General features: G+C 28.5%; 21 protein-coding genes across 24 annotated transcripts; 14 read left to right on the plus strand and 7 right to left on the minus strand.

Annotated features, from left to right (window-relative positions):
- Positions 1-1,028: 1,028 nt before the first annotated feature.
- On the minus strand, positions 1,029-7,849 carry LOC124927697 (threonine--tRNA ligase, mitochondrial 1-like). The gene is made up of 20 exons (XM_047468153.1): positions 7,657-7,849; positions 7,249-7,486; positions 7,098-7,157; positions 6,756-6,845; positions 6,126-6,200; positions 5,908-6,036; positions 5,740-5,829; positions 5,276-5,364; positions 5,089-5,185; positions 4,566-4,652; positions 4,052-4,136; positions 2,949-3,043; positions 2,606-2,638; positions 2,436-2,522; positions 2,206-2,298; positions 1,921-2,013; positions 1,619-1,840; positions 1,444-1,515; positions 1,225-1,296; positions 1,029-1,141 (listed from the first exon to the last, which is right to left on the minus strand). The coding sequence occupies exons 1-20, from the start codon at positions 7,809-7,811 to the stop codon at positions 1,046-1,048; spliced, it is 2,058 nt and encodes a 685-aa protein (XP_047324109.1). The 5' UTR covers positions 7,812-7,849; the 3' UTR covers positions 1,029-1,045.
- Positions 7,850-19,757: 11,908 nt separating this feature from the next.
- On the plus strand, positions 19,758-25,457 carry LOC124925247 (endo-1,4-beta-xylanase 5-like). Its single transcript, XM_047465218.1, has 6 exons — positions 19,758-19,942; positions 20,021-20,141; positions 23,306-23,537; positions 23,885-24,048; positions 24,125-24,223; positions 24,297-25,457. The coding sequence occupies exons 1-6, from the start codon at positions 19,758-19,760 to the stop codon at positions 25,455-25,457; spliced, it is 1,962 nt and encodes a 653-aa protein (XP_047321174.1).
- A 718-nt stretch (positions 25,458-26,175) lies between these two features.
- Positions 26,176-26,636, minus strand: LOC124927698. Its single transcript, XM_047468154.1, has one exon. The coding sequence runs from the start codon at positions 26,607-26,609 to the stop codon at positions 26,346-26,348; it is 264 nt and encodes an 87-aa protein (XP_047324110.1). The 5' UTR covers positions 26,610-26,636; the 3' UTR covers positions 26,176-26,345.
- A 2,634-nt stretch (positions 26,637-29,270) lies between these two features.
- On the minus strand, positions 29,271-29,759 carry LOC124925248. Its single transcript, XM_047465219.1, has one exon. It carries the CDS (start codon positions 29,757-29,759, stop codon positions 29,271-29,273), a length of 489 nt encoding a protein of 162 aa, XP_047321175.1.
- An 8,397-nt stretch (positions 29,760-38,156) lies between these two features.
- Positions 38,157-41,053, plus strand: LOC124925317 (GTP-binding protein BRASSINAZOLE INSENSITIVE PALE GREEN 2, chloroplastic). Its single transcript, XM_047465286.1, has 3 exons — positions 38,157-39,445; positions 40,293-40,460; positions 40,579-41,053. The coding sequence occupies exons 1-3, from the start codon at positions 38,210-38,212 to the stop codon at positions 40,951-40,953; spliced, it is 1,779 nt and encodes a 592-aa protein (XP_047321242.1). The 5' UTR covers positions 38,157-38,209; the 3' UTR covers positions 40,954-41,053.
- Positions 41,054-43,110: 2,057 nt separating this feature from the next.
- On the plus strand, positions 43,111-45,251 carry LOC124925761 (metal tolerance protein 4-like). Its single transcript, XM_047465845.1, has 7 exons — positions 43,111-43,383; positions 43,452-43,621; positions 43,698-43,896; positions 43,970-44,148; positions 44,259-44,409; positions 44,481-44,611; positions 44,761-45,251. Exons 1-7 carry the CDS (start codon positions 43,200-43,202, stop codon positions 44,938-44,940), a joined length of 1,194 nt encoding a protein of 397 aa, XP_047321801.1. The 5' UTR covers positions 43,111-43,199; the 3' UTR covers positions 44,941-45,251.
- A 2,192-nt stretch (positions 45,252-47,443) lies between these two features.
- LOC124927457 (RNA pseudouridine synthase 3, mitochondrial) lies at positions 47,444-50,560 on the plus strand. Of its 2 annotated transcripts, none has more exons than XM_047467866.1 (9): positions 47,444-48,071; positions 48,276-48,329; positions 48,468-48,626; positions 48,738-48,785; positions 48,864-48,944; positions 49,370-49,486; positions 49,573-49,674; positions 49,797-49,955; positions 50,071-50,560. In XM_047467866.1, exons 1-9 carry the CDS (start codon positions 47,766-47,768, stop codon positions 50,437-50,439), a joined length of 1,395 nt encoding a protein of 464 aa, XP_047323822.1. In that variant the 5' UTR covers positions 47,444-47,765; the 3' UTR covers positions 50,440-50,560. The 2 variants fall into 2 exon arrangements, with proteins under 2 accessions (XP_047323822.1, XP_047323823.1); XM_047467867.1 differs by having other exon boundaries at positions 47,985-48,071; positions 48,457-48,626.
- Positions 50,561-50,658: 98 nt separating this feature from the next.
- Positions 50,659-51,344, minus strand: LOC124925249 (dirigent protein 22-like). Its single transcript, XM_047465220.1, has 2 exons — positions 51,196-51,344; positions 50,659-51,125 (listed from the first exon to the last, which is right to left on the minus strand). Exons 1-2 carry the CDS (start codon positions 51,342-51,344, stop codon positions 50,699-50,701), a joined length of 576 nt encoding a protein of 191 aa, XP_047321176.1. The 3' UTR covers positions 50,659-50,698.
- Positions 51,345-58,801: 7,457 nt separating this feature from the next.
- Positions 58,802-59,457, minus strand: LOC124927957 (dirigent protein 22-like). Its single transcript, XM_047468467.1, has 2 exons — positions 59,311-59,457; positions 58,802-59,228 (listed from the first exon to the last, which is right to left on the minus strand). The coding sequence occupies exons 1-2, from the start codon at positions 59,454-59,456 to the stop codon at positions 58,802-58,804; spliced, it is 573 nt and encodes a 190-aa protein (XP_047324423.1). The 5' UTR covers position 59,457.
- A 3,618-nt stretch (positions 59,458-63,075) lies between these two features.
- On the plus strand, positions 63,076-64,122 carry LOC124923722 (transmembrane protein 45A-like). The gene is made up of 2 exons (XM_047463685.1): positions 63,076-63,755; positions 63,852-64,122. Exons 1-2 carry the CDS (start codon positions 63,076-63,078, stop codon positions 64,120-64,122), a joined length of 951 nt encoding a protein of 316 aa, XP_047319641.1.
- Positions 64,123-68,611: 4,489 nt separating this feature from the next.
- LOC124927559 (transmembrane protein 45A-like) lies at positions 68,612-69,647 on the plus strand. The gene has a single exon (XM_047467999.1). It carries the CDS (start codon positions 68,664-68,666, stop codon positions 69,558-69,560), a length of 897 nt encoding a protein of 298 aa, XP_047323955.1. The 5' UTR covers positions 68,612-68,663; the 3' UTR covers positions 69,561-69,647.
- LOC124925250 (extensin-2-like) lies at positions 69,572-71,276 on the plus strand. Its single transcript, XM_047465221.1, has 2 exons — positions 69,572-69,599; positions 70,516-71,276. The coding sequence occupies exons 1-2, from the start codon at positions 69,572-69,574 to the stop codon at positions 71,274-71,276; spliced, it is 789 nt and encodes a 262-aa protein (XP_047321177.1).
- A 7,771-nt stretch (positions 71,277-79,047) lies between these two features.
- LOC124926852 (transmembrane protein 45B-like) lies at positions 79,048-80,247 on the plus strand. The gene has a single exon (XM_047467161.1). The coding sequence runs from the start codon at positions 79,094-79,096 to the stop codon at positions 80,024-80,026; it is 933 nt and encodes a 310-aa protein (XP_047323117.1). The 5' UTR covers positions 79,048-79,093; the 3' UTR covers positions 80,027-80,247.
- Positions 80,248-83,134: 2,887 nt separating this feature from the next.
- On the plus strand, positions 83,135-84,109 carry LOC124925251 (extensin-2-like). Its single transcript, XM_047465222.1, has one exon. It carries the CDS (start codon positions 83,135-83,137, stop codon positions 84,107-84,109), a length of 975 nt encoding a protein of 324 aa, XP_047321178.1.
- A 4,173-nt stretch (positions 84,110-88,282) lies between these two features.
- LOC124927101 lies at positions 88,283-89,514 on the plus strand. The gene has a single exon (XM_047467449.1). The coding sequence runs from the start codon at positions 88,338-88,340 to the stop codon at positions 89,295-89,297; it is 960 nt and encodes a 319-aa protein (XP_047323405.1). The 5' UTR covers positions 88,283-88,337; the 3' UTR covers positions 89,298-89,514.
- Positions 89,515-92,622: 3,108 nt separating this feature from the next.
- On the plus strand, positions 92,623-93,778 carry LOC124926919. Its single transcript, XM_047467246.1, has one exon. The coding sequence runs from the start codon at positions 92,666-92,668 to the stop codon at positions 93,560-93,562; it is 897 nt and encodes a 298-aa protein (XP_047323202.1). The 5' UTR covers positions 92,623-92,665; the 3' UTR covers positions 93,563-93,778.
- Positions 93,779-95,027: 1,249 nt separating this feature from the next.
- LOC124927349 lies at positions 95,028-95,989 on the plus strand. Its single transcript, XM_047467752.1, has 3 exons — positions 95,028-95,366; positions 95,450-95,696; positions 95,791-95,989. Exons 1-3 carry the CDS (start codon positions 95,131-95,133, stop codon positions 95,839-95,841), a joined length of 534 nt encoding a protein of 177 aa, XP_047323708.1. The 5' UTR covers positions 95,028-95,130; the 3' UTR covers positions 95,842-95,989.
- Positions 95,990-97,827: 1,838 nt separating this feature from the next.
- LOC124925252 lies at positions 97,828-98,322 on the plus strand. Its single transcript, XM_047465223.1, has one exon. It carries the CDS (start codon positions 97,828-97,830, stop codon positions 98,320-98,322), a length of 495 nt encoding a protein of 164 aa, XP_047321179.1.
- Positions 98,323-99,765: 1,443 nt separating this feature from the next.
- On the minus strand, positions 99,766-100,275 carry LOC124925253. The gene has a single exon (XM_047465224.1). The coding sequence runs from the start codon at positions 100,273-100,275 to the stop codon at positions 99,766-99,768; it is 510 nt and encodes a 169-aa protein (XP_047321180.1).
- Positions 100,276-104,452: 4,177 nt separating this feature from the next.
- On the minus strand, positions 104,453-109,092 carry LOC124924040 (DEAD-box ATP-dependent RNA helicase 37-like). Of its 3 annotated transcripts, none has more exons than XM_047464082.1 (7): positions 108,921-109,092; positions 107,744-108,663; positions 107,576-107,659; positions 106,936-107,178; positions 106,609-106,776; positions 106,324-106,437; positions 104,453-105,239 (listed from the first exon to the last, which is right to left on the minus strand). In XM_047464082.1, the coding sequence occupies exons 2-7, from the start codon at positions 108,491-108,493 to the stop codon at positions 104,709-104,711; spliced, it is 1,890 nt and encodes a 629-aa protein (XP_047320038.1). In that variant the 5' UTR covers positions 108,494-108,663; positions 108,921-109,092; the 3' UTR covers positions 104,453-104,708. The 3 variants fall into 3 exon arrangements, with proteins under 3 accessions (XP_047320038.1, XP_047320039.1, XP_047320040.1); XM_047464083.1 differs by having other exon boundaries at positions 108,820-109,092; XM_047464084.1 differs by lacking the exon at positions 108,921-109,092 and adding an exon at positions 108,754-108,874.
- Positions 109,093-114,643: 5,551 nt separating this feature from the next.
- On the plus strand, positions 114,644-121,527 carry LOC124923922 (serine/threonine-protein phosphatase PP2A catalytic subunit). The gene is made up of 11 exons (XM_047463921.1): positions 114,644-114,875; positions 115,845-115,901; positions 116,299-116,382; positions 118,321-118,392; positions 118,759-118,830; positions 119,057-119,097; positions 119,558-119,624; positions 120,093-120,284; positions 120,372-120,461; positions 120,888-120,995; positions 121,088-121,527. Exons 1-11 carry the CDS (start codon positions 114,783-114,785, stop codon positions 121,151-121,153), a joined length of 942 nt encoding a protein of 313 aa, XP_047319877.1. The 5' UTR covers positions 114,644-114,782; the 3' UTR covers positions 121,154-121,527.
- The last annotated feature ends 369 nt before the right edge of the window (positions 121,528-121,896 follow it).

Consider the following 121,896-nt stretch of genomic DNA (forward strand, 5'->3'; position numbering starts at 1 on the left):
GAATGTTAATAGACTAATTTATTAAGATAATATTAAAAAAATAAGTTGCAAATTTAATAAAAACTAATTTATATATTTGTATTAGAAGTTTTCTTATTTATCAAATCCTATCCTGTAATTTCACCAAGTTGTTTGTCATAATTTTTTTTTTATATAATATGTTAGGATTAGACAAATCTAAAATATCACTAAAATGTATGGGAAAACAAAATTGTGTCGGAAAAAGACATATATCTATATTTTTAAAGTCATTGGTTCAAATAGGTATATTTTGTGTTTTACATTTTTTATATATCCAGTAAATTAAATTGATCCATTTTGTGTTTTACATTTTTTATATATCCAGTAAATTAAATTGATCCAAGCATTCATTTAGTCCGTTTACTTCTAACAAGAATGCGGAATACTGACTTATATATAAATATAATTATAAATAATGTTATTGTTAATATAAATAAATAAATATATTTTATTTTTAAAATTTATTTTTTCATAATAATCTAAGTTTTTAATATATATTATATAGAAAATCATTTTAAAATATAACATAAAGATGCTGCACACACATGTATTCCAAAAGAATTTAGAAAAAAAATCGAATTTTAATATAAAATCAAGCCTGTATGTATATTCTAAATATCTGATTAAATATGATTACCAAGATCTTAATATCAATATAATCAAAAGTGTATTTTAAGTGTTAAATATTGTCACTATTATAATTAATGTTATATAATTATTTTTTTATAAGAAAACTTCTTATGAATACACTTTTTATTAGCTTATCATTTTTTAAATACATAAACGTGATTCACTTAACCAGTGACTCATCTTTACATACCATGTCATTTAACTGATTACCTAATTAAGTAATAAAGAGAGAAATAAATATTTAAAAGTGTATGCATAATAATATTAAATCTATCTTTTAGGAAAACTTAAATAACCACTTTAAGCATAATGCCATGGCATATTAAATCTATATAATATGAATGAATCAACATAAATATATTGAACAATTCTTTAATTCTCAGTCAGAGATTCTTTATCGATATGCTGCAACTTGCTCGGAGAAGAATTTGAGTAAGTCGTCTACGCTCATATTTGAGAGTTTTGCGGTGTCTCGTTCTCTCAAACATATCTGCCACCACTCAACATTTGACATTAGTTAACAAACTAAATTTATAAACAAATAAAACATACAGCAATTCTCAATAAGATTACCTGTCGAGATTCCACTTCTTTCTCACCAACAACCAAGATGTAATTAAACTGGGCTAGCTGAGCTTCTCTAACCTATTATTATTATTATAATTTATAAGCAGTCAAAAACAAATAATAGTGTATTATGTTTATGAATTAATAAAGCAACTAGTTAAAAATCAAAAAGACAAATATATATAATGCCAAAAGGGAATTGTGATCCTAGATAGACAGTGAAACCTTTTTCTGGATGGTCCTGTCACTAGTATCCACATCCACATAGAAACCAGCTGCATGAATCTGTTCCTTCACCTATATATATATATATATATATATGAAAGGGAGGAGATTGTATTGCTGAGATTCAAGGACGAAACAAAGGTAAGCATATTGAGTATAGAGAGGAAAATCTAACCTGCAAGGCATATGATTCAGATTTCTCTGAAACAGGACAAACTATGGTTTGACGTGGACTAAGCCAAAATGGCCATTTTCCTTTATAGTGCTCCAAAAGTATGGCAATCATCCTTTCTACAGAACCTAAGACAGCGCGATGTATCATAACAGGCCGCTCTCTTTTAGCTTCATCTTCTGATGAATATGCTAAGTTGAAGTTTATAGGAAGTTGGAAGTCCAGCTGTACGTAGTAACATATAAATAAGAAAAATACTCGTGAATAATATAAAAACAAAATTAAACTAAAAGGGCAATCATAACCTGCAGTGTTGCACACTGAAATTTCCTATTCAGGGCGTCCGACACACTGATATCAATCTTTGGTCCATAAAATGCACCATCACCTTCATTTATCTACACAACATTATAATAAATAGAGTGAATGAGATTTCCAGGACCAAAAAGCAGCATAAGTTTAGCATCATTAATAAATATAAAGGAACATTGTGAAAGAACACATTCCTTTAAAACTCTCACTCACATTTATTTCTTTTGTGGGATTAAAAATCTATCAAAGGAAACTAGATAACTGAGCACTGAAACTACCTCCCACGGCTTGCCAGACTCGTTTAATGCTTCAGAAAGAGCAGCTTCAGCCTTGTCCCATGTTTCCTTGTCTCCCATAGATTTTTCTGGCCTCTATATTACCAGAATTTGGAAGTTGACCATTTCAAAAAAAAAAAAAATAGATTATTCATTGGAAAGATAAATAATAATGTGTTAACATAGATTGTTCAATGAAAATATAGCGATTAACATCAAACTATGTGACATACCGTGGATAGTTTAAGATCAAAAGTAAACCCAAATATTTTATAAACGTGACTGATAAACTCCAACACATTCCTGACTTCCCCTTTGACCTGGAAGTTGAAGAAAATACAGTTAGCTTTGGACTTTAGAAGGATGGTGTCTCCATAAAGATATAATACAGAGGTTCCATTACCTGGGATTCCATGCAGAAGATATGGGCATCATCCTACATTGCAGTTGATACATAGGGTTAAAATGGAGTATCCACATACAATAACAGTTATTAGGCAAACAAAATAGAGTGTAGCAATGGTTCCCATACAACAATCCTATCAGACTTCAGAGGGAAGCAGTCACATATTCACCAAATAACCAACTGAACTAATAAAGAAATTGATAATTTCATTAAAGAAACGAGAACATGAACAATGAATCACAATTGGTATACTGAAAAATTCATAAAGGACTCACAAGGATGATCCCCGAAAGCATAAAATATTAGTTACAGATTAATTCATGTACATCACTCAACTGACCTGCTGAAATCTTCTAACACGGGTTAACCCACTAAGTGCACCACTGGCCTCATTTCGATGCAAGACTCCAAAATCAGCATAGCGAAGAGGGAGATCTGGCCCAACAACACAAAAATAACGGTATTAACTTCATAAATCAACAGTAGGGAAGTAAGAGCTAAATGAACACATAGTTAGGGCTTTTTTTTCTGGTCAGCCTGGATCAGATCAAGATTTATTTCTCATTAGAATTGTTTATCTAACACAGCAGCTTAAATGCTAGCTTTGCAAAATTGTTTTTAAATAAAAGAAAGAATCGAACTCATGCAAACCTTGTAGTGACACCGAGAACGAAGGAAGAGACCGTTCATAGATCAATAAATAAGGAACTTCTACAACTTCTTCAATATGGAACGCCCTATTGTATATTTTGGCATTACTCTTTCATTAAATGAATTAGTATAGAACTTGTTTTTATAAACGATTCTAATAAAATGACTGAATTTACTGCCTATTTACACAAGTGAATAGTGCGTAAACACAGATAACAGATACAAACGCAAGGATCAAGGGGTTTCCATTATAGTTAGGGGATTAATGTTTATAAATAAAGTCCTTTGTATCTGTACATGCTACCAATGCCAATGGGAAATCAAGAAAGACGTGTAATTCATTAGTGATATCCAACTAAATATGTTCAATATTTAAAGTTGCCAATTAGGTTGATATGGATAAGATAATACTTCTTTAAGATTCGGGTCAATTTGGAAACACCTTTTACGTCAGATTTTACAACGGGATGTGGATTCAGATGAGATGACATTGGGAAACTGAACTTAATCCAGCACAAAATAAGAAATTTATCAACGGTTTCTCACCCGGACCTGTTTCTAGTTTATACATACATAGACAGAAGTGTTTCCAAATAGACCAATTCTAGCACAAATTCATTGGGAACCTAGTCAAATCAAACCTTTATGGTCTATTGCTTTATGCACTTTCAATTGTTAAAATCCATTTTACTGACTATTGCATAATCTTATGCTTCAGAACTTCTATTCTAACTGAATAAGCACAAAATGTAAACATTAAGAAAGCTTAGAGTGGTAGTTTAACTAACTCACCCCTATATGAACGAACTTCAAAATCAAACATTACGCAATGGCCAGGGCAGTTCATGGGCTTAAGACCGAATTCTTGCTTGTCAACCTAAGAAAAAGTATCAGAGCATCAGAATCATAGCAGCAGAGAAAAAAGATAGAAAGTTACAACATGGAAGGACTCTGATCATCCTGATCGAACCAATAAAATGGAGGACATGGTATAAATCAAGAAGGGAGCAATTGTGACCAGACAAAAGTATCAACAAAAAGTAACAAATGTGTCAAAATTTGATAAAAATGTTGTCATTTCAAGAGTAATTAGACCATCATTAGGTAAAAATGTCATGAGACCTAACCATTGTCAAGAAAAATAATGGGGTATGAAAATTTTCTCTAAACAGATATTCGAGTACACGTGTAACAACCACATAGATAATGTGGAATTAGGTTGAGAAAAACAAACATGCTACAAGTACAAGAAATCTCAGCAGTCATTAACTTATATAATTACACAAATGGAGCAAAGATACCTCACCTCAAGAATAAACATGTTCTCTCTGTAATTTGCTGCATGTCCAGATGTTTTATAAAGATCCATATTATAGATAATTGGAGTGTCAACCTGTCATTATCAACTTAGACTGTAAATAAATGGGTTGTAAGAAACAAATGAAACTAATGGTGATTTAATGAGTGAAACCCATTTGTCTAGCATTTAGTTGAGATTAAAAGTTCGGAAAGTTTATAGGAATGTATAACTGGTTGTAGAAAATTATCATTAAAAAAAACATAATGGGAAAATAGATGCGTAATAAAATTTATAATTAATAGTCTTGTAAAACTTTTTTGGTATAGTATAAAATGTTTAAATTTAAGAATATTATCAATAAAAAAATACTAATAAAATTTTGTTAACATCATACTTCATAACAGCATAAATTTAAGAATATTACATTATAACTGATGTTCTTGATCATAAGGATAAAATAGTGACTTATTGGTTTGCCTTAAAAAATATCATATATAAACAAATGTAACTATATCTACAAACATTTCACCTCTTCATAACCCCTCTTCCAATATTCCTCTTTGATAAAATTTACCAGCTTGTTGTAAACTCGAGTGCCGTGAGGAAGAAAGAAGCAACTTCCTGGGCTGAAAAAAGAATACAAAAAGATAAAGCTCAGTGAAAAATCATTAAAACAGTAAGTAAATAAATAACAAGTAACTGGTAATACACTGCACCTGAGAGGGTGGAAGAAGAATAACTTCTGATTCTTTCCCAACTCTCTGTGGTCATACTTTTTCGCCTCTTCCAACCTCAATAAATATTCCTGAAACAAACGTCTGTTACTATTAAATGAATTAACTCAAAGCATCATATGCATACCATCACATACTAGTATCTATGTTGAAGGCTTGTATTATCAAGGAGTCAGTTTAGGTAATATTCCTATGTAACATATTGGATCCATAGAACATGGAAATCACATATGATCCTTGGCAACTTCCATGAAAATTGTAACATCAATCTAAACATTCGAAATAGATAATCTCAAAATTTATTGATTGGTAGGAATTGAGCCACCTGATAATGATAATAAATCTTCAAAATCATTGTAATGCTGAATAAACTACTTTGGTATTAATTATTCAGGTTGCATATTGGTTAGTAAAGGATCAGCCAATATGCAGTTGAAGTGGATTACCTTCAGGCGTTTTGAATCAGGATATGAAATGCCATACACTCTTTGCAAACTTTCACGGTCTTTGTTTCCCCTCCAATAAGCTGAAGAAGCCTGTTAACAAAATAATAGATATTCAATGAAATTCAGACACTCTTATGCAAAACTCATCGCACCACTTTAATGGCTCACCTTTAGACAAGCTAATGCCTTCACAAAAGAAGTATTTGGTATATGTGGTCCACGACATAAATCAACCAAAGGTCCACACCTATAAACCGTGATAGTTTTGTCTTCTGGCAAGTCATTGATTATTTCAACCTAAATACAGTGGTAAAAGAGCATTAACATATGGATATAAACATGTTGAGTTAAACAAAAGATGTTGACATGTGACTAATAACATTTACCTTAAATTTATTTTCAGAAAATAATTCAAGAGCCAGCTGCCTTGAAACCTCAATACGCTCAAAAGGCTGCTTTTCCTGGAAGATAAAACAAATAGCTAGCATGGTGAGCTCATGCAAATATTCATTTGTGACACCAAATATATTCATCCTACTCAATCCATGTCAGAAGCAACATAAGTGGCCCTCTTTGGAAACACATGGAGTTGGAGATGGAGCTGGGTATGGATGAGAAAACATCAACAAATTTATGAATATATGTATAATTAAGTCATGTTTCGTAACATTATTATTTTATCTAAATCATTATTATAAGAAAAGTGTATCCAAAGAAATTTGTCAATGTTTTCTCGTCCACTTAGCTCCGGATTGAGGTGTTTCTAAACAGGGCAAAAATATAAAACATTCTGACAATGTAGTCTACAAAAGATAGAAAAACTGTTATTATAAGTATATCTATAACATTATCAAGGTGCAATAACTTGTTAAAATTGAGGAAATAAAAAGATGTATTAGCCAAAAACAGAACCAATAAAAACTTTAAAATTACACAAAACGGTGCAGGGAGAAAAGGAATAAACTAAAACAGGTATTTGACATTCAAAAAGCAGTTGTGCAAGCATATAAGAGTACCGAAGCTGCGGTTGCTGTTAGTGTTTCAATTCCTTTAAAATGTTCCTCATTGAGGCTCAGATCATCATAGTAAGCGTCATAAAAGAAACCCTGCCATTTAGAAAAACTACAAAGTTCAATGATGTGATAGAATTACCTAATTGGCGAGACAAAAAACAGGAGAAGAATTAGACCACATCAACTTGATCACTACTATAACATGTTACAAGGGTTACTCAAAGTGTAGCATAAACCATCATATGTTGAACTACAACCCAGTCTTTCCCTAGTTGCTAATTGCATAAATAGGCAAGGTAAGTTCACTAAATATTCAAAGACAATCTGGATGATGTCAAAGTGTACCTCGCCTCTTGTTGTGCAAGGTCCAATACACAACTTGCACCCATATTTGACCTCTAAAGCCTGCCAAAGAGAATAAGAAGACACCATTTTCATCAATCAAGCTATAGAGAACTCGCACAGAACAGGGTAAAAAAGGCGAGAAATTTCGAACCTGCCCAAGAATATGAGCACTAGAATGCCAAAAGGTATCCCGACCTTCATCGCTATCAAAAGTGAACAACTTCAGCTCGCAATCCTCCTCCAACGGCCTAGACATATCCCAAAGAACTTCATTAACCTTTGAAATCAAAGCATTGGACGCCAAGCTCTTGGATATCTCCTTAGCAATGTCTAAGGGAGTGGTCAGCCATTTCTTTCCTTCTTTCACAGTTCCGTTCGGTAATGTTATCCTATCAACAAGTAAATCAAAAGGACGAATTCAAATAAACATTATAATTCTGTTGATTTCTTCAAATTTCCAAAACGTAAGATAAGCTCATTTCATCGAAAACCTCTATAGAATGCAAGTAGAAAATCACAAGTTAATTCTGTATAAAAGAAATAAAAAAAAAAAAAGTACTTGATAGTCTCGCCAGAGATTGACTGAAGATGAGCGAAGTGTTGAGCTTTGATTGACTCGAAGAGACTTATGCGTTTGGGTACGATGGTTTGAAGATAAGCATCGTCTTTGGGGTGATGGTCCGTAGAAGACTGATCACTGACCTTCTTACCCATGGGAGATGGTGGTGGGGACAAAGAAATCAAGCGTTAGAAAGACTAAAATGAAGGCGACGGCAGGCAGGTATTTGTGAGAGCCAGCAGACTTGAAAAGACAAGAGTACCGCATGTATAGGAGATACGTGGGATATAGTGAAACTAAGGGTTAGTTTGATTAAATTTATTTATTCCAGTTTATTCAGGTTATTTTTAAGATAATTTTATTTATTAATTTTTTTAACAATTATAAAATTAAAACATATATATATCTCTAAACTAATATATTTCTAATTATTATTTTTTAGATTTTTTAATATTTAGTATCTAAAAATTATAATTAATTTTTTTATAAATAATATAATATTATATTGTTTTAAATAACCAATATAAATAAGGTGAAAAGATATATGTTTAAATTTGTGTTTTTAAATAAATATTTTTGTGTATAAATATATATATATATATATATGTTTAAATTTATATTTTATTTAATTAATTTAATAATTATATGTAATTAAATAAAATTATATAAAAATAAAAAAATAAAAAAATTAATAAATGAAAAACAGAAAAGAATAAATAATTAAATATTATAAAAGATGATTAAAGATAAAAATAAATTAATTAAAATTATAGACTTAAATACTGTAAGGAGAAAATTATGTTTAAACATAAAATTTGTTTAATTAGAATTTTTTAGGTTAATTTATTAGTTAAACTTATTATAAAAAATTGTTACACAAACACTATAATTTTAGTTTATAAGTTTAATCAAACAAAGCCTAAAATGTGTAGACTAGATTTCATGGATTTTTGTTTAGTTGATGTAGTAGCAATACTTCAATTCACTCAAATAGAAAAGTAGTAAATAATGATGGACCATTACACTTTGTATGCATGTGGCACAGGGCAGGGCGGCAAGTATGAATTTTGTTACAATTAAAAAAATACTTTTAGCAGTCTAGCAGGCTTGTATTGATTTTCTGAATAACCCATTAGAGCTTTTTAGATATTGGGTTATTTAGAATTTTTGTTGGATTTTTTTTTTCTAAGTGTGTTATTTAAATTTTTAGTTGGTTAAATTATTTTAATTATATTTTTTTATATTTAAATTTCAATTTATCAAAATACATTAAGAATATTTAATATTTAAATAATTAGTTAATTAATTAGATTGTTGAGAATAAATAAAATATGATATGTGATTTTTTTTTCAAGTAAAAAAGACAATGAGTTCTTAGAGTTATTATGTGGCAAACAGCCACTACAACCAAAATATTATGTTTTTTCAATTTGAATATCAACTAAGCTACTAGAGAGTGTGTTTGTTAATAATGTAATTGAAATTAAAATTAAAATTAGAATTATTGTGTAGATTAAAATTTAATATTAAGAGTAATTTAAATTAAAATTTTAATGGAATTCAAAAGTATTTTATAATGAGAAATGACTGGGAAAGGGAAAGGGAATTTGAGGAAGAGAATGATGTGGCTCAATTTATTTAGCAAAAAAAATATAACAAAGTTTCTCTCTCTTATCTCTCTCCTCACCTTTTATCTTTTTTCAAAACCAGTGATATAGTGACACATCATTCTCTCCTCTGTTCCCTCCCTCGAATTTCCTCTCCTTGTCACTCCTCTTCTCTTTTATAATTCTTCGCTACACTTTTTTTTAATTGAAAATTTTAAATTAATATTTTATGTTTTTTAAATAAAAATATCTTATTAATTTATATTTAAAACACAGGAAATAAGAGCAATTGGTTTTTTACTAGCTTTAAACTCTTCCTTATAGTCATGTTAATGTCTTTCAAACTTGCTTTCTTAGGCTTCGTTTGATATTTGGGTTTTTGTTTATCCCAAAACACAACAATCCATCATCAATCAAATCAATCCTTTTATTAATTAAAATACTCAAATTATCCTCTACTTAAATATTTATTTTTATATTAATAAAAAAATATTTTAATATATATAATATTTATTTATATTTTAATTATTTTAATATAAATTAAATTATAAAATTATTTCATTTTAAATAATTGTATTAATTATCTCAAATAAAAATTAAAACACAATATAAATTCAATTATAACATGCCATATTAAATTTTAAATAATTCAAATAAATAAATAATTATACTAAAAAATAAAGTTAATATATTTGAATAACATATATTAATTAATTTATAAATATATCTCATATAAATTAAATATTTGTAAAAAACATTTATTCTATTTTTATATATATAAACTCATTCTAAATAAATATATTAATTAATTTAAGTTAATAATTTTTTAATTTAATAAAATAAAAATATTATAATGTAATTTAAGAAAATAATAACAATAAAATTAAATAACATTTAAATTATAATTATAGACCTAGGAAACTATTTTATTTATTTTTTTAATTAATTATATTAATTAAAATAAATTTATAATATAAATAAAACTATAACATATTATATTATCTCATATAATATTTAAATTTTAATAGTAATAATTTATAAAATTAATATTTATTTAAAAATTTATTTTTATATGAATAAAAGTTAATACTAATATATGTATAGTTTTTTAATATTTATTTTATTATATTTTAAAATTTAATTTAATAGAAATTAAATTATTTCAATTAAAAAAAGTATTATTAATTATAATATATATATATTAAAATTTTATTTTTTATTAATAAAAGTTAATATTAATATATGTATAGTTTTTTAATATTTATTTTATTATATTTCAAAATTTAATTTAATATAAATTAAATTATTTAATTTAAAAAAATATTATTAATTGTAATATATAAATAAATAGAGTGTTTTTATTAAAAATAATATTAAAATATTTAAAGTTTTTTAATATTTATTTTATTATATTTTAATATTTTATTTAATTTCATATAAATTAAATTATGTCATTTACAAAATATTATATATATATATATAGAAAGGGTATAATAAGTATAAATTTTAAAAAATCTGGTTTTTATCAATTCTATCATACAGGAATTATTTGAAAAAAACCCAGAATTTATCCAAATAACCCCTTCATCAAACAAGTTCTTAGTAAGAATGAAGATATTTTTCTGTCCACAGCCATATCCACAGCCATCACAGCCATAGGGATAGTTACATGCCAGTCAATTAAACCATCATTCCGTAAAATTGGAAAAGGTTTCCATAAGCGCGGAAGGTCAATGGTAAAATTTGAAGGGACTTCATCAACGTAAATAGTCATTTACATCCATTGGAATAGCATCAAAAATAGTCATTTACATCCATTGGAATAGTTGGTGCTAGTAGATCTACTTACATAGAACGAACGATTCTTTTTCTTTTTCCTTTTAACCGTAGTTTGACTTTTTTTCTGTCCCGTGTTTAATCATGCCTTGAAAGTCAAAAACTATCTAATCATGTTAGTCGTTCACTCACAACTTGCCATACCACTCCCACTATTGATTAAATATGTATTTTTTTTTTTAATTTATAAAGTTAAAATGTTAAATCGATAAATATATATTTCAATTTCTTTTTATTTAAAAAAGTTAGAATGTGAAACTAATGATTTATTGAGAAATGAATTAGAGAGAATTAAAAAAAAGAATGACTTTACACAATTTACTGAAAAATAATAAAATATTTCTCTACTTCCTTCTTTATACTTTTTTTATTTTCCAATCAATAATTTAATGTCACATTATTTTTTCCTTCATTTTCTTCCATAATTTTTCTTTCCTGTCATTTTTCTAATTTATTTTTCTTTATATATACAATAAATATATATATATTAATTTAGTAAGTTAAGGGGTTTATTTAATTTTTTAATAAGAATTAAAACCCAGTAAAAAAACTCTTCATATTTGAGTTATCTTAATTAGGTGTGTCAATAGATATATTAATAATATAGATAATATATATTTAAATTATTTTTATTACATTTTTTTCAAACATAAAAATTAGAATGGAATTATAATTCTGTTTGTTTGAATGAGTGTAATTGGAATTGACATTGAAATTTTAATTATACCAGAAATTAAAAGTAAATTATCATTCTATTCTTATATTTAGAAAGATTATAAGTTGTAATTCAATTTCAATTATATGTTTAAAACAAATATAATAAAAATAATTTAAATATATATTATTTATATTATTAAGATATTAGGTTAAAACAAATATTAAGTAATTAAGTATTGAGAATTCAATATTTATATCTTAATTTTTTGTTTTAACAAACACATCTCTTACAAATCTTTTATAAATTTATAATGGTTGAATTCTTAACTTCAATTAATTAAGATGAGTAGGTACTCATCGTGAATTATTTAAATAACTCATACTCCTTTATTTATTAGTTTATTAAGCAAAAAAACAAAATAACTTATATCTATTTTTTATAATTATTTTTTCATTAAATATCATTTAAATATTTTCACACAATATTTCAATTTTTTATAATAAACAATTAATAAATTTAATCCCAATCTAACAATGCGATTTTAATTGAATTATTTAAATATTAAAAAAATGAATTATTCGAATAAAAAAACTACTAATATACTATAATATATATATAATAGATAATATTTTTATATTTGGATGAAAAGTTAGGATAATAAGAGCTGTATGATGTAAATTTTGAGATTTTTTTTTTAAATTTATTTTATTATAATAATTCAAATCATTAAATTATTTATTTTATTAATTAAATATTAAAATATTTTTACTTTATTTTTATTAATTTAAAATTTAAATATATAAAAATATTTTAATAATAAAACCAACTCATAAAAAATCAAAACCAAACAATCTTGGTAATGATGGCGCGCTGCTTACTTTCTCATGCTCTGACAGATCCTGCTCTTAACTGCAGTTATTCCAGCTTTAGAACAGCTTTGTATAGATCAGCTTTTAATGTACTTTGGCACTTTCACTGGGCATTGTTAACGAGTTGTTTTTTACATAATTTCAAAAAAACATTCTACAATCTTTTATTAAGATAATTTCTTATTTAATAATGTAAATTTACAAAATCCAAAATAACAAATGATTAAACAAGGTTGTGGAACTTGTTTGATATAGGTTTCTTTATATTGTTTTTTGAATTTTATTCACATTTTCTTAGATAAAGTTCAAACAAGCTAGAGAAAGATGGTTAGATAAAGTCTTTTAAAAAATAAAAGTTAATAACAATTTTTATAAATTAAATTATTCAATTCATTAAATAATATATTTTATTCAAACACACCTATTTATCATTATATATTAATATATTTTGAAATAATTTCATTAAAAAAAACTTTAAATATAAAAAAATATATATGATATATTTTTTTTTTCTAGATTTGAATTGAAGCAAAAGACTATGATTTGGATTTTCAAGCTAGTTTTCATTAATTAAAATATATATATATATATATATATTAAAAATAAAAATAGATTATAAATATATTTTAATAAAATATTAATAATAAAAAAATGAGATAATATATATATATATATATATATATATATTATGTGAAAATTTAAAAGAATTAAGTTTTAAAAGTTAAACATATAAAAAAAATTAATTATATAAATATATACATTTAAATGAATTTTTTTTATAAAATTTATTCATTATATCATATTTCATTTTAACTATTAAATTAAACAATTAATCAATTACAACATATTTATTTTTATAAACTTTAAATATAAAAGAATATTATATTAATTTAACAAAAAAATTTTTTAATAACAATCCTAAATAAATTAAAAGTCACGTAAACATGAAAATAAGAAAATACAAACATGTTAGAACTTGTATATTCTCAAGAAAAGAAAAGGATTAACTGTTCGACTGGTTTACGAAAAGAATTTTTGAAAATGATATAATGAATGATAAAAAAATTAAAATTTTAAGATTATTAAATGTTCAACATTTCTCTTTAATAAGATAATTCATCAAAAAAGTAACCGGGGTTGATGCCAAATTAATTTAAAAAACTCAAATTAATAATCTATTTTGTGATTAAATTAGATTTTTTTTAGCAAATCCCACTAAAAAAACTTGCCAAATAACAAACATCAAACAAGCTCTTATTGTCTCGTTTTAAACTCTTTGTTTTTGGTTGTTTAGAATAAAATCCCGGAAGAGCACTTTTTCCACATTGTTTTTCTCTCTTTCATACAATATCATCATCAACACGCGAGTCTCGTTTCTTCTTCAGAAAACAAACTTTCTGTCTTCTTCTTCACAAAAATGGAAGCAAGCCTTCTTCTGTATTTCAACACTGAATGGCTAGCGGATGCTTCAGTCTTTTATCAAGATGCTGTAGGAGCTGTCGTAATATCAGATAAACAAATGCCTCAGGGTAGGCATATAAAACTATCCATTGGAGGCACCCAGATCATTCTTACTGACGCTGCTTATCATCAGTAAGTGGTATATTATAACTATATATTATCTGAATCTTTATTTTGAGTGATTCTTTTTATTTATTTCAAATTTCAGCGTTTTGATGGGACCGATCCTCCTTGAGACTCTTGAGGTTGAACGCTACAAAAATCGACTGGGAGTAAGAGGACACTCAACAACAGAAAACGGTATAACACTGCTTCATGATCGTTTTTCAATCAGATGGGTCATTATGGAGCCGTTTCTGGGAGATGGGGATCAGTAATTAAAGAGGGGGAAGTCTAGCTACCAACGGAAGGTTTGATCTTTACTACGGCTTCTGTTTGGTTTAGGGTTAAGACTGCGTACTTAATAAGTTTATCTTTTTTTTTCTTTTCAATGCTAAGACTCTTTCTTTTAGTTTCGATGCCTTTTTTAAGATGTTTGGTCACATTTGCTTCTTCTTATTGATAGTACTAGCTATCAGCTATGCATGTGGATCCTCCATTAATATGTTGGTTTAATCAGCATGATCAGACTTCTATCTTTTTCCTTTGTATTTCAAGGAAGGAGTAAGCATATTGGATAAATAGAAAAATAAAATAAAACCTAAACAGGAAAGACAATGGTTTGATCCGTGGACTAAGCAACAATATATAGTCTTCATTTGTAGTACTCCTAGAGCTTGTTTGATCTTTGGGTTGTTTTAAGTTTTTTAAATGGATTAAAAAAAAAGTTATTTGAATTTTAAGATACATTATAAAAATGTTTTTTTTTTTGTGTTTAAAATTTTAAATTTAATAAAAAAACCATTTTATGTAGTTTATGTGAAAAAAGCAGAGTTCGTGACAAACTCGATTCTCAAACAGAACGTCTTAAGTTGAGATCATCTCCAATAACACGTTGATTAAATAGAAAAAAAGGATAATGCTAGCTTTCTACATAAAAAAAAGAAATAAAGAAAAAAACACATTCATTAAATTAAATAAAATAAAATAAAGGAATGATATTTATTAGATGGAATCAATATTTTTTTTTTTAAATAAATCATTGTCAAGTTTCTTTGATATGAGTATCATCCTAGATTGATAGTTAGGGTTAAAGTGGAGTATCCACGTCCAATAACAGTTATTAGGCAAACACAAATATAGGCGTAACAATGGTTCACATAAAGTATCGACTCACAAGCACAGTCACAAGGGTATTGTTTCGAGAAATCACAAAATACTATTATAGCTTCTTTCATCTACGACAATAACTTACCTAATGATATTTTTTAACCAATGCCCGACTTAAGAAAAAATAAATAAATATACCAACTCGTTTAAGTTATTAGTTAATAATAATAATAATACAAAATTATTATATTTATTCAGAAAAACATATAAAATATGAATAAACATATTTACAAGAACAGTAGAGAACTGACATTATACAACTAATATTATAAATTTAAATTAAAAATATTAAAAATATACATTTAACTAACTGTCTTAACTTTTAAAATTTTGTTGGAGATATATTTAGACTTATTTAATAATATAAAAATTCTAGTATCATTAATCATCAGAGAAACAGCTTCTTCCGCGTGAAAGAAATAGAACTTGTCCCGTGTGAAAGAGAGTTATGCGCAGATAATAGTTTACCGGCACATAAAACTTACGCCACTAAACTATTAGTGTCACAAAAGAACAATTTTGAGCCGATAATTTTTTTAATATAATTGAATTTTGTTTTTATTATTAATTTATTTTTAATAAATATTAAAAATATACATATTTTATTTTAATTTTATGATTGTTGAGTCAATTAATTACATATATATAATTCATTTTTCTATTAATATAATAATCTTCAAAATCTAAAAAACTATAAATTAAAAAATCACTAACTCCAAACAAAATAAATATATGATTTATATTTCGAATTTTATTATGCGATCACTATCTAACTTAATTAACGAGAAACAAAATTTAAAATCTCATCCTATCTTTCTTTCAATTTTACTTGCCTCTTATATATGTTAATAATTTTCTATTTATTTTTTGTTTTGTTTTGAAAATTATCTTAAAAAAACATAATAGGAGAGAAAACATAAATTAAAATAATAAATAATAAATAACTTGAAAATTTCCTAAAGGAGCAATAAATTCTTCACATAAATTCATAGATAATAAATATACTCTCTTACTCATGTATAAATATATTATCTCATTTAGATAATAAAACTTTATTGAAAGTCACACAATCGTAGATTCCCAACCCCAATTTTTTTTATTAATTTAAATTTATTTTAACTCACTAAATACAAAAAAATGAGAAATTAGAAGATTTTCATAAGAATTTACATACAATTCTCTATCTTTACGTTACACACTTCCGGATGACAAATAGAAACATCATATAAGTTGACATTGAAGAAAAAACGTTTTGATAATGACTAAACGACCACCCTTAGAAATCATCTTATTTTTCCAAATAGAAAGCTTCTCTTTATCTTATTAATGATTGGATCCCAAAAAGTTTTGGAGCTAGCCTTAACACCTAGGGGAAGTAGGAAGCCCAAGATACGTAAATGGAAAAACACCAATTTTAAATCCCAAAATACATGTCAATCTAATCATTCTCATATATGAAACTGACTAAAAATAACCGCATGGTTTCTAGATAACCGTACCCAAAATTCCACGCATTCTGTTTGTTAAACATTTTGAGATAATCTTTTAAAATGACCTAACTAAACTGATGGGTATGAAATTTTTCACATCGATAGTCCCTATTGATTTACGAATGTGAACAATCACCACAAAATTCAGCTTTTCTCAAAAGATGAAAACGATAGAAATGATTCATAGCCGCCATGATATCAGCCTTAAGAAACTCACAAGTCTTTTTAAAAAACACCCAAAGTAAAATCTTCTCTCCCGAGGGACTTATTACTACCATAATCCATTATTTCCGTTTTCAACTTCTCAATAAAGAAACGAGCTTTTAACATGCATTTCTCATTAGCATTTATATAGGCAAAACTGATATCATTTAGCTTTGATCTAACCCGAAATGTTTTATGAACAAATCTTTATAAAATGAACAATACATGTAACTATAGTCAGTTCGTTCTAATGCACGACACCCACAATTTATATCAAGTTAATAATGTTATTTCTCGCTCCTGCTTTAGAGATGCTATGAGAGTAAATTGATACTTGGGTCGGATTGTGGGTTGACCCGCCCATAAATTTAAAACGGTTAGAAATAAAATTAAAAATGCTATCACATTTTATTGTAATTATTTTTTTTACGGTTATATCATTACTCGTGCATTTGCACTGACTCTATAGGTTAGTCAATTATAAAGATGTTTAATTTCAATTTTATTCGATCAAATTCAATTTGTTTCTTTCCATTTTTTTACTTTTTTTATAAATTAAAAAAATGTCTTATAAAATATGATAATAGGTAGCTAGTTTAAAACAAAGTGAAAATTCATAAAATTAAAAAGATTGATATTCAATTATTATTTTAAAATATGCAAATTGTTTTTTCCATCTCTGTTTTACTTCTTAATTAACTCCAAAATTACTTATTTATCCCTATCATTTTTATATATTTACCTTTTTATCTTATTTATTTTATTTTATTTTATTATTAAGTTTTTTATCATTAAATATAATTAATTAATTAATTTTTAATATTTTTTCTATTTTATTTATTTAATTAAAAATACAAAATATTATTATTTTTAGATTATAATTGTTTAAAATATATAAAATTATTAAAGTGTGTCTTGATTTAATAAAATATATATATATATATATATATATATTACTTATAAAAACGTTGAATAATTCAATTTTCTTTATAAATAAAATTATCTATTCAATAATAATGACTCTAATCATAATATTTTAATTAATAATATTACATATTAATAATTAGTCAAATTAAGCATAATATTTTAGGTTACCTCACCGACATGAATTAACAAAATTAAATCTAAATAACAAAATCAATTTTTTCTTGTTGTTGATAACTCACCACCTAAGAATCAAATATATTTTTAACATATTATTAATATATAATTTTATTTATTAGATAATTTTATTTTTAACATATTATTACTTTATCTTAGTTATTTGTTAGATAATTTTATTTATAAAAAAAATTGATTTTTATAAGTATTTTAAAAAAATATATATAATTAATATAATAAAATATTAAATATTTATATTTTATTAAATTAGTACACATTTCAATATTTAATATATTTTAAATAATTATAATATAAAAATAATAATATTTTATATTTTTAATTAAATAAATAAAGTTAAAATAACATATTAAAAATTAATTAATTATATTTAATAAAAAAACTTAATAATTAATTAAAATAAAATAAGTAAAATAAATAAAATAAGAAAGGTAAATATATAAAAGTGATAGTGATAAATAAGTGATTTTAGAGTTAATTGAATAGTGAGGGCGGGTTAAAATATGGGAGGGTTCAAATATATATATATGTTTGTTAAATATGTAGCATTATTTATATATTAGTTTTGAAAAAACAAACTTGAGTTAATTTAATTAAATAGTTATTAAAAAAAAAGATATAATGAAATATTTTTTTATGGCTAAGAATAGAATGAAATAATTGAATGGCGCACCACCCTAGCCATACTACTTTGATGAATGGTGTTCTGTCTTTGGCGTGGTTTCACCAATTAATAGCATCAGCTATTTTGAATGTGATTTGTTTTTGAAATTTATCCAATATTTTTGGATTTTTTTTATCACCTAGGCCTTGTTCGGATTGGGGTTTGAGAAAAAAATAATGATTGGTGATGATTTTGAGGAGGTGATGATTATTTTAGGTAAAAAGACTTAAAGGGTATTGATATATGTGAATAAAATAAAAAATAATAATTTAAAATAGAAGGTATTTTAGTATTTTGGTTAATGAAATGAGTAATTGTGATTGTTGAGAAGTGATTGATTGGAAAATTGGTTTTGGTTGGGTTTTTTTAAAAACCCAAAGAGAACCAGGCCTATTATCATTTTAAAATCAAATCACTTATATTATTAACTAAAATATTTAGTATTTTATTTTTATTAAATTTTAATTTTAAATACAAAAATACATTTTAATAATTAAACTAATTGAAACCTTAAAAAAGCACTTATTTTTTATTAAATAAGATTTTTTAGACAAAAACATTATAAAAAAACTCAAATAACCAAGATCAAATAAACTCTTAGACTATGGATTTATTTGGTTGGAATTATTTAAAAAACTCAACCTAATCAAACATCATTTCATTTGTTTTTCATTTATTTTACCGTCTACGAACTTCGTTAAAATCCGACAATGAACAAATTAACTTGATGGTTTTGTAGTTTAGATCAATGAATGACTCTCTACTCGAGATAGTCTAATTTGGTGAATGGCTCAATAGCCAAGGTCCTCTATTTTGGTGTGGTTTCACCCATCATTTATAGTATTAGACTAGCTAGCTATGCATAGTGCACCTTTATACAACTCACCTTATAAATTGTCTTTCTTTTTTACTTCACAAAACAAAATGGCTTTGAGAACAAAAATACTTCTCTACATCGATGCCTCTAAAATGGAGGAGGCTACGGAATTTTACACTAATGCACTTGGGGCTGTCAAAGTATCCGACAACTATACTACAGGAGGAGCTAGGCACCTAGAATTTAAAGCATTTGAAACCAGCTTTGTTCTCACTGACCATCGCTATTCTAAGTAAGTACAACACTTTACCGTTTAAATTTAATCATAATGGTTTATTGTGAGAATATGATATTCAATTTCAAATTTCAGTTTGAGCATGGAAGGCCCCATAATGCTGAATGTGAAGTACTCTGATTTTCAGCATTACAAGCAAAAGCTCCTCGAAGGAGGAGGAACTTCGAGAGAATTTAAAGAATCATTAGAGGAGAAGGTAAAAGTTAGTGATCGTTTTCAAATTCAATGGATACTTGTGGCCGACGAGGACGAGGACGAGGAGGAGTAGCACCAAGACTAGGGTTAAAATGTACTACTTAAGTTTATGTTCTTACTTTTTAATGATTATCAAACTGTTTCTCTTAGTTTGGTTGTTTTAATTGTTAATTTTTTTATGATGTTTTTGTCTGGTCACATTTGCTTCTTCTTGATTGATACTATGTCCTTCATTAATATGTATTGTTGGTTCAATCAGTATGATCAGACTCCTTCTATGTTGTAATTTTATATATTTTCCTCTGCTGCTATATGCTTTTGATGCTCTGATACTCTTTCTTAAATTGACAAGCAAAAATACGGTCTTAAGCAGTTAAGCCCATGAACTGGTCAGGTTTGCTTAATGTTCGATGATTTTAAAGTTTGTTCATATTAAATTAATAGCAACTAGTTCAAAATCAGACACACCAACAAGAGCAAAACTACTCAATAAAAAGACATATTCTCTTTAATAAATAGAATTGTCATATATCATGAGTACAAAATTGTATAGTTAAATTATTTGCATTAATGTGTTTGGATTTTATTTGTTAGAGATTAGAGTGATCAAATATAATCTCGATGATAAGGATAAAAATAAAGTAAATTTAAGCGGAGTATCTGAAAATTTGAGAGTTCAAATACATAAGAAGCAAGAAAAAAGTAACTGAAAAGATTGTTTTAAAATATATACAAGTGACCCCAAATAATTAGATCTTGAATATATTTGCCTAGTTTGGAACACATAGATTGAGTGGAATTGTGTTTAACTTAATTATATATATATATAATTAAGATATGTTTTGAAACATTATCTCATTTGAATTAAATATTTAGACAAAATAAAATGTTATCTAAATTTATAGACTTGTTTTTGTTCAAATCCAAATCTAACTCAATATTTGTGTTTTCAAATAAAGCTATGCGGTAAACCGGTAAATCCTTTTTGTAATATTATATGTATGTTTTAAATTAAAAATATATTTAATTTAATTCTATAAAGTACCGGTGCATATGAATTCAATTTATATTATTTATAATAAATAAGACCTAATTCTTTATAAATATAATAATAATAATATATTGTTGTTTTATAAAACTAATTTTGATTTATGCTTTTAAATATTTTATTTTGGCTTATATCCTTTATTGTATTGAAAGTGTTTGAAATCACTAAATTTTAAGAATCCAAATTTTGTTTAAATCAATTGGTAGGTGTACATGTATCAATCAAGTTCATTTTGTTGGGATGTGAATAAAACTAAGTTATAATTGAACTTTTGTCTTTAATAATTTGGGGGGTAATGTATCCTAAAATAATAAAAAAAATGAATTATATAAAAGTTAACAAACAAAAGTTAGGCACATATTCATGTACGTATTTGTTGTTATTATATATTCCTTTTTCCGTATGTCTAATTTAGTTCAATTTTAAGCTTCTTTAAATTCTCACTCAACCTTACACTAAAAGAAACAATCTCAAAGTCTTACAATATTTAGATAATAGCATTGTTTATGTTCAAATCTAATTTAATTCAAAATCTTTTTTCTTTCTCGAGAAAGTCCCAATACATGTACTAGATTGGTGACTTGTTTTAATGGGAAGAAAACGGATTATTTCTTACAACAAAGACTAAACCGACTATAATTCTGAAAAATGACATCATTACCGCGTTAGTTAAGAATTGATAGGTAGGATATTTTCTGAAAGTTCAATTTTGTGGATTGGGAGGTTTGTAGTACTCTTATTAGAGGATCGATCTTAGATGACCAATTCAATTTGTGATCTCATTTACTTTTTAGTTTAAAGATTGTTTCAATCGTTTCTCTTTATTAGTACTCTATTTAACTTGTGATTTAAATTTACAATACTCTATCTCACTGACTCGATCCAAAAAAATCTTAAAAAGATGTAACACATTGTAGATAATAAGGAGATCAAACTTTAATAAAGACATTAATCCTATTACCTAGAAAACACATTCTTAACTATGTATTATAATCTTCATAATAATTAACACTTTAATAATTATTAATAAAAAAATCTAAAGTGATCATGTTTTTCTTTCACTCCTTATAAAATAGAATTAAAGTGACATTTGAATTTCTATAAGTATTAATTAAGAAAAAATAAATAAATCTTATGTATACACCAATTAATTTTACAGATCCACTTTTTAAATGAAGTATGAAACATTAACTAGTTCCACACAAAGATAAAAAAAATCATGTATATCTGTAAAGTAAATAATATTGTCAGTTATACTAAAAGTAAAAGGATGCATATCTCATTTTCAGTACTGTATTGGCTTATTTTTTTATAAGATGTGTATGTATATACTAAAATTATTATTATTATTATTATTATTATTATTATTAATTAATTGCAATATTTTTATGGGCATTCTAGAAAAGATGGGAGAAAACATGCACACGATTTCAGTGTATGTTTTGTTAGTCCATAAAGCATATTAATAATTAGATTGATTTGCTTAATTTTTTAACATAGGTACTAAAATTATTAAAAGAGATATTTGTATAGATGAGTTTTCTAAAGAATAAATGAAAAACAATTGTTTAACACATTACCGTTAAAGTTTTTATACAATAATCAAATACTGTCTAAGATGGGTTAATTAATTACCCATCTGTAAAGTGATTGTGTTTAACTCATTTTACTAAGTTATTCAAATAAAAAAAGGAAAAGTGAATTGAATGTTATTGCCTATAAAAAGGTTTACCCCAGGCTGGTGTAACTTAAGCTATATAGCAAGCTAATCATTTCTCTCTCCATATAGTTTTTTTCTTAATTGTTGTGTTTTTTACAGTTTAAATGATGGTGGTTAAATTAATTAGAAGAAGTCTTCATTATCTAATTCTACTAATCTCAAGCTCTCTCATTTTTCCAGGTTAGAAATTTATTTATATCGAGTTTGTTGTACTTGTAACGTATATAAATTGAACGAATCTGTATATGTTTGTGCAGCCATATCAGGTGAAACATTGGAATATGATTATAACTTCACCCTCGAGGTAATCTTCTTTGTTAAAGTCTAAACGCTCGTTTTTCTTATGAAATGATAGCGATTTTCTTTAATTTTCTCTTTTTTTTTATGATTTGTGTAGTGTTTGGCCAATCCACTTAGTGCTCAGTATGGAGGGGGCATTGTTGTAAATCCGGAACTAAACAACGGGTCGAAAGGATGGTTCGCGTTTGGTGGTGGGAGACTAGAAACACGAAAATCAGAAGTTGGGAGTAATCCCTTCATCGTGTCTAGTCGCAAACACCACCAAACGCACCAAGGTTTCATCTCTCAAAGGTTCTATTTGGAGATAGGAATGCTTTACACTTTTTCCGGTTAGTTATCTAAATCAGTTTTAATTACATCATTTATTAAAGTAGAATTATTAATTTAACTCGTGAATGTATTAAAAATTATTATTTATAAACAAATCTATCTATATTTATGGAAAGGTAATTTAATGAACAACATACAAGCATCATTAATTAATTCAGTAATATTTTGCCTCATTAAGTAACATCATAAGGTCACACACAATTATTCTACACGGTAAAACTTGATTTCAATTAAAAAAATATATAAAAGCCATTTGAACATTTAAAATTAGCTGATTTTTTTTTGCGAAATCTAATTTCTAGAAGGAATAAAAACATTTATGTAACGATCTTTTACTGTGTTTTAGCTTGGCTGCGAGTAAGCGATGGAACCGGGGAAGTTGATGTAATGTTGAAATCGCCGAAAGAGGTGGTACGGGTTGGTTCGGTTGTAGCCAAATCTGGATGTTGGTCTATGATCAAGACTGGCTTTAGTGTCAATGTTTCTGGTCATTCTCATCTTTATTTTAAGGTATTTATTTCATAATCAATCACATATATGTTTTTTCAAGTGAATGCATTATTTGAAAATTTATTATATGTGACAGAGTAATAACAGAGAAACAGAGATATGGGCAGACAGTATTTCATTACAACCATTTAGCCAAGAGCAATGGATGTCTCATAGAGACAATACAATTGAAAAGGTAATTAAAAAGCCAATTAATTTAAACATTTTTTTCTTTCTAAAAATTTAAATTAATTTTTATTAATACACAGACACGCAAGAGTTTAACAAGATTTCAAGCCGTGAATAAAAAGGGTAAGCCAATAGAAAACGCGACAATCACCATAACCCAAATGAAACCTGAATTCCCCCTGGGGTGCACCATTAGCAACAAGGTCCTAACCAACAAAGCCTATCGAGACTGGTTCGTTTCCAGGTTCAAATTCACAACCTTCGAGAACGAGATGAAATGGCTATTCAACGAAAAAATCAGGAACAAAACCAATTTCATTAAAGCAGATAAGATGCTCATTTTCGCGAAAAAACACCATGTCTCTGTTCGTGGCCACAATGTATTTTGGGAAAACCCGAAATTGCAACCGTCGTGGTTCACTACTCTTCCGGTCGATAAATTTCGGAAAGCTGTCGATGGAAGAATTCATTCTCTAGTTAAACGTTACGCCGGCCGTTTACTGGCGTGGGATGCGATTAACGAGAATTTGCATTATCATTTTTATGGCACAAAGCTAGGGAATAATGCAAACGCAATTTTGCTTAATAAGATTAATAAGGTTGATCCGAAAACAGTCTTGTTCATAAACGATTATGGTACGATTGAGAATGAGCGAGATCATCCGGTCACCCCGGATCGTTATATCAGGAAGATTCGAGAAGTTCGAGATGGTGGTTATCATGGACCTTTAGGAATTGGGCTCGAGGGCCATTTCACTGGCGCACCGAACCTGGCTTTCATGAGGGCTGCTTTGGATAAGCTTGGTGCGACCGGTTTACCCATATGGCTCACTGAAGTAGACGTTACAGGACACAACCAGGCACAGAATTTGGACCAGATTCTAAGAGAAGCTCATGCACATCCTAAAGTTAGTGGAATTATTATATGGGCGGCATGGAACCCAGATGTAAATCCTGGAACTTGTTACCGGATGTGTTTAACCGACGACAATTTCCGTAACTTGCCAACAGGGGATGTTGTAGACAAAATTATTTGGGATTGGGGGAAAGAGCCGGCGGTCGGACCGACGGATGCAGAAGGTTATTTTGAAGTTGGACTCTTTCATGGAGATTATGAGGTGACGGTTATGCACCCAGATATGAAAAATGGTTCGGTTACTAAAACCATCAAAGTTACATCTTCGGATCTCACAAATGTCCCTGGTCCGAGTCATGATCATCTCATCTCTCTATATGTATAATTGATGTAACAAATTTATATTAATATTGCATTTAGGGAATAACAATTATGTAAGAGTTTTGATCATCTTTATATATCAACCTTGGAAGTTGGGATTGTTTGTGAAACTATATTATTCCAACATTTATTTAATATATGATGTTTTGCAAAATGTTATATATATCTTATAAACATCTAATTAATCTCCTTTTCTAATAAAAAAAAAGGAAAAAAATTCTTGTAAGTAATCAATCTCTTGTAACTCTTAATGATAAATTTTCTTAATTAAAATAATTTCTTTTTTCGATACTTTGTTTTTGATGTAATTTGGTTGTTAGAAGTGTAGACTTTTTTTACACAACAAATAAAAATAAAATCATGAAAAAACAGTTTAAATATAATTAATTGGTTGAAAGGTCTTGAAAAAGAATAATAAAGTCTCATGACGGGCATTGCGAATAATCTTTGTTGTAAATGTTCTTCGATTTTTTGAATTTCTTTTCAAGAAGATAGTCCACCAAAAAATTGTTCTTAGCCGTACCAATCAATAGTCATTGATGGTCTCCGAAATAACCAATTGAATTTCGGGTTTAACTCTATTAACTATTTTATTTAGATTTAACATGTTTTAGTAACTATTTTTTTTGTCCACTGTATATATAACAACTCCATCTAGTCTCAAATATTATATTGAAAACTCAAAAAGTGAGAAATGAATAAAATAATATAATAAAAACATAGAAGCTAACATTAATTAACCTTTAATTGATCAAAATAGATAATTAATCAAGGAAATAACTATTAAAATAATAAAGTAATCAAATTAATATGCAGCATAATCTAATCTTGTAATGAAATCTTCATCGATCTTCATGTGTGGAACTAGGGAGAGGGCAATTAGTACTTCTAGTCATGATGATGATGGGCCACCGCCAACCGGAGAGGCGTCGCCGGACTGAGGAACGTCGGAGATGAGAGCAAGAAAGCGGCGGATGCTGGAAGAACGCGACGGTTTGAAGTAGAGGTGACCCATCATCATCTCATCCTTAGACGTCGTATTGGAGAAGATGTCGGATGAAGTAGTTAGAATTACGTAAACTAATGCTTGAACGAGCACGAAAGTTCCCACTTTCGTCAGAATTTCTTCAAAATTACTACCAATTATTTGATCCATATATGATAGAATGTTGTCTTTTTTATATGATCGAATATGAATCTTCAATATAAGTCATATGATATATATACATATATAGAAGAAGAAGAAGAAGTGACGGTTCCTTCCTTCCTAGAAGTTAATAATTAACACGCTGTCACGCGGAAGAAGCTGGCGTGGTAGGTGTTGTTTGACCACGTGGACAGTCCTGTGTGACACGTCACTATTAATTGCTTTAGCGTGGAAGTATTGACCAGATCCATCAGAAAGGGAAAAGTGGTCACGTGTGTAAAATGAATATTCATTTCTTTATCATTATTATTAACTCTTAACAACCACATATTTACTTTTTATCCACTTTCTCAGTGCATATTTAAATTATATTCTTAAAAAAATTAATATTTTAAGACTATTTAAGTTATATTATTAAAGAATTTATTACTTTACATTAAATAATTCAAACTTTACATTGATATAAACCTTTTTCTTATATCTGTGTATTCCTTTGAGAGACTAATACAATATTTTGCGGTGATATTGTACCCAAACTTAAATATATATAAAATCTTTAGAAAACAATCGAAGATTAAATCTCTGATTTTTTAATATAATTTTATTCACTTAGCTTAATATTAATAAACTATATATACTAATATATATTTAAAATGCCATAAAAGGTATATCTTTTGGTTATCCCACTAAAACTATTAAATATTATTTTAGAAATATTAAACATAAAAAAAAAAAAAGTCTTAATTTAAGTTTTTCAACACATACATATAGTGCCCTAAATTCGTTTTAATCCTTTCAATAATTTTATGCAGGTCAACATTATAGTTGATTTCTTTGCCCCTCTTCTTAAACACCTAACTCTTCTGCTTATTTCATTTCTCATTAGATTGATTTAGTACCTGAAAATTCTATATTTGTTATATATAAAATGAAGCAACATAAATCATAAATTATATTAATATTTGAACAGTTATTAAAATAATCTGATCATAATCTAGAAAAAATCTTATACCAAAAACAATTTTAGATGAGACGGTGCTCTGTGACTCCAAATAGGCTGACTAAGTATAATTATATTATAACGCTTGCTTTTGCAATGTAGACATTTATTTACTTTAGTTTCCTGCATATTCTCTAACTTTCCGTTCCTAATAATTGATGAGATGAAGGTGTGCAGAGTGTTCTGGAATTTATGGATGCTTATTCTGTAAGTATTGGTAATTATGATGGTATTGTTTATAAGATGTCAAAATTTAAGGTGAAAACTGTGTTTAGATCTGAAATTCATCAAGCATATCATCTATTTACATGTATATTTGTTGTGTTTTATCCCCATCAGAGCATAGACAACCAAATCCTCTGCATGGCATATATACCTGCACCTGCAGTGAAATCAGCACTTAAGAGCGCAAAGAAGGCACCTTCGGCCGGTAGAGGAAAGGGTGGGGGTGGATTGGTTCAGATTCTGTAGGTAACTAGAAAGGGGGCGGGGATCTGGATCCACTTCCAGAAAGAAAAAAAAAGTGATACGTCGAAAAATGGTATGGAGCTGTCATTTTCTTCGGGATTAGGACATTTAACTTGATAACATAATTTTATGCTGCTCTCTCTATCGCGGTTACAATCTTTTTTATGTCTTTCCCTGTATAATAACCTTGTCTTCTTCAATACCTACCACTTTTTTTTTTTTATTATTTCTGGAATTTAGGGGTGATGAATGTGGTGGGCTTGCTCTTTCTAATTTCTCTTCTGATGAGTGATGACAATGATATTCTGGATGGATTGGTTCTTGAAAATGAGAGAAATTTTGTCAACCCCTTTCTTTTATCTATTTTTTTTTTGTGTGTGACAAACGAATAAGGAATATACTCTTACTACCTTTTTCTATTTATTTTTTAAATTAAGATTATTACTTGTGTTAGTATAATCCTAAATTACATTCTTTACAGTGCTATCATTACATTAGTAGGAAACCGATAAATTTAGTCGCAAAGCTTATTGCCTTTTAAAAAGATCTCCGCACACGTTAATTTTGTATTATTTGTGTATTTTTTTCACAATGTAATGTTTTTATCGTTAAATGACCATTCATTTCATAATAAAATTACATCGATCATTTAAAAAATTGTATATATATATATATAATCCTAAACTGTCTCATATATATACCTTTCCTTGTACATATATTCACATAGAAAGGTTTCTCTATATATCAATTCTAATCTATCCTCATCAATCTATACAAATTTACCCATTGCATTTACAAGAAGAAGATAGACAGAGTCCAATCCAAACCCATTTCTCGAATGAATCATTTCTTTCAGATAATCTACTATTGTACGTAATCGAGTAATTATAAGAATTGATTGACAAATTAAGTTAAATTTTGGTCTTGTTGTAATTAGTAGCATGCATATTATCGAACAACAAAACCCAGCACAAACAAATTCATATATACAAGAAAAAGATGCAAACGAACTGAGGTCACAAGGTAATTTATGTACACAGAGGACCAATTATAAAATTAACAACAACCAAACAGACCTTGAAGTAGTATCTTCCTTTTATCATCCATATGTTGTTCTTGTCGGCCAGCAATCTCAACTGAGCTTGTCGTTTTGAGAGGATCCATGTGCGTTTCAAAGCCAACTCGCTTCTTATATTTCATGGCTAAATCTCCCTCTGTGAAGGACTTCTCCAAAAGCCGGTGCCGTAGAATTGTCCCCACATTTCTCTATCAAATTCATCTAATTCCTCCTCAATTGATTCATCTTCTCCGGTTGTTTGATTCTTGATGCTGGATTCCAAGATCTCCATACTCGATCGCCCCCCACGGATATTATGTTGTTGGTTTTGTTGCTGTTGCTGCTGCAGGAGGAGGAGAGAATTATTATTACTACCAAGCATTCGCCGGCGTTGTTGTTTCCTCCACGCTTTACGTACAATCGCTGAGGGGACCTTATAGACGGCGAGTAGCAGAAGATTGACAGTGATGCAAGGGCAACAACACCAGATCGCCGCGCAATTAGCCGCAGTCCCGCCGATTACCTCCCCTACCACCCGACGCTTATCTCTTCTAACTAGCGTCGTCGTCGTCTCCGGACGTTCTTCCAACAAGGGCTGCCTCCGATTCAACGACACCGGCGATAACTTTGACATCTTTGCTGCCGCTACAACAAATATCAAAACACAACTCTGTATCAATAATCGCAAACAGGGGTCAATTTGAAATTGAAAATCCAGATAGAGATTGATAGACCAATAAAGAATTCGCAGACAAGTACTACTGTTGGTGAAGAGTATCGAGAAATGGTCGGCCGGAAATGACGGGGATAAAAAGATTTACCGACCGATTCTCTCTTTCTATAAACATATACATTTATAGCCTTGATGGAGAATTGTCTCTTGCTACAAGAAAGCGTCGTTTAATCGAAGGCACGTCTCCACGTTTTTTTAATATTAATTTTCTCACTATTTCTTTTAAATTATATTTTGATTTTTTCATATCTATATAAAATTATGATTAAGATTTTATTTATTTATTTAATTTGGTCTAGAATTTTTGTTTTGATAGGATTGTAAACTTTATTGTTTATTAAAATTATTATGATTTTTATTAATATAATAATTGTAAAGTTTTTAAAGGCTATAATATAAATATACAGTGGCGGACCTACAAGGGGGTCTTGGGGGGCCCGGGTCTCCCCCAACCAAGGTAAAACTATGTTTATCAAATAAGGCTTTGCCTGAATTGTTTTGGAGTTGAAATGTATAGTAGAGGTTAGGTGATCAAACCCTGCCTCTACTATAATTATAACCTCAAACTTCTTTTTATAAAATTTTTATTTTCTAATATTTATAATAAATTAACCCTTCCTTATATAAAAATTAATTCATAATTATAGTATTCTAATTTCAATATAATTTTATTAAAGTAATTATTATTAATATTTTATTTTATACAAAAAAAAATTTCTAAAATACAATATTTATAATAATACATAAATTTTAGTTAATATATAAATAACATTTATTTATATAAGTTAAAATATAAAGAATTATATATAAAATAATGAAAATCATATAATATTATTATTTATTTTAAAACTACATTCATATTATAATTTATTTATATATATATTTTATTAATTTTAATATAATTAATAATACAAATTACTTATAAATATAAGGGTAAAATAACTATTTATATAAATATAAGGGTAAAATATTATTTTATATTTCTTAATTTTAAATTATTTCAACAAATAAATGTATTTGTTAGATTTTAATTAGGGGTTGTAACACATATTTATTTTTAATCATTTATTTTATTTAGGATATAGAATAATGAAGATGTTCTATAAACGAATTTGTACTTCTACATCACATGACCAACATGAGTCTTCTCAATCAATTAATGAGCATACTAATGAGTCTAATGTTACTGATCAAATATACATGGTTAGAATATAGCATATCAAAAGATGTATCATTTTGTTTTTGGTGTTATCTTTTCAAACCTTTAAATAGAGAAAACGTAGATGATACATTTATAGGAGATGAGTACAAAAATTGGAAAAGAGCATTAAAAAGATTCAATCGTCATATGAGAACTTCAAATAGTTGTCATAATGAAGCTAGAATTCAATTTGAATCATTTTAAGATCAAAGACATAACGTGAGAAACGTTTTACGTACACATGGTCGTGATATAGAAATAAATTATCACACATGTTTAACGACAATATTTGATATAACACGCTTTCTATTGAGGCAATGATTACCTTTTCGAGGACATAATGAGTCAAGTAGTTCATCAAATAAAGGAAATTTTCTTGAATTGATTGATTGGTATAGTCAACGTAATGAAGATATTTGTCTTCTTTTGTACCGACTCATGGACAAGAATAATTTAGTAATTGTGCTTATTAGTATTTTTATGTAATTATCGAGTAAAATTTTAATTAAAAAATGCATTTATTTGATAGCCAAAAAATGCTACTTTATTATTTATTTGCCCTCCCGAGAAAATATTTCTGGGTCCGCCACTATAAATATATATTTTTATTTTGATATAAACATTTCTATGGTCATTAATAAATGAGACATTTTATTAATCTAAGGTTGGTTAAATTTTCACATTACACTAATATTTATTAAGATTTATTAAATATTACAGTTAATTAAGTGGGTCTTATGCATAATATAGATATTTGTAATTATTTAATTTTTTAATTAGCTTAGTTTAAATGATAAAAGTGATTATTAAAAGAATAAAAATTATGATTCAATTTTTAGTTATAATAATAATTTTTATATTTAAGTATCAATTGTTGTGATACTAATTATTTTTAATAAAAAAAATTAAGTTTAAACATTATTAATTGTGAATTTTGTTAGTTTATATTTTACGATTATTTTATTAAAATTTAATTCCGTATGAATTAATAAAAAGATTTTATTTAAATCTCATCTCCATTGTTTCTTAGACTAGAACGACATAATTTGGTATTTCAATCATCCCAGTTAGATCGATCCTAAATTTCTCTAATTAGATTTTTCTTTTTGTCCATATAAATCCCAAATATTAATATTATACCAAATTATAATAAACTTGATATCATCTAAAATTTATCCATTAAAAAAATTAAAAGATCATGTGATCTGAACCAATCAATTTTTTTATTATTATTATAGTCATATATATTTAATAAATTCCCAGTTTTGTTAAGCGAAGACAATTAAGAATACAAATATATTGAAAACATTAAACAATTATATTTGGTCAGGTGTCAATTTCAAAGATAACAAAAAAATAATGTTATTCAACGAGTGATTTCTAGAACCACTTATAAGGACTGTTATATCATTTGGAACAAGTCTACTATTTTTGTCATTTTTTATTTTCTTATTTTATTTTATCATCAGAATCTTTTATTTTTTTATTAATTTTAATATTAGTTTTTCCCTTTATTTATTGATTAACTTGGTTAAGGAGTGGGCTACTTAATCCTTATTTGTAGGAGGGCATACTAAGGTTGGACAATGGTTAGATAAATGAACTAATACAATTTAATTCTCATTCTTATTCGGGTTATGGATTGGACACGACACAAACACAATTGACAGCACAACACAAATACAATAAAACACGAGCACGAGCCTACACATTAATCAACATAAAACGGTAGTCAAATGACTTAGCCTACACATTATTAGTTTTAAGAGTTAAATGCTGAATAGTCCCTGAAGGTTTGGATATTAGACTATTTGGTCCCTGAACCAAAATAATAGAACCCGTTAGTCCTTACCGTCCAAAACTGTTAGTCAAAAGTCTTTTGATTGTTAAATAATGACCATTTTGCCCTTACCTTTTTTTAAATAAAAAAAATTAAATTAAATTAAAACCTAACCTAACCTAAATCTAATCTAACCTAAATCCACAGTCGCCCAGTCGAGATCGCACAAAGAAAGCTACCTTCTTCTTCAATCAATATCCCCTCCGCCGGAGAGGAGCCCTTCAATCGCCGGTGGTTCGTAGGAGCGTCGGATGTCTAATCTGAGATGAAGAAAACCAACTCCATTACTTTCTTCTTCTTCTTTTTCTTCATCACCACCTACGTTCAAGCTGAGAATGTAACACCAGTAGACCCATCTCTCTCCTTCGAAAATCCTCGACTCCGAAATGCATACATTGCTTTGCAAGCTTTGAAGCTCGCCATTCTCTTAGATCCTCTCAATCTCACAGCCAACTGGGTTGGATCTAACGTCTGTACATACACCTATGTATACTGTGCACCGCCTCTAGACAATCCTTCCATAAGAACAGTCGCCGGAATCGATCTCAACCCTGGTGACATTGCCGGTTATCTACCGAACGAGCTTGGATTACTTACAGATCTTGCATTCTTTCATATTAACACCAATCGTTCTCTTGCTTCAGTCGCCCAGGTCGTCGTCAATCACTTGCCCTGTGGATTCGTCTTCAAATCCCGATTTGGGAGAAGAGGTTCGACTGACTTCGACGAGAGATCTCTTTGGTTTGTTTGATCGTTTGCACTGTGTTAGGTTAGATTAGATTTAGGTTAGGTTTTAATTTAATTTAATTTGTTTTTAATTTAAAAAAAGGTAAGGACAAAATGGTCATTATTTAACAGTCAAAAGGCTTTTGACTAACAGTTTTGGACGGTAGGGACTAACGGGTTCTATTATTTTGGTTCAGGGACCAAGTAGTCTAATATTCAAACCTTCAGGGACTATTCAGCATTTAACTCTAGTTTTAAACAGTACATCGATCCACATTATCTTTAATTAATAAATTATTTAATTTTATAAATATAATATATATAATTAAAATTAAATAAAAACTAACTTAAATAATAAAAAATTAAATTAAATATATTATATAAACATTAAAAAATATATATTATATGAATAAAATTAAGTTAGTCTCATAATTTATATCATTTTTATTTAACATACATTTTATTAATTTAGTTATTTATTTATAATTATTTAATTTTTATTATTAATTTTTATAATTTGAATTAATATTAATAAATATATGATAATAATTTAACTTTCACAATCAAATTCTATATTAATTTTCTTCAAGGTCATAGCGGTAAAATGGTTAAATATTTTAAAGATTAAGGAGGACGAGATATTCGAGATCTTGTTTCCTTTAATAAAGTTCTTCTATCAAAATGGTGTATTAAATTTATAATGGACTGAATAGTCTTTGGGCATCGATGATCATATATAAGTACAATGACGGAGCCACGTAGCGGGCTCTGGTGGGCTACAGCCAGGGTAGAGTTTTAAAATAGTTTATATATATGTGTTTTTATTTAACAAATATAATTAGTTCACTTGGCTTTTGGAGTTAACTATCATCTTAGAGGTCAGGCTTCTCTATTAATTCTTTTAAAATTACACTTATATTATTATTGATAAAAGATTAAATAATAATTTATATAAAGGTGAAATAGTTTTTTATATTTTTTAATTTTAAAATATTTCAAAGTTTTATATAAATTGATATATTATTTATTTTTCCAAAACAAATTATATATATTAATATTATATAATTTTAATTATATTCTTCTGAAATGTATATTAACTTAATAATTTGTTTTTATCATGATTTTATATTTTTATTATTATTTTTATTCGTTTTTCTATATTCTCACACAATTAAGCTATACTAATTAAACTTTCATTTTTTATATATATATATATATATATATATATATATATATATATATATATATATATATATATATATATATATATATATATATATATATATATATAGTTAGTTTTTATTTATTTAAAACTTAATTAATCTAATTTTTTTATATTTTTAAACCTAATTTTTCTTTAACCATATAGTTTTAAGTTTATAATTTTTTTTATATTGAGTATTTTTATCTTTGATTAGATTTCGTATATTTATTTTATTTTAGTAAGGTATTCGTAAAACGATTTGATTAATATTTTCATTTATTACTCGTATTAGTGTAATACCTATAATATTCAGTCAGCCTAGTGAAAAAAAAATTCTTGGATTCGTCTTTGTATAAGTATGATCATGATTGGTCTAGTTGGTTCACCAAAATGTCTAATTATCCAGCTAAGTGTAACATTTAAAAGATAATTTATTCTATGTGGACAAATTTCGTGAGTAATCAAGATTCATTATGGGGTATTTTTTCGATCAATTTGTGGGACGATATTTAGTGTAGTGTCAAAAATCTAGTTACGACGTATTATGAGTTTGTTTTTATTACGATATGTATAAATGTCATATGTTAAGGATATGTTTGATCATCGGTCTAGTGGTTTCGCTCTCCGAATTATATATAGAAAGACATTAAACATTATGGAGAGTTCGTTCTATAATAGAGTTTTACTTTTGATAGAACGCAAATAAGTGTCCCCGTTTGAACAATAAGTTATGCGTCGTCAAGTCATTAATAGTTTTCATGTGCGTATTGATATAATTTGTTCGATAAGATGATTCCATTTTGTTAGGAGAAACTTTTGTAGTCAAAGATTACATCAAAGGTCTCATTGTTTGGATGAAGCATTATTCACAATGAAAATATTACTGGTGATATGTGAATGAAAAAATGTTGTATTATGATTAGTCGTATGTGTCATGAGGTGATTGAATCAACAACTCACTTACATTTGCATTGCCTAGAGTATCTAGTATCTAGTATCTAAAGACTTTTGTAGAGTGTTACTGAAATTTCTTATAAATTTTTGATCGATGTAACTAATATAGCATACATACATATTTTGGTTATCATCCAAATTATTTTTTAGTGGACTAGTTTGTTGGAAAGAAATGATCAAACTTTTAATGATCGTAGTCGTCCGTGTATATTATTCGTACTGCTATTATTATAACGTTTTCTAAGATTGTTCCGGGAAAGTTAGTATAGTTTGTCGGGAATTTAATCGTTTTTTTTTTTAGAACTTACGAGTTCGATGACTTATTGAGTAATATATTTTTTTTCATTTTATATATTATATTTGTGTGTTTAAACGATTTTTATCAACTTTAATATAAATGATTTTTTAAAAATAAAAAATAATAATAATAATTTAACTTTGATAATTATAAGTGAGATATATATTGAAATAATAATTTTGATTTAAATTTAAATCTAATGATCAATTTAAGGAGTGTAAAAAAAAAAATATTATTATTAAAGATTCTTATCGGACTCAAAATGTTTGGTAATACTTAAAAAAATTTAATTTAATTTATTTTAATTTTAATTTTAAAAGTATACAAAATTAATTAATATATAAATTTTATTTTACTTATTTTATAATTTTGTGTGTGTAATTTAAGCTTACCTAATTAATTATTTTGGGATTTGAACATTTTTTTTATATTTTAATTTATTTAATTCCTCTCTTAAAAACTAGTTTGAAATTAATTAATATAATAATTTTAAATCATTTATTTAATTTATTTTAGTATTTATTTTAATTAATTTTAAATTAATTAATACAATAATTATTTAATTTTATTTTAGCTTTTTATTTTAATTATTTTAAATTTATAATTATAATATTTATTTAAAATGATTATTTATAATTTATAAATTAAAGTGATAGAATTTTAGTATTACACATTTTATTTTAATTATTTTTAATTTATGATTAATTCAAAAATAATTATTTATAATTTATAAATTAGACTGATAAAATTTTAGTAGTAACACAAATATTTTATTAACCAATTTAATTAGAGTGTTGTTTAATGAGATTGTGGATGACAATTATTTGCACTAGCATGTATTCCGTGCATTTGCACGAGTAATAATATAAAAAATCGTGAAAAAAATATTACGATAAAATTTTTATGGGCGGGTCAACCTAATATCCGACCGAAGTATCTATTTACTCTCACATATATCCAAATTAACCACACCTCTCGACCCGGCAATCCGGACACTTTAAAAATTAGCAAACAGGAACAAGATCCAAAAATAGCCTCAAATGCAGGAGAGCTATTGGATGACCCATCTACTTACAGGAGACTTGTTGGGAGCCATTTCTACCTTACTAATAATCGCAAAGACATTGCTTACACTTACACAGAAAGAAAGGAATAATAATTCATCCATTGAGTTCCCTGCCGGGGGCTTCCCCTTCGGGGGAGTTACACCGGGCATCATTATATATATATATAGATTAGTTAGTTAAAAAATTGAACTTATATTTTTAAAATGTCACGCGTTTATCAAATTTTGGGTTGAATTTAAAATATAAAGTGTTATTAGCCTAGTTGGTTAAAAGATTGTACTTGTTTTGTTATGTTGCAAGTTCGAACCATACCTATAACATTTTTAATTTTATTTTTAACCGTTTTAAGTTTATGGGCGGGTCAACCCACAATCCGACCCAAGTATCCATTTACTCTCACATATATTCAAATTAACCATAGCTCTCGACCGGCAATCCGAACACTTTAAAAATTAAGCATCATTATATATATATATAGATTAGTTAGTTAAAAAGTTGAACTTATATTGTTAAAATGTCACGCGTTTATCAAATTTTGGGTTGAATTTAAAATATAAAGTGTTATTAGCCTAGTTGGTTAAAAGGTTGTACTTGTTTTGTTAGGTTGCAAGTTCGAACCATACCTATAATATTTTTTAAGTTTATGGGCGGGTCAACCCACAATCCGACCCAAGTATCCATTTACTCTCACATATATCCATATTAACCACAGTTACTCTCACATGTATTCATATTAATCACAAATCTCGGATAATAGATATGGATAATTGTTATTTTTTAAGGACTTTTTTTTTCAATTTGATCTGTAGTTTCAATTTGTACAATGCAAGTTTCGAAGTTTATTTTTATTATTTTATATAATTTTTTAATATATTAAATTATTTATATTATAATTTTAACATATAATTAAAATATATTTTAATACATTATTTTCATTTAAATTAATAATTAAAAATGAAAACAAGTGTGAGATTAATGACCTAAAATAATCGAAATACTTCGGCGGCTTTGAGTGAAGAGCAACGATGAGAAATTTGGGGAAGAAAGTTTAGCGAGAGGAAATGATGATGATGATGATGATGATGATCGCTCGCACACTTTCGCCGTCGAAGCTCAGACGCCTTCTTCCCTTCTCCCACTTCGCAGTTCCATCTCATTCTCCGCCTTTCAATCCCATTTCAGACCCCATTTTCATAAACCCTACTAAAACCCTCTTGCCGATTTTGTTTAGACATTTTTCTTCAATACCCATTCCTCAAAAGCCCTCTCCTTTGTCTCTCAATAGAGATGGGAACTTTTCGGAATCCACCTCCCTTTCTCTCGTCATATGCCGTGGTTGCGGCGTCTCGATGCAGGATTCAGACCCAAAACAACCCGGATTCTTCATTAAGCCTTCGCTGAAAAGCCCCGATTACAAGTTACAGATTGATAGGAAACCAATAGCTGACGAGTCGGAGATTTCGAATTCGTTCAAGAAAGGATTACTCAATGGCCTTGTGGAAGACGATGACCCAGAAATTTCAGAGACTCCTACCTCTCATTCGATGGAAAAGCCGGTGGTTTGCGCGAGATGCCATTCACTTAGGCATTACGGTAAGGTGAAAGATCCAAACTTGGAAAACTTGTTGCCGGATTTTGATTTTGATCATACGGTTGGGAGGAAGTTACGTTTCACAACAGGTACGAGGACTGTGGTTTTATTGGTGGTTGATGCTGCGGATTTCGACGGTTCATTCCCTAGGAAAGTGGCCAAGCTAGTTTCAGACACCATTGATGAGAATTCAACAGCTTGGAAAGAAGGAAAGTCTGGGAATGTACCAAGGGTGGTCCTGGTGGTGACAAAGATTGACCTTCTTCCAAGCTCTCTATCTCCTACGGGACTAGAGCATTGGGTTCGATCAAGGGCGAGGGAAGGTGGAGCAAACAAGCTCACCACAGTCCATTTGGTGAGTGCAATCAAAGATTGGGGTGTGAAGAATCTCATTGACGATGTGGTTAAGTTAGCAGGAGCTAGAGGAAATGTATGGGCAATTGGAGCTCAGAATGCAGGGAAATCAACTCTGATTAATTCGATTGGAAAACATGCTGGTGGGAAAGTAGCTCATTTGACTGAAGCACCTGTTCCAGGAACAACTTTGGGGATTATTAGGGTAGAAGGTGGATTACCTGGAAATACAAAATTGTTTGATACTCCTGGCCTTTTGAATCCGCACCAGATCACTACCCGGTTGACAAGGGAGGAACAACAGCTTGTTCAAATGAGCAAGGAGTTGAAACCACGAACTTACAGGATCAAGGTATAACTGCTTTTCTTTATGCTTAATCTTCAATAGTTTTTTCTTTCAACTTTTGAATAAGAGGCCAGCATATTGTTTTCCTTATATTATGTTAAGCAAAGATTAATCTAAAACAATAGAGAATAAGCTAATGAAATGAACACAAGTTTTAACCAGGTTTGTCCCTTTGTGGAGTTATCTATAGATTTTTAGGTCCAATAGTCTAAGTAAACATATTTTTATAAAAGTACATCATGTGTAAAAGACTAAAATACCCTTTACCAATAAACCCTAATTACCCTTTAAGAGATGAATTGTCGTATCTCCAAGTTTGCTTCAATCCCTTTAGAAGATCAATTTGTCATATTTCTACATTTGATTAATCCTTTTAGGTGGGGAATAGATTGGTAATACCTCCACATTCACTCAAGTCGTTTTGGAGTTAAGTTGATCATACCACCACCATCATCGCTTCTAAGCCTTTTTGGAGATAAGTTGGCGAAACCTTCACTTTCGCTTCAAGCCCCTTTTGGAGATAAAAATGATAGAGTTAATTACACTAAGTGGATTTGAGAGAGACGTTTAACAACTCCTCACAATCTTCATCTTTCATACTTGCTAACATCTAAGCACACCAAAATTCACAATTCTTTGTTAGGCCAACAAAATCTTTGAGTGTCTTCTTCCTCAAGACTTACGCTGACTAAAACCTAGGAGACTTAAGTTGAACATCCATCGTGCAAAACAGATGAGACCCAATACGAGATATTATTTGAAGAGAATGTGGAATGTAGTTGATGTAAAATAGGAGTGGATTTTGGCAAGTGTGATTCATATCATAGTGTGACAAAATTCGGTTGTATTACAGGCAGGACATTCAGTTCATATTGCTGGGCTCATGAGAGTAGATGTAGAAGAATCATCTGCTGAGTCCATTTATGTTACTGTGTGGGCATCACCGTACCTTCCATTGCACATGGGCAAAATGGAGAATGCATGCTCCATGATTGAAGACCACTTTGGTCGCCAACTCCAGGTACTCTTTCACTTCATTTGAAAACATCTTTTCTGTCAGCTTTGAAAATTAAACTTAGACTCACAGAAATTCAAAACTTTTTCCAAATAGATATAATATTTTGTTCTGTTCTGTCCAGCCGCCTATTGGTGAAAAACGTGTTGAAGAGATGGGAAAATGGGTGAGAAAAGAATTCCGTATAAGCGGTAACAGTTGGGATTCAAGTTGTGTAGACGTTGCTGCTTCTGGTCTGGGTTGGTTCGCTTTCGGACTTAGAGGTGAGGCTTCTATAGGTGTTTGGACTTACGATGGAGTGGATGTCTTTCTCCGCAACTCATTGATCCTTAACAGAGCAAGGACATTTGAGGTTGCCGGTTTCACTGTCTCAAAAATCGTGTCTAAAGCCGACAAACAGCAAGTGGAAAGAGAGAACAAGATGGAAAGAGAGAACAAGAAGAAGAACCGAAAATCAGACGAACAATCAGAGAAGAAACATTCAATGGATTCTGCATAGGAAAGAAAATGTAATTTGTAGTTTTGATATGTTCCAAGAAATAGAGTTTTGTTTCAAATTAATTTAACATTCCATTTTATCAGATTTATGATTTTTGGTTAAATTTAACATCCCTTATAAATGTTATATTTGTATTAATAAAGTTTTTGCTTTCTAACTATTTTATTTTTAATACTATTTCTTCTTCAAATTTGTTATAAATGTTATTTATCATAAACTCTAAAATGCACATATATATATATATATATATAATATATATTTCAATCAAATTATTATTATTATGTCATTATCAACATCCGCCAAAGCGGACGAAACAACTGCAGAGGAATAAGGTCCCCCACAACCTAATCTACCAGCAGCAATGCCATGTTATGTTCTAATTTGTACCATGGTACATTATTAGCTTTTATTTTTTTATTTGTCGTGATAAATATAAATATAAATATAGGCAAAAAAAAATCCAAAGCTGTGATATTTAAATCCCATCATTGTCGAACCCTACTGATCAATTATTTAAACTTGACTAATCAATAAATAATGGCTCAAAACACTTTTCAGTTCTGTTGTTTTGTGGGATTTTAAATTAAAAAAATTATTTGTGATTTCTTGACCGAATTAAATAAAAATTGTATTTTAAATGAGATTTAATATAAGGATGTAATCAAACTTGCTAGCTCATAAATGTGAAATTTATCCGCAATATATTCGAAATTAAGGATATTTTTTATTTGAATTTTAGACTTTTAAAAATAAATAGTTAGACCTTATTATTCATTTCTTCCTCTTCTCTCCCCTATAGCTAGGTTAGCCTAAAAAAACATATTAAGTATGTTGATATTATATAAATTAATTAACAATTATTATATATTATAATATAATTTTAATTTTAAATAATAAAAGATGTTATTATGGTTATCAATAAAATCGTTTAAATAAAATAAAATTATTAAATTGTAAATATAAAAACATTAATAGTATATTGAACAACTCAAACTATTTACATTCAAATTAAAAAAAAAATATAGGACCAAAAGAACAATAATTAAACATTAATGGTGTACAAGGGATCATTTAATTAATATATACAATGATGTTTAATTTTTAAAGAGTCCGGATTGTCGGGTGTCGATATTTTTGTGGTTAATTTGGATATATATGTGAAAGTAAATGAATATTTGAGTCGGATTGTGGATTGACTCGCCTATAAACTTAAAACGGTTAAAATTAAAAATGTCATAGGTGTGTTTCGAACTTGCAACATAACAAAAACAAATATAACTCTTTAACCAACTAGACAAATAAGACTTTATATTTTAAATTCAACACCAAATTTGATGAACGCGAAACATTCTTAACAATATAAGTTTAATTTTTTAACTAACTAATATATATAATGATGCTTAATTTTTAAAGTGTCCGAATTGCTGGGTCGAGATGTGGTTAATTTGGATCTATACGCGAGAGTAAATGAATATTTGAGTCGGATTGTGGGTTGACCCCACCCATAAACTTATAACGGTTATGTATTTTTCGAACTTGCAACTTAACAAAAACAAGTACAACTCTTTAACCAAGTGTGATTGAGATGTGGTTTTCCGATGGATAATAGACCGGTAACAACTGAAAGTGGTTAATAAATCAAATATTTTATTGACCAAAGTGTAAGGTCACGATGCTAAATATTAAAAAATATGAATCAGATATTTGATATACCAAAGTGAAAGTGTAAAGTCACGAGACGAAAAGTTCATTAGAAAAAATATGTGATGAGATAGGTGAGAATATAAATTGTCTTACCGAAGTGAATAAAATGTAAAATGAAAGTGTTCTATATTTTATTTAAATATATTTTTCGTGATTTATTAAAAAATATTCTAATTTATTTAATAATAGTTATTAGTGACTAAACTTTATATTATTATTAATGGTGACATTAGTAAAGTTTTATCCATTGTCACAAATTCCTGCAGGAATGTAAAAAAACAACTAAAAATTACCCCCTTATAATATTTATATGGATGTGAAAACATTTTCTTGGCCGTTTCATGCAAAACAGAAACACCCATCTGTGTAAAAGCTGCAAAACCCATATCTCTGTCTGATGGAATTAGCACCACCCGTCTGACGACATATATCCGTAGAGACATGTGTTGTCATACATATTATTAATGTAATTAATTGGACCTCAAAGGAATTAAAGGGAACAAGAAACATAAAAAACCTCTTCAATCGATCAATCGTATAATATGATGGAGGAAACAGGGGATGATGTCAGATCCTCCCTACTCCGATTCACTCGCCGGAACTCCGTCAACTCCCTCCGGGGAGAATTCATCACTAAACTCCCTCTCAAGCTCCAACCTGGCATCGATCTCGAGTCTTCTTCTCTTATAATTGATTTCTCCAAAGCCACTTCAACCCTATCTAAAGGTAATTAACTTCTTCATCTCTTTCTCTATATTATAATGATCACAAGATTCATGAACTAAGATTGACAGGAGAGAAAGAGTACTATGAGAAACAAGTGGCAGTACTGAAATCATTTGAAGAAGTTGACTCTGTCGTTGCCTCTGATTGTCTTGTTCAAGAAGATCCTCAAGAACAAGTTCAACATGAGAGAGCAATGAAGATATCCAATTATGCAAATGTCATATTACTAGCCCTTAAGGTTATATAATTCTTGTATCTCCTTTTAATTATATCCTCATATATATATATGTAATCTCATTTGTTCTTGTTTGTAGATTTATGCTACAATAAAGAGTGGATCCATAGCCATTGCTGCATCAACACTTGATTCCTTACTCGATCTTATGGCTGGTGCTATACTTTGGTTTACTCATCTCTCTATGAAAAATGTCAACATTTACAAATATCCCATCGGAAAACTTAGGGTCCAACCCGTCGGAATTATCATCTTCGCCGCCGTCATGGCCACACTAGGTATATTCATATTTAATTCATTCCCACAATAATAATAATAATAATAATATTAATTTATTATATTTTTGTATAGGCTTTCAGATATTGCTTCAGGCTGTACAACAGTTAATTGAAGATAACCCCTCGGAAAAGATGACTTCAGATCAATTGATATGGCTCTATTCCATTATGTTATTTGCTACTGTAGTCAAACTTGCATTATGGCTTTACTGTAGAACTTCAGGAAACGAAATTGTCCGGGCATACGCTAAGGTATTATATTATACCTATTTCCTACTTTCGTCACTGTCGCTAAATCCTAGTTTCCCGTCGTTAATGATCTTTAGCGACGGTAGTTCGTTTGACTTTGTTTCTGTTTCCAGGATCACTACTTTGATGTGGTGACAAATGTAGTTGGGTTAATTTCGGCAGTCATGGGTGATAAACTGTATTGGTGGATCGACCCTGTTGGTGCCATTGTGCTTGCAATTTACACTATCATAAATTGGTCTGGAACTGTTCTTGAAAACGCGGGTAAGTAAAGAAATGCTGGTAGGTTTAATTTTTGATGTCTAACATTGATCTCAATGTTCTGTTTGATGCAGTTTCGTTGGTGGGACAATCAGCTCCACCGGATGTTCTACAAAAACTGACTTATTTGGTCTTGAGTCATCCACAAGTTAAACGAGTAGACACTGTTCGTGCTTATACGTTTGGCGTGCTATATTTCGTAGAGGTCAGATTTAAGAAATCAACTAATTTATTATTGAAGTAATTTTTGTGTGATTTCACTATTTTTTTTTTACATTAATTTTTGCGCTCTATCACTAAGTTATGAATTTATATGATTATTATGACAACAATTTTGCTGTTGCTGTTAAGCAGGTTGACATCCAACTTCCAGAAGAATTGCCATTAAAAGAAGCACATAATGTGGGTGAGACATTACAAATTAAGATTGAGAAGCTTCGAGAAGTTGAACGAGCCTTTGTTCATCTCGACTTTGAATGTGATCATAAACCAGAGCATTCTATACTCACCAGATTGCCCAACTATCAGGATTAATTGATTCATGCATTGATCTATCTTTATTAGATATAATGTTCATCTGGAATGAATTTAAACTTAAGAGGATAACATCTTAAATTCGAATCTTGCTAAACCATTTTCTTTAAATTGGAAAATTATGATGGGGAAATGTTGTACTAGGGATTCCAAGAGATTGAACTGGTTTTAAAAATTATTGTTATAAGGGGATAACATCAACCATTGTGTGGTTGGTAACAACCCTTTTATCTAGATTTTTATTTATGTTAGCTAGCATAATTTTTGTATTAGTTGTTCAACATAATAATGAAGACTTGTTTAGTAGTACATTCAATATTGAGATAATTAGTGTTTTCCTTAACAACTTTATTTTTTTATTTTTTGTATTCAACATACTATTGAATATTGCCCAAACAAAACAAAATTATCTTTTACAATTATGTATAGGGAACGGATTCATTACTTGTAGGGTTATATTCTATTTCACACAACTTATCTAGTTCTAGTGGTTGCATTATGGTTAAGTCTAGTTTAATATCTATTCCAAGTCTTTAAGTATTTTAATCTTTTCAAAATAATAATAATAATAATAATAATATGGTGTTAATGGTATAAATTTTAAGATAAATTGTATGATTTTATGGATTTTTTTTTAATAGTATGTTCAAATCGTTTACCTTTAGTTTAGAGACTAGCTCAGTATATGTAAGTCCCTATCCGATCTCATTTTAGTTACTCGACCCTAGGGATAACAATGGGACTCTTCGGAGCGGTGAATGTATTTACCATCTCCGTTCCGTTTTTATTTCGTAGATTTTTTTATTATCATCCCGCCTTATTCGGTTTTGGGGAATCCCCGTGGTGCACCGTTTATAACATATTTTAAAAAATAAATAATTTTTTATATAATTAAATTATGTAAACGGATTTTTTAATATAATATATATTGTAATATATTAAAATTTTATATTATTATAAAGAAATAAACTTAAAACTCTTATAAAATATAATGAATAAATAAATATATTTATGATTTTATACATTTAATTATGTTTTTAGTGTTCGAGGCATAATTAGGGTGAAATCGGGGCGGATGACACAAATACCATCCCCGCCTCATTCCCGGTCAACTACCGGTCAAATCGGGGAAAACCGCCCTAAACGAGGCTATTTGGTTCGATTACCGTAGAAAAGTTTCAAATTGCCATCCTTACTTGACCCCGTCTAACGAATAACTTATATTTGAGATTAAATCTACCGTTCCATATTTTGTGTTACACTTTGTACCACCTTCACAAATTATGTTGATTTTTTATTCTCTATTCATTATTTTTTATTTATTTTATTTGATCCCTTATATTTAATCCTCATTCCCAATAACTTGGGTATCTAATTTCCTCGAAGGTATTCCATATACCCCGATATTATAACATTATACCTGATATTATAACATTTTTCTCCTTAATTTTATCATTCTTAAAACTTAGAATAAGAACGAAAGTTCTAGATATTGCATGATAAATATGTGAACTATTTTATGTATGTATCGATATAAAGTTTGGTGTCGGTTATAAATTAATATCGAACCTAAATTCATCGGGTATGTCAATTTTAATCTCTATTCCAACTCGAACCTGATTTGCATTACTCATTTAGACGACGCCACTTGATATATATATATGAACGGTATTTATGTATGAATCGGATATAAAGTTCGGTGCCGGTTATCAATCACTATCGAACCTCAATTCGTTGAGTATTTCAATTTTACTCTTTATTTTAACTCGAACCTGATTTGCATTACTCTCTAGACGACGCCACTGGATATTAACGCAAATAATTAAAAAAAAGAAAAAAAATAGGAGAATGAAAAGAGAGAAGAATACAAAATCACAACTCACCAATTTGTTCTAAAATAATATCAAGTAAAATCCAACTAATTGAACATTTTTTCATTCAATTGTTAAGTAAAATTCAACATTATTTCAGCTAAAATATAAAATTATATTAAAAAAAAAGTGGATTATATAAATTTCAACCCTGCCAATAAATACTCTTATTCTAATTAATAGTAATTTATTCATTATCTTTAATATTATATAAATAAGATTTAAATGAAATAATACTAAACTTCTTGAAAACAAAGATAATATTTTTTTTAAAATATTTTACGGGCTCAAATCTCTTGTTAACTTCTAAAAACAAGTTCTTACATCAAATTTCTTTTAACACCACCGGATTTAAATAAATTAATTATGATTTATCTGATACCGGATACCCAATTAAAACCCGACCCATAATTTTCTTTTCCTTGGTGGTTCCACTACAAACTAGACGCATCCATTCCAGACGAAGACGATCGCCGTCGCCGTCGAAGTTTCCGTTTTCAAAGACAACCCACATCGCCGTCGAAGTTTCAGTTTCAAAGACAATCCACATCTCCGTCGAAGTTTCTCAAGACATTAGAGCCTCCAATTTCAAGAGTAAATACTTCCCATTTCACATTAATATTCTTGTCGTCGAAGTTGGAGAGAAAGATTGTATAATAAATAAGTCGAAAGTTTTAACCTTTGAGAGTTCCATGTCGATATTTAGTCATCAAATACTAAACCCATAAATTTCAGTTTTTTTTCTTCTAGTAGTTGAGCTCATTGTAGATTCAATTGTTGTATTCGATCGCTAACCCAATCATTGAATTTGATTTATACTGAAATATAGTTACCAATCATTCATATCCAACCCTGTTATGCAGCCTTTGTAGGTCTCTTCAGTAAACGCAAAATTCATCGGTTGATGTGCTATGCATATTACGTGTTTGATAATATGACTAGCATATTTCAACGATGATAAATAAGGAATGCCTCCGCCACCAGTCTTTGTTGATCGCCTTTAGATTCTACTCTAGAATACGTCCTCCGCCGCCTGCCATTGCTGTACCTGTCCTTCGAGTTACAAACAATATTGCTCATTTGGGTCCTCCTAAAGAAGGCCCTAAACCTCGTCAACTTCTCTCCCTTCCGCCCTTCCCTGGTTATCCCTTGCCTGGAAAAGCTTCATCGTCTGGACAATTCACTGCAATCAGCTGGGTCAAGTACTACTTTCAAGCAGCTAGCAATTTGGTCGTTCAGTCCCTCTTTAACCATGGCCTTGTGAGTTTGCAATATCTACAGTTTTGAAACTCTGTCATTTGCTATCTATCTTGTATTGAAAACAAAAATAAACCAATTTTTTTTCGGTTAGGTTATATCCATTAAGATTTCATGATCATGGTCTGCTGTTATATAGATAAGGATTCCTCTTCCCTATATCCATTATCAAGTTTATCCTTAATCTGGAGATGCCCTTTATTTTAGGTGCAAACGGAGTGTCGCTACTTGGACAGCTCAAACAAGAAAGCAATGAGAAAGGTATTGATACTTATATATAGAATGCTAATTGATTTGATCATTCATGTATTTTCAACTTCTGATAATGGATGATTTGTCTTTTCAATTGTCTCTATCTCTTTAGTCTCAATTATCCAACATTCTACAGTGAATTAACAGGTTATGCATGATGAAGTGATGAATGAAGGTGCAAGAATACATATACCTGTATCAGTTGCGGCATCTAGTATTTCCAAGAGATTCGACACCATACCAAGTGGAACTCTGTATCCAAATGCTGATGAAATAGCATATCTGCAAAGGCTGGTCCATTATAAGGCATGTCTATTTTTATAAAATGCCAGTGTTCATTTCTTCGCCTAGATTTGTAACCCAATAGAGCAAGATATTATTATCTGTATCACAATGTTTTTATCTTTTGACGTTTAGGACTCAGCTATTCTCGTGTTAAACAAGCCACCTAAATTGCCTGTAAAGGTTAGCTCTTTTAGCTGTGAATCCCTAGACCCTAGCTGTCTTGTAGTGTTAAACATTATAAGCTTATTTTCTTTACAGGGGAACCTACCTGTGCATAACAGCATGGATGCCTTGGCAGCTTCAGCATTGACTTTTGGGTACGATGAAGGTCCTAAATTGGTGAGGTTCTTGCATTTACTTGTCGTCTTATACTAGATTGATAGTGGATAGAACAAAGTATCAGAGTAGCTTAATTGGAAAGAGTCTTGCCTAAGAGATCAAAGGTCTTAGGTTCCATCATAGCTTTTGTGTCTATTGACTTTCTCTCAAAAATGTTCTTCATTTGTTACTCCACTTGCTTTCTATCAAATCTCTTTTACTTGCATTACATGTTGGAGTCTTCTTGAAAAAAAGCTTTGTTAGTTTTACATGTATATTCATTTGATTGATCATCAAGATACACAACTGAATATTGTGATGTGAAACTCTCCCTCTTATAATTTCCTTTCATGGTATCATATTTTCAAATTTGTATGGGTTGCTTCACACCATGTATGTTATATATTGGGTCCGTTTGTTAACCCCCTCGTTTACCCATTTATCAGGTTCACCGTCTTGATAGAGAGAGTAGTGGCATCATTTTGCTAGGGAGAACTAAGGAAAGTGTCGATCATCTTCAGTGGCTGTTTAACCGCAATGATCGTGCAAAACTCTCTGATAAGGTTCTTAAGTTCACCATTCTTTGTTATGGGATCTTATGATCATGAAGCAACATAGAACTTATAAAACTATGATGACACAATTGTAGGATTGGAATGATGCTTGTGAGGCAACATATCAGAGATATTGGGCATTGGTCATAGGACGACCCAAGGAAAATGAAGGCATCATTAATGCTCCGATTTCCAAGGTTATCTATCTCTTCTTCTGACTCCTTACCTCAACTCTGCCTAATTTTCTCGTAAATGACACATGTTTGCTAACAACCAACTTGCTCTATTAATCTGCATCTGGTTGTTGTTGTTGTTTCAGGTAACGCTGAATGATGGGAAAACAGAGAGGGTGATTTTGGCACATTGCTCAAGGTTAGAAGCCTCTCAAGAGGCTATTACTGAATATCGAGTTCTTGGTCCAACCATAAATGGATGCTCATGGATTGAACTATGTCCACGTACAAGCCGCAAGCACCAGGTTTATAACTACCTCTCTTTTGATTCAGTTATTTGACTAAATAACAATTCCATCCCTCTACTAGACGAAAGTAGGCAGGCTTGAGAATTGAAATTCAAACCTTTTTGCTTTGCAGCTGCGGGTACATTGTGCTGAAGCACTAGGGACACCAATTGTAGGTGACTATAAGTACGGTTGGTTCGTTCATAGTAAATGGAAGCAAATGCCTAGAGTTGATATCGAGCCAAAATCAGGGAAACCCTACAAGTTAAGAAGACCGGTTGGATTGGCTGTTCAAAAAGGTAGTGTTCTTTCGAAGGTCCCTTTGCTTCACCTTCATTGTAGAGAGCTGGTACTTCCTAACATAGCAAAGTTTATCGAAAGTGGGAAGGAAGGTTCAGAGTTTGGCGAACTCATGTTCCAACCGGATCTACTTCGGTTCGTGGTATCCATGCCATCTCACATGAAAATCAGCTGGAACCTTATGTCTTCATACTTGGTGTGAGCCAAACTCTTTTTATAATAGGTAAACACTTCATATTTAAGATTGGTCTTTGTACTTTAGTACCCATTATTCATGATCAATTTACTTGGCTAACTAATTCATTTCCTTGAGTTAACCATTTTCAAGCCATGTATACAAACAGCAACAATTAAGATATTTATAAATGATAATATTGATAGAACTTTAACTCAATATAAATCAAACTTTTTTATTCGGCAGCAATTATGAAAAATTCATTAGCAGGTAATGAAATAATGAATTAATAATGCAATACATAAGCATTATACTCAACCGTAGCATCTCCACTCTTGAGATCAAGGAAATATGTTTTGGCCTGAACATATCCCCGTGCGAGGCGAAAAATACCGGATCCGCCCACCACTGCCATCTCCCGAACCTTCGAAAACACGGTGTTCCTTCCAAGAACCGTGAACGTACTTCCGTTGTACTCCCCTTCTGTGAAAGCAATATTCATCAGCATCAACAATCCAATCTCTTCTAACGAAGCAGAAGCGTATAACCCTTGTCCCTGTCCAACTCTTTTCGAGGTTATGTTGGGGCCCAAAGTTAATGGGTTGTCTATAATATTCACTAGACCGAAGAACGTTGTTGAGCCATTGGTTATTGGTGGCACAACCGTCACTGAGCTTGGCTTCGGACCACTGACCACATCGTGCCAATAGAACCTGAAACAGGTCCAGTTAAGAAAAATTCTTTTTACAAATAAGCATAAACATAACCAAAACAAAACAAAACCTGAAATGGGTCAACTTCTCTTTGTTCATGCGGAGGAGCTTCGGGTTCATGCGGCTGCCGAACGTATCTTGGTCTTGGGCCGAGGCTACATTAATGGCGAATAGGAGGATAGTTAGAGTAATGAAGAAATAAAATTTACAGGCGACCATATTTCTTATTGTAAGTTCCTTATAGCTAAGGTTTCATGATCACTACTATTTATTAAGGGAAAGAGTTGACAAATGAGGACAATAAATTACTTTTTAAAACATTAATCTAATGAGTTATATTTAAAAAAACACAAAAATAGAAAACATGTTTTCTGTAAAGAGTTTGATTCACATAAATGCAGATGAACTAATTTTATGTTTTATTTGCAACAATGAAATATAATAAAAATAATAAATATATATATCAGTAGCAGTTGGGTAAGTGGGTTAGACAACTGGGTATGTTCAATAATTTAACCACCAATCATGAAGATGAAGAAGTTGTTATACGTACTATAATCATTTTTGGCTTGATTGATATTTAAAAAAATAAAAATTTTATGAGGGTAAAATGATCAAAAATATGTTACTAATGTAGTTTATTATCATAATCCTTTTGATAATTAATGAGATATAGACATCATTTAGGCGCAAAAATAAGCTTGCAAAATGTAACCCACACAAGCCATATTTTTAAATAATTTGTTTCATAATCGATGAAATTTTATTTATTGTTTTCTTTTTGTGTAATATTCTATGTTTGTGTTTTATTTTTCTGCTAAGACCAGCCGCAGCAGGGGGTTATTTGAGGGGTTATTTGGGTGTCAAAAGAGGAGGGTGGGAGGCAGCAGGGGGGCAATTTTGGGTGTCAAATTTTGGGTGTCAAAATTTGACACGGGTGTCAAATTTTGTTTGGCCAATGAGATCCTGCCATGTGGCAGGCTTTTGATTTTATTTTTCTTATTTTAAAAATACATTTTAATAATGATTGATTAATAAAAAAAAAAAAAAAAATTATATCAATATTTTTTATTTTTCACGATCTATAAATAGAGACTTGGTTTGTGTCATTTGGACACCAAAAAATTTCAGAAATTTTCTACCATATTATCATCCTTGTTTGTATCACCTTTCTTTTAAAATCTTCAAACTCTTTCATCCTTGTTTAGAGTGTTTGTTTTCTTCTTCGTTTTAAATAATATTTGTATGTTTGATTTATCAAGTGATGAATAATATTGTTTGTGGTTAAAAAAAATGAAATTATGTATATGTTTAAATGATGTGGAAGTGAGAGAAAGTGAAAAAGTAATTTTGATACTTTGAATAACACGCTACTGTATGACATGTTAAAAAGTGGGTGTTAAAAGAGGTGTTAAGCTGACGTGGCAGGGTGTTAAATGAAAAAATTTAACACCCTGCTGTGGGTAGTCTAATGAATGACTGTTTTCCTAAAAAAATAAAAGTAGTAAATGATAAAGAATTCATAATGGGTCCTCTACTTATGCTAGATATTCAAATCCATCCCTTCAAAATAATCATAATGGGTTTGGGGTGTGGTTTTTGGTTTCAACCGGTGCATATTTGAAAATTGAATTTACTTAGAAAATATTAAATAAAATAAAAAATATTCACATTAGGAGAGTATACAAAACAAACACGGCCTTAGATCCAAGTGAGGTGTTTAATTATTTATTCTCATCATTTGATTACTAAATTTCTTAATATTCAATAGAAGTACCCACGATTTAATTTATAAAACAACTGTCCATATCATTGTTCATGTTTGTCAAAATTACATAATTTAAGATTGAAAATATTTGTATCAAATAAAACAAAAACAAAAAACTTCATATATATATTTTTATATCAAAACAAAAAATTCACATTCAATTTAACCTAGACAATGTTTTTTTTTTTGACTTGTTATTAAGACCCAAACATATTAACAATTTTAAATAGGTGCAACTATTCTCAAATTTATTATTACTTTGTTATATAATAAGTTTTTTTGCTATAACTTTTCATGTGGAAATAAGGTTTATATATAATAGGTAAAGTAGAATGTAATATTGTACGTACCTTGCTCTTCTACAAAAGAAACATTAATAAAAATAAAATTTACCTATCTTTTATTTGAGCAAACAAAACAGCTTAGACAAAAATTACAAAGGTATACCCTTTACTAAATAAATAATAAATAAACAGTATAGAGTTTGATTTAAACAAAGCTTTAATAAATTATTAAGATGTACTAAATCATTTTGTCTTCATCAATAAAGAAGTTTCAAAACAAAGAATGTGGTATTCCATCATTGTAAGACAAGCCGCTATATAAAATATTTTTTTCATATTTAATTTATATTAATAGAACAAATACATATCTTGTTAATAAAAATAATAGATTTTATTTATTTATTTTATTGTATAATGGATGTGTTATGGTTGGAAACAAATTTAAGAGTTAAATTATAAATAAAATATAACCAGATGCAATTGTATTGCTTTCAAATATACTAAATAAATATAAAATCGCATTATTATAATGTTCGATTATACCACATTAATGCACACATTCCATCGAAACTATATGTAATTAAGCGTGCTTGTGCAAATAATAAAATTATAATTGGTGACACTGAAGAGTCCTCATGTATCTGAGTTCAGAGTCATGGGTTCATGTTTTCACATAAAATAATTTTAAATAAAAATAAATAAATAACATTATTTTTACATGTCATGTATTTAAGGGGTGCTTGGTTCAAATAAAGGAATGAGAATAGGATTGGGATTGATAGATGTGTGGAATGAGAATGAGTATGATTGATAGAAGTGTAGTGTTTGGTTAAGAGTTTTAATCATTCCCATTACCATTGATAACGTTTGGATTTATAAGAGAAAAATTATAAATATAATTTTATTATTAAAATTATGATTAATTTTATTTTTATTTTATTAAATTAAAAATATAAAATATTATTATTTTTATATATATAAAATATTTAAGTGACATAATTTAATAAAATATAAACATCTAATATTTTTTCATATTAATTATATTTTTTCAAAACAAAAATACTTATAACAAAAAAAATATTGAATATTTCAATTTTTTACGAATTATAAATAAATAATTATCTATTAAATATAAATAATATAAGACAAAGTCTTTCAAATATTATATACTTTAAATTAAATATAATATTTTATTTAATAATGTATTATAAGATGGTATAATTTTTTTAATAATAATTTTTATTAAAATATTTCATATTTAATTTTTTAATATTTTTTTATATAAAATTGTTATTTTAGTTTTATATTTTTATATTTTAATTAATTAAATTTAATTTTATTATTAATATATAATATTTAAAATTAATTATATAAAATTAATTATATTATTATTAGTTATTGTAATTATTACTAAAACTTTATTTTAAATGATTACTTAATATTATTTAAATAATTGAAATTATTTATTTATAAATAAATAAAATTTATTATTATCTTAATTATAAAATAACTTATAATGTAATTATAAAATAACATATAATATAATTATAAAATATATATGTTATTATAATTATAAGAGAGAAAATAGGAGAGTGGAGATAATGGGAGAGAAAGTGTATACTCCGGAATGAGATTCATTCCTCCCAATTTAAAGAGGATTTGATGATACCTCAGTATCCCGGGAATCAAATCAATATTCTGAAATCAAAACCACCAACCAAACATCTCATTTCAATCCCTTTCCCATTCCTAAGTATAAAAACCACGTACCAAGCATGCCCTAAATGTATATATGACTAATTAGTTTAATATTATTTAAAAAAAATATTATTTTAATTTTTTTAAATTGGTCCTAATTGGGAATATATATATATATATATATATATATATATATATATATATATATATATATATATATATATATATATATAAATTAACAAAATGATGATATTCATCATTTACTACCAACCAACATAAAAATCAATTACTAAGCTCAGGCATGAGAAGATTGATATTCATCATTGTTTGGAAACCCCAACTCAACTATGGAGTTGAATTTGAATTTATTTATTTATTTAAAAATTATTTTTATTTTAAATATTTATTTAAATGAAATAATGTTATAAAATACACTAATTATATATATTAACCAAATTTAATAACATTATAAAATAAAGGTTATAAGATGAACCAGCATTTAGCTTGTGCATTTGCACTAATAATAAAATAAAAATCGAAAAAAAAATTACGATAAAAATGTGATAACATTTTTAATTTTTTTTAACCGTTTTAAATTTATGGGCGGGTTAACCCACAATCCGACCTAAGTATCTATTTACTCTCACATATATATATTCAAATTAACCATAACTCTCGACTCGGCAATCCGGATTCCGGACACTTTGAAAATTAAGCATCATTGTATATAGATTAGTTAGTTAAAAAGTTGAACTTATATTGTTAAAATGTCCCGCCGTTCATCAAATTTGGTGTTAAATTTAAAATATAAAGTTTTATTAGCCTAATTGTTTAAAAACCGAAAAAAAATTACGGTAAATATTTGATAACATTTTTAATTTTATTTTTAACTGTTTTAAATTTATGTGCGGGTCAACCCATAATTCGACCCAAATATCCATTTACTCTCACATATATCCAAATTAACTACCATAACTCTCAACCCGACAATCCGAACACTTTGAAAATTAAGCATCATTATATATATATAAAGATTAGTTAGTTAAAAAAGTTGAACTTATATTGTTAAAATGTCTCGCGTTCATCAAATTTAGTGTTGAATTTAAAATTTAATGTCTTATTAGCCTAGTTGGTTAAAAGGGTTGTACTGGTTTTGTTAGGTTCCAAGTTCGAAACATATATATAACATTTTTAATTTTATTTTTAACCGTTTTATGTTTATGGGCAGGTCAACCCACAATCTGACCCAAAGATCCATTTACTCTCACATATATATCCAAATTAACCACGGCTCTCGACCCGACAATCCGGACACTTTGAAAATTAAGCATTATATATATATATATATATTAGTTAGTTAGTTAAAAAATTTAACTTATTTGTGAAAATGTCATGCGTTTATCAAATTTGATGTTGAATTTAAAATATAAAGTCTAATTAGCCTAGTTGATTAAAATGTTATACTTGTTTTTGTTAGGTTGTAAGTTCGAAACATACATATAGCTCGTGCATTTGTACGAGTAATGATATAAAAATCGAGAAAAATAAATTACGGTATCACATTTTTAATTTTATTTTTAACCGTTTTAAGTTAATGGGCAGATCAACCCACAATCCGACCCAAATATCAATTTACTCTCACATATATATCCAAATTAACCACAGCTCTCAACCCGATAATCCAGACACTTTGAAAATTAAGCATCATTATATATATATATATATATATATATATATATATATATATATATATATATATATATATATATATATATATATATATATATATATATATATATATATATAAATTAGTTAGTTAAAAAATTAAATTTATATTGTTAAAATATCTCGCGTTCATCAAATTTAGTATTGAATTTAAAATATAAAGTCTTATTAGCTTAGTTGGTTAAAAAATTTGTATTTGTTTTGTTAGGTTGCAAGTTCGAAACATACCTATAACATTTTTAATTTTATTTTTAACCGTTGTAAATTTATAAACGGGTCAACCCACAATCCGACTCAAGTATTCATTTACTCTCACATATATATCTAAATTAACAATGGCTCTCGACTCGACAATCCGAATATTTTGAAAATTATGCATTATTATATATATATATATTAGTTAGTTAAAATGTTGAACTTATATTGTTAAAATGTCTCGCGCTCATCAAATTTGATATTGAATTTAAAATATAAAGTTTTATTAGCCTAGTTGGTTAAATGGTTGTACTTATTTTATTGGGAAGAATGTCAATTTTACCATGGAACTATAATGAAATATCCACGTTTATCACTGAACTAATTTTTGTTCGTTCATACCATTGTAGTTGAGTTTAATGTTCATCTATGTCACTGCTGGACAAAAACATCCAATTCCGTCAAGTTTTCCGTTAGATGATGACACGTGTGATTGATATGTTATTTAAAAAAAATAATATATATATATTATATTTTTATTTTTATTTTTATTCATAATTTCTAAATAATAAAACTTTTATATTTTTAAAACCAAACAATATAGACATTTTGAGAGACACTAACAATAATTCACTTTTTTTTAAAATTAATATATTTTTAACATTTATTTTTATTAGCGTTATTATTTAGAAATGTTAATAAAAATAAATGTTGAAAATATATTAATTAAAATAAAGTGAATTATTGTTAATGCTTCTCAAAATATATAATTTATTTGATTAATACTTTTGAAAATGTAAATTAAGTTTTATTATTTAAAATAGTGAATAAAAATAAAAATATAATATATATTAAATTTTAAAAAATGACATGTCAATCACACGTGTCATTATTTAACGGAAAACTTAACGGATTTGAATATTTTTGTCCAGCAGTGACATAGATAACAGTGACATAGATGAACATTAAACTCAACTACAGTGGTATGAATGAACACAAATTAGTTTAGCGATGTACGTAAATATTCCGTTATAGTTCGATGATAAAATTGACATTATTTCCTTATTTTATTAGGTAGTAAGTTCGAAACATACATATAATATTTTTAATTTTATTTTTAACCGTTTTAAGTTTATGAGCAAATCAACCCACAATCCGACCCACGTATCCATTTACTTATATTCAAATTAACTACAATTCTCGACCAAACAATCTGAACATTTTGAAACCCGACAATCTGAACATTTTGAAAATTAAAATCATTATTTATATATATATATATATATATATATATATATATATATATATATATTAAAAATAAATAAAAAGATTATAAAAAACATACGAAGTGTCCAAAGTTCATCCAACCGTCTAAACAAATGAGATTAATAGAATAGTGTGTAAAAATTATAATTAACTAATAATAATATTGGGCAAAAATATGTATATATAATTTATTAGTAATTAGAACATTTTCAATGACTATTAATTTGTTTTTGTCAATCTTAATCAATCCCAGTTAATATCATTATTTTGTAAGGGTATTAATTAGATCAGGTTCATTTTATACACATTTCAAGAGGTTAGACTAGAGAAATGTAATCAGAATTCTAATTAATTATTAAATTTCAAATATTTTCGCAGCCTCCAAGACTTCAAATAATTCCACATTGTCCCAATTGGCAATTGGTATGTTAGGTTGGTGGCGGTTTTTCCTGTTTAATTAATAGTTAACCATATAATATATATATATATATATATATATATATATATATATATATATATATATATATATATATATATATATATATATATTTGCATATTTATAAAAACTCATAAATTTTTAATATTATTATAACTAATTAAAATAAATTTCCCCATATAAATACTCCATCTCCTTCTTCCATTTTTCTCATTCTGCTCTATCTAGCCAATTAAGAAGAACATTATGGGTAGTTTGGTGGGTCATTTAGCACCATGTTTAGGGTTCTTTATTAAATAATGAATTAATAATGCAATACATAAGCATTATACTGAACCGTAGCATCTCCACTCTTGAGGTCAAAGAAATATGTTTGGGCCTGAACATATCCCCGGGCGAGGCGAAAAAGACCGGTTCCGCCCACCACCGCCATCTCCCGCACCTTCGAAAACACGGTGTTCCTTCCAAGAACCGTGATCGTACTTCCGTTGTACTCCCCTTCTGTGAAAGCAATATTCATCAGCATCAACAATCCCATCTCTTCTAACGAAGCCGAGGCGTATAACCCTTGTCCCTGTCCAACTCTTTTCGAGGTTATGTTAGGGCCCAAAGTTAATGGGTTGTCCATAATATTCACTAGACCGAAGAACGTTGCTGAGCTATTGGTTTTTGGCGGCACAACCGTCACTGAGCTTGGCTTCGGACCACTGACCACATCATGCCAGTAGAACCTGAAACGGGCCGGTCCAGTTAAAAAAAGTTCTCTTCTCAAATAATCAATCATAAACATAACCAAACCAAACAAAACAAAACCTGAAATGGGTCAACTTCTCTTTGTTCATGCGGAGGAGCTTCGGGTTCATGCTGCTGCCGAATGTATCCTGGGCCGAGGCTACATTAATGGCGGATAGGAGGATAGGTAGAGTAATGAAGAGATAAAAAAATTTACAGGCGACCATATTTCTTATTGTAAGTTCCTTAAGGTTTCATGAAAACAGGTGACATGATCAGTACTATTTATTAAGGGAAAGAGTTGACGAATGAGGGCAGCAAATTACTTTTTAAAACATTAATCTAATGAGTTATATTTAAAAAAAAAACACAAAAATAGAAAACATGTTTTCTGTAAAGAGTTTGATTCACATAAATGCAGATGAACTAATTTATGTTTTATTTGCAACAATGAAATATAATAATAATAATAAATGTATATAATAGTAGCAGTTAGGTAAGTGGGTTAGACAACTGGGTATGTTCAATAATGTAACCACCAATTATGAAGATGAAGTTGTTATACGTACTAGAATCATTTTTGGCTTGTTTGATATTTTAAAAAATAAAGTTTTATGAGGGTAAAATGATCAAAAATATGTTACTAATGTAGTTGATTATTGTAATCCTTTGATAAAAATTGATTGATAATTAATGAGATATAGACATCTTTAACGAAGCCTAATTTTTATATTACAGACTTGATTTTTTGTTTGTTTGAAAATACCATTTTTTATTATCATTGAACGAAATTCATCCATTAAAATCTTCTTCATAATAAGTAAAAACAGTTAACCAACCAACAAAGATAAAGATAGTCAAACACTGTTGTAAGTTTGATTTTTTTTTTTTTGGCTAGCAGACCTGCAAAATGTAACTTACACAAGCCATATTTTCAAATAATTTGTATCTTAATCATGGTTTGGATGAAATTTTATTTATTGTTTTTCTTTTTTGTGTAATATTCAATGTTTGTGTTTTTTTTTCCGCTCATGAATGAGTGTTTTCCTAATAAAATATAGTAAATGATAAAGAATTCATAATGGGTCCTCTACTTATGTTAGATATTCAAACTCAATCCTTCAAATTAATCATAATGGGTTTGAGGTGTGGTTTTTGGTTTCAATAAGTGCATTTGAATCATAGAAGAAAAAAAACATGTGAATATATATGAAAATTGAATTTACTTAGGAAATATTAAATAAAATTGAATAAAATAAAACATTAACTGGATTACTAATTTTATTAAAAACCTAATTAAAGTTAAAATAACATTATTTAACAAAAAAATATATATATTCACATTAGGAGAGTATACAAAACAAACATGGCCTTAGATCCGAGTGAGGTGTTTAATTATATGTTCTCATTAGCTGATTACTAAATCTCTTAATATTCAATAGAAGTACCCACTTTTAATTTATAAAATAACGGGCCTTATCATCCAAAATCATTGTTCATGTTTGTCAAAATTACATAATTTGGATTAGATCAAAAAAATTATATTTGTATCAAATAAAAAAAAATCACAATTATATAATTTTTATATCAAACAAATCACACTGAATTATAATTTTAAAAATACCAGTATTATATCAAATAAATTAATTAACATTCAATTTAACCTAGACAATCTTTTATTTGACTTAATATTAAGACACAAACAAATTAACAATTTTATATAGGTGCAACAACTCCCAAATTTATTATGACTTTGTTATATAATAAATTTTTTTGCTATAAATTCATTGCGGAAATAAGGTCTATAGGTAGAGTAGAATGTGATGTTGTGTCATGCTCTTCTACAAAACAAACTTTAATAATAAATAAAATTTAAATAATAATTTATATTACTAAATAAATAATAAATTTTATATCCTTATTAAATAATAAATAAACAGCATAGAGTCTGATTTAAACAAAGCTTTAATAAATTAAGATGTACTAAATCATTTTGTCTTCCACTTTACTCCATCAATAAAGAAGTTTCAACACAGAATGTGGTATTTCATCATTGTAAGACAAGCTGCTATAAAACTATTTTTCCATATTTAATTTATATTAATAGAACAAGTACATATCTTGTCACAATAATAATAAAAGAAAAGATTTTTTTTTGTATTTGATTTATTGTATAATGAATGTGTTATGGTTGGAAACAAATTTAAGAGTTAAAAAATAAATAAAATATAACTAGATGCAATTGTATTGCTCCCAAATATAAAATCGCATTACTATTATGTTCGATTATACCAACATTAATGCACTTCTCTCATTGAAACTCCGCAATTAAGCGTGCTGGTGCGATAATAGTATTACTACGATTGACATACCGACAGTCCTCTTTGTATTTAAGCTTAGGGTCCTGGGTTCAAATTTTCACTTCAAATCATTTTAAATAAAAATAAAAATTAACATTATTATTACATGTTAAGTATCTAACTGTATATGACTAATTAGTTTAATAATTTTGTTTAGAAAAAAAGTTTTTTTTAATGGTCCTAATTGGGAAGTCCTGTATATATCAATTAAATTTTCAATAACTATATAATTATTTCAATATCTAAATAAAAACTATAAGAATATAACATTATTAGCATTGTTTGAAACCAGCTATTATAACTTGAGTTGGATTTGAAACTTTTTTTTTATTTAAAAATTAATTTTATTTTAAATATTTTTTATTGAGATATTAATTTAAATAAAACAATGTTTTAAAATATATTTTAATTATATATATATTAACAAAATTTAATAATATGAAATAAAGTTGTTAACTTCAAATGAGAAGACATTAAACATATCAATATGGGCTCTCTAATTAATCTGGGCCGACCTCTTCTAACGGACTTATTAACGGATTTAAGTCAAACATTATTAATCATAGATTTTAAATATAGTTAAGTATTTAAATTTTAAATTATTTTTTTATAAGTTTATAAATTATTTTGATTTATATATATATAAATAAATAAAGTAAATCTACTTACTAAAAATCTTGTCAATCTCATTATTTTAATTTTTAGTTCGATCTTATAATAAAATAAAGAGTAACAATTAATTAAACTAAAGAAAGTAACAAAAATAAAATCTAAAAATATGTAATAAGGAATTCAACAAAAGCTTCTCAATTAATTGAATCAAAAGTTTCTTAATATCAATCTAAGTAAAAGCTCTCAAAATGTCATGCTTTTTAGTATAATCTCATGAATATATATTAAAAATAAATACAATATATAAATAAAAATAGTTTAAACATAACGTAAAAATTATAAAAAAAAATACAATTGTCCAAAATTTCAACAAACACTCAAAACAATTTAGATTAATAAAATAGTTTGTAAAAATATAATTAGCTAATAATAATATTGGACAAAAATATGTATATATAATTTATTAGTAATTAGAACATTTTCAATGACTATTAATTTGTTTTTGTCAATCTTAATCAATCCCAGTTAATATCATTATTTTGTAAGGGTATTTAGACGAAGTTCATTTTATACACATTTCAAGAGGTTAGACTAGAGAAATGTAATTAGAATTCTAATTAATTATTAAATTTCAAATATTTTTGCAGCCTCTAAGACTTCAAAGAATTCCACCTTGGCCCAATTGGTATTTTAGGTTGGTGGCGGTTTTTCCTGTTTAATTAATAGTTGACCATATAATATATATTTGCATATTTATAAAAACTCATAAATTTTTAATATTATTATAACTAATTAAAATAAATTTCCCCATATAAATGCTCCATCTCCTTCTTCCATTTTTCTCATTCTGCTCTAGCCAATTAAGAAGAATATTATGGGTAGTTTGGTGGGTCATGTAGCACCAGGTTTAGGGTTCTTTATTATAGGACTTTGGCACCTTCTAAATCACATAAAGCTCCATGCTCTCCGGCCAAACTCGTACACCTCATTACCATGGTTTCCAACCTCAAAGTTGAAGTATTTAGAGCTCTTTCTCATAATGGGTGCATGCTCTGCCTCTATAGCCATGGAGCTCTTCATAGGGCCAAACCGTCATCAACCCTTAGACAAGGACTGGACAATACCCTCTAACCACCTTCACAACTTCGAACACTCTTTTATATCCCTTTCATTCTTCGTCTACGCAGCCTTAGCCCTCGTCCTTGACTGCTGCGGCGGTGGTGGTCGGACCAAGTCGACTCAGCATGGTCTAACCCAGATACTTGGGGCGGCAGCCTTTGGGCAACAACTCCTCATATTCCATCTCCACTCAACGGACCACATGGGTTTGGAGGGTCATTATCATTGGCTTCTTCAAATTGTTATCTTCATTTCTCTTCTCACTACCCTTATGGGCATTGGTTATCCCAACAGCTTCTTGATCAGCTTCGTTAGGTCATTCAGTATACTCTTTCAAGGCGTTTGGTTGGCCACCATGGGGTTTATGCTTTGGACGCCCGGGTTTATCCCCAAAGACTGCTTTATCAATTTCGAAGATGGTCACCAAGTGGTTAGGTATGTTACATTGAATAATATTATAGTTTTGTATTATGATTAATAAAATTATTATAGTATAGTACTTGTGTTTATTTATTATTTAATTTGAATTAGGTGTAATGGGCATGAAGGTCTTGAGAGGGCTAAATCATTGGTGAACATTGAGTTCAGTTGGTACTTGATTGTATTCATTGTACTCTCCATAGGGCTTTACTTGTTCTTGATCAGATTTGTTTACCCTGAGAAGGAACAGGAGTATGAATCCTTATCGAAGTATGAAGAACAAGATCATGAAGATGTTGAGGCTCAGAAGAAAATTAGGAGAACTAAGAGCTTCATTACAATGGGGAAGGGATCAACTACATCAATGGATATCGAGAGGTGATCATCGAGAGAGACAAGTGATTAACTATGTGTCGATAAATTTGTGATCATATATGCCCATCAATAATTTTGGGCTTAATATTGAAATCAAACCATTCTTTAGTGTGTATTTGTTTATGGTTTTTTAGGAAAGGAAAGTCCATATTGATGGATTGATTTTAGAGAAAACTTGTGTGGTTTGTTTGTACATTGTGAAAGATTAAGGACCCGATTATATTTTTCATTGAAATGCTTTTCCAATTATTTTTTTTTGTCAAACCATGTTATAATTTGCACTTGTCAAACCTTTGGAAGAGATTTGGGTAATTTTATCCCATACGAAATTTATTTCTTTAATTGGTTTGTCCCTAATGTTGAAGTTAAATTAATTAATGTCATAATTATAAAAAAAAATATATATTTTTTGAAAAAGTTTTATAATTGTTTTTTAAATAAACTAAATAACGTGTCCATCCTAAAAAGAAAAGTCTGATTTAATAGACATATACCTGAATTTGACATAATTAAAGTCAAACATAACTTTGATTCATTATCACATTAAAAATAATATTTTTAATTAAGGATAAGATCAATGCCTCCATATTTTATAAAAAAAAAAGGATTTTTGTAAAGAAAAAAATGTTAGAATTTATTAAATGCAAAACTTGGAATCTTAATTATGCGAATGTTTTAAGACATGAGTTGAAATAGATCGTGAAAATTGAGATGTTAAACATTATAAGTTGTAAGAGATTGTGTAATTTAAAGAGAAAATACCTTAAGATAAATATATAAATTTGAATTCTAAATGGGAAGCACAAGGGAAATTGAGTTAGTGATTAGATTAGTGATGATTTTAGGATAAGATTAACGAAAAAAGTTTTATTTTCTGTTAGTTATTAATTAGTATATTCTGATTTTAATTTTTATATTTTAGAGCTAGTTTGATGTGTTTTTGTTTTTGGAATTTTGCAATTCAAAACTCAACCTATCCTATTTTATATTTTTTCAACAATTAAATTATTTAATTTATTAACCAAAATAATAAAATATTATTTTTTTATAAAATACAAAAAAGCATATAATTTTACCAATTAAAAATCCAAATAATATTTTTTTTATCAAACAAAATTTTGATAAAAACTCTTGAATAAAAAATATCAAACAAGCTTTTAATGTGATTAATGAAATTGTAATATATTTTTTTGAGTTAAATATTAAATTTATCCATGGCTTGAAGAATAATCTTAAATTTATACATCATTTAGAAATATATTATGTATCTATATACACTCAAAGTATTTAATAAACTAATAAATTATTAAATTATAATATTTCAATAAATGAACTAATTTTTAAATATTATAATTTATTATCTTTAAATATTTCATTAATTTATTTAAATTTATAAAATAAGATATTTTTAATATATTATTTTTAAAGTAATTATTAATTTATATATATTACTTTAAATTTTAATAAATATATATATATATATATTATTTTAAATTAATTACTGATCTCCATATATATATTATAAAAAAAATTAATTTAAATTTAAATTTTTTTTAATTTTATTATATAAAATAAAATAATTTTATAATTTAATTGACTAATCTAATGCATAAAAAAATTTAATAAAAATAATTCAAGTTATATAAAGTAAAAAAATAAATTATAAAAACAATTAAAATATAATATTTTATTTAGTTATTTTTGTTTAATTTTTGAATGCCTGTACTATTTTTATTAATCTTGTTATGTATAATATTAGTCAATTAAAATTATAAAATAATATTATATATATATATAAATTTAAAAATTCATTTTTTTTTATTTTATCACTAATTAATTTAATATATATATATATATTAAAATTTAAAATAATATATATATATATATTTATTAAAAACTTTGAAAATAACATATTAAATATAATTTATTTTAAATTATTTAATAATAATAAATTTTAAAATTTAAATTAGTCTAATTATTATTAAAATATTATATTTTAATAATTGATTAGTTTTATTAAATTACTTTGTTGTATAGTGGTTGGAGTATTCACTCTCAAGAACTATTCACTGTGCCCGCACAGGTTATAATATGGTTAGTATATTTTTAGATAAATAAATTTAAAACTTTCTTTCAAATGTATACATTTAATATTTAATTCTATTCTTTTATATAACTTGAGTGTAATAACATATATTTTTTATTTTATCAAATTAAACCCATAACAACTTACAATTTTTTTTTATAGCTATCTATTTTAAATAATAAAATCACTTAATTAAATAAAATATCAAATTATTTAAAACTCATTTTTTTAAAATTTAAATTATTAAATAAAAAATATTTTAATAATTTAATTCATACTTTTTTTTTTAAGGATAAACTAATTAATACTATATTTTCATTCAACTCATACTTAAAGAAAATGACAACTTCCTCAAGAGGAAGAAGAGTTTGATATCAAACTCCGGTTCGAAAAAGGAGTATGCCAGGTAAATCTTTGCATGTTTAGTCATAGAAATTAAGCATATATATATATATTGATTAAGATTTTTTTAAAATTTTTTTTGTAAATATATTTTTTTACAAGGTTTGTATATTAATGATTAAGATTAGTGAAAAAAAAATCAATTTTGAGTCATTAATTATACATATCTCATGTATTATTAGACGTTTCATGAAATATCAGAAATTAAAGCAAATTAAACCTTGAAAGACAATTTAATGGACATCTATATAGTGCAAGATAAACATGCACTAAGACATGAAACGACACCACACAGTTTATCAGCCATCAATTGTGTCATATATTGGCCATACATAGTATGCTAAAGTGATTGTTGTACAAGAATCATCACACACATATATAATTAATTAATTAAAGTACACAATACTTGACTAAACTGTTAAATAATTTAATCTCTCCCCACAACTACATACATTCAATGCATTATGCATGTTATTTATTAATTAAGCTAATCAAAATTAAATAGAATTCTTTAAAAGAAAATCCACATGTCCATATTGACCGTATTTTGATCTAAAATAGGAACCAATGTATATATTACTGTGAAACTTGTTTATGTTATTTTATATAATTATGTTATTTTATGTGATAATTGCAAATCAGTTCATCTAAAATTTTCTTTTAATAATGGTGTTAGTTCCTATATCATAATAAAGAATTTGTCAATTCACTTCATCTAAAATTTTCTTTTAATAATGGTGTCAATTGCATTTTTTATACTAAATGTAAAATTTAATAATAATTAAATAAAATTATAACAAAATTAATATCACACATTACAAAATTAAATTCCATTAAAAAGGAATATATAAGTAATATGTATACTTTATATATCATGAAATTCTTAAAAAAAACAATTTAAATTGAAGTGGAGATTTACTGTCAAAATTATGCCAATTTTTTATATTTTAAAAAAAAATCAAATAAAATTGACACTAAAATGTCCTCTAGAAGAACATACATGTTAATAATTAAGTTCAATAATTGTATGCATTTCAGTAACTTAATTTTATTTTAAAAATAAGATAAATCTACTAATCAAGATTAAGATAGTCATTCTATAATTCCCCGTAATCTGCAAGCTGTTATAATATTCTCTATCAAATTATGTCCCTGTGGGTCATATGAAAGCTACCATGTACGTATAATTCTACAAGGTTTCCTAGGCTGAAAAAATGTCAAATGAACCCTCAAACTTCTCTGAGAGTTGCAAACTGATTCCAATTATGTCATGAATGAAAATATGCTACACATTCTAGGTACAATGTTAAATAAAAATGATTAAAGAATATTCAGTTCAGCATAGCAGTGACCTCACCTTTAAGACATAGTATTTAAAAGAAAATGTAAAACCAATTAATTAATCACGCGATTGCAAGAACCCCTGCAAGAACCCCTCGTGAAGGAGAAGTTTGGAGAGACCCGATACAATATGCATGACTGATTCCCGATAAGCCAATAATAAAAAAATATCCACCATGCCAAAAAATACAGATGGATTCTCTATGACCAAATAGTAAATGTACCTTCTCACATAGAGTTATGAGGGGGCACGAAGGACCATTTGGTCACAACATTTTTTTAAAAGAAAAGGAGGAACCCAAATGCAAAAAATACATTTGTAAAAAAAAAAACTAGAGATAAATGTTCCAAAACTGCCTTTTCTTTTACCAAATGAAATTAGAGGATATCAATCACACCCTTTGGAAAATGCTTGTTCTTTTTGTTACAATTTTTTCGTATCATAAAATTGAAGATACCGTTCACAAACTAAGAATCTCCAATTGTGATCCATTTCATGAAGAACATTCAAACACCTTACTACCTTAGTGAAAGATCATTATAACAATATTGGAGGCATGTGGGAATCTTTCTAAAAGTGTAAGGGTCAATTTGAATAATTACAAAAACAAGAAGGGTTATTGAAAATTTTGCCCAATGTCACAAACATTTAAATACCTACATCCCTATCCATAATCTATTCCAAGTCAATTACTCTAGCTAAATATCTCCCTCACACTATGGGCACTTTGATTGGGCATGTCATACCAGGCATTGGATTCTTTATTATTGGTCTATGGCACCTAGTAAACCACATTAAGCTCCATGTCCTAAACCCAAAGGCATACACTTCCTTGCCATTTTTTCCAACTTCAAAATCAAGGCACTTAGAGCTCTACTTCATGATGGGTTGTAGTTCCATCTACATACTCCTCGAGTTAGTCATCGGCCAAATGGGTCACCATCTTTTCGACCAAGACGGGACCATCCGTTCAACCCATCTCCGCAACTTTGAACATGCATTCATCACCTTATGGATCTTGGTTTACGCTGCTTTCACAAAACTCTTGGACCATTTTGGCCGCCCAAAAACCAACTACGGTTTGACAATGACACTAGCAGCCGTGATGTTTTGTCAAGAACTTCTCCTTTACCACCTCCACTCAACCGACCATATGGGACTTGAAGGCCATTATCATTGGTATCTTCAAATTGTCATTTTTACCTCACTTGTTACTACTATTCTTAGCATTGGCTATAAAAATAGTTTCTTGGTTAGTTTTGTGAGGTCTTTTAGCATTCTCTTCCAAGGGATTTGGGATATTGTAATGGGAATCATGCTTTGGACACCAACTATGATTCCTAAAGATTGCTTTATGAACAAGGAGGAATATTTTAGGATAAGGTGTCATACCGATGAAGCGCTCGATAGGGCTAAAGCACTGATAACGCTTGAATTCAGTTGGTACTTGGTCATTTTCGTTGTCCTCACCTTGTGTATGTACATATATATGATTAAAGTATACCATGAAAAAGATGGGTTTGAGCCCATTGCTGACAAAGAGCATGAAAGTGACGACACAAAGAAGAACATCAAATCTGAGATCTCAAAGAGTCTCAACGAAGCATCTAATTAATATGCCTAATTATGCATTGGATGAGTTATTTGTGGTTTGGTTTGTACTCTATATGGTTCTCATTATGATCATATTTCTAAATTGAGTCATTCTTATGTATACAATTTGATTTGATTGATGTTACATCTCCTTTTACATGAATACATTTTTTAAATTAAAATAATTCAATCAATCGTAACAAATAATTTTTTTTAAATTCCAAACAATATGATATAAATGGTGTTCAGTCTAACAATACATAAAAACTAAATAGACAATCAAATATGAGATGATCGAATACTTTTAGCCATAGTAAAATAAAATATTTTAAAAAATAAACAATCTCATATAGAATATAATATAAAACCAAATATGTTACTCTACCTACCCAGTGGAAATACAATAATTTATTATAAGTGGTAGCATCGTTAATATTACTCAATTTTATTTATTTATTTTTGTTGAAATACTGGATTTTATTTATTTATGAGGTGTCATTTTCTACATTACAATGGTTTATTTGTAATATGTACTTAGAAAGTTTAAGGGCATGATCTTGTATCTTCTCATATATATATAGACGTGGCCCAAGCCCCACAGTACTATTGTTTAGTACCCACAACAATAAGTTATGATACTTTAATAAAGTTGTTTAATATCTTCATTGTTTTGTTATGTAATGGGAGACCACCACATTCAAATTATAATGAAGGATAGATCATTGAGTTTAATTTATCATATTTAAGCATTATATCCAGCCTATCAATCCATTAAAAAAACAGATTTTTCCATTTTCCTTCATCTCTATAATAAGTATAAATAACTTAAAACCTTCTCAACTCAAACACAATCAAAGTTCATTAGAGGTATTCATTTATTTGGGAGAGTTGAAATGGGAAGCTTTGAGAAGTTAGGGCATTTGCCTCATTTTATCTTTGTAATTTTTTTAATATCGGCATGTGACGCTATAAATGAGCCATACTCTTATTCTTCTCCGTCTCCTCCCTACACCTATTCGTCTCCGCCTCCACCCTACACATATTCGTCTCCACCGATCCACCGCCATCATACACTTATTCTTCTCCGCCTCCACCCTACACCTATTCGTCTCCACCTCCACCACCATCATACACTTATTCTTCTCCGCCGCCACTCTACACTTATTCTTCTCCACTTCCACCGCCATCATACACATATTCTTCACCTCCTCCACCGCCATCATACACATATTCTTCTCCTCCGCCTCTTTACTATACCCGTTCTCACAAGCATCCAAAACCTTATAATTTTCATTCACATCATAACAAATATAATCCATATACCTCTAAATCACCACCCTCTTACTACCAAAATCACAAGAAAAACTCTCATTACAAAATTAAAGAGAAGAAGTACACTCCTTACACATACTCATCTCCTCCACCACCAACCTACAAAGCTCAAGATAAGAAATACACTCCTTACAGATACTCATCCTCACCACCACCACCATACAAAACTCAAGAAAAGAAATACATGCCTTACACATACTCGTCTCCGCCACCACCCACATACAAAACTCAAGAGAAGAAATACACTCCTTACACATACTCACCACCAGCACCCACATACAAAGCTCAAGAGAAGAAGTACACTCCTTACACATACTCACCACCACCACCCACATACAAAGCTCAAAAGAAGAAATACACTCCTTACACATACTCGTCTCCTCCACCACCAACATACAAATCTTAAGAGAAGAAATACACTCCTTACACATACTCGTCTCCACCACCACCGACATACAAAGTTCAAGAGAAGAAGTACACTCCTTACACATACTCATCGCCGCCACCACCCGCATACAAAGCTCATGAGAAGAAATACACTCCTTATATATATTCGTCTCCACCACAAACATACAAAGCTCAAGATAAGACTCCTTACATATACTCGTCTCCACCACCCAAACCTTACTATTAACTTTTTCTTTTGTGAACTAAGTTTCTTTATTAAAATGTGGCTAAGCATATGCAACATCCAAAACTCTAAAATGACCCATTTCATTATTGTTTTAATTTTTTTTACTATTGTTCTGAATATTCTTTTTCAATGTATTCATTGTATTTTAGTTGAAAAATTAATGTTATATGATTGATGTTTGTAATTTTCAATGTATTCAATGTAATTGACTTGAAAAAATGTTATGAAATTAATATGTGTAAGATCTTTATAATTTTGTTATCAATATATGAAAGCCATATTCATAAAGTAACTATGAGCATTAAGAAAATATTTACCTTTAATTCTTTTAATTAATTATCATATGCATTTATAGATTACTAATTAGCTTACAAATAGATTTAGAAGATCTTTGGAAAAAACTAAAAGACATTGAATGATGAATGCTAATTACAACTGTAGCTAATAGTATTTGAATTTTGTAATTTTATAATCTTAAGTATTATTAGAAAAACTAGTATGATAATTTTGTGTTATAATACTAAAATATATTAGTATCATACTATTTATTTTGAATAACATAATGATATATAATTAATCAGTGGCAAAATCAAATTAAATTTTAACGTGGGCTAAAAAATACTTAAATCTTATAATATATAATTTTTTAATTATATAACAATTATATCAAAAATAATACAAGAAGTAACTATAACAAAAATATAAAATTAGGTACAATAGAATAATTATTTGCTACAATTGTGTCCTACGTGTTCAACGTGTTCATTTGTTGTAAAGTTTATTCATTTTCAATTATAACAAAAATCTCCTTTTTTGATGTATACTACCAAACTGTCATTTATCCACTCATTTCCCATCCTATTACGTAAATCAGTCTTAATAATTTTTATCGCAGAAAATATCATTTCAACCGAAACAGTCGTAACTGTTAAAACCAATATCAACTCAATCAAACAATATACTAATGAAAAAACTACATTCTTCCTAGTTTCAACCATCTTTCTAGCAAGACTCCTCAAATCTCCAATCATTGAAAATTTATTTCGTCGTACATTTTTAATGTAAGTCTCAAGCTCGTTCTTCAGCATTATACGGTCATTTGATGAAAAATTCTCCGGATAAAGTTCAACAAGGTGGAGTAGCTTATCAATATCAAATTGAGATCATTTGAATCTAAACAAGCAAGCACATCCGTATTTGATTCTGAAAAACGATTATTCATCTATTGAATCATCATATCAAGAATCTATAATAATAATAAAGTGATTAAGAAAGCGTGTAACATCTAAAGTTGTCGTTAATCGAGTACAATACGCAAAACTCCATTACATGCCCATGTGCTTGTAACAAATGTGAAACACTTTGTCGTTGATTTTGAAAAGTTTTAAGTTGTATTCTTGCGTCATTATGAACACTAGTTACACCACCAATATGTGTATTAAATATTTTAATCACTTTACTCCAATTTCTTATTTCTGAATTAGTAAATGTCTCATCTCTAACTCGGCATCCTCTATGAGAGTTTGTAAAGAGATAGCGCCAAAAACCTAAAGACAATTTCTTTTGATATGCTATACTTTAACCATAAAAACTTTTTAAACCAAACATCTTGAAAACTCCTGCACTCTACCAAATTGTTTTCGGGGATAGATATGACCAAATGTTTGACAATGTCCTCTAATCAAATACCTACATTTCAAACTTGATCTCTAATATAAATGTCAAATTCACTAATATAATTATTAATATATAACAATCGAGATGAATCTATAGTTCTAAATGTAATTGTTCAAGAAAAAAATGACTTTATTATAAAATTGACATAGATCTGCTTCTAATTATTTAAATATTTTGTTTGGATTAAGATGGTGAAAAAATGAATTATTTGGTTGAAATTTAATATTAATATATAATAAAATTTATTTTAATATTTTGGTTGATAGAGAATATAATTAAGTTGAAGTGACAAACATATATGGAATTAATTTTCTTTTCATTCTCCTCCTGAAGTGAACTAACTTTAAAGTAATCTAATTAAGTATGTTGTTATATTTGAAATAGTTTATAACTTTAAAATCAGATCCTCCCTAAAATGAATCTACTAAAAAAACAAACAAGGCATAAGAGTAATGCGTGTAGTGGGTAAATTCTATTATTGTCGCCCGAAAATTGTAAAAAATAATAAAAAAAATGGTGAAAGACAAAATGATCTTCAACTGGCTCATTCCTGTAAGATGAGTTTAAGTCAACTGTTTTTTTTCTTATTTAAAAAAAAAAAAAAAAAAAAAAAAAAATTCTCAGAGTCAGCTAGTGCATAAATTCATACTGGCCCAGTTTGTAAACGACAAAAAATTATTGCAATTAGAGATAAACATGTTGTCAATAATTCTTTAAAATGTTTTAAAATAAATGTAAAAAATATAGTATAATCTGAGCATATTTGTGCACAATAATAAATTACAAAATTAATATGGTAAATTATTATAATGATAAACATGCGGTTACAAGGTTAAAATACATAAATAACACGATAATAAAAAGCTAACATTATAAAAATTGACAATAATAGTTTCTAATATTTAAAAATAAAAGATAAAATATTCAAACAATTCTTATATATTTTTCTTAATTAAGCTAACCAACACATATTTTTAGAAAACTTGTTATTTAACCGTATAACACACTTATATATTGTCGTTTCAATTAATGTTTCAATAATATAATGATAAAAAAACTAATATCACACAAATTGTGCAAATAAGGATAAAATATATAAATTTGTTAGAACTATTTCCCTGTGTACTCACGTTACATTCACTTTTTCTCAATATACCCACATTTTTATTCTTTCCCAATATACTCACCTTTCTTTCTAAACTCATTAATTAATCTATTAATTACATATTTCTCTCACTAAACTTAATAATGAGTTAATTTTATAAACATAATATATATAGAGAGTTAAAATTAATAATATTTCATTAAATAATTTAAACAAAATTTAAATATTATATATTAAAATAAATTACATTATATAAATATTAAAATAAAATATATTAAATAAATATTAACATATTTTATCTTTATTTAATTTTATAAATATAATATGTATAATTAAAATTAAACAAATTAAATTAAATAATTCAAATAAATATTATAAATTAAAATAAAATATATTACATAAATGATAAAATAAAATAAATAAAATAAAACTTTATTTATCTTTATATATCTTATTTTATTCTCACATTTTTTTTATCTTTATAAATTATATATAATATATTTATTTGAATTATTCATTTTTATCTTTATTTAATTTTATAAATATATTATATTTAATTTTAATATAAGATATTAATTCTTTGTAGGTGATTAGAAAATAATTCAATTTTATTATATAACTTAATTTATTTTTATACATTTTATTTTAATATTCATGTAATTTAGATATATTTAAATTATTTAATTTTACAAATATAATATATATAATTAAATTAAACTTATAGTTGTAAAATTTCTCACTAGTTAAATTAAAAATGATAAATATACTTTAAATTAAAAATTTAAACAAAAATTATAAAATAAAATAAAATAACTTAGATAAACATTAAAATATATTTATGTAGTTTAATTTTATTTATATAACTTTATTTTAATGTAGTGTTTATTTATTTAAATTATTTAACTTAATATTTCGAATTTTAATCAGATAAATTATAATTATAAAATTAAGTAAAGATAAAATAGGTATGTAATTTTAATATTTATATAATATATTTTTTATTTTAATATATAATATTTAAATTTATTTTATTTAAATTCTTTAAGTATTATTCCTTTAATTATATAGATAAAATATATTAATATTTATTTAAGTGTTTAATTATTAGAAAATGTGTAATTAATAAATTAATTATAAGTTTAAAGAGAGAAAGGTGAGTATATTGGGAAAAAGTGAATAAAAGATTGGTAGACAGGAGAATAGTTCAATTTGTTAATACTATGACAACTTATATTTTGTGTCAACAAATATTTATGATTTTTCAGTTTAGATTTATCAAGATTTTTTTAAATGAAAAATATATGTAAAACTTGTTATTTAACAATATAATATTAATTATACTCTTTGTCAATAAATATTTGATAAATAATATGACCAAACAAAATTAACATAAATTTTTTTTTTGACCATAATCAAATGTTGTTGAGAGATGTTTACAATATTAAAAATAAAAAATATATATATATATATTTTAACACTACAACGACTTATATTTCGGTATCAAACAATATTTGTATGACTTTTCAGTTTAAATATATCAATTTTTCAATAAAATATAGAGATTTTGATTAATTATAATTTTTGAAATAAAAAATAGGTTATTTAACTTGTGTGAAATATAAAAATTTAATTTTTAAACAGTATGTGATTATTTAATTATATTTATAGTTTTGTTTATGAATTTAATTATATTTATAATTTTGTTTATGAATATATATTATGTAAAATAATTTTTTAACTATTAATTTATCCATATATAATTAATCAAGTTTATCTATTCTTATTTATACTTCAAAGATTTAAATTAATGGAAATACCTCTATAAATCTTGTATAATTATTATTATTTTGAAGGTAAATAAAATAAATTAATTTGGTAAGATGCAAATAAGTGTACTTGTAGGAATAAGATGTTATTTATATATGGATAGTTATGTGTGTATTTTTATAAATTGTTCGTTAAGATGATTTTCTATCATTTTTATTATGAAAATTTTGAGAGTCAAAAATTTCATCCAAGATCTCGTTCTTTGAATAGAGCGTTACGGTGGAATTCTTATGAATGATATATAATGAAAATCAAATGTATATATTATGGTTAGTCGTATGTGTCACGAACATGTTGAATCTGCAACTCACTTATTTTTGCATTGTCGAGGGGTGATTATTATTTGGAGTCTTTTGTGAAGTACTATTGTGATTTATTGGGTGATATCCGAGTTTTTGAGTAGTTGTCGGAAAGTTTGGAATGATGCAGATGATTTGACAGACCTACATATTTGGTTTATCATCCCAATTATAATTTTTGGTAGATTATCTGGTTTGAAAGAAATCGTTTAACTTTCAATGATCGTAGTCGTCCGTTGCGTATCATTCGTAATGCTATTGTTATGATGTTTTCTGAGATTTGTTCAAGAAAATCAATAAAGTCTATCGGGGAAGTTAATCGTTCTTCTCGAGAATTTACGAGTTCGATAACTTATTGATTATCGTTTTTTCTTTTTTTTCTTTTAATGTTATGTTTTATCGTTGTGTTTAAATAAATTTTTTCATTTTTAATAATGACAAATAAAAATAATAAATTTGGATTATATTTATATGGAGGATTTATATACGGACGAATTTATGACATTACTCCTATTTTTAAAAAAAAATTAACATAATTCACTTTTTTGTTTATTTAATTATTAAAAAAATAGTAAACTTACATTTATTTACTTGGTTTATCCAAAATTTTATCGCCCTTAAATTTTTTTCAAACTCAACTCAACTCTAAATCTTAGTCCGTCTATATACATATACATATAGAGAGAAAGAGATTTTTGAATAGGGAATTTGAGAGGGGATTAGATTAGTTGAAAATTTAACAAATTTTCTCTCTTCTCATCCTTTTTATCTTTTTCCAGGTCTCATGTAGTGACACGTCATTCTCTCCTAATTCTCCTTCTCTCTCCCAAATTTCTTCATTATATATTTATTTATTTATTGTATTTAGTATAATATTTATAATTGTTTAGTTTTCAAATCCATTCAGTATAATTCTCTTGATATTTTAATTATTAATTTTTTTAAAGATTTTTTTTAAAATTTTAACTAAAAAATTAAGTTATAATATTATTAATTGAAAAATAAAATTTATGTCTAAATTATAATTATTTAGTGCTTTATATATTTATAATTTTAATAAAAAAAATTATAATATTAATATATGAAACTAAATGTTAAAAAACAATAAAAATGTATTGAAAAAGAATATTTATAAAATATGTTGCTAAAGAAAACAAATTAAACTATTTACAGCGCTTTTTCACGGTTGCTAAATTTTTAACGACCCCACTTTTTGACATCTTACATAAGCAAGATAGCGACGCTTTTATGCGTCGGTAAATGCATTTTTTCCTGAACAAAACATAATTTGTTGTAGTGACTTATCCAGCTTTGTCCCCAATGTGCGACCTTTTTGCATTTCTTCAATCTGAACTTTAAATATATATATAGTTAACATGAATGCCATAGTTAATTTTCACCTTCATTTACCGTGGTTAATTAAAATGATAATCGGAACTCGTGATATATAATTTTTTTTAAACATCCTATTGAACTACTTAATAAGTTAGTTTAACTTTATTACATGTATTTATACAACACATTCTTAATTTGTTTTAAGTTTCATCAATTAGAAAGTACTATCACCACCTTTCTTATAAGAAGAGAACATTTTGAAAAAAAATCTACAAAATAAATAAATTAAATTGGCCCTAGAGATGTGGAACAAATGTCCCCTCAACACTACAAATTTTGATCATTTCAAAATGCAACTAGAGGATTTTTCTTTGCAACATAAAAATCTCCTCTAGTAAAAAAAAATATTAACAAATTAGGTAACAAATATAACAGAAAATTCTCTCAAAAAGATATAGCTATGACAATACATCGAATTCACTTAGCCCTACTATTTTGTTTCCTTAACACTACTATTTTATTTCCTTGAAATTAAGTTAAATTTATATTAATGAGAAAATTGATAAGAATCTGTGGTCCAGCCCTGTGCTTTGCTGCCTACCAGGCAGGCCCTTAACGCCGGTTTTATGTTACTGTCGTTATATTTTTTAACGAGGTTTTTTCATTATTTCCCTTCTCTAGACTTGGGAATTATTTTTCTTTAACATCATAAGAACTAGGAACTAAAATTCTCATTGTAATCCACCTAGCTTTCTGAATCTAATTAACTTGTGAATTCGTACCACCCCTATTGTTGATTTCATTGCTTGTTTTGAAGAACATTACATTTATTGCTTTCTTACCAAAATAAACATGAAAATGTTTATTATTGTGGAAGATGTCGATTAGAAGATTTGATCGTCATAGGGATATTAGATTTAGGGTTGAAGAGAGACGATCCATCTGGACTCCTATTCCATTAATAATTTGAAAATTATAAGGTACAAGATAGTCCCTGAAGTTAGAGTACAAAGAAATATAGAAGTCCCAAGATATAATTAAATAGTTACATTTAACCCTAAGCTTAAAAAACTGATATATTCTAATTCTATTTCTCACAATCTTCATATAGATAGAGATGATTGAAACATATTTAGGTCACATTAATAATGAGTATTATATTTTACACTTCAAAAATCATGCAACAATGGCTAATTATATTTGTTAATTATGTATAGTTTAATCAACTCAAATCTTATGTCCCAAGCCATTAAAAATGTTCCACACCTTTAAATACCAAACTCCTCCTCCTCCACCACATTCAACACATCGATCACTCTTTACCTAACACAACACAAAGAGCATTGATGGGCAGTTTTATTGGTCACGTGCTTCCCGGCCTAGGGTTTATCGTCATTGGATTATGGAAATTGATAAACCACATCAAGCTCCACGCCCTTAACCCTAAATCATACACAGCACAACTCTTCTTTCCCACAAAGAAGTCGAGGTATGGCGAACTCTACTTCATGTTGGGGGGCAGCGCAATCTCCATTATGATGGAGCTCTTCATCGGTCCGGTCAAGCACCAACCCTTTGACACTGACGGGACTATTCCCACCAACCATCTACACAATTTCGAGCACGCTACCGTCGGGTTGACCATATTCACTTACGCGGCTTTAGCTGTGATCTTGGATCGTTTTGGGCGCCCAAGTACTAAATATGGTATGACCCTAACAATTGGAGTTGTTGCCTTATGGCTAAAATACCTCCTCTTCCACCTCCACTCGGCCGACCACACTGGTTTGGAGGGGCATTACCATTGGTTCCTTCAGATTCTCATTATTCTATCGCTTATCACCAGTGTTCTCGGTATTCCTTACCCAAAGAGCTTCTTGATCAGCTTCGTTAGGTCCTTCAGCATAGCTTTTCAAGGCGTTTGGTACAATGTTATGGGAATCATGCTTTGGACAAAAGGTTTCATGCCTAAAGGTTGTTTCATGAACTTCGAGGATGCTCACTATGTGGTGAGGTGCGATACGGATGCAGCGCTCGATAGGGCTAAAGCGCTAACTACCCTTGAATTCAGTTGGTATTTGGTCATTGGTGTTGTCATGGCAATGGGTTTGTACTTGTACATGATTAAAGTTTACCCTGAAAAAGAATGTTTCGAGTCGTTGGCTAAGTACGAGTTTGGAGATGATCAAGATCACAATGATGCTGAGGCTCAAAAGAAGAGCAACAAACGTGGGATTTTAAACGGATTTATTAAGACTGGCAAGGAATTCAAAGAATGATTATGACAAGAGATAAGAGAGAAATGTTGGGTATAATATATAACCTAAAAAATGTTGCTTATGTTTGATGAATCTGTTCAAATTAAGCCTAGCCAAGTATATATTGTAATGTTGGTATAAGGAGAACATATCTGAATGTGTGTTTCTTTTTATTAGTTATAAATATGCATATTTGATAGATTTTACCTTAAAATAGTGAATTATTATGGTTTTCTGTTTTATGCTGTTAGTGTTAGTTTTATTTATAATTATTTATTAATTAGGCTCAAGAATCTATCAAACTTGGATAAACAATGTTCAAAAACTACACTTAATTACTTGAACATATATAGTTCATTTGCACCACATTAAATTAGTCATATATATGACTAAAAAATTTCACTCATAAACAGAAAATTTATATAATTAACACCTTTATTTTCTTACAAAGTACACTTTTTTTTATTGATCCATGCAAGGTAGTTGGGACGGTCGCATGCACGGTGGAAATAATCACAAATATATTAAATAGATAAATAAAATCCAAAAGAACCTCAAACTAAAAATAATATTTTTTTTAAAAGAAAGACAACTCCTCTCATATTATTACCAACAAAACTAGATATCTTATCCATAATACTTGAGCAATATTGAACCAATCTATTCAATCATCTGCAGGTCAAAATCTTATTTGAGAGAAATCATTGCAAAATTGTATATGTTAAAGATTATTTGCTCGAACTTCAACTTACAGAAACATAATTCACTCCCTGTCCTTCATAACATGTGACAAGGTTTAGTAAGAAAGTCATTTATCTCTATTACATTATTTTATTTGATATGGATAAGAATGATTATTGCTATAAGATAATATATTTTGTACAGATAAACAAAAACTTTAATTTTTTAGTAGCTTGGATAACCTAAATTTAACATAAGTACCTGAAATGACTCGTTCCGATAAATAAATGAGAACAGTTTTCCGGGTAACTCGAACTAAACTCAATCAAAAAGGTATTATTGTTATTCTAGTACCCCGAATTGAATACAACATAAACAAATATTTGTGGTGGGGGTGACACTGTCTCAATTATATATATAATTTCAAAATAAAAAAGATAGTGCACAAAATAAGCTTACAAAATCTGAATAAAGCCTCTTAAAAAACAATATTGAGCATGTCATTCAAATAAAATAGTAGTACAGTAAAAAAATTTGACAAATTTCTACATATTTTTTTACTAATAAACGGATTTCAATCACATTCCAAATTTTGCGACGATGAATGCGTGAAGACAATCGTTCCCAAATTCCGAGACAATTCCATTAAGAATGTTGAAACTTCTTTTTTGAAAGATCATTAACCACAATTGCAAGTTTAAGGTTTAACTTGAATAATTTACCAAACAATAAAGGTTATTTTGATCCTTTTTTTTCAATTTCACACATTTAAATGCCTGCATCCCTTCCCTAATCTCTACCAAGTCAATTCACCTAGCTAAATCTCTTCCTCACACTATGGGCACTTTGATTGGAAATGTCACACCAGGCATTGGATTCTTAATTTATTATTGGATTATATTAAAAGTGATAATTGTAGTCATTTACATTAGAGAGCATTTTAGGAAGCTTAGTACGTATATGATCAGTGGACTAGAATTATAAAAAAAGATTGAAGATAACATCAAATTTTGGATGATGATGTCTTGCAAGTATTAGAACCCTATATGATATCAAGCATATTTGTTTATTTTGATTTGATAAGAATTTATATTTTGAGATTATTTGTAGATTTTCTTATACGAGGATTTTAGGCTTATTTTGTCCTGTTAGGCTAGTTTTACGTGGATTAGAATTGGGTTTTTTTACGGATTAATGTTTAGATTTTTTTACATTTGGTATGGTTGCGTGTTTAAATTGGTGTTATTTTTTATTTAAAAATAAAGTTTTGTATAAATTTTTACTTATTTTTTTCTGGAAGACTCATTCTTTTTTTAAATATATGCTTCACTAGTACTCCAAGTGTAATCACATTTGATCACTTTCACAAAAATCACTTTAAATAAATTTAGTAAAATATGTTGATTAACAAAATTTCAAAAAATGTCACTATATATAAGTTACACTTTCAATCCAAACAATCCTAAGAATACCCCTATTCATTACTTACAACCAAATTCATTTATCAATATGGTAAAGGGAAAATTAAAAACTGATGTTGTTTTAAATTTTAAGTTACAATTTTTAATAAAATGATTAATTATATTTATAATATATTTATATAATAATTTGAACTGTGATAATATGTAATAATAGTAACTTTAAATTAATATAGTTATAATTTGAATTGTTTATGCGCAATAATTATAAATTGGTAAGATAGTTTAAGTGACAATAGTATTTGTCTAAAAAAACAAAAGTCAAAGTGATGAATTCTTATTTGTAATTTTTTAAGTTGAAATGAGATAGTGATTAATCTAAATTAAAAAATATCATGTCAAATTTTTTAAAGAAAAAGAGTTGTGTTGAATTATTCTTTTGGTTAATAAAAGGATTTTATCATACCAAAGTCTTCTACCTAGGAAACTAAAATATCAGAAGAAATAAATTATCTCAAATCGATTATAATACAAAGCCAGATATGTTGCCCTACACATCCAATGGAAATCACAATTATTTATTATAAACATCATGAGTGGTAGCCTCGATGTTTTGATTGGATTTTTTTATTTAAGAATAAATGTTGTCACTTCCTACATTATTATTGTGTAGTTTACTTGTAATATGTACTTGAGAGTTTAAGGACATGTCTTTGTATCTTCTCATATAAACGTGGCCCAAAGTATTAGTACCCATAACTATGAGTTATGATACTTTAATTAAGTTGTTTAAAATCATTAATTATCTCTTATGTGATGGGAGACCACATTCCAACTATAATTAAGTCATTGTATTTAATTTAACATATATAACTAATCAAGCTCTAAATCCAGCCTATTAATCCAATTAAAGAAACACATCCTTCCCTTTCCCTTCATCTCTTAGAGCAAGTATAAATGGCTTGCATCTTCTCAATTGAAACACACAAGTAAAGTTCATTAGAGACATTGATTTATTTGGGAGTTTGAAATGGGAAACTTCCAAAGGTTAGGGCATTTCTCTCTTTTTATCTTTGCAATTTTATTAATATCTTCATGTGGAGCTATAGCTGAGTCATACTCTTATTCTTCTCCACCGCCATCTTATACCTATTCGTCTCCACCCCCACCGTACTCTTATTCTTCTCCGCCTCCTCCAACGTCATACTCTTATTCTTCTCCGCCACCACCATACTCCTATTCGTCGCCACCCCCGCCACCATCTTACGTCTATTCTTCTCCTCCCCCGCCACCATCATACTCTTATTCTTCTCCTCCTCCGCCTTCATATTCTTATTCTTCTCATCATTATTATACTCACCCTCACAAACATGTAAAACCTTATTTTCATTCACATCCTAAGAAATATAACTCATATACCTACAAATCACCACCATCTTACTATCAAAGTCATAAGAAAAATGTTCATTCTTACAAAACTAAAGAGAATAAGTACACTCCTTATGCATACTCTTCCCCACCACCACCACCTCCATACAAAGCTCAAGAGAAGAAATACACTCCCTACACATACTCATCCCCACCACCACCAGTATACAAAGATCAAGAAAAGAAGTATAGTCCTTACACATACTCGTCACCACCACCACCATACAAAGCTCAAGAGAAGAAATATACTCCTTACACATACTCGTCTCCACCACCACCATCATACAAAACTCAAGAGAAGAAGTATACTCCGTATTCATACTCGTCACCACCACCACCACCATACAAAACTAAGGAGAAGAACACCCCTTACACATATTCATCCCCGCCTCCACCAACATACAAAACTCAAGAAAAAAAGTATACTCCTTACACATATTCATCCCCGCCGCCACCACCAAAAGAAAAGAAGTACACTCCTTACACATACTCATCCCCGCCACCACCATACAAAGCTCAAGAAAAGAAGTACACTCCTTACACTTACTCGTCTCCCCCGCCACCAGCCTACTACTAACCTTTTTACAAATTCTCAGTTTTTTTATTCAAATATGGCTATGCATGCAGCAGTCATAAACTCTAAAATAACTGTTTTCCCTTATTCATTGTTTTAAATTTTATGAATGTTTCTTAATTGATTCTTTTTCAATATATTCATTGTATTTTACTTCAAAAGTGTTATAAGATTAATGTTTGTATTTGTTTATCCTATTCTTTTTCAATATATTCATTGTATTTTAGTTCAAATGTGTTATAAGATTTTTGTAATTGTTTATCCTATTATCAATATATATATATATATATATATATATATATATATATATATATATATATATGAGCATCAAGATATTTACTATTTAGCCTTTTTTTCATTAATTTTATATACATTTATAGATAAATATTCTTACAAATAAGACTAGTAAATCTTATAAACTTTGAATGATAAATGATTGTTACAAAATAATATGTACTTTGTGTGGAGCATATTATGCAAGAAAAAATAATATCATACCTTCTAAGAGCTTGTTCTATTTTGGTTTATTTGAAAATTTTGTGATTTATTGAAATAATATGTTTGACATTAACCCGATAATTTAAATAACAAATACAACCATTTACCCTTTGTCTATTTCATTATTCATTTTCCTTCAATGGATTTGTCTTCTGTAATTATGAGATGCACGAATCCAGAATCTTAACTTCGACTGAAATTGTTATTAATTAATTTGCCTCATTTAGTCATGTAAAAGTTAGGTGATTTGAGAGTCCAAATGAAATGAAGGAAGAAGTGTACGAGCATACTTCTTCTGAGTATATCGATATCTTCTTTTTTTAAAATGTATAATTTATTTGTTTTCTTTGGATATTCTTAATCTGGTATGATTTAGGGCTTCTATTGAGCATGAAATCTTGTTTATAGGTTTTGAAATTGCAAGAATAATCTTATTCTTCGTTGTTGTTGATTCTTCTCCCGAAAGCTTACAAGATAATACTTAAAAAAATTGATGGGACTTAAAGAGACTAAAAGGTAATTATTGATCGATTGTCACTGAAAAACACTTTAAATAAAAGTGAAGAGTCATGGTTATACTTGTGGGGACGTATCATTTTCAAAAAAGAAAAAATATTTACTAGTTCACTGAAAATAATCATTTTTACGAATAGTGAAAATATTTTCAATAATCATTGTAACGGATTATCAGGCATATCATTTGAAAGACCGGAATAGCATTATAAATATTTCAGTGCAAAGAGTTAAAAGAGCAAAACATTTATTTAGCTATGTATTTTCTTAGATGGTACTTTAGTATTGAGAGTTCAAATTATCAGTATCGGACCTGAGATTTCGAAACTTGAAGCGAGCACAAAACTTGGTACCCTCAAAACTTAATATTTATAAAAATATTTTTTATCGATTTAAATATAACAGTATTTGTAACATGAATTTTAGAAATAAAATATCATCAAAACAATATGTCATAAGTAAATACTAAAAAAACAAAATAGATTCAAACAAAATATAAAATTTATCATCATATCTTTTAGGACCTCTTTCAACCAAAAAGTCTCTAATATTTTGTATTTTGTCTCAATTTCCTGGATCATCAACATTTAAAGGAAACAAAATCTTTTGATTTATATCTCCATCAGTGTCACTTTTAGGCATACTTACATCGTTCTCATTTTCAGACTGTTTTGGGTCTTCGTTGCGAAGTTCATTCAATTCACCATGTTCCCGATCATTCAACTTATCATCGATGTCATTCTGGTTCACTTGCTCTACTATTTGATCGCTTATGAAATATTTATTAAGGCTTCCTACTTGGCTTTGAATTAAAGCATCTTCCTTTTGTTTTTTCTTTCTTTTTTCTGCCCTAGACAATTGTTTTTTTATAGCTTTGATAAAACTCTAAATGCTAATCTGCATTAAAAAATTATAGATTAACCAGCATTTTATGAATCTATGATTAACCACAATGTTGCACTTCCGCTATGCAACAATGCAAGATACAGATTGTGAATCCACCATTCCACCAGACAAGTCCTCAACAACCAAAAATAATCAAGTAAATCGAACCAAAATTTCACCGAAATCGGAGGAAGAACTCTAGTGGGCAGTGGCGCAGTGCCAAGAAACAAGGTTGGAACGAGCGAAAAAGGCCCTAGAGCTCGGGGAAGGAGACGACCGAGTTTTCTGCTCCGATTCCGGCAAGCTGGAGGATCGACGACGGGCTTGGGATTTGGGGGAAGTGTTTCCTTTTCTTTTTCCAGAATGCCTTGTTCTTATTTTTTTTCTTTTTCCTTGATTTTGTTGATAAATGGGAATCGGGCGATTCTTTTCTCCAAGTAAGATAGTATTTTTTATTTTTTTTGGATACAAATTAAGTTAGGGTTTATCATTGATAAGTTATTAATTATTATTTATGGGCTTTTTAAAAATAAGCCCATGAACATATCATTATAATTTATTTATTTTTAAGATTTTGGTGCCCCAAAAATATTTGAGTCTGAGACAATTGCCTCACTTATTACACAGTAGGTCCGGTAACATAAGTTAATTTATTATAATGAATAATTTCATGTATATAAAATTATATATCTTAAATATTTTTCTCTTTTAAAAAAATATTTTGTATAAAATTTAATTAAATTAAAAACTACATATAGTAATGTAGAAAATAAATAACATACTAGTATTTCTATTTTAAAAACCAATTATAAAAATTTTAAAAATAATATTATAAAAAAAATTGAATTGTGAAAGTTATAAACTAATAAATATAAAACAAAATTTTGAAAAAGGTCCGTGAAATATAAAACAAATTAGTTATAAAAAAAATAAATTATTTGTATTAAATTAGCAGCCCATTAGACATTGTTATAGGTAGCCATGTGTGCATTCTATTTTATTATAAGCTCTTTTCTAGTATATATAATCATGTGAAAGTAACTTTCATTAATTAAAATCATGGAATGAATGACCCTTTCTTTGCTGAAGATTGTAAATCAGTCCTTTCAACTGATATATGCTAACCATGATTGAAAGCAATTTTAAATTTCTACAAATCCACATTTTATAACCATTTTTATTTTTAGTTTAATTAATAAAAAAAACATCTTTGATTTTATACTTAATATTTGATAAAATCACTCATACTAATATATATTTATTTTAAACTTTATTTTTGTAAATTTTATAAACAAAAATTGTTTATGATATACAGTATATCAATCGACTAATTCAAACGATCAATCGATTGACCAAACCCCTGATATCCACTCATAGCCATGAAATATACATTCATTTCATTATATCATATTTTTATATTAATTATCATATTAAAACTTATAAATAAAAAAACATTTATATCAATAATCATTTTTGTCTCAAAAAATACTAGGAGCATGATTTTGTACTAGGGGCAAATGCTTCTACAGTCTATCTGGAAAACAGCCCAAACTTCAGATTTCGTGAAGCCACCACCATTGAAAGATATTTGTCTTTGTAATAAATAAAATTAAATAAAATTAAAGGATTTGTCTTTTATAAAAAAAAATGACATGCTAAGAATTAATAATTTTTCTTCACACTTTTGCTCTAATTGTGAAATTAATCCTGTATAGTATCATTTCTATTTCGGAAATTTATTTTATTACCTTCCCGGTCCAATTTGTTTCACAAAATTCCACTATCAAATTAAATCGAAAAAAAAATTGTCTTTCAACAAGTCGATTCGAATGTGAAACCTAGCATACTTCCGAACTATATCTCCTCGGAATGTGAGTAATCTATTTCCTCTTTTATCTTAAGCTTCTAAGAGTAAAACTTTGATATTTCCTAATAAAAAAAATATATTATGACTTGTTTGGCTTCTGTCAAGTTGTATATAATACTTATACATATAATAATGCAATTGAAATCAAGTTCATGAATTATTTGATCAATAAATTACATGGATCCGTCACAAATAAGATGAGGAATCTTCATATCGATAAAGATATATAGGATTACATCAATAATGTGTATTATATTTTACACTTCAAAATCTTAAAACAACTATTACTTATATGTTATGTATCGTTTAATCAACTCAACTCAACTTAATTAATTCTTGTGTGTTAATCTTATGTCCCAAGCCATTAAAAAAATATAATATCCTCACACCTTTAAATACCAAAACACTCATCCACATTCAACACATCAATCCATCTCTCTTTCTCAAACACAACACAGACATCGAGCCATGGGCAGTTTGATCGGTCATGTGCTTCCTGGCCTAGGTTTTTTCTTCATTGGGCTATGGCAATTGATAAACCACATCAAGCTCCACTCCCTTAACCCGAAATCATACACTGCAAAGATCTTCTTTCCCACAAAGAAGTCGAGGTATGGCGAACTCTACTTCATGATGGCGGGCAGCGCAATGTCCATTATGATGGAGCTCTTCATCGGTCCGGTCAAGCATCAACCGTTTGATGTTGACGGGACCATTCCCACGACCCATCTCCACAACTTCGAGCACGCTTCCATCTCATTGACCATATTCACTTACGCGGCTTTCGCTGTGATCTTGGATCGTTTTGGTCGTCCAAGTACTAAATATGGTATGACTCTATCACTCGGAGTTATTGCCTTCTGGCAAGAATACCTTCTCTTCCACCTCCACTCGACCGACCACATGGGTCTTGAGGGACATTATCATTGGTTCCTTCAAATTCTCATCATTGTCTCGTTCATCACCACTGTTCTCGGTATTCCTTACCAAAAGAGTTTCTTGATCAGCTTCGTTAGGTCATTCAGCATAGCTTTTCAGGGTATTTGGTACAATGTTATGGGAATAATGCTTTGGACCAAGGGCTTGATGCCTAAAGGTTGCTTCATGCATTTGGAGGAAGCTCACTACGTGGTGAGGTGTGAAACGGATGCTGCTCTAGACAGGGCTAAAGCGCTAACCACCCTTGAATTCAGTTGGTATTTGGTCATTTGTGTTATCATGGCAATGGGTTTGTACTTGTACATGATTAAGGTTTACCCGGAAAAAGAAGGGTACGAGTCTTTGGCTAAGTACGAGTTGGAAGATAATCATGACGAGAAGGAATTGGTTGACGATAAGGATGATGATGATACCGAAGCTCAGAAGAAGAACAGCAAACGTGGCCTCTTGAACGGATTTATTAAGACCGGCAAGGAATTCAAGGAATGATTATGACAAATGAGAAGGGAGTTATTGGGTATATCTAACTTAATTAATTAATGTTGCTTATGTTTATCGATCAATCTGTTCAAATTAAGCCTAACTTAGTACTAGAGTACTGATCTATGTTGGCTTTAAGGAGAACAGATTTGAATGTGTGCTTCTTTCCTTTGGTTAATTTGCATTCTATGGATTTTAATTACCTTACTTAACTCTGTTTTATGCTTAGTTTATACACTCCTTAAAATATACATATATATGTCAATTCAAGGGTAAATTCATGAGGGAAAGTTCCTAGAAACAAACAATTATTGAAAGAAAATTGAATTCCATGTGTTGATTAAAATTATGAATACTCAATCAACTTGTTCATCAAATGTATAGACTGTTTATGTAATAATTCATTGCATTTATTCAATCCATCTCAATGCCTTCTCTCAACCAAAATGCACAAAATCAGATACTACAGATTCATTCATCAACTGAAATAAGAACTAGAACAGTCATCATTGCATCAAACTTCATCATATTGCATTGAAACTTTGAAAGGAAAATCTAGTACAAAGTCAAATAACTAGAATAGAAATATATAGAAGGTATCTAAGTCATTAAATCATGTATTCATTTCATTCTAGACATTGAAAAACTGTAAATAGACCTTGGATAGTTGGGGAAGACAAAATTGAGCAGCTAGAATTGATGATGGACACCCCTTCTCCTCCAAGCACTTCTTCTTCTTCTTCTTCTCGGGAAGGAAATAAGTGCAACAATGGAGGTTCTCTCTTCTCTAGATTAGCTCTCGGAGGTGGAGGAAGGAAAATAGAAGTCCTAAAGAAGAAAACTCTCTCTGCCAAGAAATCTTTATTTCAATCATACCCTTTTGATCGAAATACATTTATGAGTGGTCTGGAATACGATCTTCATCGTCATCCAAGATCCAATCGTCGATCTTTGAAGAAATTCTGCATCTTCTACGCCAGCCGCCGCCCCTTCCTTCAACGGCCTTCAGCTCTTCTTTCTTTTCCTTTTATCTTTTTCTTTCATTTAAATTCACCCCCATTCTTTTAATATATTCACAAAGACCCCAAAAGCCCTAAAGGCCTTAGGGCTTTGTTTGAGGTCTGATCCACTTTCAAAATAAAATAGAAATAAGGCCTTGTTTGAAATCAGGTTATTTTAATTTTTATTTATTTTTATATTATTTTATATAATTCAATTTATTTTTTTTTTTAATTATTTGATTATGCTTGAATTTGGTATACTAATTTTGTATCTATACCATATACCTTACCGAAAGTTTCGATATAGGAAAAATTATACAATTACTGTACCGTTATTTTGGTATATCGAAATTTCGACGTAATACAAGTAACATCTCATTCATACCGAATATTGATGGTATACAGCAATTTTGGTACGGTATAAGTATTATACCGTTCATACCGAATAATATTGAAGTTTACTTATATTTTAATTATATTTTAAAATTTATGTTTTTATAATTAAATTAATATTAAATTTATTTAAAAAAAGAAATAAATTTATTAAATTTATTGAGAAAAAATATATATATTTGTAGAGTTAAAGACTCAAATTTATTTGGAAAATGAAATAATTTACTAAAATCGATTTATTCGTTAAAAAACAATAACTATGTGAGTTTAGTTTTGAAAAAATTAAAACTTATATATATTATAAATATTATTTCGGTATATATCGATATACTATAATTTTAAAAATCTCAGACATTTATTGTATTGATAATTTTTGTATCGACATTTTTTGGTATAAAAAAATCAATATTTTAATATTTTGTGGTAAAATAATTTCGGTATATTATTAAATTGCAATCTTTGTAGTTAGATATAAAAAAATAATTTTATTAACTCAAAATTTTATAAAAATTATAAAATTAAAAAGTTAAAACTAGTGTTTACACAATAGTTTGGACTTTTTAGATTGTAAATGTTTTTGTTATTTTGAATAACATATTATTAATGTATGTAATTAAATTATTTCTGAAGAATATATATTTTTTTAAATTATTATGTTTGAAATTTTAATATATTGAGTATGTTTTCTAATTGTAACTATTATTGTCTTTCTATTTATTAATATTTCCAATTAATAAATAATTAGTTAAACACAAAGACAAATCAATGAATTGGACGTGTCAAGGAAACTTTAGATAAGCTTATTGATAAAGGTAGTTTTGTTAATAATTTTGAAAAAATTATTAATGCTTTAAGTAACCTCCATATACTTTTATAAATCAATAAATTAAACAAAGTAATTAGAAGCCCCATTTTTATTTAATTATTTTATTTTTGGAAAAGTTAAGGTATTATTAAAATCGTTGAGAAAAACGACAAATTTACAGCAAAAATGACCAATTGATGGGAAAGATCGGCAAAATGCAGTTGAAGCTATAGTAAAATACAGAGCAAATTAATTAATTAATTAATTAATAATATCTAATACATTTGATTAGTACATGATAAGGCAAATGGATATACATGACTTTCTTGTTTGACACAATTTATTCATTGCAACTTATGACTTGTCACAAATTGCTGTAAATTATTTTATTTTATTGTTTTTGTATGAATGAGAGATTGTATAATACTGAATACTCTAATTAGGTTTATAAGTTAAGCTAAACTCTTCTAGATTTACTTTATTTTTAATAATTATTAACTTCTATCTTACATTTTAAATATTCATTTCTCATCCTTTTGTCGTTTTGAAGTTTTAATTTTACACAAAACTATCGTTATAATATATATTGTCGATCCTCAGTCTAAACTCAGTACAAAAATAAATCATATGAATAAAAATAGTTAAAATAAAGATGAATGTCTTCTGTTAACTTTAGTATTTCAAATTTGAAATGAACGAATAATTAGTTTTCTTGTAAAAAAAAAATGATTCGAGGGATCAGCCAGACCAATAAAAATGAAATTGTAATATTGTAACAACAAAGATAATTATTTTTTTATAAATCTAAATATTTCATTCAACCATAATGTAACACTAGAATCACAACTATCGTAAAAACATTTTAAAATAAAACTAAATAAACTAGTTTAAGTGTTAAAAGTTTTACTTAAAAAATTAAATATCATAATTTAAATTAAAACGTTGTAAGATAAAGTTAAAATCGTGCTAAATTACTAAATAAAAAAATGAATATTTCAATATAAATCATCACATAATAATATTATGACACAAATTGTAACAATTAAGGAACAATATTTTAGACCGGGTAATTAATTAATTTCTCATATTCCATATTACTATATAAATCAATCTCCTCTAGTTTAACATCACACTCAAAATACCAAGAAAGTTACATTTTCTCCCTTAAAATCAAGAATATGGGCAGCTTGATTGGGCATGTATTACCAGGGCTTGGTTTCTTTCTAATTGGTTTATGGCAATTGATAAACCACATCAAGATCCACGCTCGCAATCCAAACTCATATACTTCAGTTCCATTCTTCCCTATCAAGAAGTCGAGGTATGGAGAACTCTACTTCATGATGGCGGGGAGCACAATCTCCATTCTCATGGAACTCTTCGTTGGTCCAGTCAAACACCAACCGTTTGACACAGATGGAACTATCCCAACCACCCATCTCCATAACTTCGAGCACGCTTCAATATCTTTGACCATATTAACTTACGCAGTTTTCGCTGTGATCTTGGATCGTGTTGGGCGTCCTAGTTCCAAATATGGCATGACTCTTGCTATTGGAGTCTTGGCATTTTGGCAAGAGTACATCCTCTTTCACCTCCACTCGACCGACCACATGGGCTTGGAGGGTCATTACCATTGGTTCCTTCAAATTCTCATTCTTGTCTCGCTCATTACCACTGTCCTCGGTATTCCTTACCCAAAGAGTTTCTTGATCAGCTTTGTTAGGTCCTTCAGTATAGCTTTTCAAGGAATTTGGTACAATGTTATGGGAATCATGCTTTGGACAAAGGGTTTCATGCCTAAAGGTTGTTTCATGAACTTGGAGGATGCTCACTATGTGGTGAGGTGTAATACAAAAGACTCACTCGAAAGGGCTAAAGCCCTAACTACCCTTGAGTTTAGCTGGTACTTGGTCATTTGTGTTGTACTTACCATGTGTTTGTATTTGTACATGACCAAAGTCTATCCCGAAAAAGATGGGTATCAGGCATTGCCAAAGTTTAAACCAGATAACAATATTGATGAGAAGAAAGTTGAGGATGATGTTGAGCAAGAGAAGAAAAGAAATGCTTAGTTAAGAATGGTAAGAATTGATCTGAGTGCATGTTATCCATTACAATATTGGTTTTCATTCTACTACTAATTAATTTGCATTTGATGGATTAGGATGTTGTATCCTAATACTATACTTAATTTCTATGCATTAAATAGTTTATCATACACATGTAAAAGTTGTGATCTTTTACTATATCAATCCAAAGTGATTAATATATGGTTTAGTTGTTTGTTATGGTTGAGTCATTCAAAACATGTTTTCAAGATCTTATATTGTTTGTATTATCAGAAGATTAAATAATATTCTTAATACAAATTTTAACATTTTCAAAAGTTATGAAAAAGAAAAAAAAAATAGTGATCTCAAGGTTTTCAAATATTTACTAAAACATTTTGTATTTGAGAAACAACTTAACTAATTATCTCTTTGGAAAAATGGCAATCTTAATGTTCTACTATTTTGTTAATACAATCTTAAGGTAATATATTATTATAGTTTACCAATCACATGTGAAAAATGTTTATCATTTTGATTTATAGTTTTTGTATTTTACTAACACTAAATAATTTTTGTAGTCGATTCCACTAATAATGTCTTATATAGATATTGTTGTTCGAGATTTGATTCTTTCAATTTTATTAGTTTAGATGAGTTTATTTACACTTTTAATCATCTCTATATAATATATATATATATATATATATATGGAAAACTAACATTCAACTTGAAATTAAGTTTGTTTGACATGAGATTTGACAATATTATGGGGATTTTTGAGTGTTTGATCTTGAGATTAATTTGTGTGGTTAATTGATTTGGATATTTTACTTCTATGTCCAATTTTTATCATTTATTTTGATTTGTGATTTTCGTGTTTATTTGATCTCATGTATTGAACCTTTTTGTTATCAAGTCCGAGTTTCGATTATTGCCGTGAGTGAGTAGGTTTCTTAATCTGCTTGAATCTAAGATTTTTGAGTTTCGAATTTTATTATTTATTTTGAACTATACCTCATTTATTCTTACTTTCTACTTTAAGTAGGGTGTAATTCTTTTGGGTGTTAGATATGTTTTATCTACATTTATTTTATTCCTTTTTTGAAAAAATAACTGTACAAAAAAACAAACCTCAGAAAATCCCAGGAAACTACAATAGTTGCAGCATTTTATTATTTAACATAAAGAAAGTAATTTTTTTAATAAAGTAATATTAAGGGTTCCTGTATTTTATCAAATTTAAATAATTAAACCAATATTCATCTGAACTAATTATCAATCATTCTTTTCATTAAATTGTTAAAATTCAAGTATTAAAAACAATTTTAAAATTTACTCAAATAATATTGGTTTTCATCAACAAAACAAACAAGATAATTAAGTTATAAATCAAACAAACCCTTAATAAATAAATAAAAAAGACAAGGACAAAAAACAGGAAATCACGTCCCCAGTCCCCCTTCCTTCCCAAATAAAAATCATGATAAGTGTTGAAGCCAATTCTCCATTTCCATTGCCAACCCTCGAAGCTTCCTTCTTCTTCTTCCTCGATCACTCTTCATCTCTTTTCTCTCTCTCTCTAGACCTCCATGGAAATCATGGCGACGAATCAGAAAACCTTCCTCACTCTTCTCCTACTTTCCATTATCATTTCAGTCTCCTCCCAAATCGACCCGCCATTACCAATCCACGAGCTTCTACCCAAATACGGCCTTCCCACCGGCCTCTTTCCAGATTCAGTCAAATCCTATACTCTTTCTGAAGACGATCGGATTACCATCGAGCTCGGCAGCCCCTGCACGGTGGAATTCGAATACACCATCTGGTATGTATAAATAAAAATTGAATCTTTTTTTTAACATTATAATAAGAAATAATGAAACTATCTATCTTTAAAATGAACAACAGGTATGATAGCAGAATTACAGGGAAGCTTGGGTATGGATCGATAACAGGGCTGAAGGGTATTCAGTTACAGAGACTCTATGTTTGGTTTGATGTTAGCGATATCAGAATCGATTCGCCGCCTACGGACGACATTTACTTTCATATAATGATGTTTGATAATAGTCTTAATGTTGATCAGTTCAAGGCTGTTCGTTCTTGCTCCAAAAATGCTTGGAACCGTCTTTCTTCCAAACAGGGACGTTTTCAGGTTCTTATATCTTCAATTCTTCATCGATATCTAGATACTCGATTTAGTCTTAATTGGAAAACAAATCAACGATTTTTCTGGGTTTAATTTGCAGGAGGAAGCTTTTGATACTGATGACTCTAAAGCTCTGGTTACCGATGAGTGAAAGTATGGAGAAGCGCCGGCGACGGTTGCCGGAGAAGATCTTTAATTAGTTTGTATTATTATATGTCGTGTTTGTTACTAGTTGGCTTTTCATATTCAATGTTTTGGTTATTCACATATTTTTGTTTTTTTATTAATAAAGATCATTTAAAAAGTTATGAGGAAAATAAATTTGTAGATTAGAATTGAATGATTATTGGTATCATCATTTATAAAAATAAAAAATTAAATTAAAATTTATAATTATATATTTTGAAAATATATTTGTGCCTCTTATTTCATAACTCTTTTTATTACTATCTAAATCTAGTTTGGTTTCCAAGAGTTTTTATAGACAGTCTAATTTTTCTAAAATAAAATTATATACAATGATATTTTTATTATATATATAATTACTTTGTTTAAAAAATATTGGAGTTGGAGTTTGGAATTAATTGAAACAAATATTATTAAATTTGTTAATATATATATATATAATTAAAATATATTTAAAAATATTATTTTATTTAAATCAATATCTCAATAAGATATTATAAAAAGTATAATTTTTAAGTAAATTTTAAAAAAAAATCACACAAAACCGACTTCAACTCCGGAGCTGATCAAACCAAACAGGGTTCCAACTCCAACTCCAGAACTGAGCAAACCAAACAGGCATACATGAGAACATATCCATCTTTGGAATGTTTTTTCCTTCCAATTGTTTGGATTGACGCTTCATTCCTTTTATTTATAAAAAAAATAAGTTGCTTCATAAAAGATAAAGAATAAATAAATATATTAGTGATGTTATATATTTAAATGTGTTTAACCGTGGTTAAGCTAAATTAGGGTGGAAGCGGGATTATAGGGTGTAAATAAGTCGAATCGAGTATTATACTTTTTGAACTCGACTCGATTTGTATAATATATATTCGAACGAGTACCAAAGTTTATACTCGAACTCGGCTCGTTAACCATTCGAGCTATTCGAAAATTAAATTTTATTAATTAAAATTGCATATTTTCCTTGAAATTGATTTGTTACTTTGCCTAAAATGTTGAGAATCGAGCGTAACTCTTAATTCACTCAAAAATGACACATTTTTTTTAAAAAAAAAAATTAAAAAAAACATTATATATATAATTTTAAGTTCTTCACAATAAAATAAAAAAAAATTGACAAGGACACTTAATAATAATTAAACACTATAAATATCATTTTTCATTCTATTAATAGAGCGTCTATTTTACAGTTTTACTCTAATTTATACTTGAATCAATGATTGCAAATTACTTTAAAAATAAACACTCTTGCAAAGGAAGAATTTTATATAACAAGGCATAACAAAGAAATTGATTATGAATACTGATGATATTTGTGTCTATAACTGAGACTAGTTTATTATAAGTTTTCAATAAAAGTTTATTTCATTAAAAAAGTATAATAATAAATTAAAAAATAAGAAGAACTATTTTTATGCACACTCCAGTATGACAACTATAAACTACACAATCAGCTTGAAACAACCCTGCTAAAATAAATAATAGCGACGTAATACCAAAAGCTCAAAATCGCTGAAGAAAAAAAATGGTCTAAACAAACAAGGATAAACAACTGCAAAAATTGATGTCAATAAACTTGAAACAACTCAACCAATTCAAAAAAAAAATAACATCTATATCTCGGAATCTTTGCAATAATTTATACATAGACCAATTATAACATATCGTTTGAAATAGTAATATAATACAAAATATATAGCAGTGATAATTAGTTCCATAAGGAAGAAGATTAATTATATATGTGTATAAAACAAGTAACCACAAAAATTATAAAAGAATATATGATCTTTTTAAAAAAGTATATAAACTAAATTTAATATTTGACAATAAATGAAGGGCATATTTAATCTTCTTCCTCACTGAGCAATACTATAAAATGCGCTGCCATCAATACCCGGAAAATAAATATACATTAAATCTTCTTCAAATTAATCTGTTTCTAATGGCCGCATTCCCATTACTCTCTGTATACATTCTTCTATCTTTTCTATTGATTTCCGATATTCCTAATTGCTTGTCCGCCGGAAGACCGATCGAAGCTCCGGTGCCGACGGTCCATGAACTTCTCCAGCAATACGGGTTTCCAAAGGGTTTAATGCCCCGATCCGCCAAGGCCTACTCTCTGTCCGCCGATGGAACCTTCGAAGTGGAACTGGAAGGGACCTGCTACATCACATTCAAGAACCAGCTCGTTTATTACGATGCCACGATTAAAGGGAAACTGAGGCACGGCTCTGTTTCTAGTGTATCTGGAATCCAGACTAAGAAGTTCTTTTTGTGGGTTCCGGTCACTGCAATCAATGCCGACGAAACGTCCGGAATGCTTGAGTTTCACGTCGGAGCTTTGTCGGAGAAACTTCCGGCCAAACAGTTTGATAAAATTCATAATTGTGAGAAACAGGCTGGTGGTTGGCGTCAATCTGGAGTTTCAATCTGAGTCGGAGATGATGGTAAATTATTGTGTTTGATCCACAATAATGAACCATTTGTGGCGGGTTCGGAGCTTTCATGAATAATTAATTTCCTTATCTCCATCATAATATTATTATTTAAATTAATTATTTATTTGTACTCGGAGTTATATATAAGTTTTTCTTGTATTATTTGTACTCGGAATTAATATAAGTTTTTCTTGTATTTCTATATTATTTTTAATCAGATATTCAACCTTCGATAAGTTGTATTTTTTATATTAGGCTTTATTATTATTTAAATTATTTTTTATTTTGAAAATGTTTAATTTAATAAAATAAAAATTGTTTAAGAACAACAAAAACTTAACCAAAATAAAAAAAATAAAGCAAAAATATTTAAAAAAATAATAATAATAATAACAAATCTGACCCCAAAATTCATATAATCTCTTATATATCATTATTATTTGAACTAGCATATATCTCATGTATTTGAACGAGTAATAATATAAAAAAATGTAAAAATAATATTACCGTAAAAATATTTATGGGCGGGTCAACTTATAATTCGACTCAAATATTCATTTACTCTCACATATATCCAAATTAACCACCGCTCTCGACCCGGCAATTCGGACACTTTAAAAATTAAACATCATTGTATATATATATATATATATATATTAGTTAGTTAAAAAGTTAAACTTTTATTGTTAAAATGTTTCAGGTTTATCAAATTTGGTGTTAAATTTAAATATAAAGTGTTATTAGCCTAGTTAGTTAAAGTTTATAGACATTTTAAAAATTAAGCAAACATTATATATTTATATAAATAATTATTTTGTTATTTATTAATTCATCATTTCTCATATTTTTTATTAAATAATTAATTAAAATATATTTTATTTAATTTTTTATTAAATATTAATTTCATTTATATATTTTTATTAATAACTCAATTTTTATAACCCTATATCAAACCATAATGAATTATTTAAATAATTCAAATCCCAACATAATAAATAATTCAAATCCCAAACGCAATAAAATTATTATCTATGACTATTTGTTTATGACAAATATTTTATTTAAAATTATAATAAAATCAAACAGTGTGAAAGGAACTTCCAACCATTTTTTCCAATTGAGGCTTGATGTGTTGGAATGATTAACAACTGAATTTATGAATTATTGTAAATTATAAGTAAGAATATTATATATATATATATTTATAAAGTTGGTTAAATCATAAATATGTCAAAATTTTCTTTATAAACATTTTGTTTACTTGATAATAATAAAATGTGTTATATAAAAATATAAAATCGATTACACACAAGATAGGTTAATTTTTATCAATTTAAATATGACACATTATAACTTTATACAAAATTCATAAATTCAGTTGAAGGCAATCTTTATTGTGGATGAAAAAACAAACAAACAAACACTATAAATTAACACTTCTAGATTGATTCAACTCCTCCTCCTCCGATTTCATTCCATTTCCTTTCACCTTTCTTCAGACAATTGCGAATTTTGTCGAACTGCTTGGCCGGGATCTTCTCCGACAGAGGTCCGACGTGGAAGTCAAGCATTCCGGTTATCTCCTGGACATAGATTCCGGTGATGGGAACCCAAAAGAAGAACTTCTTTGTCTGGATCCCTGACATAATGAAAACAGAGCCATGCTTGAGCTTCCCTCTAATCACTTTATCAAAATAGACGAGATGCTGCTCCTTGAACTGGACATAGCAGATCCCTTCAAGCTCCACTTCGAAAGTTCCGTCGGCGGACAAAGTGTAGCCCTTGGCAGAACGGGGCATTAGTCCCCTTGGAAACCCGTATAGATGGAGAATTTCATGGACTGTCGGCGCCGGAAATTCGACCGCTCCTCCGCCGGACACACAATAATTGCCGATGAATATAAAATACAGAATGTAACGAGAGACTGATTGGGTTTTCAGAAGCGCCATTGATAGATACTAGATAGATAGAGAGAGGCAGAGAGATTTAAAGGGGTACATGTACATCTCTGTCAAGGCATTTTATATATAGGATTAATTGCTCAGTGAAGAAGAAGATTAAAATGGCCCCTGTTTTGTAACCAAAGATTCAAATAAGCTTTTATACTTTTCAAGTTATGCTTTGTCATAATTCATCCTCCTCCTCCTCCTAAAGAGTTCAAAATATATTTAAAGTAATTTTGAAAATTCATTGTTATAACATTCAAGTATACATTAGAGTAAAACAGACTCTCAAATAATTGAATGTTATATATAATAATTGTATTCATCAACTTGTCAATAACTCAAAACATATATATATAATATATATGACTGAGGCAAACCAAAAAAAGTGAGCGAGGTACTGAGGTATAATACACCCCTATATTTAATGATATCATCAAAAGATAATATAGAAGTTCATAGCCAATTTCAATTTTTAAACCACATTCCAATTACTTTTCTCAATAATTTGTTACCATTATTTCCGTACTCATTTATTTAGTGATAGTGACAGCCTCAAATTATATTTGAAATGAGCTTAAAAATTTAGAAAAAAGTATGAACACGTAAGCTTTTGTCATATTTTATTTCTTTGTCAAAAATATTATTACATATTAAATATCTTTTAAATAATTTTATTAAAGAAAATTTTATTTTTATAAATCTCTATTAATCATAATTTTTTAAATAACTCATTATAAAAACAGACCTTAAGGTGATTAGGAAAATGTAAATGTTTTGTTTTTATAAGTGAATTAGGCATGCCACGATAATATGACCAACTTTTAGCAGTTCAGATTTTTTTTTTTTTAGTAATTTAAATACTAACACATTTTGACATTACGCAAATAAAATATTTTTTATTTATGAGTGAATAAGATAGACTTTACACAAATACAATATCTTACACTTACAAGAAAATAACACATTTTCAAACAAATAAATAGATATTCTTCACCATACATGTCATGGAATCATAGGGAACACTTGATTAAATATATTACTCTTGTGTGGATTAAAAACATTAGGTGTATTGTCTTAAAAATTATAAAAGTATAATATTACAAATTAAATAAATAAAGTACAATATATAAAACCAAATCCACAAAGTAAGAATTGATTTAAAGTATTTGTTCAACATATTTTTCTTAAAGAAGTTATAACGTCTATTTTATACTGAAAATATTATAAATAGTTATATCTGAGATCATACGGATCTAGTCATGTTGAAGCATTGAAATTACTTAGGTGTTAAACTTATTAAACGTACATAATCTATTACCGTGAGAAGTCATGATTAAAATTATTAATAAAATATATTTTTTAAAGAATTAAGAAGTAGTTAGTTTATTGTGATGTCGAAAATTATGAACGTAGGGTTTCATTTAAGATGATTGAAGGACAAAACAATATAGTTATTCAAGTGTGTTATTGTGTTAAATAATATATGAACAATAAAAAATTTATATTGAAATAAATTAGTTAATCATCGTACCAACTAATTTTATTAACTTTATCATAGGAATAAAATTATTTAATTCAATTAATTGCATTTTCATAACAATTGCATTTCAATATATAAATCTCAATGAGTGACTCAAAGTATGTCAAACCAACTAGAAACACAATAAATATTAACAACTTAATAGACAAAATTGAAAATATAAAATAAAATACTCACTAACAAATAATATAAAGAATAATAATAAATAATGTGGAAGGAGATTAATGAATTCACCTACCATTTAGTCTTTTATTTTTATTTTAAACAAATAGTTTTTCATTTTTATTTAGTTGATCAATAATAATTTAATAAATTGACAAATAGTTTGATTGAAAATTTTCTTATTTGTATGAAATTAATATCCCATTTAATTAACTTATTCAATAAAAAAATATAAATATAGCAATTTATTTTTAATAACAATTAAATACACTTTGCAAGTAAATTTGTTTAGATTTATAGGAAATTAATAACAAAAAGCATTTTATATATGATTTATCATAAACATAATATTATATTATGATATTTTTTTTCTGTATGAAAAACACATTAATTCGATTTTATTATTTTGAATGGGAATTGTGGGTCGGTACGGTATACCTTAATTTTTTATTCATACCTTATACTTTACTTAAAACTTCGGTATAAAAAAATGCATACATTTACCTTACCTTGATTTCGGTAACCTTGCTTTCGGTATACCTTAATTTCGGTACGGTATCGGTATATACCTTTGATACCTAAAAAATATATTAACTTAAACAAAAAATAATTTAATATGATTAATACATAAACGTTACACAAAACAAAAAATTAAAGATATTTATGATAAAATAAATATTGCTTATAAAATCTAACATTCTTAAAAACTAGCAAATGTTAATAATTAAAATTAATTACAAAAATATTATAATCTTCAAGTTAGACTAAAGTGGAGGCGAGAGAGTGAGATTCAGAACGGTCTTTAGTTGCATCTGCAATTTGATTTTATAAATTGATAAAACAATTCAAATTAGATAATGATAATAAATATTAGTTAATTTAGACTTAATTAATAAATAAAAACTCACTCTTTTCAATTTCTTTGAACAATTCAAGTTCATCATCGGTAGGATCTTTCCATAAGTTGAATTCTTCTCCTTTTAGTCAATCATTTGTGCACACCAATGCCTCCACCATTTTAGAACTCAAACTGATCCTAAAAGGATTCACTATCCTTTTACCCAAGCTAAAAACAGACTCACTAGCCACCGTTGATGATAGAATTGTAAAAATATCCTTGCCAATAATTGAAAGGATTTGGTACCTAGTTTCACTTGCTTTCCAAAACTCCAAGAGATTGAAAGTTTGGTTGAATCTTTTTTCAATCTCATCGACAAGGTATTTATCTACTTCATTGGATATCTCTCGATGTTGTTCTTCTTCATTTTGGGCTTCCACATCATCGAACGATTCATCGTAAAGACCACCACCAACAACATTAACATCACTACCATTGTACTCTATTTGCATACTTTGACTCTCAACATTTGAATTATCGTGTATTCTTTTATATTTTGTCCACAAAGTTGTCAAATCTTGTTTAACCTTATCGACAAACTCTTGAACCTTTGTATCACCTATCAATTTTTTTATACTAACTTTAATCATTTGAAGGTTGTTCCTAGGGTCCAAAATATTAGGAATGTTTGTTTTGAAAATAAAGAAATCAAACAATTTATAGTGAAATAAAATTAGTTTTATATCTTATAAAATATAATTTGAAGAGATTGCATTATATTTTTAGTTGATTTCTAAAAATTATGATTTTCTAATTAAATTAATATCAAGTTTATTTATTTAGTATTATATAATATATATTTTTTAATTTATAAATATTATTTCGGTATTTCGGTATAACTCGATATACCAAAATTTTGAAAATCTCATATTTTTATCTTACAAATAATTTCGCTAACGATATCATACCTTAACTTTTTTTCGGTATACCTAAAATATCGATATTTTCGATAAATTACGGTACGGAATTTTCGATATACCTATAATATCGATAATTTTGCCACCCCTAAGAATTCAATTTATTCCTTGTAATTTAGTTTCGAATTCATATAATGGAACATTTTTGCTGAAATTTCCAAACAAACAAACACTAGATTGATCCAACTCCTCCGATCTCATTCCCTCCACCCTGCTTCTGGCATGTATATAGTTGATCTTATTAAAATACAGAAATCCAATCCTTCAACTTGCCTTAAATCATTGTTTATCTCCATGTATTCATTTTTCTAAGTGTAAACCATTTGTGAATTTAATTCCCAAGTTTAATTTAAAGCTGTAAATTTTGAATTATGCACCAAATCGTTGCCATTTCAAAAAGTTCAATAAAAAGTTAAAAATTTATTTTGTAATGGTATACATCTGCAAAACAGCAATGCTAAACTTGGTTTTGTGAATAAGTGACATTTTGTTCATGTATTGCGCCATGCTATCGACAATTGTTCATATATATTTTACTCAACAATAGAAGTAAATTACATAGACTAAGATACATATGAATGATTCTTTTTCAAAACAGGTAAAACTTCATCATTTTTGAACTGTGAGTAATTAGATACCAGTCCAAATAATCTAAAGTTAGAATGATTTGAAAATCTCTCTTTATCCAAAATCCAATATCCATCCATCATCCCCTAAAATCATAATAATGCGAGAGTTTTAATAAATCTAGGGTTTACAGAGAGCCAAAGGGAAGGGGGGGATCTAAACCAAGTCTGGAATAAAATTAAAATGAACAAAAAAGAGTAATAAAACAAACTATAAGTAAGGGAGACAAATTGGCTAAATATCAAAAGAACATCATCTCTATATTTTTTTGACATAATCATAAATTACCAATTTAGTCCCAAGCACTGGTAACACCTGCACCATATCCTCCACCTCCTCCACCACCACCACCACTGTAACCTCCGCCAGTCGAACCACCATACCCGCCCGAACTACCACCATAGTAATCACCACCACCGCCTCCTCCGCCACCCCTGTTGTTATAACCGGAGTCCCTCCTGAAATCGCGGCCTCCAAACCGACCACCGCCGCCTGAGCGACGATTCTTCCCTCCTCCAAATGTGGATCTGACAGCATAGCGCGAAAGCCAAGCCGGAACTTCTTGATTGGCCTCTTGCATTAAGTCGGATAAAGACCTTGCGAGGGAAGTGTTGTTATCGTTGAAGAAGGCAGTGGCGAGACCCGACTTCCCAGCACGCCCTGTTCGTCCTATTCGGTGGACGTAATCATCAATGTCGTTTGGAAGGTCGAAGTTCACCACATGGGCAACATGGGGTATGTCCAGACCTCGAGCAGCTACATCCGTTGCAACAAGAATTGGGGTGTTGCCACTTTTGAAGGATCTCAGAGCCTGTTCTCTTTCCTGAAAAAGGACCATTTTTGTAGAAACCAGAACAGATTTCATTTCCATTTTTAACTTGTAAAAAAGATGAACCAATAACACAGTCCGCGTAGTTTTAATTCAAATCAATGCAGGCAGGTATTTCAAACAGACTTATGAAACCAAGAAAATCAAGTAATGGACTTAATTGTTATTGCAATTTATAATGAAGATTCAGGAATAATATACATTTGTTATGTATGTAAATGATTAGATAATGATGCACATAAAAGAATATGGAAGAACGAAGATCATGATACAAAAAATGATCTTTATACAAATGAAGCAAAAAAATCACATAGTTTGGATCATGATCCACAAAATCATCTTTAAATGAAGTCAAAATTCACATTGTTAGCCAAGGTACCCGTGATCTTCATGGGCCGGGAATCAATGGAACACCGAATCAATTTTATAAAAAAAATTTGTCATTATTATTATCCTAGAAAATATATAATTTGGATCATAATGCACATAAAAGAATATGAGGATCAAGATACAGAAAGTAATCATTATACAAATTAAGCAAAGAAAAATCACACAATAATCTAGATCATGATCCAAAAAATAAATTTTATATTAAATGAAGTTTAATTTCATATTAATAGCCAGAAAATATATAATCTGAATAAAATGATCCTTATTTTAAAAGTCAAATCACATTATTATTATGTCAGCAAATATATAATATGGATCATGATATGCAAAAGAATCTTGTATCAAACAGAAATTTTTCAATGGGACAGTGAGTGCACAAGATTGTGACAAAATAACAGTTTTCAAATAGGCTCAATAATAACCACATTAAGAAGAAAATGTAATAAGATACTTGAGCACAAACATGTTATACCTTTGGAAAGAAAAATGAAAAAGGCAATTTGAGGATCCCACATATTTTCAAGGATACTCGATGTACAAACTTATTAATATCGCAAAAAACTACTATTCGCATTTATTCTTCATTCTAACACCAGAATGTAGATTTAATCTTATCATAACAGGAGAGAACAAAGGAAAATAAAGGTTAAGATTTTATCATGATTTTCAAATGGGCCGAAAAAGTTACCTGTTGTGTTCTGTCGCCATGAATAGTAGTAGCGGGAAAACCGTTCATGGTCAACCAGTGTTCTAATGCATCAGCTCCTTTCTTTGTCTCCACAAAAACCAAAGTTAGAGATTGCTGCAAAAATTCATACACAAAAGACTTTTAGCAAAAACAGATCAAGCAAAAGATGGTGTCAGCAGCTATAAGCAAAAGATAGAGCCTTTAAGAAAAAATTATATGCATTTCCCCATCCAGACAAGACCAAAAACAACTCGAAGAGGTCCATAAGATGCAGCCTTCCCATACCTTCCCTTGTGTGCCATTGGCCCTTTGTGCATGTAAGAGGTCCATAAGATGGCTTCTCTTGTCAGACTCGTGAACAAATTCCACTCTTTGAACGATCAAATCAGTACTTGATCCAACTCTTCCAACAGCCAGAAAAATGTATCCTGAAAGAAAATCTGAAGCCAACCTCTGTATGCATACAATATAAATTAGGTATCAATAAACTGCATCTCGATAAAATCTTTATTATTTTTTCATATCAAATTGCTCAGAACTAATAACAACAAAGAGATGATCTAACAACTGCCTATACATTTTACAAAAAATGAATATGAAAAAAAAATAGACCTGTATTTCTTTAGGAAATGTGGCACTGAAAAGCATTGTCTGCCTAACACCTGGTGGAGGCATATCCATCTGTTCAACAATTTTTCTTATTTGAGGCTCGAAACCCATGTCTAACATTCTATCCGCTTCATCCAAAGCCAAATAGTGGATCATCTCTAATGAAACTCTTGCTCTTTCCAGCAAATCCACCAACCGCCCAGGTGTTGCAACAAGTATATCAACACCTCTCTCCAATTCCCGCAGCTGTCAACATGTAACAATACGTAAATGGATGAGATTATGTTTCGAAACAAAACTTAGGCCGTGTTTGATGAAGGATTACTTATCCCATTCATCAATCAAATCATGAACTATAATAATCTTTAATTTTCATAACATTTTGAAATAGTAAATACAAAGGATACTTAAATAATCCATCTTTTCATCAAACAAGCTGTTAGTCAGAAACAGATTTAAAAATTTATTGGTTGTTTTTCATTTAGATTCAGATCTGAATACAAAGGCAGAATTATAAATGTTGCCAAATGGTCTGTAAAGACTTAATACTCGTACGAACTTCAAAAGTAACAGATGATGAATATCCCTCCCCCATTGGAAACAAAAGTAACATGGAAAGAAATCTAAGACACAACTAGCTAACCTGGTTATTGATAGGTGCTCCACCATAAGCAACCACAACCTTAACACCGGTTTGATACGCAAATTTCTTAGCCTCGTCATGAATCTGCAAGATAACTCAGAAATGTTTCAGGAAAACTAACTGGTTCATCACAACCCAAACATAAATAAGAAGAAAGAAATGTCTCACTTGCATAGACAGTTCCCTGGTTGGAGAAAGGATAAGAGCGAGCGGGAAAGCAACACGACCACGGGGCCGTCTGTGAGCAACCTGACTCTTCATAATTCCGCTAATAATCGGGAAACAAAAGGCAGCTGTCTTTCCCGATCCAGTCTGAGCACAAGCCATCAGATCTCGTCCTGCAAGGGAGATTGGAATTGCATGACGTTGAACAGGGGTAGGTTTCACATACTTGCACCTCCTTATATTCTCATTAAGTTCATTCCCCAGGTCTATCTCTGCAAAAGTATTCACAGGCGGAGGAACATTATCACCGCTAGTTTCAACAGGAATATCTTCATAAGCATCGAAGTTTATTCCAGTGTTTTGATCATCAGAAACATCTGGTTCAGCATTATCTTCTTCTGCAAATGGGTTAACCTCACGGTCCCTTCCCCGATCCCAGCCTCCACCACCACCACGGCCGCCACCACCATAACCAGATCGACCGTAATCATTCCTAGGATTCCCAAAACGGCTCCCACCAGAGGGAGCACCATACCCAGATGCAGGACCACCATACCCAGATGCAGGGCCACCATAGCCTGTTCCTGGAGCTTGTGCAGACTCAGAAGAAGGGGGACGATTGCGGAGATGAGGAGGAACATAGGCAGAACGTTGAGGTGCAGAAGTTGTACTACCTACAACCCCATTGTTAGCAGAAGCCCCAGCCGCAGCATTATCAGCTGCAGCTACAGAATCAGCCCATGAAGAACGCATAGCCAAACAGGAATTCAGGGTTGTTTTTCAGAAGAAATCTGGGAATCCTGAACTAAAACCAGGGCTTTGAATCTTTGCAGATGAAATCCTAAATCGATGCCGAATAATCCTTCTTGAAGTCTCCAACAATTCAAGTCAACAACGCGTATCTCGAACCAAAAGAAGAATCTCTGATCAAACAAACAAGAATCACATCCAAGAAAAACAAAACAACATTAAGAAGATAACTTTGGCAATGTAAAAAGCAACATGCATCAAACCTAGACGATCTGTGATATGAAGTCAACCAAATAGCGAAATAAAGGGAAACCCATTAAAAAGCTCACAATTTTGCACAAGGAAGAGTCAAGAAAGACGAAGAATAAGCAAAGAACACGGCCGAATGCGGGCGTGAAGGGGGAGGGGGAGAGAAATAAAGGGAAAGTACCCTAGAGACGACGATGACGGACGCAAATTGAAACCCTAATAGTTTTGCCGATATACGGTGAGATGGCGATAACTAAAATATCTAATAATTTATTCTCCTCCGTCTCTCTCTCTCCTTTGTCTTCCTCTTTCTCTCTCTAAAAGCCTAAAAACAAATAGTAAGAAAAAGAAGACTGTGTTTTTCAATTGATTTTCAACGAAGCATCAAAAAATCCTTTTTCTAGGGTAGGGTATTTCGCTTTCCCCTCCTCAAATGGAGGTCATTAGAGATCTTTGCGTATTTTCTTTCATTATTTATAATAATAATAATAATAATTGAATCATTCTAATATTTTATCAAAATTAATTATAAATTAACTAAAATCATAATAAGTTTATTTAATATATTAAATATTAACTATTTTTTAAATTTTTTTAAGAGAAAAAATTATAGTAGGTACCCTCAATAAAATATAAAATATGAGACATTTTGAATAATTATATGCTCTAACTTAAAATTATAATATTTTTAATGAAAAATAAATTTAAAAATATTTTTTCTTTTTAATAAGACTTTTGGCTTCGTCATTTAAATTCATAATAATATTTTGTTTTATTTGTTATAAGAATTGTTTTAAATATTATTTATAGAAATAAAATATTATATATTTTTTAAAATATGATTATATTTATTAAAAGAAATATCATAATAATAAATCATCAGAATCATGATCAGAATATATTATTGTAATTTATAAATATATATATATATAAGAATTTTTCTAAAGCATTATATATATATATATCATAAAATAACAGGCTGTTTTTATTTTACATATAAATAGGAATAAATTAATTATTGGAATTGAATAATAGTAAAAGGTAATATATTAGTAATCCTATGTAATATTCATGTTAACATTAGTAAATTTTACTCTTTTTTTCTATGAAACATTAAGATTTTTTTTTTAAATGCTTGTTTTGATTATTCAAAGTTTATTTAAATAAACTCGAGTTCCTCATAAATAAAATAAAAATATTGACTTTTTAATTAATAAATATCTCATCTAAACAAATTGAATATTTCTCACTAAAATATTTTGATTTAAAATAGCTGAGTCAAAAATCTTCTTCGAAATAAATCAAAAATATAATATAAGAGTTATATGGATGTATACCAACTTTCTAAAATAAAATAAAAATTATAATTTTACCATTAAAAGTTTTTTTTTCCTACTATATGATACAAATTGTTTGATTTGAAACTAGATAAAAGGCCGCGTGCTAACTAGTTAGCAAATTGCGTCCTCCAAAACAAACAGACGCAAGGAAAAGCAACGCGTTTGCAAATAAATATTGCTGCGGCCTAGTTTGATTTGGAGTTTAATTCGTATATATTTTTCTTTTAAAACAACTCAAAATACCAAACACCCTCTAAGCTAACTACGTTGTATTTGAGTCCCTCTATATTATTAATATATATTTTATGACAGCAAACAGTTTAAAGGGAGCAATCGTGGGCTCTACTGCTACTCGTATCTATAATCTAGATCTTCTTTCAGAAATAATTATTTATTATTATTTTTAAAAACTATAACACCCCACAAAGAATAAATTATTTCTCATAAATTTATTGAATCTACACAAGCCTTGTTTGATGAATAAATTATTTAGATAAATTATAGTTTTTTCAAATAACATTTGTTTCATTGAATTGGTAAAAATTAGTTTAATTTTTTTTATTCCTTATTTACCCTTATCTCTCTCCTCTCCCTGTATATATTAATTAATAATATTTTTTTAAAATATTTAATTTATATTAAATAAAATTTTAAAATATAATAAAAAAATTATTAAAAAATTATATATATTAATATTAACTTTTATTAATAAATAAATAAAAATTTAAATAACTACTAATTTTATAAATTACTACTATTAAAATTTAAATATTAGATTAGATAATATATTATGTTATAATTTTATTTATATTATAAATTTATTTTAATTAATATAATTTTTTAAATAAAAGAATTTCTTAATTAATATAATTTATATTAAATATTATTTTAGATAATATATAAATTTATTTTAATTAATATAATTTAAATTAATTAATATATTTATTTAGGAGGATCGTTTAAAGTTAGTCTATATATAAAAAAAAAAATTAGAATAAATTTCTTTATAAATATTTAATTTAGATGAGGTATATGTATAAATTAATTAACATTTGTTATTCAAATATATTAACTTTATTTTTTAATATAATTATTTATTTATTTGAATTATTTAAAATTTAAATATTATATTAGATAATAGGATAGGTTATAGTCATATTTATATCCTATTTATTTTTATTTAAAGTAATTAATAAAAATATTAAAATAAAATAATTTTAGAATTTAATTTATATTAAAATAAATTTTAAAATATAATAAAATAAATATTATATATATATATATATATATTAAAGTGAACTTTTATTTAATATATATATTAATATTAAATTTAATTAGAAAATAATTTTAGTATTTAAAAGATAAAATTAATTGATTAGATGATTGATATAATGTTTGTGTTTAGGATAAAAATTAGGTTTTATTCTAATAACCTTTCATCAAACAAGCTTATGTATTCCCTTATAATTGTTAAAAATGTTATAGAAAAAACATGAGAATATATTTTTCATAATAAATATATATTATCAATAAAAATAAACTACACCCCACATAAAAAATAATTACGTTTTGAAATAATTTGTAATGATAAATTTACAAATGAGCTCTCAAAGAAAAAATAATATAGTGTCACAAAATCATTCCATATATTATAAAATTGAGTCATGTAAAAAGAATTCATGTTATTACTTATCACCCTACTACAATATGTTCATATATCTTTAATAGACACTCTTTCAACCTTCACACTTTTACTAAATATGTCTTTCTCAAATAAGGATGAAAATGAAGCGGATTGGGACGAAAAATACGTTTGTTATTTTCGTCTCATTATACTTTGAAAAATTATTTTTATTACTATTCCCGTCTCATTCGGTTTCAAAAAATTACTCAGGACACTGTTATATCATATTATTTAAAAAAATATTTCATCAAATTATATAAACAAAATTTTTAATATTATATATATTATAATATATTAAAAAATTATAATATTATAAAAATAAATTTAAAAATCTTATAAAATATGAAGAAAAAAATATTAGTGATGTTATATATATAATTATCTTTATAGTGAGATCAAGTCCATCGGAATAAAGTCGGGGCGGGTGACACAAATATCATTTTTGGTCAACTACCGATCAAACAGAAAAAAAAAATACTCCTAACACGAGGTAATTCAGATCGAAAGTAATTAAGTTGAAAACTGCATTACGGTTTATAATTTCATCCTAGTATCGAATATAAGTTTTAACATAAAATATCCATTTAATAAAAAATAAGTAAAGTAAAAAATATAACATAATAAAAAAACTTAAAAAAATATGAAAAATTATAAAATATAATGATACTGTGAATCATTTTTAACGACCATTTCAACTTGATAGTCACTATAAAAAACATTAATCTTGTAAATATTTTAATCACCTTAATTAATGTCTCTTTATAGTTACCTACGATATTCAGCGTAACTCACTAAACCGAGATTAAAAATTCTTCATAAAATTTTACGCATATTTCTCCCCATTCTCAAAATAAACATTTTAAGAGGACAAACATATATAGACATAATTATATTTAATAATAATTTGGCACTGAAATAAGAGCAATTCGATAAGGACTATAAATATATTATATATTGGTAGTTAAAATATCTTTAGAAAATAAATTATAGTTTAATATATATATATATATATAAATAATATTTAAAGAGCCGTAAATATAAGGATTCTTTAAAAGGGAAATTTGATGAAATGGCCTTACTAATAGCCTTAATTTCAAAAAAGGTCGCGCCCGATAATGTTTGCAAAATGAGCCTTTTTGTCCTGCGAAAAGTCTGTAATACTCCTCGCACGCTTGTTTTACCTCTAAATTACGAGAAATGCAATTCACGCATTTTCATCTAAAAAGCGTGAGTTGATTAACGCGTTTTAGATGAAAATGCATGAATGATATATTTTTCGCATTTGGTATTTCTCGCATTTGATGTATTTATCGAATTTGATATTTCTCGTATTTGGAGGTGAAATTGAAGATCTGAATCATCGAAGGAGACAGATTCTTCAGAAGTTACAGATTTGCTTTGGAGGGGGAGGAAGACAAGATAATAATAATAATAAATTTGTATTGCGTTTTGCTTCTGTTTCCGATTTGCAGATGTTCTATCTGATTTCCATGTATTATTGTTTTCCATTCGATAAACCATCGATTCCTTCTCAATCGTTTAATACTGGTCGACCCATTTGAGTTTCTGATCTTAAGGGTTGTTTAAAACATTATCAAACCAGATCATTCTTAGCCAAGATGGCGCAGTTTCAGACCGTGGCTTTCGTTCCTGTCAAATCGGGTGTAGTTGAATTGAATTGTTCAATGAGATCATTTCTAGAAGATCAGAGTATCATTCAATTGGTTAAATCTCAATTCAAAGCTTATCACGCCGTACAGGGAAAAGCTTCGCCGAGGATATTCGGACAAAATCTAACCATTGGGAAATCACTTCTTCCAACCACGATCAGTTTTTCGCCTAAGGTAGAAGACGACTTTGTTTTCTCGCCGGAGAACGTTACCGGCGAAGTAGATCACGGGCATGATGAGTTATCGTCGTCTTTACTAAATTCAAATTCAAACGATAAGAAGCCAAGGAAAAGAGGAAGGAAACCTACAAATACGAGAAATATACCAAATGCGAGAAATACATCAAATAAGAGAAATATATCAAATAAGAGAAATATACCATTCACGCATTTTCATCTAAAACGCGTTAATCAACTCACACTTTTTAGATGAAAATGCGTGAATGACATTTCTCGTAATTGAGCGGTAAAACAGGCGCGCAAGGAGTATTACATATTTTTTGCAGGGCAAAAAGACCCATTTTGTAAACATTATCAAGAGCAGACCTTTTTTGGAATTAAGGCCATTAGGGCCATTTCATCAATTTTCCCTTTAAAATTGATTAAGTGAATTACTTTAACAAAATGATATTACTTGATTTTAAATTTAATTAATTTAAATATCTTATAATTTTTTTTTTAAAATTTAAAAGAGAGGTGTGACTTTCACACTAACTTCCTACCTTTAACAAAAAAAAAAAAAAAAAAAAAAAAAAAAAATCAAAAAATATATATTTTAAAATTTAAAATCATTTTTCAAAATTCATTAGAACTCTAACACAAACTACTTAACGAGCTATTGGCTGATAGCCATTGACATGGAATCATTTCTGCCGATTAAAGGGAAATATAAAAATAAAAGAATGAAAAAATAAAACAACAGCAAATAGACAAATATTTTTATATTTATAGGTAGAATGTTAATGCTTGTTTAATTTAGGGTTTTTAGTGACAATCTCAAATTGTTATTTTTAGAGAATTTCAAAATGTAGGTTTCAGTTTATTAATTGGTTCATTTAGTTTGGATAGAAGATTATTAAGTTGATTTGGTTAATTATACTATTTAGCAAAAACAAAATAAAATTATTCTAAATAATGCAAGTATAAAATATATTTAATTTTTTTTAATAAATAATAATAAACAAAGTATATTTTTCGAGGGAAAAGAACAGTATTCGTCTCTCTTTCTCTCTCTCTCTCTCACTCACTCTGTGTGAGGCAAGAAGACGTCTTGAGAGTTGCATAATCCTAGGGTTTCAAAGAGTTCTTGGATCTGGGATTTGGGGAAGATTAAGGCAAAGGAAGTAGAAAATGAGCTTCGATCCGGTTCCTTCGACTACTCATGGCAACCTTGATGAGCAGATTGCTCAGCTCATGCAGTGCAAGCCTTTGTCCGAGCAAGAGGTTCACTCTCGATCTTTCTATATCATTTCTCATTGAATTCTCTGGTTCTTGAGGATTCTTGTTGATCAGAGTCGAATTTCTTAACTGGCGCGTTTTTGTTACTCTATAGGCGAAATTCATTGGTTGTTTTTCTTGTTTGGCGTCTCTATGTCAAATTTTAGGGAAATTCTTATCACATGCGCAAATTAAGCTGAAAATTGTACAAATCAGGATTTGTCTAATTTGTGAAATTATAGGAAATCACGAGGAGAAAATATAAAACGGTTATTTGAATTACACCCGTGTTCATAAATGTGAATCTAGTTATCGACCACTGACAGACATCATACATCTTGAAATCTTGAAATGAGAAAATTGATGAATGTTCTGGTGAAGCAGACATAGAGGGCTTGGGGTGGTATACAATGATACATCTGATAGGTTGTCAATTGTTAAAAGGTGTTAATCTGGGCTGGTACAACTGATATTTCCATTTTTTTCTCTCTTTTTTATTTCTACAAAATGAATTTTTCCTGTTAGCTTTTGCAAATAATGAACTTCCTCTATAGCATATTGCATTCTTCTGTGGAGCTCAGATTTTTGCATCCGATTCCACAATAGCCTGTTCTAGAGCTGTGCTTTAACAATTAATACCTGTTGACATTCTTGAAGCTGAAGGCATAGTTATAGGTTTTGTCTTAGTTTGGTTGATGTTAGCTTTGAACACACTACATAATGAGGCGTTATCAAAATTTGACTTCTTAATAGCTATGTTAATTGAGCCGTATAAATAGCACTTATGCCTACTTACATTTTACCAAGTCATCTTTGTTGTAACTCATTTTGAAATTTTAGCTTGCATATCTTTTTGTTTATTATTTTTCTTATTTCTCTAAATGTATAATGGCAGAATCATGTTCTCAGTTATTCTGTTTCCATATTAGGAAGTTGTTCTTAGGCGATATCATATTTATTTTCTGTTTGTTGCAGGTTAGGGGCTTGTGCGAGAAGGCCAAGGAGATTCTAATGGAGGAAAGCAATGTTCAGGTCATTTTAACAATGCCTTCAATTTGGCTATTTTTGGTATCTGCAAGGTTACTTTTTGGCGGTTATTATTATATATGTTGAAGCTCACACCATCCCTTTTTTTATGCATCCAAGTTGTACTTAAATAAAAGTTGAAAATTCCAAGTAAGTCTAAAAGAACTTTATAATCAGATATGATGTTGATAATTTAGAGAACCTTTGCACAATTAACTCTCATAAATCTATTAGTTATTATTGATTGAGGTTGCTACTATGTTTTCACGCTTGTACTAAGTAATGGAGAAGAATTCCTCACTCAAATATGCTGTCTATATATATATATATATATATATATATATATATATATATATATTCTAAAATAGTAATTTATCTGTTTCCATTTTTTATTCATGTTCAGCCTGTGAAAAGCCCTGTGACAATTTGCGGTGATATTCATGGGCAATTCCATGATCTTGCAGAGCTTTTTCGGATTGGAGGAAAGGTACTCTCACTTTATCACATTTTCTGCTTGACTTGCATAAGAAGATTATTATGTTTTATTATGATTACTCATCTGATATTGCTGCCCATGATCAATATGCTTTTGAGTGTGACAATGTGCTGGGCTGTTCTCTTACTCTAAGAATATGTATTAGTCTCTGCATTTGAATTGTCTCTTCCAGACAAGGTCGTGTTGCTTACTCACTTCAATTTTGTTGAGCATCCTTTTGTGCTTCAAATCTTACCATCTTTGTAGCATTGTATGACTAAGTGATTGATTATTAGAATTGGACTAAAACCAAAATTGATGAAACATCTTTACTAGTGGAGTTTCTTTTGTAGTATCTGACATTGTTGATGTAAATGAACTTTTATCTTTTCCCTTCTCTTTGTAGCATCTATACCAGTATAAAATTTCAGTAATGAAGCATTTTTACTAGTAGTAGTATTGTATTCCATTGAGTGTAGGTGCGGACTTCTCTCTAGCTCACTGTTTTGCAGATGTACAAAATTAACCTGGCGATGTCTTTCAGAGCAACACTGCTCAAAACTCCCAATGTTCATTTGCATTTTGAACATAGAATAAGAATTTTCAAAGCTAGTTTGAATTTGCTGATAGGAAGAGGGGAACAAGATTTTATGTATACTTGGATTTCCCCATATGTGAAATAGAATAAAGATACAAACCTTATCATTGTTAAAAGAAAATCGTTGATTAGAAAGCATATACACGTGGTTTTAAAAACAATATATATATATACATGTGGTATTGAAAATTGCATCGTCCCATATACTTTTGGTTTGTGTGCTGAGTTGCATCCTCATGAGAAGTTTTAGCTTTTGATGTTCCTTCTGGCATCAATACTGCAACTTAATGCATTCTTCTTTTTCACCTATTTCTGGTTCTAGATGACTTCTAAAGTTTGACTTAGTGCCCACTTACTAAGTCTACAAGTACATTCCCTGCTAAACACCTTGTCTCTAATTTGTTTGCTTATTTGTCACCTTAGTTTTGTTGTCCAATACATGGGTTCCTTAGTTTAAGATGAAATCCTAAGAAATAAGGGTTGCTAATATGGGTTTAGGGTTTGTCGTTTTATTTTTGAAAGCGTACTTTGGTGCAATTTTCTCTACTCGAGAGCAAGATGAGAGTTTGTCATTTCATTTATTTTTGTAAGTGTACTTTGATGCCTTTTTTAAAAAATTAACTGAAATGATATGATATGAAGAAATTGAAATGTAACATAGAATTGAAGAGATTGTTAACAAACCAGGAGACAAGAACTTAGGAAAACTGCCACCAACTTTATTCACACCGATACAATACTAATCTTCTACTATTTATACTAATATTCTTGACACTCTTGGACTAGGACCATAACTAGTTCAATTACAATTTCACCCCACTAAAATACCCTTACATTTATCATGATGATTCTCAACAAGTTTCGAGAAGGGCAAGGGAGATGGTTGCAAACAGCATGGTCTGCAAGAAATGGACTTTCATTTATATGTTATATGTCTTCCCTTTCAAGTTTTAGTGCAATGCCTCCTTGATAATCATTCTCTTTCATTGATCATTTTTGAAGCAACTTGTGTTGACTGAGGCTTAATTAATTCTCTTCTTTTGCTTGTAACTATGGACTCTCACAGTCTTTACGAGCATTCATTAGTAAGCTTAACTATTTAAAAAATTAAAATAAAATAAGTTCATCTATGTAATTCATGAAAGAATTAAAAACAGGATAAGTGTATTTAGGTTAGAAATAAGGAGACATTAATTTAATGAGTCACTTCTTTCTGGCGTCCTATAATAGAAGTAAAAAATACCTTGATTTCTCTTTTATGTTTGTTTGTAACTTCTGTATGTGGTGTCAGTAATTTAATTGTTTGACAGCTTTATAAATGTTTATTCTTTTACTTTTTCTTTTTTTGGTAGTGCCCAGACACAAACTACTTATTTATGGGAGATTACGTTGATCGTGGCTATTACTCTGTTGAAACTGTAACGGTAAGATATAAACATCGTTCTCTGCTTGTAATATTTAATAATCCATGAGAGTAGAAAAATTGTTTACTCTGGCATATCATGTTTAAGGATAAGGCATAACTTTATGATGTTATGCTTTAGTTTTCAATATAAACTGTCTCTGTATATGCTGGTAGCAGCATAATTGTCTAGTTCTTGTGTCAACACCTAATATCTTCCTGTATTAGAAGATGGCATGAAAATAGCATGTCAGATATTGGCTTTTATACTAAAATATGTGTTTGAATGTTGTAGTAGCTTCTGGGTACACCTTTTTGCTGTCTTTTAGTGAATATGATTTTGAGCTGAGGTTTGAATGCATGACACTTATTATTTTATTGTTCTCAGTTTCTGGTGGCCTTGAAAGTACGTTATCCTCAGCGAATTACTATTTTGAGAGGAAATCATGAAAGTCGACAGGTGCACACTTGCTTGATATACTTACAAAAGATCTATTTGAGCTGTTTTAAATTGCTTTTATTGTTTTATACTGAGGATTATAATTCAACTAATATATTATGTTTGCTATATGCCTTGATCTTATGCCTTCAAAGCTTAACATTATTTACTGGTTGTCATGATTTGAATTTTTTTTATTGGCTTTTGCTCACTAGCATTAGTGTTTTCCTAAATTTCTGATGTGCAGATCACTCAAGTTTATGGGTTTTATGATGAATGCCTGCGGAAGTGAGTTCTCAACATCCAGTTTTTCATATATGAATTTGTCTACTGCCTATCCTCGATGTGTATATCTTTTTTATCAATGAATGCGTTTTTGTCCTTTGTCTGTTCTTCTTGCCATCTATCCTCTTAAACCCAACTTGCAACTTGCCTCATTAGGGCCAGGAGAGTTGCTCTAATATGTTTATGGAAGTTAGTGTGTGGGATTTCTCATGTTGTTCTTAGGATCTCACTGGAGATATATTTTTTATTGGAGTGTGTTGTTTGAATATTTCTTTGGGTGGTGAATCTGCATAAAAATGCTATGTTACACATGTGGATGAAGTTGGTGCATACATAACAAGTAAAAATTCAAAACACAAATGAGTTTTAGATTGTGATGCATTACAATCTTCGCATGCGCTTGTGTTCATGAATCTCTGATACATGATATATATGTACTTGTCTTCTCTTTCTCTGTTTGCAGGTATGGCAGTGCCAATGTTTGGAAGACGTTTACAGATTTGTTTGACTATTTTCCACTTACAGCATTGGTTAGTACCAAATATGCTCCCTTAATGGCTTATCATCACTCTGTACATGAGGGTAAATCAATTTGCTTCATCTAAATGCTTCTTGTTTTTAGAGCTAATGATGTTTTTTGTTTTGCTTTAAAAAGATTAGAAGTCTGCTTATGCCATATCAAATGTCTTCATTAGCTTTATGACTATCAGTTTGATATGGATTATGGATCTAGCAAAACGAGTTTACACTGTATTCTAGCTATAAATTCAGAAGTTATGAACACTGTTAAAATATTGCATGGTTTTCGATTTTTCTTGTGTTGCTAAAATATTATGCATAAAATTATGTTAAAAGCGTTTTAACAAGCAGAAATACATGAACCATGGATATTGCAAACACCGATTTCCCCCACTAAACTTATGCTGCCTTCTCCATTTACAAAGATCACGTTCCAGGAAAAGTTATCAACTCCATATCCTATCGTTTATAAATTTCAGGTTGAATCGGAAATTTTCTGTCTCCATGGTGGGTTGTCTCCGTCAATTGAAACCCTTGACAACATACGCAATTTTGATCGCATACAAGAAGTTCCCCATGAGGGTCCAATGTGCGACCTTTTGTGGTCTGATCCTGACGACCGTTGTGGCTGGGGTATCTCCCCTAGAGGTGCTGGATATACTTTTGGACAGGTAGGTGCTTGTTCTTTATTATTAGCTTATTTATCATGCATTGTAGTATCAAATCATTCAAAGTCTTCAATCCCGTGTTGCTTTCAGGACATTTCAGAGCAGTTCAACCATACCAATAACTTAAAGCTAATTGCTAGAGCACATCAATTGGTTATGGAGGGATTTAACTGGGCTCATGTAAGAATTTTCACTCTGATTATAAAAAGGCAGTGATTTTTATATAGCTTTGTAGCATGCAAAAAAAGGATTATTTGGGTTAAATGACTAAGATATCTTTTATGTTAATATTTAAAATGTTATAAAAAATAGTATTTTGATTAATGATTCGAATCATTGGTTATTTGTGATTAATTCCAAAAGCCCACTATCCAAATAGTAATCTACTCATCAATTATCAAGCAAAATACTAAAATGCATTTCTTTCTAGTTTATATATTTATATCCCTAATTTCTTTTTACTTATTAATCCTAAATAACCTACATCACACAAGGTTATTTGACACTTGGTTATTCAAATAACCCTAGATCAAACAATGCCTTGGATTAAATCCAAATAATCATTTATCAAGCAAGGCCTAATATTGTGCATTTGGTTATAAACAGGAGCAAAAAGTGGTAACCATATTCAGCGCACCTAATTATTGTTATCGATGCGGAAACATGGCCTCCATTTTGGAAGTCGACGACTGCAGAAACCACACTTTCATTCAGGTATATTTAAGATTTATGGGTAAAAAACCCACCCCACCACTTTTTCTAAAATATGGAAAATTTCATTCTTTTTCTCTGACTCGATATTGTAGTTTGATCCTGCTCCCAGAAGGGGAGAGCCCGACGTAACAAGACGTACACCAGATTACTTCCTATAATGTGCACCTTCCTGAAAACAATATTGTCTGAATTCTTCTGGAAAGGGCCCCCTCGGGCCTGGGGCTTATATAGAAGGTGCGAGTCATTGTTCAGATCGATCCTCTTTATGGAACATGAAATGGTGTGGCTATATTGGCTAAAGAAGAAGGGCATTTATGAGTGTGTTAAGTGGGGGGAAAATGTGGAGATATAATATTTTGCTTGCTTTGATTCTTTAATGGAGACAGCACAAACTAGTGCCATCGATTTTTTGTTTTTCAATCGCTTTCAAGTTCCCGAACTTTTTCGACCCTCTATTTCATTTTATGCCTGAATTTCTGTAAAGACATTGTTTTTAGGTTTTATTTTTAACATCCAATGCTTACCCCCTCCATCTCTAGTAGTTATACTGACTGTAACTTTTCATATTTATCGCCTTTCGGTTTTAGGGTTATTCGAGTTTAATATCAAATAACGAAAACATCATAAGTCAAATAAGATAAGTAGGCCGAGTTATTGTTATTTAGAGGTGAATTATTTAAATAAAAACATATTCGATTTTATTGGATATCATACAATTTGCAATAGAAGGTACTTCATTTGAAAACACAATTCTTAAATATGTAACTGAATTGAACTATTTTTTAAAATTAAACAAAAATATAAAGACAGCTATTTTTTAAATCTGGATGCTTGGAATTGGATGTTTTCGGAATAAAGAATAATAATTATTAATGTGAAGAAAAAGGGAAGGGGTGGTATG

This window comes from Impatiens glandulifera, chromosome 2 (genome assembly GCF_907164915.1).
Source record: "Impatiens glandulifera chromosome 2, dImpGla2.1, whole genome shotgun sequence".
Taxonomy (NCBI): Eukaryota; Viridiplantae; Streptophyta; class Magnoliopsida; order Ericales; family Balsaminaceae; genus Impatiens; species Impatiens glandulifera.

Bases quoted from the DNA above. Each gene is read 5' to 3' on its own strand.
- LOC124925247 (XM_047465218.1), top strand. From the start codon at position 19,758: ATGGCTTTGAGAACAAAAATACTTCTCTACATCGATGCCTCTAAAATG. The intron at 20,142-23,305 runs GTAAAAGTTAGT...TGATTTGTGTAG, and splicing joins AAGAATCATTAGAGGAGAAG to TGTTTGGCCAATCCACTTAG. The intron at 24,049-24,124 runs GTATTTATTTCA...TATATGTGACAG, and splicing joins ATTCTCATCTTTATTTTAAG to AGTAATAACAGAGAAACAGA.
- LOC124927957 (XM_047468467.1), bottom strand. From the start codon at position 59,456: ATGGTCGCCTGTAAATTTTTTTATCTCTTCATTACTCTACCTATCCTC. The intron at 59,229-59,310 runs GTTTTGTTTTGT...GGCCCGTTTCAG, and splicing joins GAGAAGTTGACCCATTTCAG to GTTCTACTGGCATGATGTGG.
- LOC124927349 (XM_047467752.1), top strand. From the start codon at position 95,131: ATGGAAATCATGGCGACGAATCAGAAAACCTTCCTCACTCTTCTCCTA. The intron at 95,367-95,449 runs GTATGTATAAAT...AATGAACAACAG, and splicing joins GAATTCGAATACACCATCTG to GTATGATAGCAGAATTACAG. The intron at 95,697-95,790 runs GTTCTTATATCT...TTTAATTTGCAG, and splicing joins CCAAACAGGGACGTTTTCAG to GAGGAAGCTTTTGATACTGA.
- LOC124926852 (XM_047467161.1), top strand. From the start codon at position 79,094: ATGGGCAGTTTTATTGGTCACGTGCTTCCCGGCCTAGGGTTTATCGTC.
- LOC124923722 (XM_047463685.1), top strand. From the start codon at position 63,076: ATGGGTAGTTTGGTGGGTCATGTAGCACCAGGTTTAGGGTTCTTTATT. The intron at 63,756-63,851 runs GTATGTTACATT...AATTTGAATTAG, and splicing joins GATGGTCACCAAGTGGTTAG to GTGTAATGGGCATGAAGGTC.
- LOC124923922 (XM_047463921.1), top strand. From the start codon at position 114,783: ATGAGCTTCGATCCGGTTCCTTCGACTACTCATGGCAACCTTGATGAG. The intron at 116,383-118,320 runs GTACTCTCACTT...TTTTTTTGGTAG, and splicing joins TTTTTCGGATTGGAGGAAAG to TGCCCAGACACAAACTACTT. The intron at 120,462-120,887 runs GTAAGAATTTTC...GGTTATAAACAG, and splicing joins AGGGATTTAACTGGGCTCAT to GAGCAAAAAGTGGTAACCAT.
- LOC124925253 (XM_047465224.1), bottom strand. From the start codon at position 100,275: ATGGCGCTTCTGAAAACCCAATCAGTCTCTCGTTACATTCTGTATTTT.
- LOC124924040 (XM_047464082.1), bottom strand. From the start codon at position 108,493: ATGCGTTCTTCATGGGCTGATTCTGTAGCTGCAGCTGATAATGCTGCG. The intron at 106,777-106,935 runs GTCTATTTTTTT...GTATGCATACAG, and splicing joins CATTTCCTAAAGAAATACAG to AGGTTGGCTTCAGATTTTCT. The intron at 105,240-106,323 runs GTAACTTTTTCG...GTCCTTTTTCAG, and splicing joins ATGGCGACAGAACACAACAG to GAAAGAGAACAGGCTCTGAG.
- LOC124925761 (XM_047465845.1), top strand. From the start codon at position 43,200: ATGATGGAGGAAACAGGGGATGATGTCAGATCCTCCCTACTCCGATTC. The intron at 43,384-43,451 runs GTAATTAACTTC...TAAGATTGACAG, and splicing joins CACTTCAACCCTATCTAAAG to GAGAGAAAGAGTACTATGAG. The intron at 44,410-44,480 runs GTAAGTAAAGAA...TGTTTGATGCAG, and splicing joins AACTGTTCTTGAAAACGCGG to TTTCGTTGGTGGGACAATCA.
- LOC124927457 (XM_047467866.1), top strand. From the start codon at position 47,766: ATGATAAATAAGGAATGCCTCCGCCACCAGTCTTTGTTGATCGCCTTT. The intron at 48,627-48,737 runs GCATGTCTATTT...TTTGACGTTTAG, and splicing joins AAAGGCTGGTCCATTATAAG to GACTCAGCTATTCTCGTGTT. The intron at 49,487-49,572 runs GTTCTTAAGTTC...ACACAATTGTAG, and splicing joins GTGCAAAACTCTCTGATAAG to GATTGGAATGATGCTTGTGA.
- LOC124925317 (XM_047465286.1), top strand. From the start codon at position 38,210: ATGATGATGATGATGATGATGATGATCGCTCGCACACTTTCGCCGTCG. The intron at 39,446-40,292 runs GTATAACTGCTT...GTTGTATTACAG, and splicing joins CACGAACTTACAGGATCAAG to GCAGGACATTCAGTTCATAT. The intron at 40,461-40,578 runs GTACTCTTTCAC...TGTTCTGTCCAG, and splicing joins ACTTTGGTCGCCAACTCCAG to CCGCCTATTGGTGAAAAACG.
- LOC124925248 (XM_047465219.1), bottom strand. From the start codon at position 29,759: ATGTCAAAGTTATCGCCGGTGTCGTTGAATCGGAGGCAGCCCTTGTTG.
- LOC124925249 (XM_047465220.1), bottom strand. From the start codon at position 51,344: ATGGTCGCCTGTAAATTTTATTTCTTCATTACTCTAACTATCCTCCTA. The intron at 51,126-51,195 runs GTTTTGTTTTGT...GACCTGTTTCAG, and splicing joins GAGAAGTTGACCCATTTCAG to GTTCTATTGGCACGATGTGG.
- LOC124925250 (XM_047465221.1), top strand. From the start codon at position 69,572: ATGCATTGGATGAGTTATTTGTGGTTTG. The intron at 69,600-70,515 runs GTTTGTACTCTA...GCTATAAATGAG, and splicing joins GATGAGTTATTTGTGGTTTG to CCATACTCTTATTCTTCTCC.
- LOC124927697 (XM_047468153.1), bottom strand. From the start codon at position 7,811: ATGGGTAAGAAGGTCAGTGATCAGTCTTCTACGGACCATCACCCCAAA. The intron at 4,137-4,565 runs GTGAGGTATCTT...ACTTTTTCTTAG, and splicing joins AGAACATGTTTATTCTTGAG to GTTGACAAGCAAGAATTCGG. The intron at 2,523-2,605 runs GTAATGGAACCT...TTCAACTTCCAG, and splicing joins TCTTCTGCATGGAATCCCAG to GTCAAAGGGGAAGTCAGGAA.
- LOC124925252 (XM_047465223.1), top strand. From the start codon at position 97,828: ATGGCCGCATTCCCATTACTCTCTGTATACATTCTTCTATCTTTTCTA.
- LOC124926919 (XM_047467246.1), top strand. From the start codon at position 92,666: ATGGGCAGCTTGATTGGGCATGTATTACCAGGGCTTGGTTTCTTTCTA.
- LOC124925251 (XM_047465222.1), top strand. From the start codon at position 83,135: ATGGGAAACTTCCAAAGGTTAGGGCATTTCTCTCTTTTTATCTTTGCA.
- LOC124927698 (XM_047468154.1), bottom strand. From the start codon at position 26,609: ATGGATCAAATAATTGGTAGTAATTTTGAAGAAATTCTGACGAAAGTG.
- LOC124927101 (XM_047467449.1), top strand. From the start codon at position 88,338: ATGGGCAGTTTGATCGGTCATGTGCTTCCTGGCCTAGGTTTTTTCTTC.
- LOC124927559 (XM_047467999.1), top strand. From the start codon at position 68,664: ATGGGCACTTTGATTGGGCATGTCATACCAGGCATTGGATTCTTTATT.